The sequence below is a fragment of the Hydra viridissima genome, unplaced genomic scaffold (genome assembly GCF_058129835.1).
Source record: "Hydra viridissima isolate aposymbiotic clone 2 unplaced genomic scaffold, HvirCarnegie_v1 scaffold_14, whole genome shotgun sequence".
Lineage (NCBI taxonomy): Eukaryota > Metazoa > Cnidaria > Hydrozoa > Anthoathecata > Hydridae > Hydra > Hydra viridissima.
Window position 1 is genome coordinate 2,673,510 of NW_028324313.1, and position 144,179 is coordinate 2,817,688.

At 29.2% G+C, this 144,179-nt stretch overlaps 10 protein-coding genes, 1 long non-coding RNA gene and 3 pseudogenes across 27 annotated transcripts in view; 7 read left to right on the forward strand and 7 right to left on the reverse strand.

The window, feature by feature from the left end:
• Positions 1–10,801: 10,801 nt before the first annotated feature.
• Positions 10,802–11,596, forward strand: LOC149878816 (uncharacterized). The gene is made up of 3 exons (XM_090071075.1): positions 10,802–10,955; positions 11,179–11,292; positions 11,399–11,596. The coding sequence occupies exons 1-3, from the start codon at positions 10,904–10,906 to the stop codon at positions 11,536–11,538; spliced, it is 306 nt and encodes a 101-aa protein (XP_089927201.1). The 5' UTR covers positions 10,802–10,903; the 3' UTR covers positions 11,539–11,596.
• A 1,895-nt stretch (positions 11,597–13,491) lies between these two features.
• LOC145190938 (uncharacterized) lies at positions 13,492–14,704 on the reverse strand. Its single transcript, XM_090071076.1, has 2 exons — positions 14,451–14,704; positions 13,492–14,279 (listed from the first exon to the last, which is right to left on the reverse strand). The coding sequence occupies exon 2, from the start codon at positions 14,132–14,134 to the stop codon at positions 13,736–13,738; it is 399 nt and encodes a 132-aa protein (XP_089927202.1). The 5' UTR covers positions 14,135–14,279; positions 14,451–14,704; the 3' UTR covers positions 13,492–13,735.
• Positions 14,705–21,692: 6,988 nt separating this feature from the next.
• On the reverse strand, positions 21,693–36,670 carry LOC149878817 (uncharacterized). The gene is made up of 9 exons (XM_090071645.1): positions 36,492–36,670; positions 35,671–35,901; positions 27,191–27,498; positions 26,783–26,937; positions 23,501–23,678; positions 23,158–23,353; positions 22,778–22,877; positions 22,512–22,561; positions 21,693–22,356 (listed from the first exon to the last, which is right to left on the reverse strand). Exons 1-9 carry the CDS (start codon positions 36,535–36,537, stop codon positions 22,202–22,204), a joined length of 1,419 nt encoding a protein of 472 aa, XP_089927771.1. The 5' UTR covers positions 36,538–36,670; the 3' UTR covers positions 21,693–22,201.
• On the forward strand, positions 31,375–33,201 carry LOC149878818 (uncharacterized; annotated as a pseudogene).
• Positions 36,671–38,816: 2,146 nt separating the features above from the next.
• Positions 38,817–43,661, reverse strand: LOC149878819 (SPRY domain-containing SOCS box protein 3-like). Of its 2 annotated transcripts, none has more exons than XR_016446882.1 (4): positions 42,761–43,214; positions 41,458–41,648; positions 40,337–41,294; positions 38,817–39,395 (listed from the first exon to the last, which is right to left on the reverse strand). XR_016446882.1 is itself a non-coding variant. In XM_090071606.1 (4 exons), the coding sequence occupies exons 1-4, from the start codon at positions 43,017–43,019 to the stop codon at positions 39,320–39,322; spliced, it is 1,047 nt and encodes a 348-aa protein (XP_089927732.1). In that variant the 5' UTR covers positions 43,020–43,661; the 3' UTR covers positions 38,817–39,319. The 2 variants fall into 2 exon arrangements, 1 of the variants encoding a protein (XP_089927732.1); XM_090071606.1 differs by having other exon boundaries at positions 40,337–40,857; positions 42,761–43,661.
• A 514-nt stretch (positions 43,662–44,175) lies between these two features.
• Positions 44,176–72,027, reverse strand: LOC149878820 (E3 ubiquitin-protein ligase RNF216-like). 9 transcript variants are annotated; one of them, XM_090071926.1, is made up of 19 exons: positions 71,174–72,027; positions 66,470–66,561; positions 64,858–64,942; positions 62,152–62,271; positions 60,795–60,906; positions 60,571–60,689; positions 60,314–60,352; positions 58,338–58,409; positions 57,146–57,260; positions 55,682–55,781; positions 54,743–54,821; positions 54,445–54,542; positions 52,895–52,976; positions 52,738–52,788; positions 52,498–52,546; positions 47,143–47,183; positions 46,977–47,046; positions 46,100–46,338; positions 44,176–44,375 (listed from the first exon to the last, which is right to left on the reverse strand). In XM_090071926.1, the coding sequence occupies exons 1-18, from the start codon at positions 71,999–72,001 to the stop codon at positions 46,103–46,105; spliced, it is 2,388 nt and encodes a 795-aa protein (XP_089928052.1). In that variant the 5' UTR covers positions 72,002–72,027; the 3' UTR covers positions 44,176–44,375; positions 46,100–46,102. The 9 variants fall into 9 exon arrangements, 8 of the variants coding, with proteins under 8 accessions (XP_089928052.1, XP_089928053.1, XP_089928054.1 ...); XM_090071927.1 differs by lacking the exon at positions 62,152–62,271; XM_090071928.1 differs by lacking the exon at positions 66,470–66,561 and having other exon boundaries at positions 71,174–71,350.
• Positions 49,769–51,881, reverse strand: LOC145184227 (uncharacterized; annotated as a pseudogene).
• Positions 72,028–77,638: 5,611 nt separating the features above from the next.
• Positions 77,639–80,005, forward strand: LOC149878821 (uncharacterized). Of its 2 annotated transcripts, XM_090071858.1 has the most exons (6): positions 77,641–78,088; positions 78,344–78,508; positions 78,702–78,950; positions 79,105–79,182; positions 79,412–79,713; positions 79,840–80,005. In XM_090071858.1, exons 2-6 carry the CDS (start codon positions 78,358–78,360, stop codon positions 79,858–79,860), a joined length of 801 nt encoding a protein of 266 aa, XP_089927984.1. In that variant the 5' UTR covers positions 77,641–78,088; positions 78,344–78,357; the 3' UTR covers positions 79,861–80,005. The 2 variants fall into 2 exon arrangements, with proteins under 2 accessions (XP_089927985.1, XP_089927984.1); XM_090071859.1 differs by lacking the exon at positions 79,105–79,182 and having other exon boundaries at positions 77,639–78,088.
• A 3,456-nt stretch (positions 80,006–83,461) lies between these two features.
• Positions 83,462–102,499, reverse strand: LOC149878822 (uncharacterized; annotated as a pseudogene). The gene is made up of 7 exons (XR_016446884.1): positions 102,345–102,499; positions 101,681–101,845; positions 97,682–97,752; positions 91,336–91,513; positions 90,938–91,215; positions 89,768–90,008; positions 83,462–84,261 (listed from the first exon to the last, which is right to left on the reverse strand). The product of XR_016446884.1 is annotated as an uncharacterized LOC149878822 (transcript).
• Positions 93,324–94,151, forward strand: LOC149878823 (uncharacterized). Its single transcript, XM_090072011.1, has 2 exons — positions 93,324–93,416; positions 93,548–94,151. The coding sequence occupies exons 1-2, from the start codon at positions 93,328–93,330 to the stop codon at positions 94,149–94,151; spliced, it is 693 nt and encodes a 230-aa protein (XP_089928137.1). The 5' UTR covers positions 93,324–93,327.
• A 7,134-nt stretch (positions 102,500–109,633) lies between the features above and the next one.
• Positions 109,634–112,874, reverse strand: LOC145193071 (MOB kinase activator 1B). Its single transcript, XM_090072106.1, has 2 exons — positions 111,578–112,874; positions 109,634–111,097 (listed from the first exon to the last, which is right to left on the reverse strand). The coding sequence occupies exons 1-2, from the start codon at positions 111,722–111,724 to the stop codon at positions 110,600–110,602; spliced, it is 645 nt and encodes a 214-aa protein (XP_089928232.1). The 5' UTR covers positions 111,725–112,874; the 3' UTR covers positions 109,634–110,599.
• A 656-nt stretch (positions 112,875–113,530) lies between these two features.
• Positions 113,531–116,837, forward strand: LOC145193506 (dynein regulatory complex subunit 10-like). Of its 2 annotated transcripts, XR_016447044.1 has the most exons (5): positions 113,531–114,258; positions 114,624–114,857; positions 115,061–115,132; positions 115,427–115,780; positions 116,272–116,837. XR_016447044.1 is itself a non-coding variant. In XM_090072248.1 (4 exons), exons 1-4 carry the CDS (start codon positions 113,551–113,553, stop codon positions 115,706–115,708), a joined length of 1,296 nt encoding a protein of 431 aa, XP_089928374.1. In that variant the 5' UTR covers positions 113,531–113,550; the 3' UTR covers positions 115,709–116,078. The 2 variants fall into 2 exon arrangements, 1 of the variants encoding a protein (XP_089928374.1); XM_090072248.1 differs by lacking the exon at positions 116,272–116,837 and having other exon boundaries at positions 115,427–116,078.
• Positions 116,838–134,925: 18,088 nt separating this feature from the next.
• LOC145192902 (uncharacterized) lies at positions 134,926–141,592 on the forward strand. 4 transcript variants are annotated; one of them, XM_090072067.1, is made up of 3 exons: positions 134,926–135,094; positions 138,994–139,741; positions 139,921–141,592. In XM_090072067.1, exons 2-3 carry the CDS (start codon positions 139,035–139,037, stop codon positions 140,921–140,923), a joined length of 1,710 nt encoding a protein of 569 aa, XP_089928193.1. In that variant the 5' UTR covers positions 134,926–135,094; positions 138,994–139,034; the 3' UTR covers positions 140,924–141,592. The 4 variants fall into 4 exon arrangements, with proteins under 4 accessions (XP_089928193.1, XP_089928194.1, XP_079926352.2 ...); XM_090072068.1 differs by lacking the exon at positions 134,926–135,094 and adding an exon at positions 136,787–136,811; XM_080070226.2 differs by lacking the exon at positions 134,926–135,094 and adding an exon at positions 137,372–137,492.
• Positions 141,593–143,706: 2,114 nt separating this feature from the next.
• Positions 143,707–144,179, forward strand: part of LOC149878824 (uncharacterized) — a 3,501-nt gene continuing 3,028 nt past the window's right edge. Inside the window, exon 1 of one of the 2 annotated variants that reach the window (XR_016447019.1) lies at positions 143,707–143,804. This is a non-coding gene — a long non-coding RNA (uncharacterized LOC149878824). Of the gene's footprint in view, positions 144,037–144,179 lie in introns of both variants that reach the window. The other variant, XR_016447018.1, reaches the window with a different exon arrangement.

The window sequence follows — 144,179 nt, forward strand, 5'->3', positions numbered from 1 at the left end:
CGTAATGGCTTTTCATCTACATTCTTTATTTTATTCGGCCCGATTTTGATGGTCAATCTTATTCGTCATTTTGTTAACTGCCATGATTAATTTTTGTTGACAATGTTTTTTAAATATTTCAATTTAATAATTGAAAAACATGAGTTTCTTTGACTTCCCTTATAATTAATTGAATGCCAATTTATTCATTTGAGGGCCCTGCAATCGATGATTAAATAAATGATTTACATCGAAGTTAAAGTTTTTTCTTTAAGCTGCTTTTCCGAAAATTAACGTAATTTTGTGATAAACAAGTCTATTAGATTCTAAATCTCTAAGCACTTTAGCCTCTATCTTATTTGAATAAACGCACGTGAATGCAAACTTCATTTGGTTGTGTAAAAAAATTCATCCAACATGGAAGCGTTGTGGGGATAACAAATACTTTCGGTGCAAAAAAATGTAGTAGCTTACGTAGAGCACCTGCGTTTTGTTTTTTCCTCATTTGCGTATTTTTTTAAACAAATAAAAAGTACTACATCAGTCGCTTGAAAAAACTTGAATTTAAAACAATTGAAGACTCCACGGGAAGAAACGACAGGGTCACATTTTGAAAGTTTCTACTTTTTACACTTTCTAGCTTTACTAACCATGATAGCATATTTTGTATTTGAATTCAAATCAAATAAACGATTTGATGCATATCTAAAGTTTTTCTAAATTTTCCTAAAACTTCGAAACTTATAAAGGTTTAAAAGTTTAATAATGATTTATCTAAAAATGAAAAAATGTGACCCTGCCGTTTCTTCCCCTGGAGTCTTCAATTTATATGTTCAGATAAAGTATTTGCGATAACTCGATATTATTGCGATAACCTGATATTATTTTGTTTCTAATTATCAAAGGTTTAACGCAGTGTTTCGATTCGTTTAACCCGTTAAACTTATGTTTTCATAAGTTTTTCAAAAGTAATAAGTTACTTATGAATATAACGTTGTCATAACAAAAATATCAATAAATTTTTGTAGTTTTGATTTGTTGTAAATGTCCAATATCGCGAGGTTAGAATTATTTTGTTCTATCTCCTATTTTAAAAGTTGGGAGAAAATGAGTTATTAATTTTAGTTAATAATGATAACTTTTAAAATACGCGTTATTTTATAAATTTTTTTCTAAATAATTTGCTTAAACATAAAAATTATTTAAAGTATAAGTTATTATTTCTTTAAAAATTAAAGCTAAAACTTTAAACAATTTTTACTTTTAGAAAAAACCAAAAACTTTCTCCCAACATTTAAACTTGGAGATTGAACAAAATATTCTAACCTCGCGATATGTTCAACTAAAAAACTGAACGCCGATGAGCATTGATTCAGAATGATCAAAAAACGGTAAAAACTCAACAAAATTTGATTAAGATTCATTTTGTAAAGTAAATCCTTGCATAATCTTACTTTATCCACTCCTAATTTACGTATATTCGGGATAAGATCTAATCTTTTTTATTGTTATTGTTTTTAAGAATGGTCCATGTAATACTTGTAATATATCAGAATTTCTGAAACATTTGTTAACACTTAAATAAGTTCGTAGTTTACAATGTTAAACAAATTATGGTGTATTTGCTTTGAAAATAATTACATTAGGTTTCCTGTAAAAATACTACATGAAAATTTAAGTAAATAATTTTACATATATATTAAAGGAATATTGAAGAAAAACCTTTAACCAACATAAAACTTATCACTTCCAAGATTCACCAAAAGATCGTTACCGCCATATGCATTTTGATGCTTTAACTTATTGCATTTTGCATTTTAACTTTTTACCACATAATTTTAAGATATTTAAAAAAAATAGGCTGTTTGATGGACATTAAATATAAATTTTAAATAAATTCTCTGAGTTCTGCAAGTTTCCTTGAAAATTAATTGAAAAATTTGTTTTAATTATGTTGAGTTTTTGATTTTCAATTTTTTTTCTTAACTACAAATTCCTTCTTAATAAGGGGAACTCCAGGCCTCCCAATATCAATATTGTGGCTACGGCTCTGTATAAATAATTATTCAGAAACGTTTATATAAAACTTTAAAAAACTTCAAAAGTAAGCCATCTTAATTGTAAAAATTGTTTGCTATATCAAAAATCGTTTGCTGTATTGTCCTGGAATTTGGTATTCAATCCCTGAATAAGACTTTTAGGGTTACAAGGAAAAATAACGCAGTCTTCTTAATTTCTTATCTTATAATTTTAAATGGATGAAGATTTTTATGCTTAAAATTTTTCTGTTGAGATTTGAGTTTTGAATTAGAAGAGTCAATGAAAATTGAAATAAACCCAGCAACTTTACTTCTTCAGTAAGCAAACCAGATGAACCACTCAGCAATAAAAACAAAACAAAGAAATAACGTTAAACAAATATTTTACTGGACAATGAAGCGAAATTAAAAAATCACACGGCAACGATAACAAGGAATTGTTTGATCTTAAAGCTGATCATAAACATCTTGCTGGCCGATTTGATATTACTGAGGTAAGTTGGGGTCCAATGAAAAAGAAGGTTTGCATACTAATACCAATGTTTTGACGATCGCCAGCAAATACAAAAATATTTTGCAGAAGTTTATTGCGGCTGAGTTCGGGAAGGAATTATCTCTAATAAAAGGCTGTAAGACAACAAAAACCATCCTAATTTTAACGATTCAACTTTGAAAATAAAGAAGCATGAGTTTGCGTTTCGCAAAGAGCGTACATTTTTTTTAATGACTGTTAAAGATACCAGTGTGAAGTCTGAACGCGCTTTTTCTGCAGCCAAACTTTTTGAAAATAAAGCAAGTAATTGTATGGAAGATTAAACTTTGAATGTGTTCTGTTTCTTTAAAACTTATTTTAAAGATAGTAAGAAAAAATTGCATATCTATGTTAGATCTATAAAGACAATTCAATGTTTAACTTTTTGTTTTTATAAGTTTTGTTTGAAATCCGGAAATCCGTTGCTATGTAAATGTAATCCACAAATCCCGGAGTTGAAAATATAGCTGGAGAATACAAAAGATTAAATTGTTTAAAGGGCACACAAAATTGTTTATATAAAATGATGATAAATGTGCATAAATGCGACAATAATATATGATAACAGAGTTGATACACAGCGGAAATCTCCTAGCCTTCATTTTCTTAAATTGAAGAAAGGAAAATGTTGCACATGCACAAAAAAGGCGCTAATAAATTGAGGAACTCTTACTTTTATTAATAAAAAAAATCTTACTTTTATTATTAAAAAAAATTTCAATTCTTGGAGATAACAGCACTTAATGAGCCACGCACTATTATGGAGACTATGGGAAGTCCCTGACTCGCTAGAAATGTAGGCCCAGGTTGAGTAGTCTAAGGATGACAAATCTAGTGAGCTGGGCAGCCAAATTTCTTTTGACTGATATTTTAGCAGGTTACCCTGGATCTTCATTTAAACCTTATTTAAAATGAAATCAGAAGCTCACTTTTGTTGAAACAATCTCTGGAGTGTTACGTGCAACTATTCGAGGTTTGACATTTTCTCCAGAATTTAACTTTACTTGTTGGAGTTAACTTTTAGATTTTCTAATGGAAACCAGACACAATTTTTAGGCCGTTCGGGCCGTTTGGTTTTGAATGTGCTCTGTAAAACTGTTTACTTTGTTTTCCAGCCAAAATTAATTTGTTTAATCTTTGTCATTTAAAAAGTGCATCGACTGTGTTTGATACGATCATAAGGACAGTGGTCTGAAATGGGCCGCCATTATTCACTTTTATAAGATTGTAAGTAACCATAAAATCATAATAAACTGATCAAAAATTTACGTAAACTTAAAATAAATTTTAATTTTAGAAAAGTAATAAGTTTCAAGTTTTTTTCCTGAAACCGTTTTCAAAAAATACAAAATTAGCACACTTAATAAAATCGATATCTGCAAATATTGATGTGTTTCATTCAAAAAACAAGTAATAAAATGACAAAGAAAGATAAATTGATCAACACAAAGTCTCAATAACATCACTTTCGAGTTTGAGAATGTCTCATCCACCTCGTTGTCTGCAGAAATAACAATCTGATCACAAGGTTGCTATGCTCTGGCTTTCAAAAAAAGTTAATCGTCATAGGAGGATTCAGCACGTTGGTACGCTAACCAGCTAGCTGTTTGATGTTAATATAGCTTGCAATAGTTTGAAACATGTTATTATCGCCTGCCCTAGCTCAGTCACTTTCGCACGCCAGCCAGAAAAGACTCACCCAAGTCTTAACCCTGTGAGAGCAGACATAGGTATAGAGGGTAGGGACTGTTTGCTATACTCAAACGGCTTCACAGAATGTATGAAGCAATTATACGGTGCCTTTCTGGAACGAATTGCAAATGCTGTAGAATCCTAAGACCTAGAAAGTTTGCTCAGTCACTGGCATCTAACCGCTAGGCCTCGAATGGACGATACTCAGAAAAAAATATAGGTGCGACCAACCCCCAGACAATACCTCAGAGGCACCCCTCTGAGCTACCTTTGAGGGTTGATAAAAAAAGTTGACAGGCTGGGGAGTTTCCCCTCAGAGGTACCTTAGAGGGTATCCCTAAGGGTGCCACGGATTCTCACCCCATTGAGCTCTCAGGTGGCTGACTAGATCCTTTTACTACTATTAATCGTACTGACTTGAAACAAGAGGAACAATGAGTTAATGCTTAATCAGCCAAATTGGTCATTCAAAGCTTCAAAAAAAAAATAGTCTTGAAGAGCAAACCACTATTGAGAAAGAACCAAGTGTGCTTTGTAGCACATGCCTCAGCCCTTTAGGAAAAAGTTTGCCCCACCAATTCTCCCAAATAAAGTACAGTAAAAACCTTTAATTTTTAGCAGCAAAAGATGTCTAAGCAGCCGAACAAATCTCGAGTTATTTCTAACAAAAAATTTTCACCAGAATGAACTATTCGACTTGCTAAAGTAAGTTCCTGGCGACAACTTATTTCTTTTACCAGGCAGTAATTTGTTTAGTAATTTGTCAACACGTGAAGTAGTTACTTTATCCTGAACAGTCTTATTAAGCAAATGCTATAAAAGTTTAAACTAATACTAAAAGTTTAAATTATATTAATAAGTTGCACGTCCATTTCTTATACGTCCATGCTTTAATTTCTTCCTTAATTACCTCTTTAATTACGTCTTTAACTCCAATTGTGAAAGATGGATACTTGCCATTTTCTTTTCTTTTCAGAAATTTTTATGTTTTAATAAAGTTATAATTATCGTTAAGAAGTAGTGGGTTAAAATATGTCTGCATCAAGAAAAGATTATTTAAGGAATTGGAGAAAACTAAATAAACCAGTTTTAGAAGAAGCTCGAGACGAATGTGCCAACAAAACTGTGCACAACCTCAAGAAGAAACAGTTAGAGATTCTTTTCATATTAGCAGTCAGAGTTGGAGTCGTTTACCAATGGAAGAAAATTTTCAATCAATTTGTTAAGTATTTCTCAACTTATTGCTAATTATATCTGACCGGAAAATTTTGAGCCCAATTGATATAAATTGTAAGAGACCAAAGGTTTAATAAGTTAATTTTAAAACATTTTTTTATACTTTTACTGGTAAACATATTTTGCTCATCACAATTCGCATGGGACTTGAAGGGTGATATAATATTAATCAGAAAACAAGATCTCCTTAATAATTTTAGTAATGATCAGTTTTCTGAATTATACATTTACCTGATTTTTTATCCTGATTTTTTAGTATGTTGGATTGTTCACTTAGAATAAAGTAAAGATAATAATAAATATTACCTTAATCAAAATGCAAATTAAGATAAAAATACTTACGACTGGTTTTTCTTCTCTTACTTTTCACACTTTTTTTCCTTATCCAGATACTTTGAGACAGTGGTATCCAGATACTTTGAGACAGTGTTATCCAGATACTTTGAGACAGTGTTATCAAGATACTTTGAGACAGTGTTATCCAGATACTTTGAAACAGTGTTATCCAGATACTTTGAGACAGTGTTATCCAGATACTTTAAGACAGTGTCATCTAGATACTTAGAGACAGTGGTATAGTAGTGTTAATGGACAACCAGACTTTACTCATGAAGCATTCCAAATTTTAAAGTTAAAAAAAATGAATCCAACAAAAAAGTTATATGCAGTTTGATGATGGATGAAATGTCAATTCGACAGCAAATTGACTGGGATAGACATCAATTGGTGTTATTGATTATGAAATAGGATTTAATGAAAGCACTGGTGTTGTGACGTAACAAGTAACTGGTGTTGCTACGGAAGATTTCGTTTTACTGTAAGTTGCTGTTAATGGACATTCTAGTAGAATATTTTTTAATAGACGGACTAAATTCAAAGTAGAAAGCAAATATTACATCTGAATGTCTCATTAAAGTTCACGAAGACAGAGCTCAAGCTATTTCTTTAACTTTTGATGGCACAGCGGCATACTTATCTATAATGAAGATTCTTGGTGCTGACTTTAATGGTGTAAGAAATCTGAAACCATACCTTTAATATAATTTGTAAATACACAGTTCCAACATCCAGTAAGTGCGGGACCAGTATTTTTAATTCTCGATGCCTGCGATATGTTAAAATTGGTTAGAAATTGCATAGGTGAAAAAAAATTTTTAAAAGACGGTAACAATGGTATTATTAATTATGCGTTCATTGAATGGTTGTAAGAGCTTCAGTCAAAAGAAGTAATTTATGCTGCTAACAAACTAAAAAAAATACCATAGAGAATGGAACCAAGATAAAATGAAGATGAAGTTGGGAGCGCAACCCTTAAGTCAAAGTGTTACAGATGCTCTTGATTTTTTTGAAAATAAATTCAAATTAAAAGAATTTCAAAGTTGTTTACCAACCATCAATTTTATTCAATTTATAAACAAAAGTTTTGATTTACTAATCTGTCTGAATTTTAATTTTTTTACTTCACTAATATTTACGAATTCGCAAAAAAACTTTTTGCCTCGCTCTACGTCACTTTTTCAACGGGAGCTCAACTTCATTTTCTTTTAATAGTTATAAGACCAGACTTTGTGATGCCGTATCCAGTATTTTACATATCTATGCGCAAAAATGAATGTTGATCATTTCTTTAAAAAATGCTTTAAAATGAAAACTACCTTTACGAAGTGAGAACTTACTAAAAAGTATTGATGGTTACAATTTGAAGCATTGTTTGAGCAATTATTTGCCGTTCTGAAGAGGAAAGTTTATTTGAAAATAGAGAGAACACTGCAACTATTCATTTAAATATTCAGCTATTTGTGATAGCAATTTTTATGCCAAATTTATTTAATATGGAAAAAAATGCACCTTGATATGGAATCTTCCTTTTCTTCCAACTATTCAAACAGTCAAATAAGTCGAAAATCAACTACAAGGGTGCCAATGTTGCCCCGTAAAGAACCAAGATATTAAGTATTTAGGAAAAGATGAGTTCGATAATTTTCAAAATGTTAATAAAATAATAATTCTTGATTCTTAATTCTTGATTCTTTGACAAAACAACATTCACCACCAGTGTTTAGATTTAAGTAATTTCAATTTAAACTGAGTTAAGTGAAATTAGAAGGCAGACCTCTTTCTTTAACACCAGACTGGTGCAATGATGACTGTGTTTCATCATTGCACCAGTCTGGTTCTAAAGAAAGAGCAGTTATTATAGATTATTATTCAACTAATTTTAATGTCTTTTTAGAGTTCCATAAAGCATATACTGGAGATGGAAAACTATTTATTTATCATCCAGTTTACAATGGAGTATTAAAAGTATATTCTTTGATATAATCCATTTAGTAAAAACTGTAAGAAATAACTTGGTGATTACAAAAAAAGGTTTTTCCTTCCTTTTCATTTGATTTGTTCAGAGACAATTTTGAAGCTCCAGCTGGTTACATTTCATGGGATTTGTTTTATGAAATTTCTATGAAAAAGATCAGTTATTAAATGGGAACATGAAAAAAGCAAGAAATAATAATTATTAGGTCAATCATCCCGAACACAACAAACAATGTCAACCTTGCATTGACAATATTTAATGAAACAGCTACAGCTGCAATATTAAGTTATTTTCCTGAAAGAAATGGCGCAGTATTTCAGTATTGCAGTTGTTTCATAAGTTATTTATCGCACTTAATTCAAAGTAGATATTCAATGCATGCAATACACCTCTGTCTGATTTTATTAGGCAACTTTTTAGTATTCTAAATATTATTTCTCCTATTCTCGTTCAACATTGCAGTTATTCTTTTTCAATTCGCATAAAAAGTTTTTAAGTTTTTTTAAACCAGTGCAGATTTTACTTTTGACGATCACCAAGAATGGATATGGATCTCGTATCGTTATAAAATTTTTTATAAATAATTTTCAAAAAGAAACTGCAGATTCAGAAAGAAAAGATCAAATAAAAGAGTTGAAAAAAGACAAAGAACCAATAAAATAGTGCTTACAAAATCATTTCATTATTCTTTTATACTTAAAAAATTGAAAAATTTTTTTACTTAAGAGTTTTAGATTTTTAGTCTTTGCAATATGTAAAGTTACTATTAGTAGAATGTTGTTATAAAAAGCATTCTGAAAACCTATTTCAATATTCCGTGTGTTATTGGAATAAACTGATGCAGACAATCAGTTAGCAAAGGATCTTGTGCAGCAAAATGTAAAAAATATAAATGATAAATATATAGAGAGAAAATTTAAGTATTATCTAACGATATTAATAAGATAAATAATAAATAATAGTAAGATATAAACAAAACATTCATGTCGCATAACCAAACGTAACCAAGAACCCAAGCATTCTCCGTAATTGTTCTTCATACATTTTTCTTCATACATTCTCTTCGTAATTATTCATTTCATTCATACATTTTCTTCGTAACTCTTCTTCATACTTTCTCCGTAAAAGAACTGGCCTCATAATTTCTTACGGAAAATGAAACAAATCAGGCTGTGTAAATTCATTCCACAATCATTTTTGTCATATGCTTACGTAGACTTAATTTTTTTAAAATAACTAAATTACTTTGTTCTAAAATTGTTTTCTTTCACTATTTTAGGCTTTAGCAAGTTCCAAAAGACTTTTAGTTTTGCTCTTACTTTGTAAATGATTGTTATTAACACTATCAGCACTTCCGCAAGGTTTGAAATAGGCTTATTTACAACATTGTGCTTATTTTGAGTCTTCGAAATAGAGGTATAAAGTACTAATTAGTTAACTGCAAATCTGCGAAAGTGCGAAAGTAAAGTTAACTTTGGCTTTTTAACAAAAACAACGAGAAAAAAAAATGTAAAACGTTACAAATGGCCGTAAAAATTTTTTTTTTATCTTTAGCAAAAATGTTTAATAAGTATGCTTCGCCACTCGACTACCGTCAACAGCGTATAATAACAAAAAGCGTACAAGTTTCTATTTCAGACTGTTTCGTAAGCTATTTGTTATTTTTGAAAAACAAGTTTAAAGTATTAATCGAATATCAATTCTGCTCTAAGCCTTGAAGGGTTGAGACAAAGTTATCTAAGTTAGGCATCCGTGTAGCGAATAGCAATTGAAACAAAGATATGCATCCGTGTAGGCTGAAATTTCATTACAAAACTAAATGACGTATGCAATTACGTGGATTAAATGCAAACATGATAAGAAGATTATGAACATCAAAATTTACTAATCACGTGGGTTTGTTTGTCGCAAAGCTACGTCTTTTTTCTAAAGATTTTATCAGATTATTCCCTGGCGGAAAAGCATTTGCTAAAAGCAAAAGCGTATACCGAATTGTATTTCATTAATCAAATCACTTATTGCAGAGCCTACCATGGATTAATGGCTTACAATTAGCAATTAGCGAAGTTGAAGAAACACGTGTTATATAACTCTTTATTTAAAAAGCATTGTCAACAAAAATTTATCACGGCGATTAACAAACAGACGAACCAGATTAACCATAAAATCGGACCGACTAAAATAAAAAAAATAAACAAAAACCTATAACGCCAGCAACACTGTTGAAATTGACACTTTGAATGTAACTCTTTCGATTAAATATTTAAGCTCGATCGACCGTTTGAAAGATTCCAATTTTAAGATTTAAAATCTTAAGCTGAGTCAAATGTTGATCGACCGAACTTAATTTCTTAATTTTTAGCAAATTTTACTCTTAAAAAAAAGGATTACTTAACCAAAATTTTCCCATTTACAACAATCAGTTATGAAAGTAATTAAAAAGTAAAAAACTTTTATGCTTAAAAAAAACGTTAAATATTCTCAAGCATCATTTAAAACCTTTGTGTGGTTTTAAGAACTGGTATAATCAACTTAAAACTTAGAGAAGTAAAGATGGTTTTTCCTGAAAAAACGTTTGAACAAAATTAGAGTTCGCTAATTGTTCGAGTTGCCTATGTAGATAAGTTGAGCTTTTTTTTTTTGAAAATTGGAGATTTTTTAAGCAATTTTTTGCTGCCACAAATAGAAAGCTCAACTTGTATTACTAATGACGCACATTTGGAGTTAAAGCGACTGGTATCTGAAGCTAATTGTTATATAACAAAAGTGCGTAATATCTCGCTGTACTCATGATCTGAAAAGGGCAAATTTCCATAACACTCCTTTGTTTACAAATTCAGGACAAAAATAAAGACCCAATAAACATATTTTTATAAAGTTAGTAAGAATTTTCTATAAACATTAAGCTGTAACTAAGACTAGAGTTTTGTAAATTTAAAATTTGTAATGCTTATGCAACTTTTATTTGTAAATTTTTCAAAGAGAGAAAGAATTTTAAAAAAGTCTGCGTTTTAATGAAAACTGATTCTAAAGACCGCGCGGATTAAGGTGATTTCTATAAATTGTAAAGTAGTAAACTGAATTGAAATAAGTTCAAGAAGAAGACTCAAGATGAAGGTTTTACTGATTGTGTGTGCTGTTGTTGCTTTTGTGAGCGCAAATAGTAAGTCAGAACAACTTTTTACCTACCGCGTTTGGTTGTAAGAGCTTGTTGCTTGAGTAAAAGTGTTTAAAATACAAAAAACATCTTTTTTATAACCGTTGTACTTTTCACATTGTCATAAGACTTGATCTCCCAAACACACGTATTTATTTGCTAGCTTTTAAATTTTATTTTCACACACAAGCAATTTGTTTGGTAAATTTGATGCAAATTTTTCATTTAGACATTTTGAATAAACAACGAATAAAGGATGAAATTGTGAAAGAGATTGAAGTTGAAATTTTAAAAAAAATTCTTGCAGACGATGATGACGAGGCAGAGCAAGATGATCTCTCTAGTAATTTTTCTTTTTATAAACTTTTTACTTTTATCTCTTACTCATCTGAATATTTATATGTTAAAAGAAAAGCGAACAAATAGTTGAGTTCTTGAACTCTGTTTAGATTTAGGTGAACAACGTGTCAGAGACTTAATCGATATTCCGGGGGTTTCAATCCCGGGTTGGTCCATTCCAAGTGTCCCTTCAATCAGACTCCCTTCAATCAGGATCCCTTCAATTAGACGATGGTTTGGAAAAAAATGAGAACAACTGTATACTTCAAAGCGATTTTTTTTTCTGATAATAAATAACATTTTTAAAATATTGCGTGGTATATCCCAAAATCCCAAAATCCCAAAATTCTACAACCAAAAGTTAATCCACATTCAAGATAGTAACCTATAAAATAAGTAGGGGAAATTTAATCACCCAACGATTTTTTATCACTAGTTCTTTTTAGCTATGCCAGTACTCCTCAATACTCCTCCAAGATGGGGAAACATCAAGAAAATATTTCGAAGCATAATGGGGAAGTGTTTACAATCTATTTCGCCCTCATTATACTTTTTAACATATATTCTATACATTTATTTTTCTCTTCACCAATTCCAGATAAATCTTGCGAATAATTTTTCATAGTAGGCAATCGCGTAGTCCCAGGCATCAGCTAACGCGGGCTGGTTATGCAGAATACTGGGAAAATATTCCGCGAAATATCTCAATGGCATCTTTTAAAGTTCAAAATCGTTTTCCTAACAAAAATAAATTACATCATGAACTAAAATCCTTTTCAAAATTCTTTTGCGCTATGCAAGATTCTGATGGATTATGGGGGAAAAGTTTTAATGCGTATGGATATGTTAGATGAAGAAGGATCAAACATGCATCCCTACTACTGCTTTTATTGACTCTAAATTAAATTTTTGCATTATTTTGATCCATGTCTTAAAATCTTCCTTCAGTATCGGAACATGTCAAATCACCAACGTAGGAACAAGTCTTAAGATCTTCCTTCGATGCCAGAATATGTCTTTGCAACAACAGGCATATTCCGACATTGAAGGAAAGTTTTAAGGAAAAAGTCTCTTCATCAAATCCAAACAGGATTCATTGTTCATCAAATCCAAACACAAAATTATTCTTCGAGCAACTTATTGACTCTCTAATTTAATTTAAAGTTTAAAATTAGAAGATAACATTAAAAATGCAATTTTTAATACCACTATATATGACATAGGTATTTATATCTATTAATTTATATAGTTTTGTAAGATTATTTTTTGATTATTTTTGCTGGTAATTTACTTAACTTTTTCTTGCCTGTACAACAGGAGTAAAATTTGTAATACTTAACTTCCATTTTTTATTTTAAGGCCTACGAAATTGTTATTCAGGTACAGCAAATGATTGTTGATAATCATGATAGTGTATAGAAAAGTTGCTGAAAATTATAACACAAGTAAGGCAGCGGTACAATCAACAATACAAAAATATAAAAAAATTGAAAGTGTGCAAAATAAAGCGCGTTTAGCTCGTCCACCAAAATAACTTATAGAGAAAATAGAAGCCATCACAGACGCAGGATGTTTGGTCTAAAACTTGTACCTAACATTCCCTGGTACCTTTTTGGTATTCAGGGGGTTCGTAAAGCAATTAGTTTTACTATTGGACACCGAATGGACAGAGAAGAGATTTTCGTGGGAGTAGAGTACCGTGTGAAGTCCTTTCTTGAGGTAACTACATCTTTAGTTCCAAGCCCATCTTCCTCATGCTTCCTCTTCCTCATCCTTTAGTTCCAAGCCCATCTTCCTCATGCTTCCTCTTCCTCATCCTTTAGTTCCAAGCCCTCTTCCTATATATATATATGTATATATATATATATATACATACATATATATATATATATATATATATATATATATATATATATATATATATATATATATATATATATATATATATATATATTAGGGCTGTCCAAAAAAAATTTTTTTTTCAGATTTGATTGCATAGTTGTTTATTTTGTGCCATTTGACATAGTAATTAACTGTGCAAGAAATCTTTCCAATCAGATAATGTTTAGGGAGTGCTCAATGACCATAAAGTTTTACAAAAAATGTGAAAAACATGGAAAAAGTAACAAAGTTCCACAAATTTCTAAAACCCGGTTAATTAGGTTTTTCAGATTTGATCAGTTTTAATTATCCTTAAATATTAAATTCTGAATACAAATTACAATCCACATCCACTTTAGACTGGTTTATTAGCAGAGAAATTAATGAAATAAAATACTGCAATACGACTAAAGTTCTGCGGTTTTTGTTATATCAGAATTTTTCCAAAATAAAACACTAGGATTTTTGACTCTTTGTCATTGATTAAAATACGAATTATAAACAAAAAAACATATGAGCAATTAACATTTAATTATCGTAATGTTATAGTTCGTGCAATGTTAATGCTAGCGAGGACTATAACTCTTCAGAGTACACTTTCTGGCATCTGGCACTCGCTTTCTGTGATCCTCAACCACCTGAATTAACCTCTGCATTTCAGATTCATTCCTTGTAATCGATTCATTAAACATCGACATTAAAGCCACAGATCGTTCGGCAGCATCATTTACTACTTTCAATGAATATACTAAATTTTTTCCTTCTTGGTATTCTGGGGAATCATTCCAGGTAGCTGGATCGTTGTTGAACAGAAAATCAATATCAACCTTCATTGACCGCAACGCACTTGCTGAAACTGATGTCACCAGCATGTCCAGAGATTTCTTCTCTAGACTTTCAATGTTCTTTAATTTGATCAACCTTTCAGACCAGTTCTCACCGTGAAATTTCATGTTGGAAATCATTTTTCGCTCTCTCTTCCGTTTGAAGTTTGTTTGAAAACAAAGCTAGTGGGACCAATTCTGGTGAAAGGTACCACAAATGGTTTTGAAAGTTCTTGACTGCTGCTTCGGAAATCGTTTTATTCACAACTGCAAACTGCTTAAGTTGCTGAAACAGAAACAAGTCATTAACTGGAGCATCGCTGGCATTTGTGCATGATATCCAAGATTTTAAATAAACCAGACTAGCAAATAAGCAAAATTCACAGAGATTTTTTTCCTCTTTTGTGGTCAACTTGAACTCTTCACGAAATAAATAAATCTTAAAACAATAAATAACCTTGGCCATCCAGCGAGCCATGTGATAAGCACCAGGGATCTTGAAATGATAATTTTTCTCTTCTTGATCAGGCAGTTTTCCAAGTATTAACAGACAGAGATCCATGATTTCTTTGTAGTCATCCCTTGGCATTTTAACATGCAGGTTTTCTTTGAGGAATGCAATCACTTCATTTTGTAGTTCTTGCACCAGGGGTATTTTCATTCGAATGTCATCCAAAGGTTTAAAATTTCCTTGATTAACTTTGGACCAATATTGCTGAAATCTCTGGAAAAGAGGTATGTTGGGACCAGATGGTGGTCCAAATAGTGATCCAAACACTCCTGCTACTATGATCTCATGAACATGGTGTCTGCAAGCGAAATATAACAAATTTCTACCTATATGTTTCTCTAGAACTACACATGCACCATTTTTGGAGCCAGTGTTAGAGGCTGTAGTATCAAAACTCATTCCAATAACATCACCAATTATGTCCCAGAAATTAAGCAGATGAATAACTGCTTTTGCTTGGGCTTCTCCAGTTCCAGCTGATAGTTTTGCTATTCCAAGTATTTTGTCAACATTGTGACCTGTCACACCTACAGATAGCCGGTCAACATTTGCTTTAGGGGCTGCAGAATTTGTACGATCTATCATCAGTTTGCCATCCCAGTGGACGATTAATGGTGGTTTGTCCAAATCGCAGAATTCAGTTCGAACAGTGGCTTCAATATTTGATCGATGATAGGTTCGTTTTCTACGGACTGTAGAACGTGACAATGATCCATCATCGAGGTTCTGTCCACCAGCCCTTGCAATTGCTGCTGCTAGTATAGTAAATTTTGTGTCAGATAGATTAATTCTGTCTAATGTTGATGAAACATCAGGCGAGTCAAGAATTGTATCTAAGATACATTGTCGTTTTGGAGTACTTGCTAAACTTGATTCAGCTGACCCTGAAGAACTTGCTTTACTGACTTGTTGTCTGTAATAAACAGGGATTTCTATCTCAAAATCTCTATCAACCATTTTGTCATTATCAACAGCATCGTTATCGTTGTCATCACTATAACTTTCGTCATGTAAAGGTTCAATAACAGGAACTATTGCACTCGCACCAGATTGTCTTTGCTCTTCTTTTAGCTTTCGTTCTCTCTCTGCTTGTTTCCTTGCTTCATTTCTTTTTTCTAATTTTGAAAGTTCTTTGTCCTCTCCAAACATCACCATTTTTCTCTGACATCTCTGATCCAATAAAAATTCTTTATCTTCTTCAATTCTGATCATGGTTTCAGCATCCTTGTGGGCAATGTCAAAAAGTAGGCCAATGGTGTCTGTAAATGATTTCTCTCTCGGTTTCTGAGAATCTGACAATCTGGATTTATTTATTTTTATTAATTTAAATTCCTGGACTAAAGTTTTCAACTTTAAGACTACATTCGGATGAAATGCTGTCGGAATACGGGCTTTATTCCAAATAATAATCAGTTCATCAACAGTTGTTTTAAGACTTTCAGGCACTGACTTTTTGGTTGAATTAAGATGATAAAAAAATGTTTTTAAAGCATCAGATGTTAAGGGAAGAACTTTATCTGGAAGATTTGGCTCTGGTTGTCCAATTAAAAAGATTTTGGTTTGAAGTCGTGTAGAGATAGCAACACGAGATGATGCTGCCATTTCAATGATAACTGAAATATTATGAGAAAATCAAAACTCAATACCATATTATACAAACTTATCATTCAGTTGTTGGTTTATGCAGCTGCAGCAATATATTATAATAATTATTACTAAAGAAATTAAATAAATATTTTCAAATTAGAAATTATTATTATCTGCACTTAATAACAAACAATACACTTCCAGACTACCATGCTAGTTTTCTGTAATAGGTTACTAAGGTTAGGTACTATCAAAATATTAATACATTTGTTGTCAAACTGAAATTCCAAATAAAAATAATATTTATACTTGTAAACCTTTTTATTCCGTTTGAACAAATTCTAAATTGAGTTAAATAGTAGTATTAAAATTATGAATACAAATTTTAACAAAATGATATAAACACAGTTGTTTTAAACACTAGCAGACATTTTTTAGTCTGGTGCCCTGATGACAGTTAATCTGCTGCACTTTAATTAATCTATATAGCACGCAATCAGACAATATTTCAGTGGAAAAAATCTAACTAACCAGGTTCTAGAAATTTTTGGAACTTTGGAACTTTTTACACGTTTTTGACGTTTTTCGTAAAACTTTATGGTCATTGAGCACCCCCTAAACATTATCTGATTGGAAAGATTTTTTCCACAGTCAATTACTATGTCAAATGGCACAAAATAAACAACTATGCATTCAAATCCGAGAAAAAATTTTTTTTCCTGTGTTCACATGAACAGCCCTAATATATATATATATATATATATATATATATATATATATATATATATATATATATATATATATATATATGATATGCGACTAAATTATTCACACCCTATTATAAATTATGCAGTGGTAACCAAAGAATAACCAAATTGATTAAATAATTTTTATAGATGTTAAAAAAAATTATTACAACAACTATTAATAATATAAACTAAAGTAATAATTAGCTAAAGTAATAATATAAACTAAAGTAATAATATAAACTAAAGTAATAATATAAACTAAAGTAATAATATAAACTAAAGTAATAATTAGCACAGCTAAACTTTTAAATTTTTGTTTTAAATTCATTTATTACTAAACAATTTTTAAATGTTTACCTGTAATTATAGTATCATTAATAGAATACTATAGTAACTAACAACATTAACTGATGTGCAATAAATTTTAACTGATTTAAATCTTGTATTGCAGGGTCTACAACATTGAACGTGATGATAACCGAATGTTTTCATCTACAATCTGCACAACTAAAAGACTTTATGAATCATACCAGCAAAATAACAATTTCTATTAATGGTTGGACAAAGAATGGTCTCACAGCATTGTTAATTGGGATATCTGCTTGTTTCAATGACATCACCATTGATAAACCACGACATACTTTCCTAAATTTGATGGAACTCCAATATCCCACACGGGTGAAATGCTTGCCGAATGTTTAAAGAAATGTCTTGACCAGTTAGAGAAAATCAAGTTATTTTGATTGTTTCAGACAATGGGTCTAATATGGTTAAAGCTATAAGGCTATTATAGTAAGTGCATACAACTTAGAAATCTGAAGAATCTGAATTTTATTAGTTTGAATCTGACGAGTCTCAGTCAGAACAAACTGATTAATCCCGGCCAGATCATATTCCATATTGTCCAAAGCCCTGTATGGCTTACACATTCCAGCTTCTCATAAAATCAGTCTATGAACATTATAGTACAACCATCTTAGAAACAAGACAAGTTATATCAAAAATTAGGAAATCAAGTGTGGCAATTGAGAAACTTATTGACAAGTGTGGGAAATCTCTGATAACTTGCTGCACCTCAAGATGGAACAGCACATATCAGATGATTGACTGGCTGTTGAAAATAAAGGTATCGGTGAATGAAGTTCTTACAGAAAGTGGTACATATTATGATTACTTATGATAGTAGTGTATATAAATTATTTTCGGAAATTTATTAAATTTACAAAATTGCGTCTCACCTTATTTAAACTAAAAAAAGTTAAAATGGTAATAAATTCTAAGAAGTTCATTAGCCGTCATCATTAAAAAACAAGACAGGGTATGTAGTGTTTAAATTAGGTTCACTAATACACGGAAAGACTATATCCTCTTCCGTTTGCGGTATGTTTGTTAGATCCAACCGCTGCTGTCTTTATCCTCACATCGGAAATGAGCACCTTTCTCCATGCAACAAAGATGTATATAACAAGTGTTTGTGGAGTAGAGCCAGAATTACAAGTTGCTGCGGAGTCAATTGGATCTGAATGAGAATCTGCTGCCATAAAGCGCTTTAAGTTCTTGTCAAATAGAATCTTTTTAAAAGAAGAAAAATTTTTTAACCAAGATAATATTGCTGTTGCAAGTCAGCTGTCAAGGTATTCGGCGAACGTAAGCGGTGATGAAGCGCTGCCAAGTAACGGCCTGCTCTTATGGAAACAAAAAAAAGCAGGTATAGCAATATTGCAATGTTGGCTAAAGATTTATCGTCCGCCCCAGCATCACAGGCGTTTGTAGAAAGGGTTTTTCATTTTTTTTCATTTTGTGGAATGTTAACTGTTGGTCGCCGCAATTGAATGAAAAAATCATTAGAGAGAAGAATTTTTATGAAACTGAACAAAAACTTGTAATTACAATTCAACCATTCTTCTTACTTTGTGAAGAAAAATGTGGGTCCTATGAAAAAAAAAAAATTCCAGCCACCATTGATTTTCTATTAACAGTCAGGTTTTTTTTTCAGGATCAGTAGGTTATTTATTGAAAAAAAAAGGTTTTGGGGTTAGTTGGGAAAATTTTCACGGGGGCAAGTTGGAAAACAAAAATATTTTTATAAAACTGATTTTTTTTTTTTATTTTTATTTGTAACAACATTAAAAAAATTATTTTTCCGAAATAAAAGTTTTGGGGAATTTTTTTACTAGGAACAAAGGAGGAATCTTGTTTTGACTTCATGTACAAACTACTAGTTGCTATCAACTCATAGAAATATTAAATATTTGGACTAAAATCGTTGTTAAAATAAATAGTAAAAAAAATATTATAAATTTTTACTCACTTATACGTTAATAATTATTTTTGTAGTTTGCGCAAAGTTACACCGGGTTGGTTTAAGTTGGCTAACTTGTTTGTTTGTTTGTTTTTTTTTGAGGCTCAGGAAGGGCTCTAATATTTTTTTTATTCAAATGAATGCAATTGAATAAGTTACCCAAATTCATACACTTCAAGACTACACTTTAATTTTTACAAAAAATGTGCCGTTAGGACTACTAATTGCAGTAAAATTCGATTGAAGTAAAATATGAACTGAATTAATAACTGAAAAAAGAAATAAAATTATTGAAATACAAGAACTGATTCGAAACTGAAGTAGGAATTATTTTATAAGAAAAATCAAAATTAGAAATTAAATAAATTCTACAAGAACTGAATAAAAACAGAAACAGAAGTTATGTTTTGAACTTAAACATCACTGATTGATGGAGGGCATAATGTTGTTTCGTAAAATATTTACATATCCAGCTCCTGTTTCTTTTTCTTCAAATTGAACTAAATTACCAATTTGGGAACCATAAAACTATGGGACACACAAAACTATGGGACACATAAAAAAGGTTTTTATGTGTCCCACAGTTATGTCTCTCGCATATACATCTCTTATCTGTCTAAATTTCATCAATTCACTAGGAACTAATAGAGAACTCTTCTTGTGAAACAAAGTTATTGCTAAGCGCTTTTGAAACAGTAGCACTATTAGTGCTCAATTTTTCCTCTGCTAATGTTTTATTCATACTTTTCAGCCTGTTTTAAAACCTTTTTATTAACAAATTCACAATCCTTGACCAAACACTGTTGCCTCAATAGCTATTAATAATGTTGCTGCAACAATTATAGATAATAATCTAGCAATCCCATAAATATAGCAATAAACGTTGTGTCAGTAGTGCTAATTTTATTTGAGATTCTATGAAACTTATCAGGACGATTAACAAATTGACGAACCAGATTGATCCGATAGTAGGACCGAATAAAAAATACAAACAAAAATTCATAAACTGTGCTACAGATTTTGTTTATTTTAAGCCAGTAGCAACTTAAATGTAGCTCTTTGAATTAAATGTTTAAACTTGATTAATCGTTCTGGTATTAAGAGTTGAAATCTTATGCTTGAACGATAAATTCCGAAATTGAATTTCTTAACTTACATACTTCTAATCTTAAATTAAAAGTATTCATCCTGAAAAAGATAAACAACAACAAAAGTTGTTGACGTTTTCCTAACAAACAGTTACAAAAGATTTGAAATACTAAACCTACTTTTTGCTTTTAAATAAAAAAAAGTCTTTAAGTATTCTCAATAATCATATGAGACATTTGAGCAGTTTTAAGAACTGGTGTAATCAAGTCCAAACTTAGAGAAGTCAAAATGGGCTTTAATGGAAAAATGTTTCAACAAAATGAGGATCAAATACTGTTCGAAGTGCTACGTGAAACAGGTGAATTACTAGTTACAACTAGAAAATGCAAGTTTTTAAAAGCTTTTTTGTCTACCACAAAAAGAAAGCTCAGCGTGTATGACTAATAAAGCACATTGAGAGTTTGAGGTATCTGAGACATTTTGTTATATAACAAAAGTGCGTAATATTTCGCAGTACTCAAAAAAGTCCAATATGCAGTGTAAAGCTTATAAATAACTCTCTTTTATTTGTTACAACAAAAAAAGAGAGTTAGTTAAGAGCATTACACTGCATATTTGACCTGCAAATATATAGGGCTAGATTTTGGTGAACCTAGAGTCTATAACGCTAATAACATAGTCACATAATAACGATAATACAGATTCTGCATGTAAGTTTTTCAAATAACAAAAGAGTTTCCTGATTGTGTGTGCAGTCGTTGCTTTTTTTAGCACGAACATTAGGTCAGAACGGCTTATTTCGTATAAAAAATGTTTATAAGAGCTGGTAGGTAGAGAGAAACTCTTTGAAATTTGAAAATTTCCATTTCAATACCGTTATTCTTTTCACATTATCATAAAGCTTGATTTCCCAAACGCGCGTAGTTGTTCGTTCGCTTTTTGTCTTCATTTTCATGCCAGTAAATGGTTTGGGTAAACCTGATGCAGACCATGCTTTAGAATTTCTGAATTAGTAACTACTAGAGGATAAAACTGTGAAGTAGATTAAAGTTGAGACTTCAATCTTCTCCATAAATTCCATCGTGACGAGGCAGAGCAGGATTATTTGCCCAGTAAGATTTTACATATATAGAAGAGTAAAAAATAAAGATAGAAGAGTTTGAGAGAGTTTGAAAGGAGCATTTTCTAGCTATATATATATATATATATATATATATATATATATATATATATATATATATATATATATATATATATATATATATATATATATATATATATATATAGCTAGAAAATGCTTCTTTTTGTTCAGTTCTTGAACTCTGTTTAGACTTAGGAAAATGTTGTATCAAAGACTTTATCGCTGTTCCACATATAACAATTCCGGTTTGATTTATTCAAATTATTCTTTTCGTTGGATTGCCATCATTTAGATGGCAGTTTAGAAAATAGTAAAAACAATTTTATATTAAAAAAGTGATTATTTTACTGATCAGATATACACATTTTTTAATATTTCGATAAAATTAAAACGTTTTAGCATTTATTTTTTTTTTGAGCGCTTGATTCCAATCTTCATGAACCTTTAAATGGTACAAAGTTTTACTAATGACCCTACAATCAAAGCTTTAATATACCATTTGTAAACTGATTTTTTTAAAATCAAAATAGAAACTGCAGTGTGTATTTACCAAATGTTGATCAGTAAAGATCTGTCAATGTTGATCAGTAAAGATCTGTCAATTTTGATCAGTAAAGATCTGTCAATGTTTCATTCTCTCGCTCAAACTGTTAGAAGATTTGGTACACAAGTTGATATCGTTCTCACTCAAGTGATTCCACCACAAAGAAAGAAGTCATCATGGGGGCTGGTGATTTCATAAAGAACACTAAATGATTTGTTAATAAACCTCCCTTTAAAGGCTTTGATTAAGCAGGAAAGTGAAACACGCGGGTCACCAAAGATAAAGCTATTTTATCGCCAGCCATTTTTTATTGCTTATAATAGCAGGTGGTGCGTTTTTATTTAAGTCTAAACTGATGATGTTGTTGAGAAATGTGAAACCGTAAAGAGTGTTCGTTTGAGGGACATAACGAAGCACATCCTGTATTTCTGATGGTAAAACTAAAAAAGATGCATAAAAACTTTAAAAACACAAAACTAATTAAACTACAAAAAGACAAATTTATGGGGAAGAAAAGAATAAAACTACGGGCTAAGAAAAGAAAATGCCAAATGGTTACTGAAGAAAAAGTAAATTCTCAATTAAGTGCACTTACAAACTACTCGACCTGAAGATTTTTCCGTTTGATAACAGGGGGCCTGTTGCCTAGAACCAAAATAAATTTAAAAAATGTCAAAGTAAATATTATAGGTAACATCATACAGAATCTTTTCAAACTTATGCAGAGTTTGTTTAATCTTAACATGCAATTAAACCTCTAATAATAAATGTTCTTATAATATTAAATTATATTATAATATAATATTTTTACATTATGATATAATAATGTTAAATTTATTATAATAGCTCTTTAAATGCTACCTTTGTGTAACTGGCAAGCATTTGTACACAAAACTTGTTGTTTCAATTTTGGTGTTATTTTGATTATTGTAGCTCCATTTTGGATGGACCAACGTGTTGTCTATAGAAATAAAAGTAAGCTTGAAATGGATTTTAATAAATTGTTAATTGAAAAAAATATTTATAACTTAATTATTTTTATGATGCTCGAACTTTTGGTTTGATCGAAGATTTGGTAAAAGATAAATCCTAAAAATACTCAGAGCCATTTATCTTTACTCTTTTTTTTTTTGTCGTTGTTCTTGCTGTTTATCTTATGTAATTTAAATACTAGAAAATAGCTCTTTCTTCTTATTGTTAGGGTAAAATATGATAAGGTGCTACAAAATGAAAAGAAATACCTCGTTTGTTCAACTTTTTCTTTATTTCTTGAATTATAATTTTCTGAAAGGATTGCGTAAATCGGTCGTTATTTATTCCCATCCACCAGATTTTCATCACAATTATAAAAGCATTCTTTCCTTCGAAAATTAAATCTTCGTTTAATACATAGCTTATCGAAAACTTTAGAAGTGAGTCGATGTATATTTTACGAACCTAAAGTATTTATTTAACGATAGTTTATCGGTTTCATCTTGATATATAGGTAACGCAATTTACTTCAAAACAACAATGCAGAGGGCGGTTTCTTTAACGAAAGTTCTAAACGTTTTTTAAAGTAACAAAAGACAAGTTAAAACTCACAAATATTCGCTTTAATTTTCCTCCTTCGATCACTGGACTAAAATTCATGCTGGGATCTTGCTTTACAATGCTTTCAAAGTTTAGTTCCCTATCAGAGTTGAAAGAAATAGTCAGATTTTCAAGATCAGCAGTGCAGTCGGAAGTCGTGGTTATGTTGACATCGACAGAAATATTCTCACTGTAAAGTAAAGTAAAATAGTGAAAATAATAAATTGATCGTCAACCATTTTTAAACTCTTTATCCCTTCAGTTACCCTACGAGTTTTGTCAGTCATCGCCATCTTTGTGGCATATTAGGTGCTTATAGTAAAACAAACAAAAAATATAACTTTGTCACTTATACTTCAATATCATATTGTAAGCTTATCATGTATGCAATCTTTGTAAAATTTGAATTATTGATTTTTAATTGTTTTAAATACTTTGAAGTCGTTGAGATATGATCACCTGCACCTTCGAGATTCTAACAATATTGTGAAAAAGCTCAAAAACTCAAAGTGCAATTTCATTTGTACTTTAACAGGTCAACAAAATAGAATAAAAAATTCACACAGCTACATACTTATTGATCAATATTACGCATATGATTGTTTTATAAAATATACATGCAAATAGTGGGTATCAACAAAATAATTATTTGCAATTGGGGGCCCGTATTTCAAGTTCTACAAACGATTAACATTAAGGTCTTGAGATTTCAAATTTCCAGCAGTAAGCAATTAAATTCCAGCAGTAAACCAATAAAGTAGGCAATAAACCATTCGTTTTAATGTTACCTATTGGCTTCCTAGATGGGTTGAATCTCTTTTTGGTATGTACTCTTTCAGCTTTCATATTAGTCAAACAATTCCGTCTTTCAAATAATTCGGTCCGGATTTGGTTCGGTTTGGATGTATTGCACTAACATTATTAGTATTAAAAAAGATCTTTGTCGTCGTTTGTTGTCGTTTGTCGTTGGTTTCATTTTCACTAAAATTATCACTATGATAAGAGTTTACAGCTATATGATCAGAACACACGTCGGTTTCTCCATCAAAGTATTAAATTCTTTATTAGAACACTCCACTTCAGCTAGTTCACTAATTTCTTTTTCGCTAAAAATTCAATTTTTCATTTTTTTTTTTGAAAACAATACGTGTGCAAACTTCATGAACGCCAAGCTCTTACTGATCGTATGAGAGCGCAGCTGAGGCGTCCTGGGTAGAGTGACAGACTTATAAATTTTTATTTATTTAACTTGGTAAAAAAAATTTCGACGTTTGATATTGAAGCATGATATTTAAGGAGTATAAAAAAAAAAGAAAAATTATTTAAATTAAAATACTGAATTAAAGAATAAAGTACCGAAAAGGCCCGAGAGGCCCCAAGGTTACATTAACGGTTAGACAGCTGACAGCACAAAAAATGTTGTAATAAGTGGATATGTTAAAAACCCAGTTTATAATGTTACTTAGCCCTGTTTTATTCAAATGCTTTTTTTAAAATACCTTTTCAGATGTTTCTTTTTTTTTTGCTCAGAGACAACTGACTCTTGCTGTCAAAGTTAATTTTATTCTGCTTCTTCATTCAATGCATCTTTATTAGTGATACACTGGGTTTTCAATATAAAATCCGGTTAAATAATGATGAAACAGTAATTAGAATATCTGAAACAAATTCATCTGCTTAGTGATTTAAATACAGAGCTGCTGTCACTAGAATAACAGCAGTTTTTCGCTTATTGACTGAAAAAAACTTATTTCGCTTATTGACTAAAATTAACTGTAGTGAACTACACTTTAATCGTTTGCACACAGAACAGAATAACCAAGACAACACAAGTTTGTACTTTGTCCAGCATATGATGCAATTCCTCTGATAAAAGCATCGTGTTGTAAAGCTGAGTTGACAATTTATACAAATAGCAATATTCACCAGATTGCCAGTAAGTATTAACATTTCAAATCAGACATTAATTCATTTAAACTTTGTTCGCGCTTTTTTACTTCAAACTGATATTGTTGCTAGGAATCAACTTTAATGGTGTGCCGTTTTTGTTCGCAACTCACAAATTGAACTCTCTTTAGAAACAGGATTTATAGCTTGTCTGCCTTTTTTCCACACACATTTTACAACCTTCAAAAAGGTGGCTCACTTTACAAAAGTAACGTTTCTTTTTTCATAAACTTTTTTGTTTTACGAATTTGTATTTTGTTTATTATATAAGCATATATCTTTAAAAAAGAGAAGAAGTTTTATCTTCTCCTAAGTATGGTTATGGTGATGTCTCCCCTCCCTTCTTAAGTTTACAAAATGCAACAGCAAAATCCGCTCGCAACAAGAAAAAAGTTGCAGCCATTTAACTCAGGCAAAAAGCTTTTCTTAATAAAGGGTTTCTCACACAAATTTCAAATATATTGCTCAATGTAAGACAAAAGTATTGACAATCAGGCCTTCGGTATCGTACTGATTGGTATTGACCAAGATTAGCTGAGGTGACCAGCACCAGTTGAAGTCAGATTCAGATTACCATTACCATTTCTGCTACAATAGCAGACATTTAACGAACGAGAATCATCATGAGATCTTAGTTTCTTCAATACCTTAATATGATTTATTTTACACTACATAATAACACCACAACCAAATAAAAAATTTTTTTGGATTTTCTATAACTTTTATGCATAACAATATAAGGTTCTTCAGGATATTTAATTTATTGAAACAAAATACACGTCTTAGTATGTATTCAAAACAGTTCGTTCTCTGAGTGAATCAATTCAACCGTGTGTAAAATAATTTTCTTTTATACATACAATTTTTTAGTTTTATTTATCTTATCAATTTTACTAATTTCTTTTCAAACAAACAAAAGTAGTTAAAATATTTTACAACTCAGTGTAATGTGTTTTCATAAAAATTAGAAGAAACCGTATTCGGTGTAATCTTTTGATCAGTAAAAATCAACTGTTTAAAAGATGCAGTTGCACAAACTTTTCTGCCGGACGTTGGCGGTAGTATTTAATGTTAGAAAAGAGAAATAAAGATCTTATATTTGATTTTCTTTTATTATCAACTTAAAACGATGTGAGAAACTCTCTCGTTCATTGATTTTTGTGAATTTAAATATCCTTATGGTCCGGAAAATTTACAACCCGGAAAATTTCTTATGATATTTACAAAGAATGATATCTTCATAGTTATCATGGCTATACGTTAGTTTCTGTGTGTCTAGTATCCTGACAGTAAAGAATTAACAAAGAAAACTTTTAAAAATATTATTAAAAAAAAAAAGAAAGTCACTTTGTTAATTTGCTTGATGAAAAAATTTTCAGGCTGCAAGTCTTCACTGACCGCGTAATTGTGACTGGAAGTAATGTTACAATTGTTGTTGTTTCGTTCGAGAATTGTATTACAGCCCATTCTGTGCTCTTATTTTCGGCACCCATGTCTCCAATCTGAAAAGCAATCACTTGAGAGATCATTTAATCACTTATCAAGTTTTATAGCTATAATGAGCAGTATAAGTTGTGCGCCGGAAAAGTTGTATGTTATATAATTTGTATGTCATATATATTTTATACCTACCAGTTGTCTAATGAACAAAGTATTAGACAATTAAGACAAATATATTTTTAGCCAAACGTTTTTTGTATTTGCTGTGCATAAAATGTTTAAAAATAAAGAAATTTTTTAGTTTGAATGAATTACCTTTGCAATTATGTCATAATAATTTTCAACTTTTCCGTACGGAGGATCCTCGTTATAAGTTTCTTGAATTGAGTTAACAAGCTGACTGTCATTATGCCTCAATAAGGTTCTAGTAGCAAAAGAACTTCTTCCCAAATCAACAAGTTGTGAAATAATAAATCTACCAGACCTCTTCACAGGATCATCCAGGCTATCGATCATGAAAATTTCGCTTTTATCATTTATCTTGGCGAAATAACTAATTCTAACACTAATTTTCATTAATGATCCAATGGAATAACTCACCGGATTGAATAGCAACATAAGCACTAGGAAAAATTAAAAAGTTTGTTTTTAGAACTTTATATTTATATATATATATATATATATATATATATATATATATATATATATATATATATATATATATATATATATATATATATATATATATATATATATATATATGTATGTATCTATGTATATATATATGTTATATATATATAGGTTGAAACAAGAACAGAAACTATCCCATCCCCAACCCGTTTCCATTGGGTTTTTTCTCATCTTCACCATCTCTCCATCAGGTTTCTCCCCATCCCACCCTATTACCTTCCCCATCCCCACTCTATTACCGTCCCCATCCCTATTGTTTCTGCTTTTCCCCCGTCCAGTTACTGCATCAGAAATAAAAATTTACATAAAAAAAATGTTATATTTTAAAATTTTTTTATTAATATAAAATTAGAACTGTCCGGGGTTGAAAAATATTAACACTTGAATATTATCAACACACAGACCTCATTTCTTTGTTCAAACCATGCAGAAATAAGAGTGCACTGACTCAATTTGGATGAAGTTGTGTACTTCTATCCTCCAGTGTTCTTCCAGCAATTAAAGACGATCGTTCTGATAATGTATTTGTTGTTAGAATAGACAACACGGGTTGTACTACCTATGAAAATTTTGGATAGATTCCAATTTTACTTTTCCGGTATTAAGAAATGTTATAATCAAAATCTGTGCTGTTCCAGTCGCTGTCAACCTTATTGATGGAAGCATTTTCACTTTCAAGTAAATTCACAAAAAAAATCATTTGAATTGTCTTTACGTATTTTCCTCTTTTTTTTTTTCAAGTGGCTCAAGAGATGTATTTTGAGTCCAAGGAGGTTGATCTGACTAGAGAAAAATCATCGAAAATACTTTTTTAAACTTTTCAGTATTTCTTTAATTCCTTCTTCTGTCATTATTTTGGTTACAATTCTTTTAAATTTTTGATCCACAGCAGTTGCAACTCTTTACATTTCATTTATTGGAAAATAGCGCTTAAGCTTTTTGTTTAAACATGTCTTAAACTTTTTTATGATATTATTATCTGTAGCCAATATCTGCAAATATTTTGTTACTATAGTTGCAGCAACCATATGTACAGAACACTCTTCGTCGGTTGAATGATATTTAGTAGTAGTACCAAATGGTGTAGACTCCGTGATGACATTTTTCAATAAAGCTCAATAAAATCTTACGCTGTCATCGTTTTTTAAATAAAATTGTTGAACGTTAATTTATCCATGTCTAATTATTCTTTTAATTAAAAAATTATTATAAGTTCAAACTAAATATGCGTGTTAAATGACACATTTAGGTTAGATTCATAAAAACCATTTGTTAAATGATAAATTGTTAATTGTTTTTATAAATCTATGATAAATACTCATTACTATTTTTAAAATAAGTTTTAAGGAAGGAAACACATCCAAAACTTCATCTTACATTCAACTTCTTGCTTCAGCTGCAAAAAGTCTGGCTGCAAAAAACGCGGGTTTTGACTCCATACAGGTTTGTTTAACAGATTAAAAAAACATTCGCTCTTTGCAAAAAAGTTACCTCGTGCTCCTCCATTTTTAAAGTGGAATCGTTAACAATAGGTCATTTTTGTTGTCTTACAGACTTTAATAAGAGATAATTGCTTCCTGAATTCAACTGCAACATTACTTCTGCGAGATATTTTTTTGTAGTTGGCGATCGTCTGAAAATTTCTATCGATTTTCATACCTTCTTAATCAGCGGACTACAAATTACATTATTAACACCAAATTGGCTGTCAAGATGTTTATGATTAGTTTCAAAATGAAACAATTTTTTGAGGTCAAAAAAAATCTCATCTTTGGTAGAGTTGCTCTCTGAAAAATCGTGTTTTTCTGATTGTTCATCTTTGTCGAATTTCTGATCTATTTGCTTTCCAATATCCTGCTTTTGATGTGGTATGAAAATGAAGTAATATGAAGTAATGAAAAACTTGTACTTTAAAGAAAAATCTTTCTGCAACTGAGTTTAAGCGTTTTTTGTCGGCGAATTTAGTGATTAAAGATTTTCTTACTTTTTGGCTTTAATTTACAACTTGCGGACAGCGTTGACTTTTGTGGGTAAACATTCGAATCTTGTTGCTATATCAACCAGCAAATATCAGTTAAACGAAACGGAATTGAACGGAATTAAGGTTGAACGAAAGACCATCAAGAGCATTCATTCGGAAAAGCATAAAAGAAAGTGATTTTTCATCTCGCTCCAGTATCGGAAAATATTTGTTTAACGCTTTGCTGTTTTTTTGTGAGTGGTTTATCTGGTTTGCTAGCCGAGGTTGTAGTGTTGTCATAGAGTGTGTCGATTTTTAAGGTAAAATGAACTTTTTCAAATTTCGAAAAAAAAGAGTAGTGAAAAAATATAACTTCGCCATTTTTTAAGAAAAGTGATATTCTCAAAAATAAAATCATTTTAGTGCTAGCTTGGTAAATTTTGATTCTTATTTCACTTATTTTGGTTAATACCAATAATTCGAAAATTCTAATTTTTTTAAAAAAAAAGTAATTAATACATCATAATCGGACCAAAAGGAAAGCTCCGGAAAGAATTTGACATAAAAATGTCAAAAAGAACAAGGAATGTATTATCTATTAAAATGATTAATCTTGTAGGAAGTGGAAAAGAGCTTTATACATCTGAGCTTCCAACAGCTAGAGATATGCTAAGACATCGGCGCTACTCGACTACCCCCCCCCCCTCCCCCTATTTTTATGATTGATTCTGATAGAGAATTTCATACTGATTAAGAATCGTATAAAAACATGGGTCTCAAAATCAATGAAAAAAGCTCTAATCTGAAGTTGAAAGTATAAAAATATAAGGCAAATCTCTAATATTCGCCATCTTCAATGAGGATTTTTACTAAGTAGGATGAGGAAGTTACTTAGTACTAATAGTTTCTTAAGATTTTGGGGGCTTATAGTACAAGTTTCTTATAAAACAAGTTTCTTATTAAAAAAAAAAAAAAGAAAAAGTGTATACTCGAGGGAACTTAGCCGTTTATATTAAACTAAAAAAAAAAAATTTTTATTGTAAAAACCGGGCTGGCACTTTTTGCTTTCGAAAATAAAACCAACCGTAAAGCAATGATATATTAAGAATAACTAGATGTCTAACTGCCGTAAATCGGCATAAGAAAAAGTGAAGCAAAAATCGGCCATTATGGGGGGCAAAATCTTTACGCTATTTATCAAAACAAAACAATTACGAAGCTTAAGATTTTTTAAATTTGCCTCCCATAATGGCCGATTTTTGCTTCAAAAAATACGCGGAAGTTAGACATCAAGTTATTTTTAATATATCATTGCCGTAAAGTTAGTTAATTCAAGATGGTGAATATTAGAGATTTGTCGTATATTTTTGTACTTTCAACCTCAGATTAGAGCACTTTTCAATAATTTTGGGACCCACATTTTATATCATTCTTAATCAGCATAAAATTCTCTATCAGAATCAATCATAAAAATAGGGGGAGGAAGGGGGGGGGGAGAAAGTCGAGTAGCGCCAACTAATCCTTTGTTCAGAGTACAAATGTGATTCAGAATGTATGGAAAAAATTCATGTAAAGTGTCAATGTAAGAGAGATGAAAAAATACCGATTTTAGAGCTTCAGTTCATCCACTCTCAGAGGACTAAAATTGGCAGTTTTGAAACTTTCCATATTGGTGATGCAGATAGGAAAGAATCCAAAAAAATTGAAATAAAACAACAAAAACAAAGAACGATGAAACAGTTAAAGAAGAAAAGGCAACTATTTAAGTAGAATGCTTGAACAACTACACCACATACTCAAACATGTATATATTATATGTATATATATATATATAAAACAAATCAATTGAATGCAGAAGAATGAATCCTTATCTCTTTTATTGCCACATATTGAGCAAGTAAGTTTAAATCTCTTAGTTGTATACACTTTAGTTTAAATACAGATTAAAAATATAAACAGTTTATTTTATTTTTCAGGATTATGAGTATAGTGAAAATGTTCTAACAATTTGCTCTTCAACATTTAAAAATGGCAGTGGTCAGAAAACAATCCAAGTTGATAATAAAACTCAATGTAAATTTTCTCTGAATCAAGCATGTTCAATTTATAATATTATGAGTATTGAAAGTATTGCTCTGGCTATTATGAGACACCAAACAAGAGAAACAGCTGAAACAGCTGTTTTTTTGAGTTTAAGAGAAACAGCTGAAACAGCTTCAGAAGCTTTGATAAATGCAAAGATTATAACCAAGAGTGATTGCCAACTTATTATAGATCATAACAAGGTAAAAAGGGCTCAGGAAAAATTAGCAAAAGAATAAAACAATCAGTTTGAGGTAGACCTAGAAAAAAACCCTGTGTCATGTCTTTTTTTTGACGGGAGAGTAGATGCTACAAAAATGTTTATAGAGGTAAATGAAAGAAGTTTCCCTAGTCTGATTAAAGAAGAACATTACTCTGTTGTAAAAGACCCTGATGGTGACTATCTTTTTCATTTTGTTCCAGATATGACCAATAATAAAAAAAAGAAGCTATTGCAGATCACATAGTTGACTGGTTAAACAGTAAAAATCAAAATCAAAATCTTATGGCTATAGGAGGAGATAGCACAAATGTCAATACTGGTTGGGAGGGCGGAGTTATACAATGGGTAGAAAAAAAATTAAATATAAGATTAGTTTGGATTTTTTGTGATCTACATACTGGTGAATTAGGGTTAAGACATTTAATTGAACATTTAGATGGTCCAATGCTTGACACAGCAACTGAGATTGAAATCAATGCCAACTTTGTTAAAATAAATTTAGGTCCTCCTTTGATTTATCTCAGTCAGAAGATTGTTAATGATTTAAGCACTGACCAAAGTTATGCTTATCAAATTTGTCAAGCAATAAAGACTGGAGCTCTGCCTATTAGGTTAGCAATGCTGCAAATCGGACCAGTCTGTCACAGTAGATGGCTAACAACAGCACTTCGATTTTGCAGAACTTGGGTGTCTAATCATGGCCTTACTGGTAAAAATCTAGATAATTTAAAAATAATTGTGAATTTTATTGTTAGTATTTATAAACCTAACTGGTTTAATATTAAAGTTCATTCAAGTTGGGTTGAGGGGACCGAGACATGTCTTATATCAACTAAAGTTATTTAGAACTCAGATTAAAAATGTTTTAGATATTGTTATGCCAACAATTAGACGATCAGCGTGGTATGCACATTCTGAAGCAATTTTACAATCCATGCTTTGCAGCAAAAATGCAGAAGAAAGAAAAGAAGCTGTAAACAGAATTCTTAACATACAAGGAATAGGAGATGAGGTAACTCAAGTTGGAGATTGTAGTCTCAGAGTAAGATAAACACCAGAAATAAATCCTGATACTAAACAGCTATCAGACCTTATAACATGGAATTTAAGTGGTACTGACTCTCCACTGACCTGCACTCTTACCTCTGCCACAATCAAGGAGTTTTCAAACTATTGATTGATGTTTGAAAGATGTGTCAAATTGGTAACTGAAGCTGCAAGCCATGTTTACACATATGAGCAAAGAGAATCATATATACGTTTTTTTTGTGAAAAAGTTTAGAGCCACAAAGAATTTTTGGTGCTAAATGCGGCGGAAACGTCTTTTTTAATTTCTTTTTCACCTTTTTTGTTTAAATATTCTATTAATGACCTGAGTCATTACCAAAAAACTAATAAAAGTATTTGGAAAAAATTAATTTTTTTAAAATACTTTTAAAAAAAGTATTTAATTTTAAACAAAAAAAAAACTCTTCAAAAAAAAAGAGCAGAAAAGCTATTTCCTATGAAGATCGAGTAATGTGGTGCATTTTCAGCAGGAAGGTAAATCCGCTCGTGAAATTGGAAAAATAATAAAGCGATCACATAGTTCGGTGTTAACAATCATCAAAAGATTCAAAGAGACGAAATCTTACGTTGATCACCATTGTTCAAAAAGACCGCGTTTGACGATACCCAATGATGATCGCCTTTTAAACAGGTTGGCAAAGAAAAATCGAACCATGCCGTCGCATGAATTAAGAAGGGAATGGAAGCTTTAAAATGTACGTAAAGCATCGGCATCACTTCTGCGTAGGAAACTATTAGCTAACAGTATGTTATGGAAAAAAGCTGTTCTAAAACCGCGACTTACCAAACAACATTTAAAAAAGCGAAAAGAATTTTGCCAAAGCGTCAAAGAATGATCTAAACAAAAATGGAGGACAGTAATGTTCATTGATGAGATAAATATCGAGGTTGATAACCAAAAAAACCGAATTATGATTCGCAGGCAGCCTTCAGAAAAATATAATCTCGATTGTATAGTTCAAAAAACAAAACAAGGTAGCGGGTTGGTTGGAATGTGGTGCTGCATGACATATTATGATCTCGGTAGGTTTAAATTATTTGATGGTCGACTCAACTCTATTTATTACATCGATATTTTAAATAATAACTTGTTACCGTCAACTGATGCACCTGAGCAAAGCGTTCCGTTCATTTTTCAACAAAACAATGTACCATGTCACAGGGCTAAAATTGTCTCTGAATGGTTTAAAAGCAAAAATATTGAGCGTCTAACTTGGCCTCCAAATAGCCCAGATTTAAATTGCATTGAAAATCTTTGGAGTTGGCTTGATAAAGAGATGCCAAGAAAGCACCAAGGAGCCTTGAGGAGTTGTGCAATACTTTACCAGCAATACTCGGAAATGTTCCCAAACATATTTTAGAGAATTTAAAAGACTCAATGCCAAATCGTATAAATGAGTGCTTAAAAATTCATGGTAGAATTACGCGATATTAGGTAAAAATTACCGTTTTTTGTTCTGTGGTTCATAACTTTTTTACAATTTTTTTTTAAATAAAAATTGCCTATAAAACTTTAAATACATTTTTTTTATTTGTTTAAAAGTTTTTATCATTATTATTATTTTTTATCTTGTTTGTCTATTTTCTAGAATTTGTTATTATTATTTTTTTACCAGAAAACTATATTCGGTTAAATAAAAATTTAAAAATAAAAATAAATTATGTTTTGTTTTTTTAGTGGTTCTTAAATTTTTCACAATACTGTATATTTGCGTTTCAAAAAAATTTCAATATTTTTTAATTTTTACTTTTATTATGACTATTTTCATAAGCTTTTGGAAGAGATTGAAAAACTCAATCAAAATACTCAAAACTCAACTGAAGAAATTCAAGTTTAAAAAGGTTTAGCTAAATAAGAATACGTGATAAGAAATTAATACTGTGAGCCATTTTTCTTTGTAACCCTAAAAATGTCTAATACCAGAATAAAACTGTCTGATTCTGGGAGCTAATGATTCCTAATCCTAGATGCAGCAATAAATTTTTTTAAGTAGGATCGCTTATTTTTCACGTTTTCAAAATTTTGTGTGAATGATTCTTAATTATTTATACATACATACATACATACATACATACATACATACATACATACATACATACATACATACATACATACATACATACATACATACATACATACATACATACATACATACATACATACATACATACATACATACATACATACATACATACATACATACATACATACATACATACATACATACATACATACATACATACATACATACATACATACATACATACATACATACATACATACATACATACATACATACATACATACATACATACATACATACATACATACATACATACATACATACATACATACATACATACATACATACATACATACATACATACATACATACATACATACATACATACATACATACATACATACATACATACATACATACATACATACATACATACATACATACATACATACATACATACATACATACATACATACATACCTACATACATACATACATACATACATACATACATACATACATACATACATACATACATACATACATACATACATACATACATACATACATACATACATACATACATACATACATACATACATACATACATACATACATACATACATACATACATACATACATACATACATACATACATACATACATACATACATACATACATACATATATATATATATATATATATATATATATATATATATATATATATAAAGAAATTAGTTTGTACCTTCAAAATCAATATGTCTTTGAATACCAATATATAGTGTAACTCCAGTTGTTGATACTTCACAAAAACAGTCAACTAGATCTCTTGCTGCTCCAACAATCAGTTCACCATTTAAAAGTTTTTGACCGCAAATTTGACCACACTCTTCCTCTGTTGTAAAGCTTACTTGTCGAACATCACCTTTAGAATAACAACCCTGACTCCATATTGGCAAACATTTCAAAAAGGAAACTGAAAAAGTTTTAAAAAAAATCTTTAAAGAAATCGGCTATTACAAATTATATATATAAGCTATTACAAATATGCAGGAATATAAAAAAATACAAACAAAAAAATATAGCATTTTCACGGTTTCTATGAAAAAAAACTTTATAGGATTCAGCTGCAGCCAGAGAATTTGAATAAGCTACTCCCGAAATAATATTGATTGGAAAAAGTTTTTTCTTTTTAAAATGTTCGGTTAAAAATATTCGATCAAAATATTTTTCGATCGATGAAAAACATTTTTTGGTTGAGATCAATTTTACCCTACGAGCGAGAAAGCGTTAAAATGATGAAAAAGGTTTTATAGCGTATTTAGCCAAAATTAAATTAACCGAAAAAAAATAACGATTAAAAATTATAATACTGAATTATTGGTTTAATTTATCAATCGACCAAAAAAATGTCAAAATAACGAGCAAAAAAAAAAACAAACTGAAAACATGTTTTGGACGAGTTATTTTTGTTAATGGTTGACGCGTTCTTTCGCAAACTTTTTTTTATTTCCGTTTTAGGAAATCAAATTTCCAAACAGACTACTAAATAAATAGCATCTTTACCTTGAACAATGATAATAAAGATTGAAATGTACATTTCTTTTGTCATATTTAAGAAAAGTTGTTTTGTATTCTCATTAAAGTCAAATAATATTGCGTTAAAAAAGCACACAAAATCTGCTTGGATTCCTATCTTTGAGTTTTCATGTCCTTTAACTGTTGATCTAAGAGATCTCACTGTTAATTTCTAAGATTTTTTTAGGACTCCAAGGAAACAGCCACATGAGATTCATCCATAATTTATACCTTTTTTGATAAAAATATGGTACCACAACGTTCAAAACCAGTTTATTATCACAAATTTGTAATTAGAAAAAAATTTTGACAAATTAAAGAGAGATGGTGAGATAATTGTCATGATAAAAAATTAGTACAATGGAAGAAAAGAGACGGAAGCTGTTGTCTAATTATTGCTGATTGTTTCGGAATAATATATTTCGGGAAAGTTTATTTCGGAATAAATTATTTCAGAGTTTAGTTTATTTGCAACTACGTGATAATGATACTTTTAATTAAAATAAAGTCTTTGCTTCTATGTAACGGATTATATGTGTCGCCTGAAATCTTGTTTCACGAACTGTCAAAAATAAACATTTCATACGTGCGGTACGTGCGGTCTGAATAAAAACGTGTCGTTTAAGGATCCTAAGAATGATGATTCATATATCACAGCATTTGTGAACAAAGATGCATTATTTATATATGGTTTTCATAACTTTTAAAATAGCTTTCAAAAAGTAATAAACTCGGAATTTAATTTTTCAGAGGAGACTGGTGAGGAGGGGATTATTAGTATGATGAAAGGAATATCAAATTGAAATGTATGGGTTTGATTAAAATTTTGACATTTTTTATTTTAAAACCACATAACCCTAAGATATAGCTGGAAGAGCTGTGTAAACTTGGCTGTCTGAAACTCGGTTGTGTATTCAAAATTTCGGGGCCTGGGATTGAATCTGTAATCGCATCTCACGGTTGCTGCATTTTGTACAGTTACGGAAAAAAGCCTCATACTGTTACATATACTTTTGTAGCTCTCGACAAGCTCTATTTAAGTGTACTATCAAACATTAATGTAGTAAATTTACTACACTAGGTAGATGTCTCTTTTGGTAAGAAAAACTAGAATGACTGTGGAAAAAATGTATCCGGACAGTTACTCTCTGCTAATTTTTGGTCAAGATTTTCAAAAATGATCATGATGTAAAATCTTGTAAGTATCCTAGTAGCTTAGGATACTATAAGATCTTATAAGTATCCTAGTAGCTTAGGATGATATAAGTAAAAATGATAAAAATCATAATATCTATTTCTGTAACATTTATAATCCATTGATAACCTTTACCATGGTGAAAAGTAAAGAATTGACAGAAGTTGCTAGGAAAGATTTTAAAGTCATGTTCTACCATCTGCTCGAGAGTTATTCGATGGAGAATTCTTATTCCAACAAGATGGTAATTCAAAACATACGGCAAAAAATACCAAAGCCTGGCTCCAAAGCAAAATTATCGAGCGGTTAGATCAGCACAAAGTCCAGACTTGAATCCTATAGAAAACCGTAAGCTCATATTGACGAAAAAAGACGATATCGAGGAAGCACTCAGAAAATACTGGAATTCTATAGATACAACGAGGGGTAAGGGTCTGGTTGAGTCGATGCCTAAAAGAATTGACAAAGTATTAACTAATAAAGGAGGATGGACTAAATATTAAAGAAATAAATTACGAAAAAGAAAAAAAAATTTTTGTCCGGATATTTTTTCTACAGTCATTTTAGTTTTTCTTACCAAAAGAAACATCTACCTAGTGTAGTAAATGTTTGATGGTACAATTAGATAGAGTTTGTTGAGAGCTACAAAAGTATATATAAAAGTATGAGGTTTCCTTCATTTAATACAGAATTATGCCTAAAAATAGTTTGTCCGGATATTTTCAAAAATAGTTTGTCCGGATACTTTTTTCCGTAACTGTAAAACTTTTTCTTCATCTTTAATTTCATTCTTAAAAAAATATTATTTAGTGGACAATTTTGAAAAGAAAAAAAGTTCAAAAAGAAAATTAAAAATTTTCATTTTTTGTTTACACAATCAGTAAATTTACAAGTAGGTTAGGGACAGGCTGTTTACAAGTAGGTTAGGGACAGGCTGTTTACAAGTAGGTTATGGACAGGCTGTTTACAAGTAGGTTAGGGACAGGCTGTTTACAAGTAGGTTAGGGACAGGCTGTTTAGATTAGTCGAGTATCTTGAAGGTTACACGGAAACCTCAACGTATCATACATTCAAAATGATCACAACGTATCATAATGGTTCAAAATGATCACAACGTATCACAAAGATTCAAAATGATTTCACTTTATTACATCGGTCTCGTTTCATATTTGGTTTTATAAAAAAGTTTAAAAAATGTATACAAATATATTTAATCAAGTTTTATAAAGCTTCGAATTAAAAAACAAAACATGAAATTGATATTAATAATATGAATAGTAGTGATGTTAATAATATTAAAAAAAGACCAATCTTTAACAATTGGCTCAGCTGTTTGATTAATCCACGTGTGTCCATGGATTACTATTCCGTGTATCTAACTTAAGAAACGAAATAAGTTTTTACTGAGTTTTGTTTCTTTTATACCACGAATTAGAATTAAACGCGTTGCCTAAAGCGGAGGTGACGCCATAATGCTTTGACTTGAACATAAAAAGTAATAAAAAATATCGATAATTTTTAACGTAATCTTCGTTATGAAGACATTCGACTCGCACTTCAACGGAGAAAAGTAATGAGTTTTTGCCACTGACGTAAACGTTATGTCGTTAAGCTCGATAAATTAACGATTATCAAGTTGCACTTTTTGCATAAGCTCATTCATTAAAGATCTTCGTTCGTCGTTCCTTTCACCTTTTCTAAATATTATTAGTGAGAGTTTTAACAAAAACTAACTTTATCATCGTAATTACTATCAAAAATTAAATTGTCACCAAGAATTATTCAGCAATAGTTTTTGTTAAGGAACAAAAAAAAAAATAAAATTCATTTTACTTGCCTCATACCATCACAAATGACATCAAAAAATGACATCACAAATGACATCACAAACAAAGAGTTTTGATTATTGAAAGCAGTCATGTTTTTCCGTTTGTGTCGTTTGCAAAAATTGGTCACATTACTAGTTACCAGTTTACTTTGTAGAGTACTATTTCTTGAATTGCTGTCATTTCAAGTCAGACTTAATTTAAGCGCACGCATATGCTAACACATGAACACACGCAAACACTGGCAATAAATTTATAAACTCTGTTTTTTTAACAAGGTTTACGTAAAAGTCATAAGATGAAACCCCTGTTTTATTACGAATAAACATTTGCTTATAAAATATATATATTCAAAAATATTGACGCTTACAAAAAAGCTTATGGTTGTTTAAAGATCCAGAGGGAAAATCCATAAACCAATTTTTTAATGTAAAAAAATTTGCTTTTTTTTTTTTACTTGTGCAGATTTATTTTACATTATGGTTTGTACGCATGCGTGAATTGTCTTGTTCGTTTCAAAGGATAGTCTGTTAAGGTATGTTCAACAAAAAACAAAAAAAGCAAAAAAAAAACTTCTGCGTGTAAACCTCGTTCTAACATTATATTTTTCTGCGTGTAATGTGAACCTCGTTCTAACATTATATTTTTCTGCGTGTAATGTGAACCTCGTTCTCTGCGTTGATTTGTTAGTCAAGGTTTGTTGATCAGGTTTCACATGTATAAACGTGATGATGACAACAGTTTTCTCTCAGATTCGTCAGTTAAGGTCCCAACATCATATATACTAACAATTCTTTTAGGATGATATTTACCTTCGTACTCTTTTCCTACTTGGTCCCATTCCTAAAGTGGTTGAGGGAGGTTTGTTTAGTCTAAACACCCAGTCCATTTTCATACCTAAATATCGCTTTAATCCATTTGGGAGTGGTAAATCAACTAATGCTTCAGGCGAAGAAGATATATTTTTACTGACTTCCTTACAACACAAATACTGCAACGAAAAGTTAGTCTTGTAACTGCATATAAGTTTCATTCGAGTACGAGCAGCAGTAGAGGATATCATTGGATATAAGTTTTTACCTAAAAGCCCATCAAAAGCAATGCCTAATGGTTCCCCATTTTTATAAAAAGATAAAGTTCCTTTCCACAAGTCAAGATGGCATCCGATAACTGATCCCCTTTCAAATTTTTTTGTAAATTCACGGGTTTTTCCGTTGTGATGCAGCGTTCCAAAATAACTTATACCCCAACTGTTTGATTCTTTTCCAATAATGCTGCAAAATTGCGATTTGTATTTGTTTAAATCCATTCCTTCAGAACCTATGCCAATCATCTAAAATTAAATTGAAATCTATTTTAATTATTGAAGCTCTTAAAAAATTTAAATTTTTCTTGAAAACATTCAAATTGATGTTTAACGAAGGGAAAATTCATAGAGATAAAAAATTGCCAAAAAAAAAATTTTAATCTTTATTAAATAAATATTTTTTATGGCAAAACGATGTTTGAATTGAATTAGAATTAATTCTAGATACGAGTGATCAAATTCCGCACTTCGCTTCTCAACGTAAACAAATGTGGCATCTTCTTTTAAATTTTTTTTCAATTATTTGAAACCTCTTCTTTGAGCTTGTGTCAAAAACCTGGTGCGGCTGTTGTATCTCTGCATCTTTCTCCTAAGTTTGAAACTGTAACCTGCAAACATCTTTATAACATCATATCATCTTTATTTCTTTTTGTGTAGCTACATAACAACAGACTTATTCAAAGCTAAAATAAGGGATCAAGTTTTTTCAAACAACTTGCACCAATTTAACAAACAAAATCAAAAATCTAACAAAATCAGATTGATTTATGTTTTGCAATCTTTCTTCTCAATCCTCCCTTAATTTTTAATACTAACTTTTTTTATATCAACAGTTGTTATACGTACCATATCGGTTCCGTAAACTGCGCTTGATAATTTAACTTCCCAGTAGTGTTCTTCTCCTTCACGAAGTTGTCTTTTACCACGAACGGCAGCCGTCCCGCAGCTGTAGTCAGGATGAAAATAAACTTCCGAGTTGTTGTTTTGAAGAACTACGTCGCTTGACTTGTTTTCTTCTTCCCAGACCCAGCTGAAGTCTAATTTGTGAAAAATTTAAACATACCTAAATGCCACAGAAACCCATTGAAACAGATAGAGACATTAATTGTTAATACAGACAGTGCAGAGCCAGCTTTAAGATATTGCCCCTTCCAAGAATGTTATGCCTTATGATAAAACTGGTCCAACCCCCTTACTCTTTCCTCCCTTCCTTTCTGAATGGTATACTTTTGGCTTGACACTTTAAAACGCCAAAGTAATTCGACTATAAATAACGAATTTGTAAAAAAAAGCTTTTTTACTTAAAATAATTTTTTAAAAAGCACTTCTTCCTTGTAAATACCCACTCCCCCTCCTCCCAACCTCCGGGAATTAAGGGGCTCTAAGCACGGGACTATAAACAAACTATATATTATATAATAGCGTCTTAAATAAATGAATGCAATAAAATTTTGTATATTTAAATTTAACAATTTTAGAAAACTTAAGTTTAATATGCCAAAATATTTATTAAAAGGTTTTAAAATAAAAATAACTTAAGATAAAAAAAATTAATTTAAGATAAAAAAAAAAAAATCTTTCAGTTATTTTTATCTTAAAACGGATAAGAATTCGATAGAATAATAATTACGCATCTTCAAACGGAAAATTTATAATTTATGCTTTATGTTTATAAAAAAAAAAACGTCATCAAGTTATTCTATCGTAATTTGTCATTCTCAGATATATAACGTATAGAAATTGGGAATTTTTCGACATTTACTTTAAGTCATCTTTTTCTAACGGAAATGTGTGAAAACCTTTGATATACTTTTAAGGCTCCATAATCCTTTCATAAGAAACTAAAATGATAACCTTCCCATCAAAAGGAAAAAAAGAAAAGTGTTTTTCATAACTTCAAATAATAATAAAGAAATCATTGAATTTTTCTTGTCAAAATACGATCATAATTCTGATAAATACAATATTCATATCATAATTCAAAGGTCAGACTAAAATATCAATTTTTGAGAGCACAGATACTCATTACTCAGCTCAGAATCAAAAATTTTGTCAAAGCGATTTCCATAAACTCCTCTTCATCTTAAACTTTTTTTAAAGCTTTAAATTTTTTAACAAATGATTTTTACAAAAAAAGATGAAAACTAACCTTCTTCATTAAACTCATCCTCATCCTCATCATCATCGTCATTTCCGAAAGTTCCTGTAGGTTTATTTACTTCTTCTATTTCTTGACTTCTTCTTCTGCTCTGAAAATGTCTTCTACCTTGAGCAAAAATATCTGCTAACAATTGTCTATGGTTACGGTTACTACGGTCATGATCGACATTTCGTGCATCTTGTTCTTCCCGTATAAAACCACGCCTGTTTGAAATCTTTCGGTTGGGTATATCCCCATTGCCAGACATTTCAAGAGTAGAAATTTGTGCAAAATATTCACGCAATATGCGTTTGATCCCCGTATCAGTTTTTATTATTTAACTTTTAAATTTCATTTCTCAAGGAAATTTCACCTTTTGCACTCCGCATATATTTTGCGAATATCATACATAAGATGTTCGTTTTCAACCGAACTTTCACTGTTTACAAGCCGTTTTCTTAGTATTGTTTTATAGCATTTGTACCTGTTTCTTAATGCAAGGTTAGCCAGTATACCAAAATATTTTTTTAAATGCGGCAAAACAGCGTTTTTTCAAATACGTATTTTCAAAATTAATGATCAACATAGAACTAAGATGAAATATTAAAAGTGAGTTTTGATGACTCACAATCGTTTGCCCTCAATCAAAATTAACGTATAAAAAAAAATTACGAATTGTGGATTAAACTAAAAGTGCTACTTAGAGTTGGAGCATAAATACGATCCCAGCTAAATAAAAACCACATCATGAAATAAAAACCACATCATGAAAAGAATGAAAAGTTTTAGTATATATGTACCGAATTTCAGCTTAAAGTTGATTAAAAAAAAAAAAAAAGATTTTTTGCTTATAAAAAAAGTAGTCGCGGTTTTATACTATGCAATTTTTTTAATTCTCCTAAAATGAAAACTTTTTGTGGAGTTGTTCTGTGTTATTGGCCAACTGCATGTTATTGACTTGCTTATTTAAAAATTCTAAAACTTTCAAGTAAGTTTTAAATAGCGACAATGTCTGAACAAGTAAGTTCTATTTGCAACTATAAAAAATTTACAAGTCGCTATACGAGATGAATGAAATAATAGCAGATGCTATCAAGCAGCTATATATTTCATTCTGGAGAAATTCTTCATTAGCCCATTCAGTTTTTCATTGAGTATTTTGTGGTTTGGTTGTTACACTTCAAACCTTTTTTTAAAGAAAAAACTCAAAAAAAGGTTTAGTCATTGAGATAAACAAAATTTTAAAATTCTAATAAATAAGAATTTCTTGAATAATAAACATAATCACACATCGCAACCAGAAAGAGTTACAGGTAGTGGAAGCTAAAATTATTAAAAATATGGTAACAAAGCTTTACTAAAACATATACTGCATATAAATCTCAGAATATAAAATGATCAGGGAAAAAGAGAAAATATGTACATTTTTATAATGGGCTATATTTACACACGCATACACTCGCGCCGATTATAGCATTTTTAAAAGAATCAAAGAGTCTAAGATTTACGCATTTAAATATGAGTTCATAAGATCATAATAAAAGTTTTTGTTAGTTGTGATCTCTCTTGTCTTGCTGACCTTCGTAAGTCAGTCTTTCAACATGCAGCATCTTATCGCTTTCATCTAAATCAGCAAAAATTAACTCGATTTTATTGTGAAATTGGTATATTTTTAGGTCTAATATAGAGAAATAATAAAAATAATAAGGATAAAGAAATAAACAGTAAAAAACAAGAAAGGTTCTTGAAAGGCTTTAGCAGCCTTTCTGATGGAAATAGTGGAGTTTTTTTGTTTTTTTTTTAAATTTTTTATGCTTTTTTAGCTTCTCGGTTAACTTTATATCCACTTTTTTTTCCACAAGTGAAGTTTGACGGACGTCTCTGTACCAACACCTTTTTTTTTTTACTTTGTAAACGATAATTTTTGACGTTTCAGAATGTGACGTGCGCAAGTTTTCAAAATTCGTTAATTAGATAGTTTCAAGTGTGAGAAAAAATGAGAAAGCTTTTTTCACATTAAACCGCAATTTTATGTCTAGATATTTGTAAAGTCAATGATTTTTTTGGTAAATGATCATTGAGTCATTGAGTATTCTGATATTTTTTAAATTATAAGAAATAAAAGACGTTCATGATCCGTCTGTGTTAGTAATAATCAATTACTGAATGAAAGTCTGATCACGTTTCAATTTTTTTAATCATGTTTGAAAATTTTCTCAATGTTTTAGAGTTTTGCAAACAAATCGGAGTACGCATAATTAACTACTCCGCGCGAAATTATTCAAACAAATCGGAGCACGCATAATTATTTACTCCGCGCGAAATTATTCAAACAAATCGGAGTACGCATAATTAACTACTCCGCGCGAAATTATTCAAACAAATCGGAGTACGCATAATTAACTACTCCGCGCGAAATTATTCAGAACTTAACAAGATCAAAAACAGTACAATGTAAATAAAACGCAGTTTCAAACGATCAGCCTTCTGATACTATCTTCTGAACTGTCGCAAAAATACTTTCAAATGTTATCTATCTTTTATCGACTGGCAGCCAAAAAAATAAAAGATAAAAGATAAAATTTTTTATTGACAATTTTTTAAAAAATTCAAGGAATTATCAGGGTGACCTCCACAGATATGCAACAAATTTTGAATACAGACGCAGATACAGACATTTTTGGTCAACAAATAAACTTAACTATTGTTGATGCATACTTCAATTTTCTGCAAGGATATTACATTTTGAGCACGACAGTTTTCAGGATATAATAAATTTAGAACGCTAGTGTTTCCAATGCTAAAGCGTGCTGATCTTAAAGTGTCTTCAGAATTTTTGATAAAAAAAAAAAAAAAGCGTGAGTTTTATATTTGAAGAACTCAAATGAATTCTAGCAGATTAATCTTCATTAATTCTAACGGATTTATGGCCATGCTAAACTATAAATATTGCCAAGTTTCCAGAGCTTGCATACCTGTAGGTCTATTTATTGTGAAAATCTTTAAACTCGCTAAAAACTCTTGTTTTATAGAATTTGTGACCTTATTAAAGAAACCTTAGCAAAGTTTTCCCTCGTTGAAGTTCTTTCTAAAGCCTGAAGTAATTTTGAAAAGGTTTACTGCATTAGCTTTTATGAACAACGTTGTTATATATATTTTTTCTTTCTTTTTTTTATTTGGTTATACAAAAAAAAAAAAAAAAAAAAAAAAAAAACACCTCAGATTTCATGACCAGATTTTCATGAAACTATTTCCATGCGCCGTACTCATGGTTACATATTATTTTTTAATCATATGTAAGATTCTATAAGTGGAAAAAAATTTCCACATTTTAAAAAATCTACTTACTATTTAAGGTAAAACTTGATTGTTCAGAGGGTTTGCATGACGCCGTCTACGGTAGCGGTGATGGTGATTGAGGTAATATTGATTGTGGCGGTGTTGTAGAAGGTTATTTATTAGATACTGGTCATTGTTTATGTTGACAGGAATATTATGCTGTACTTGAGGGATTTGATTAATTGCAGTTGGAACATTTTTTACTTCAAAGGAGGGCCCGACTGTAATTTTTGAAGCATGCACGTTACCTTTCATAAAAGTAACACAATAACATATAAATAATATATAAGTAACATGTAAATAAAATGTAACATACCAGATTTACATTTTATTCAAAACAAGTTTTACCCCTCATCTCATTTCACTTATCTCCCCCTCCCCTCCCCCCACCTCTCATCTTTAAATTAAGAGGAAAATATTTATTAAAAACAAGTTTTACACCCTATCTCATCTCATCTCATCTCTACTCCCCCTCCCCCTCCCCTACCCCCTACCCCTACCCCCTACCCCCTACCCCTACCCCCTACCCCTCCCCTCCATCCCAACCCTCATCTTTAAAATAAGAGGAAAAAAATTTTAGAAGTCATCAATTTTTTAAAAAAAGAAAGAGTAAAATCCGTCAAAAAGCTCTAGATTTGTATTAAATAGCACTAAATTTGTAATCACTTATTTTTTTATTTGAGTGTTTTTAACAAGTCAGTTCTACAGAAGTTTTTTTGTACAAAAATATCGCATAAATTTCTCTAAGTGGCTGCAGTGTTCGATGGAAGAAACCAAAAATTGCTCTGTATCTATTGGTGCATTTGAAAGTAATAGTGAAAATAAAATCCTTTTTTAATAAGAAATGAACAAAAACAATTTTAAAATTGATTAATTTAGTAGTTACCTCCAGTTAGTTTCATGCGTTCTTTTTCAGCTTCTTGTTTTATTGCAGCAATTTCGCGATCATCATCTTCCTTAAGAAATTTACAAAATTAAGTTTATTGCAAAATTTTAGAATTAAAACTGATCAAAAATAATTTATCAGTAAACTGATTCCATCAGCGACTCACTGCTGGATCTGTCCATAAGCTACATTTCTTGCAGTGTGCACCTAAAAATAAATTACTTAAAAGTAAAAAAAAAAATTGAAATCTCAGAAAAGAAACAACTCAATAAAATTTAACATCTTGATGAGATCTATGAATTCTCATAAATGGAACTTTCCAATAAAATCATTTTAATAACCAAACATTTCAGCGGAATCTCACTATAAACTCTAACATCTCAGTAAAAATATTAAAATCTAAGACAAAACAAAACTTTTGGAAATTTATTTTTTGAAATTCAATTACAAATGAATTTCAAAAAATAAATTCCCAAAAAAGTCTTAAAACGTAAAACAGTCATACTCTTTAAGTTTATTATGCATTTCAGTGAAAACTAACAATTTTTTCTTTTGAGTGTTTTGTATTCTTGTTTTGTTTCGTAAAAAGGCTTCTGTGAGCAAGTTTTACTCTAATCAAGTTATTTAACCTTATAAATAAACTTGAGCACAAATAAAAATTAATTGATGTCAAAAAATTTACACAAGTTTAAAAAATATGTCATACTTGTTTACTTTTCATTTTTTATAATAAAAAAATTACCTTTACAACCTCCTCATACCTCCAAACAACAAACTAAGAACACTTTTTAAATTTTCTTTAGTAAAACCATAAGTCATTAACCATCTTTAAAAGTTTTTGAAAGAAAGCTGTTTACTAGTGGCATTTATGTTTGGTTGTCCATAGAAAGCTATATACAAGTTGTGTTTAAGACTATTTTGAATTTTATAGCTTTATATTTGATAAATTTACCAATTTCTGGCTAAATATTCTTTTTTTTTTGAAAAGTAAATCTCCCTGTAAATATTTATATTTTGTCACCTTTCTGAGATGAAAAAAAATCTAGTAAATTTTTAAAAATATAAGACAAGATCTGTGTTAAATGGGTCTTGATGTATTTTAGGTCACACTTCAAAAACGTAGACTAAAGATTTAACCAAAAGTTTAAGAAAAAAAAAAAAAAAAATAGAGCCAGAATTTTCTTTTTAGTAAGAAGAAGTAAAAAATACTTTTATTTTTTGTTTTTTCTTGAATAATAAAATTTGAAGAGAGAAAACAATTAATGCTATTATGCAGAACAGAATTTCAAATCTAGTAATGTCTTGTTTTTCTCAGAAGTAACAGTATAAATGAAATATTTTAAAAAGACAGATGTATTATTGTTGGGGTTAACTAAACCATTTATTATAATTAAAACATTAACTTTAGATTTGTCAAGATAACATTGATTTAATATGCCTTTCAGCTCACTCTCCGTATATTGTGTCTAGCATTTAATGAAGGTGATTATAATGATGAGCAACCAAAGCATTTAAAAGTGATTAAATGCAAGAAATGCAGAAAAGGTTTTCATGAAGATATATTAGTATGTGATGTATTGTGTGGTCACTGACCCTGCAAAAAAATATGTCTTCTAAAAAACTGTGATGAATTTTTTTGTGTGCTAAAATGTAAATTATAATTTAAAAGAAAATTTTTTTCACTATTAATTTATTGTGAAAACAACATCCAATTTTAACCTTCTGTTGAAATAAATTCATTTTTTAAAACTTGATTTTTTTTTTTTTTTTTTTTAACTTAAAAGTTTATGCAACTTTTATCATTGTGTTATTGAGACAAGAATCTGGGATTCCAGACATTATAAATGACTGGAAGACACTTAGTCAAGGTTCATTTAGAACATCTATAGAGCTTACATATTATTACCAGTGCATGAATTATTTTAGTATTAAGCAAAACTTTTTTGTATTAATAAGAGTTTGGGAAATCTAGGCAAAATTATAAGCAATATTTTTGAAAAACTAGAAGCTAAAATATAGCATAAAATTTATTCTAAGTCCTAGTGAAACTCTACATGTTTTTGACATTGCATATCTATTAATGGTTATCAAAGCAAAAAAACAAAAAAACAAAAAACAAAAAAAACAGTAATGTCAATTTTGGTGCTGTAGTGTGCCACAGTATTTTGAGCACTGAAACTTAAATTTTTATTTAAAAGTTTCAGATTTAAACTTTAAGACTTTCAATAAAAAAAGAATTACATTGTTGCACATCAATTTTCTTCATTAATAAAAAAAAATATTGAAATTTTAAACAACAAAAAAAGTGATTGAATTTAATCTGAAGTGTGACCAGCACAGTTTTATTCTATTTATTATTAAAAAGACTATTAGAGTCAGTTTGAAAGATGTTTTTAATTCTGCTTTTACACAATGGTTATTATAGTGGAATACAATAAATTATATGTGAAGTCATTTGGTTAAATTAACTATAATATTGTTCTAAACGTCTCATTTTTTAGCATGTAATACGTTTTTACATAAGTGCACTTTACTCATATAAAATGTCTTGTTTGGTGATTTGCTGATAGCAAGTTACATTCTTTCACATAGGAGCACACTCTGATCATAATACAAGTCTTGTACTTATGCAATAAGCAAAACATTTATTTGATCTCACAAAAGTTCTACACACATGCAGATCAGTTTTATAAACAATTTTAAAATCACTAAAAAATATATATTACTAATAAAAGTTTTGACTTTTTAAAAATAAAATGAAAAAAAAAAAGTTAAAGGTGGTACACCCCCATTCTAAAAAATTTCCTTAAAATAATCAATACAAAATTAAAACTACAATACACAAGTTAAAACAAGTATGTTGATTTTTTTTTTAAATAAGAAATCTCGATTGCCCAACTTTTGCCTCACTTATTCCATACGAATTGCCAAAATATGGGTGTAATTTAAAACAAGATATCTCCAGTTCTATATATCTTTTAACTCTGAAATTTTCACACTATGTTCCTAAAAGGTACGAAGAGGTTATGAACCAAAATCATGCATTAAAGATGCATAGAACATTTTAAAAATAATTTTCTATATATTTAAGAAAATTTTTAACAAAAAAAGCAAGAAAAAAAAGATTTTAAACATACTTATACATCATATTTATTTGTAGTTTTGGTTCATTACCTAAGTCAATTTATAACAAAAACACCCTGAAAATTTCAAGTCAGCATATGGTCCCAAACTGAAAATATTGCGTTTTAAAATTTAGGTATTTGGTAAAAATGACATTTTGAGAAAAACACAAAAAACAAAATAAAAGTTCGTTATATTAGGAAAAGAAGCACGAGCCCAATTAAAAACCTCCACTATTATATTGTGGGTCCTTTTCCAGTTCTTTTTCAATATCCATGTAACTTTTTTTGATGGCTCTAAGCTGTTTTCTCCTTATTTTACCTTTAGCACTTGATTTGTGATTCATTTTTTTAATTTGGTTGCAGTCCAATTTACGAAGTCCTTCCTGCATAAATATATTTGGTTCGATACCTCCAGCACTAATTACTTTTTCAACTGTTGTGCTTCCATCATTAAATGCTATAATAGCTGAGTTCATACTAATCTCAAGAACCTTTTTCCCAATAAAAAAATCTTTAGGACATCTCTTCCATGTTAAGGCATTCAGACTTTCATTGTTATTTTGAGTTTGTTCGTGCAAACATTTTGATAATAATGTTTCATTTGTCAAATCTGTAAATATAGGCATAAGTACTGCTTTAATTGCTAATGGTAAGCTTAATTTAGTTTTGTATGTTGTTTCACCTGTTACTTTATTACTCTGCCACAAACACCAACTAGTTCTAGTTCGTGGGCAAAATTTGTGTTTCTGACTCTTCACTTATGTCACTGTTGTGAAATAAAACAGCCCAAGCACCTTTTTTCATTGCATATAGGTTATTCACATTTTGACGGATAGCCATACCAAAATAATTTTGAAGCATATTTATGGCTTCATCTGTCAGTCGACCTTTTCCATCTATTTTTTTTTCATCTGAAATAAACTGACCTTTAAGTGTCACTCTAAGGTTACGCGCACGATTTCCAAGTCTCTTTTGGTAATGTCCAACACAATGAAGTCTGTTTATTTCAAAACCTGGATATGGATTACTTGCAACAACATCATTATATGCTGAGCTGTCACCATCTCCAATATATCCTTCATATCTCAAACCATGCTTTTCAATTGACTGTTGAAAAATTGAAACAGCACCAGAAACTGATGATTTGTTGTGGTTAGCTTCACAAACATGATTTATTTTGCAATTTTGATAACCTGGTGTTGACTTTTTTTTGTTTCAATAACTACAAGCTTTGCAGAACTTAGTTAACAAAATTGAATCAAGACATTTTCCATTCTCTCTTGATATTGCAGTGACAATACCATTTAAAGACTGATGGCCTCTCTTTTGCCAGGTACCATCAACAGAAACCTGGCAAGCAGAAACATCATTAACATTGCTTGATTTAGAAATAATATCTTTGGATTCATTGGCTGCGCTTGAAATACTTGCAGAAGCAACTTCATTATAAATATTTAACAAACTGTTATTTATTGCACTATAGTTTTTAAAATTCATAGGAGATGGCATGTTCATTACTGCAGCAAATTTGCATATAGATTGATAACCTTTACCAGTTTCACGAAAAGCAGTAACGACTTGAAAATTAACTGATGCAGTAGGAACACCTGGAGTACTTTTAGATTTTTTAGTAGAAAACTGAGACGTGTGCAATCCTTTGCTAAATTGGCAACAAAGGCACTGTAAAGTTAAATAAAAACAAAAACCTTTCTTGCTTTTTTAAATCATTTTCTAAACAAACTTCATTTCCACATTTGGGGCATTTAAACTCACTAACCATTAGTTTTAAAATATTAAAGTTTATAATGATGTTGTAATTTTTTTGACTTCCAGATATTTCAGTGTTCACTATTTTTTTGGAGCTTGCTGATAAACTTGGATCAGAAATTGATGTATCAAGCTGAATAAACTTTGAAGATTTTAGGTGTTGATTACAAGAAAACTTTCTTTTTTTAGTTCGAGCAATAGAAAGTCCATATCTTATTTAGCTATTTATTTATAAGAACATTAACAAATTAAAACAGCATGCAAGCACGATACATTTGATACATGTTCGCATTAGTAGTTTAAGTTATAGCTTTTAAAATAAACATGAAGTACAAAATAAACAAGCTGCAGTAGAAAAGAGTTATTGATGTTTATAAGCTTGAGCAAGTTTACATTTTTTGTTTTAAAATGCGTTGCTATGGCGTTGCTACGGACTTCTCAATTTACTATGGCCACAAAACACATAATTGTACACACTTCCTTATTTATTTATTAAAAAAAAAATTAATAATATTGTTCTATGAAAAATTTTAAATTTAAAAAACCAATTTTCAAAAAATTGATTTTTTCTAAAAAATTTCAAAATTAATGGGGATGTACCACCTTAAACAATATAGAGATAAACTCACAATTTTGACCTGGATTCCTTGGATGCTGGCAAAAGTGCTCATAATTAATCTACAAAGAAACTTTTCTAGTTAAATTTTTTAAGTTTAAAATACATCTGTAAAACTCTAAGTTTTTTTCCAATCTCTTAATTTTAAAAATTATGCTTTTAATATGCAAAAGTAAATTATATGTAAAAAAAGAAAAACAAAAAAAAAAGAAAAAAAAAAAAAGAAAAAAAAAAAAAGAAAAAAAAAAAAAACCTTTGACTCCCTGCATATGTAGCACATGGTTGACCCACATCTGCATGTCATCTTAAACAAATTACATACAACTTAAAATTCATTCTTTTTTAATTTTCATCTTTTACAATAAAAATAACTCTTTTAATGATTCCTCAACAGTTCAGCAATGAAGTACCTTATTGCATCCATCGGTCTTCAAAAATATCGTTTCACATTTCCAGCATTTGCGAACTTTAGCTTGAGTCATTTTCTCTTCGCTATAAAAACCACAAGTTTTATTTTGAATTAAATTGATATTTTCCTTTTCCTAGGAAAATGTTTTTATCTGACAAAGTTCCTGTCAATTCCTGACAAATTTAAGTAGCAGAATAATGATTTTGGATGCTTTAAAAGGGACATCCAGTTAAGATTCAATTTAATATTATAATACTTTATCATTATATACCAAAACTATTCACAAATTTTATTTATCACAGTTAAAGAAAGAGAACAAGCAAACAACATATTTACTTAAAAAAAAAACAATAAAAATTTTAAACCTAAACATGAATCTTATTAAAGACCTGATCTTTATAAATGAACAATTTATTATCATATGCAGCAGAGATGCAGCGGAAATTTGCAAACTTTTTAGAAAACTTTTCTAAATGAATTTTTAAATCGCAAAACAATTACGTTCATGGAATATTAACATAAGAAAAGTTGAAGATAAATTGTTTTCTTGTTTATTCTCAACAACACTTCACACACTGTAATCAAGGGGTTTTAGGTCAGGTCTGGAGGGGCCAGATGTCTTTGGCCAGAAATTAGCCATATTGTTCTGAAGATATTGATGAGTTTTCCTGGATCCATGATAAGGTGTATTGTCCTGTTGAAAGATATAATTTCCTTCTGGGAAAGCCTTATTCAGCCAAGCACCACATAATGGTGTAGTAGACTGATATACACATCAGGGGTAACTTTTTATTTCTCTTTGATGTAGATTGTTGGACATTTCTCTCAATTAGAAGTGATGATTCCTAGCATCATGATGGACTGAGGGTGCTTGGTGTAACACGCAGGTCACCCTTCTGCACAATGAATCTATCATTTTGCCTATTAATCATACAGCCAACATTAAAAAGTATTCCATTTTAAAAAAATTTTTGACTGTTGACAAAGCATAGAATTTTTGCTTATTCAGTTTTGCTTCTTTTTTCACTTTAATATGAAATTTTTTACCTTTCTGTCAAAAGTTGTCACACAAGGTCGGGCCACACTGACTTTTTCAAGTGCTTTTAGAGTTCTTCTGACTGTCCAATCATTAAGATTGAACAGCTTTGCTGCCTTTTTGATGGACATTGTGGGGATTCTTTTCAACATGATTTTTGAGCTTTTTAGTTAATTTTTTATTAACTTATTTAGTTGACTGCAAAGGGCATTTGGGCTCTTTCAGCACTGTCATATTTTTTCACTTTGTAAAATGTAGTTTTAGATACTAGAGAAATTTAAGTCACTTTACTTGCAGGCCATTTGCATTACCCATTTGAATCAAATTTAAAACTTCAGTTCTTTTGGCTTCCTTTGTAAAACTTTTAACTAAATGTTTTTTTTATTCACACTTTTATTCAAATCGAACAAATTAGCCAACAAAATAAAAAATTCAGAAATTCTTTATTAACATCAAAAAACCTAGTCAAAAATTAGTCTGTGAATTGCTGCTGCACCCTGTATTAAAAATCTTACTAAGATTTACGCAATGAGGTCTCAGATTTGTTTTCAACTTCTGCACATGGCAGTCCAAAATGATCTTCCCATTCAACTTTACAGTGGCGGCATGTTTCCTATTAGAACAACAACTGATTACAATTAGCACTAACAAATCATTGTATTAAAAGAACTATTATTATAATTTTTATATGAAAATAAATGGCAAAAAAAAAAAAAAATCTTTAAGATGTCCTATAAACTAATAATTCTACATTTTAAGAACTTCAATTGAAAATAAAAGATAAAAGAATTAGCACTAAAATAAGTTTCTCACTTTCATGCAAGCCTCATTCTGACATCTAAACACTTTGTCTCCTTCAGGCATTTCAGCTGCAAAATCACATCCAGGGCATCTGTAAAATTAAACATCCGAAATAAAAGTGAAAACTTTATAACATTAAACAATAAGTTGGTTTTTCTATTCATTATAATCATATATTATTTATTAAACAATTGCTATATTTTATTTATTATTCATCCTTATGTATTATTTTTTTGCATTATTTTTACAAATTTTTTTAATATTATTATTATTATGCATTATTTATTATACTTTTACTATCCATTTTATACTTTATCAAAATTACATATTATATATTTAGACTTAAATAAAAATTTAATCTTTTAATCAAATTAAATTTAATTGATAAATTGGATTCAAGGTGTATTATCGACTTGCTGATCCATGAACAACATTTATGAAAAAATTTAAATTTTTTAGCTATTATTGCTATTATAGCTAATATATATATATATATATATATATATATATATATATATATATATATATATATATATATATATATATATATATATATATATATATATATATATATATATATATTATTTATTTATTTTTTTTTTTTGCTTGCAGTGTAAAAATAATGTATTAGAAAAAACCAAACTTATACTACATAAATAATCACAAATAATTAATCAATAAAACAAGACAATTTACATTATAAGAATTTCTTTGATTTAGCACATAATATTTTAACAGAAAAAATTGGCAATTTAATAGAAAAGTTGTTCAGGAGATCAGATTGGATAAAACTTTCATCAGATTGCAGCAAATGCTCTTTTATTTATTCCCGCCTAGATTATTTATTCCAGTCTAGATTAAATTCAAGCAAACTAAGAACTAAGTTCATAATTCTAGCAACCACATAGTTCAATTGTATTTTACATGAAGTTGTTTTTAAAAAGGACTTACCTCACCAAATTATCCAAGTTAGCAAGCTTTATATCTTCTTCTTGAACTCGCTCATGGTATTTCTCCAGCTCTTTTTCACTGAGAACTTTTTGAAGCTGGCCTGACAAACCAAAAAACAGGCTTTCATGCATTCATCCTGAATCAGCTGGATAACTGAGTTTCAAATCTTACAATTGAAACATTTTTTTGTGCTTATACTTTTTAAGTTTTTTTTTTTGTTTCTTTTGTTTTTCTGTTTTGTCCTTTTTTTTTTTTTGTTAAAAATAAAAAAAACTGAAGGAATTTTAATACCATATCCACTTTTTCAAGAAAAAAAAATAATTTAAAAACACAAAATTAATTATAGCCAAACTATCATTGGGATTGAAATTTGTAAATAGTTGCCAACTATGTAACGCATTTTTATACAGTTGCCAACTGTGTAACACATTTTTATTCAGATGCCAACTATTTACAAATTTCAATCCCAAAATCCTCACATCAAAATTTTTACTTTTGATTTTTTTTTTTAAGATTTAGCTTTTTGATGTGAGAAAAAAAAAAACCCTCAATGCAATCTTAAAAATGGAAAGGGAAACATTCTGAAAAAATTGTAGCAGATAAAAAAAGCCTAAATGTCTTAGGGATTAAAAAGCGGATGTAAAGCTGCTTGCTGCTGCTCATTTTCTAATTACTAGCACCTTGAGGTCAGAAAAGAAATCTCTTAAAGAAATGGGAAAAAATTGTTGCTTAAATAATTGCAACAGAAATCTCAAGCCACTTGTTTAAAGTATTTGTTAAAATGATTTAAAGAAATATGGATTTTCAAAAACTTCTCATCTGCATCTTATTTTACTTGCATATCACATCTAAGTCCTCTTTCACAAAAAGAGAACTCTTTTTTAAGTTCCATCTTGACAACAAAGCAATGTTGTCATAGTGATCGCTTCTGTTGCATAATTTGCATAAATTTTTTCTACCAGCTTTACATCCATTTTCAGATGAGCTAATAATAATTTTTAGCTTTTTTCCCCTTCACAGGGAAACATTTCTTAGTGGGCTTTGTTACTTTGAAATAATTTTTAGTACAATTTTTACAATTGGCCTTTTTTGAATACAAGGTATATTCTGATATTCAAAAATTAAAAAACCTTATGACACAGGATGCTTGTGCCACAAGCTTAATTGAAAGATTTGCAACTTTGAATCAGAGTTATATTTGAGATAAAATTAGAATAAATCTATGCTTGGATTGCCAATCAAAGACATGTAAATCAATTTAAGTAAAGCTTTGTAATTTGAAAATACACGTATAAATTTAATTCATAAGACAAAAAATAAAAGATTTTTAAAACAAAAAATATCTTTACTGTTTTGTAGGCTTTAAAGTGTAAAATGTTTTTATTTAAGTATAGCCCATGCTTTCATATAGCCATTTTTTGTACTTGATTTTTGAAATTAAAAATGATATATTTCAAAACTTACTCAAGGGGAATAAACTGGTGCATGCATCTGCCATACAAAACAGCTGGAGCTTTCCTGATCCATACATAGCTTCATTGGAATATTGTCTCAAGCAATTTTGACAAAATAAATGACCCTACAAAAAAACACAGAGGTTTTTCATAAACCCTTTCACTACATATAATAAGTAAGACTCATTTGTAACTTTGGTTACTCATCAATATGAATAACCAAAGTTACAAATGACAAGACTGACTCATTATTGGAATTTAACATATTCATGGTGTTTTTCTTGCTGTAATGTGCATGCAGTGCACCATTTCCCTAACATAATTTATGCCTGCATAATAATTGACAAGCAAAAATAAATTTGTGTCAACATGTTTACATTTTCATTTTTATTTTGAAATAAAAATGAAAATGTAAACGAGATGCAGTTTATGATAGCGATGAGGAGAATGATCTTAAACAGTCAGATGTATAATTTACTAGCGATTACAGTGAATTGAGAAACGAATATGATAGTGATAGTGGCAGTGACATATTACCAGTACACCATAAATGTACAAGATTGGTATCAAGCAGTGATGATGAGTCTTCCAATAAAGAAATCCAAGAAGATTGGATCTGGGAGAAAAAAAAAAATATACCTAATATAAAATAATTTTCTGAACTAAGTGGAATCAATCCTACATGCCTATGGAAATTAAACAACAATTCTATGCCTTTAAAAAGTTCTAAAAGTATGCCTTTGAAAAGTTGCAACAAGTTTTTATTAAAAACTTATGGAGTGTTATAGTAGAGAGACAAAGAGTAAGAAAGTAAGAGCCAGAAAGTAATTACAAAAAAGATGTTGCAAACAAAAGAAATTTGAGGTGGTTTCCTGGAAATTCAGACAAAATAAAAGCATATATTTCATTATGCACAAGAACTACACAAGTTCTTGTGCATAATGAAATATATGCTTTTATTTTGTCTGAAGATCAAAACTACATTTGTATTGGTCAAAAAATAAGTATTATAAACACCCTAGCGTTTTGATATTTCAAGATTTTTACACTTTGTGGACAATTAAAACTTGAATAAAGATAACAATTAAAAAAATTTTTCTTAACTTTATGGTAAAACTATTTTAAAGTTTTTAAGCATTTTAGATTTCCTTAAAAGATAGAAATAATTTTACCTCTACACATAATATTAGAGAATATATTACCTCTAAACATTGAATCATATCTTCAAACTTAACATCATTATAACAGCAGCTACATTCCACAGCTAGATTTTCCTTAAAAGCAAAGAACAGCAATAGAGATAATAACTGTAAATTTTTTAAATAATTTACGGAATGGTAAATTTTCAGTGCTGAAAAAAAAAAAACTTTTTAAGTTAAGCATTTAATTTTTTTCTATTTTTTGTTGGGAAAAATTCTTTTGAAAAAAAAAGAATTTTAAAAATTGCTTTTAGTTAATTATTAACTTAATTAAGTTAATTAACAAAATTAAGTTTTTATAATTGTATTTGTATTTAGGAATAACTGTAGTGCAATCTTAAATAGATGAAACTTACATTGAGGAAGTACATCTAGAGGTTAAAAGATTTGAAAACATATAACTCTATCTGTTTTAAATAACTTTGAATGGATTTGAATAAAGTCTTTTCTTTTATGAAACAATTAGCAAATGCAAATTAAAAAAAAAATTAATAACTACTATAATTATCATTAACAATAATAGTTATAAACTATTATCATAAAGTGAAAAACATTTATTTTACTTCAACTTAATCATTTTTAAATTCAAATTAAGCTGTTTTTAAACAGTTAAAAATTGAAAATGTAAATGAGTCATGATCTTGCAACACATGACATTCATTTTAAATGATGCAAACAGAATGCTCTAAAAGGGCAGCCCTAAATAATTTTAACTTTAAATAATAAATAGTAATTATACTAAAGAATAATTATACTAAGAATAAACTGCTGAATAATTATTATTATTATGATAATTATTCAGCAGTTTCCTGCAGAATCAGATTCAACTGGAGAATGATTTTAAGTAGCCTTTGATTTATTATTTAAAAAACGCTAAAGCCATTCAAATACAGTTTAATAAATTCTATTAACATTAAGAAGTCAGGCCATGCGTTGAAAACTAAATTTCTTTTGACACAATTTCTTTGTTTTGGGCATCAATACTTAAACACACAAACACATTTTTTTGATTTATTAAAATGTTAGAAAATCTCTAGAATTTATCTTTTTTTCTTTAAAGGACCATTAGCAAAGTATTTCTAGATGTTTTGAGAATCAGAATAAAAACCCTAGCTATCAAAATGCTAAGAAAATGATCAGATCTTTGAAAGTGTTTAATGGTAGTGCACTTTATAATTTTTTGCAGCAAAAAAAATAAAAAAATAAAATAATAAATAAATAAATGTGCACCAAATTCTACAAAAGATTCTTTTAAAGCCAAACTTTTGCTTACTAACTTTGATACTTATTTGCTGGATATCATATTTGCCTTACTTTATACTCACAATTGCCTTCTTTAATTTGTTTGTCGCTTCAGATGATTACATTTAAACCAGTTTGTAATTCCATTTCTTTTTAACTCTGTTCCTACTGCTGCTATTACCTAAACATTTTGGTGCATGATGAGTGAAAATCAATAAAAGTTTTCCCAGACCTAAAATCATCTGCGATCTGTGTATTCATTTTCAAAGTTCCCTCTTAACCCTCTTAACCAAGTAAATCACTTGTAAGCACTTGACCTTCATCAAACGTCTGAAAAAACATAAAAATCTGTCTAAACATAGCCCTCTTGATAGCCTATTGAGATGGGTCATGCTTTCAGCAACATGAACTTCATTTTACATTAAGGTCATTACAACTAACATAAGAAGATCCAAATCAGAGTAAAAAAAAAATTTCTTATTCTTGTTGAGTTTTAATCCAGTAGATTTCACAAGTGTAACTTTTCATTAAATGTATTTAAAGTGCAACTACTTTAAAAATGCATTCAATAGAGCTAAAGTGAAAAAAAAAAAAAAATAACAATACATAAAATAAAATAAATAAAATCTCAATACCTGAATTTTTTTTTTTTTTTTTCAATCAAATTATAAAAAAATAATAAAAAGCACATAAATTTTTTTTTCATTAAATACACTTATAATAAAAAAAATATTTACTTCACTATTTTGACTGTTTGTATAAACATCAATGCTTCCCTATAATATTAAAAAGTAAATTAAAAATCTCAGAGTATGGCAAAAACTATTTTTAGAATCAATTTTTGATCTCATTTGGAAAAGTAATATGCTTAGTGATTCATTCAAAAACCATTTACAGACATTTCATAATTTTATAAAAAACCCTTTAAGAGTACCCCAAAAACAAGCCATCAGAAAAACATGAATCTTGTTGCTATAACAAAGCAAAATTTTACCTCTGGTGTACATTTATTTAAATCTTGGAATTCTTTTTCTAGCTTAGGGTGTAGAGAAGTTAAAGATATACTTTTGCGTTTTTTCTTTAAAAATGAATGAATAAATGATTCAGATACATCTAAAAAATATCAGAATAAAAATTGTCAAGTAATAATCAACAGAAAATTTATATAAATTTTAATTTTTTTCAGATGTAAGAAAAAAAAAAGTATATAAAAAATACTTTTCTTTCCATCTTTGATCTCCTTCAAGTTGCAATATATCAAGTTATATGAAGAAGGAAAACTGCTTGCTCCTTCACCATAAAACACCTTTCTTATAACTGCTGTTGATACCTGGAAAAAAATACCTATAAGATACAATTAAAAAACTATATTAAACTATAGTAAATGAATACAACTCTTTAAGAATTGCAGTTAATTTTTTGAGATAAGAAAATCCCTTTAGCAGACTTTAATAAGGTGCTCATTGTAACTTTGATTTTAGACTGCTGTATGTATGGATGTATACATGCATGGGTGGACGGATGGATCAACAGACAGATGGACAGACAGACAGACAAACCTACAAAGATATGTAGGCATGGATGGATGGATGGATGAATGAAGGTGCATAAATATGTACATACATATGTACAGACGTACAAACGTATGTATTTATGTATTAGGGAGTCCCATTTTTAGGGTAATAGTGTTCTATCACTAATTTGAAGCACTTTTAGCAATCCTTCAGTTAAGCAGCATAAAATAAAATTATTATTTTGCTTTTAAAATGTTTCAGACATTTTTGAGACAATGTAAGAAAGCAAAATAATAATTTTATTTTACGCCGCTTAACTGAAGGATTACCATTGGAACTAACCCCCAGGCCCCACCCCTTGCCAAGGAAATGTGTTGTTCCAAATAACCCCCTCCCCAAACCCCCAGGTCAGAATTTGCTCACCACATTTAGATTACAGTACTCCCCCACCCCTCCCCCTCCCCCCTCCCCCTCCCCCTTTTGAAAAATATACATAACTTCAACATTTTTTAACCGATTTTGGATTTTTGTTGGTCTAATTAGGTGTGAAAAGGGTTCAGAAATCGATTTAGACCCATTTCATAATGATTAAATCAGTATTTTGTTTGATTTTGTCAACCGCGTCAAACCGCATAAAAATGGGTAAATTGTCAACTGCTTATCTTTGAACTCACTTCAAACCTAACTAATGGTTTTATTCAAACTATTCCCAACTTTTTTCTAACTAATGAGGGTTAATAGTACATGGTTCAACATAAGATTAGCCTGTATCTTTCAAACTGTAACTACACAAGCACTGTAAAAATAGGCTTTTTTCACCCAAAAATCATGATTTTTTAAACTTAAGGTAGCTTGTGTAGTCACAAAAATAAAATTAGAGCTCTAAAACTTTACAGATCTCATTTTCTCACATATACACAGTAGAAAAATGCTAGGAGCAGTCAAAATAAAATGTGACCCTGAAAACGGGACGCCCTAGTATGTATGTAATCAGTAAGCTCTAATAGGTTTCATGGTCACTTTTCAATACAGCTAGTTCATATTATAATAATCAAACTTACATTTCCAAACTGGTTTTGCAATACTTGTACTGATTGTCTGTTGTATTCTGAAACTGATGTTGAACTACAAATTGATGCTGAATTATTAACAACTGACAAACTTTTGATAGAACTGGTACTCTATTTGAAAAATTTGATTAGATTTGTTAACTGTATTTAATGAGACACACTGGCTTCATTAAAGGAAAATTTGTATTAACTTTATTTAATGAGACTAACTAGCTGCATTAAAAGAAAAATCAACTTATCAAACAAAAAAATGAAAAACAAACCAATACTTAAAAAGTTGGCAAAAATTTTGACACATAAATACTTATGTGAGCCAAAGAGCTGAACTAAGTATTTTATTGATACAACTTGTATTCAAACTCTTTTTAAAGAAACTTTGCATTACAAAAAACTTTGAAATTTACAAGTGCTGCCAACTGGTAACAAAATAAGTGTATAATACTTCATGACATGAAATTTAGATTTTTATAAAAATAAAAAACTTTTTTTCTAAAAAATTTTTTGTTTACAAAATTTATGTTTAAAAAATTAAAAATACAAAATAAATTCAAAATAATTTTTTATTTTAAATGTTGATGTTCAAAATTTTTTGTCTAAAAAAAAAACTTCATAAAAAAAAAACACTTTTAAAAGTTCAAACAATTCTATAACTGCAAGCTGTAAATGCAAGCTTACAACTATGAATCATCCTGAATAACAACAGGATATAAAAACCCAAGTTCAAAATCAAAAGTTTTTATTTCTTGAAAAAAATGTTTGCTTTTCCATTTTACAATTCTATTTTAATGTAGTTGAATTGCTAATACTACAAAATACCAAAGAAAAAACAAATAAAAAAAACAACTGCAAAATAAAACAACTTTTTCCAATCAATATCCATTAAATTCAAATTAAAATAAAAAGAAAATTGAATTGGTTAATACTATTTTTACAATCAACAATTAAATTTTTCATCTTTCTGCAAAGGTCTAGATATTATAAAAGAAGGTTTTTTTTTCTGTATAAAAATCTATGTGCAAAGCATTTTTACACCATTAGAGAATTCTTTATGCATGATAATCTGGACAGTTGTAAACTAAAGAGGTCCTAAGTTTTGAACTGTAAGTTCTGTTTACTGGTAAGCTTCTTAAAATCTGGTTTCATAATTGTAGTTTCATAATTGTAGTAAGTTTTAAGTAACTGACAATTGCAGACTGCTTAGATTTGTAGAATACTTTGGTTTGATAAACCTTATAGTGGAAGTTAAGATTTGCATGTGTACATTGAATCAAAAATCCAAATAAATTTTATAATAATCTTTTTCAGTTGAGGATACTTAATTTCAGGCACTATCTTTCAAAAACCTAATAAAGTTAGTGTTTTATGCAACATCAGAAGATTCCATTTCAAATTGAGATATTTCTTTAAGCCTGTTTAATGGAATTTGGCAGCTATCACTGATATCTGTTAAAAAAGGATTTACTATAAATAGCAAATCTTTAAATCAGTTTTAAAAGTCTTTTAGCAAATTTTGTAATTTTTCCTTGTATGATTCAATCTTATCATATTGATTTGAAGGATTCATATCATATTGAATTCATATCATTTTGAAGGATTCTTATCATATTGAAGGAAGGATCATCGTATTGATTTGAAGGATTAGAAACAATCATCTTTACTTGAGAAAAAATGATTTAAGGTTTTTTAAGTAAGATCTCTCTGAAAAGGTGTCATTTTTTTTTAAAAACTTAAAGTGGTCTGATTTAGATCAGATATATATATTTTTTTCTTCCTGAAGAGACAAAGTCAGATTTTATAAATATTGCATTACATCAGTCAAAAACAAAAGATTTTGAAAAAAAAAACATATCATCAATGATTTGAAATGTTTTTTTCTTTTCAATCAAAAAAAGATCACTTGGTTCGTCACCAATTTCCAATTAACAAAATCTTTAATCTCTGCTTTTTTGTATTTGATTGAATATAATTTACAATTTCCAACTTTAATTTTAGAACAATTAGAAACTAAAATGATGCTTAATTTTCTTGATAAACCACATAATGAACTAGAATAAACTTTGAATACTTAGGATCATATTTTAATAAGTCAAAATCGTTGCCATTGATTACTGGTGCACTGCGACAAACTTGTTGGTGCATCGGCTTTAATAAGAATAGCTTCAAGAGCTTCCTCCTTTATTAACATAAATACTCCAAACTTATTTGATTTTTAGGTATTGTTTTGAGCAATTTTATTTCATTTTTTCTGCAGTTTGAATATAATGGATATTCCTTAGGAGAATTTACGTTTTGTTTCATATTTTCTACCTTGCTATGAGTGAGTATTGTATTAAAAATTAAATTCATTGGTTTTATTCGTTCACTAAATCCAAATTTTTTAACCCATGAAATATTCTTTTCTTGTTATCAATTTTTTTTCTTCTTTTTTTTGCTACAGTTTCAAGAGCTGCAATTTAGCCATACATGCTATAAAGTAAGATTGTACAAAAATATTTGAAGGGAGTATTTCAACAGGGCTAAATTATTAACAAAATAGCTAAACTAAGCAGAAACTTCTAAAATACAATCAAATAGCAACACTCTTACAACAGAGAACAGAGAGAACATTTCATAAAAAATTCCACTAATTAGAATTTTAAATGAAATTTATAATTTATGAACTGATTTTGCTATTATATTATTTCATGCTAAACAGACCTGTTGTAATTTTGACACTTCAGCTACTGGTTTTTTTTTGCTGCACTTAGGATAGTTCTTTATATCTAATAGATGATGAAGAACACTAAAAAAAAAGAAAGAAAATAAAGTAAATAATTACTAATATGTAAAAATATGAAAGTCTTAAAATGTTCTAGTTTTTTAAATTTCAAGCCTCTAACAATATTTTAATTGTTTTCAAAAATTCAGTTCTTTTTTGCTTTATTTTTTTTTTTTTTACATAAAGATTTTTTAGACATTAATACCTTACAAAGTATTCTCTTTTATTACAAAAAAATATTTATTTCAATAATATATTCTACCAATTTATTTTAATATATTCTACCAATTTATTTTAATATATTCTACCAATTCATTTTAATATATTCTACCAATTTATTTTAATATATTCTACCAATTTATTTTAATATTTTCTACCAATTTATTTTAATATATTCTACCAATTTATTTTAATATATTCTACCAATTTATTTTAATATATTCTACCAATTTATTTTAATATTTTCTACCAATTTATTTTAATATATTCTACCAATTTGCCTCATAAACTCCCTATGATATAAACTATTCATAAACTCCCATGAAATGATTCCCATGAACTTTAAGTTAGAATGCTGTGTGGTCCAAAAAATCAGATACCGTATTTGGATTCAAAAAGGTCTAGGGTAGCTTATATTAGGTTGGAAAGGGTAGCTTATAGATTTAACCAGAAGGGCCTTAGTGTTGTTGTCAATGTCACAAACATGCTCAGAAATGTGCTTTTTTGAAGAATTAAGTGATGAAGCAATTTTAGTTTTTGATTTGGATTCAGCATCCTCAAATTAACAAAAATTACCTATCAAATTTCAGATTTAGTGCAATAGCAATTTTGGTACTGGTTCAAAATCAACTATCAATTTTGGTGCTGTGTAATATGATTTATTTTCACTTTTTTATTTCAACAAAAATGATGACTATTCTTCAGTTCACTACTTTTTTTATATTTACCTTCAAAAGTTCTTTAAGTCTCATAAACTCTTTGTAACTAAACTTACAAGGACATTTAACAGAACATCATTTTACAGAACTTTTTATGTAAAAGTGTTAATATTAATTAATGAAACTATTGATGACAGTTTGTTTGAAAAGAGAAGGGGAATGAGAATCAAATTAAAAACTTATGTCTATCTTTAAATTTGCTTTGCTTCATAATATCAACCTCTTGAAGAACAATGACCTAAGACAGCAAACTAAATTATTGCTCAAACTATTGCAACATTCAATTCTGATAATGCACAACAAAATAACAACATTTGAAATGATTATTCATCTATGAAAAGACAATAACTATATCGCTATAAGTGAAAAAACAAAAACTTTCATTGAAAAAAATCTATGAAAAGACAATAACTATATCGCTATAAGTGAAAAAACAAAAAATTTCATTGAAAAAAATAGCAAGTTAAAAAAATATCAATTTGATTGCAGTTTGGTTAAAAATGTAGTTGAAAGGAGCAGATAATTCTCATATGCTGTACTTTTCTTAAGCCTTAACTTCAGAGTCAAAAATTTTTAACAACTTTAAAAATGAAAGGACAATTTTATCATTTACTTGTTGACAGCATTTTCTAGTGTTAATTCATGGGGCAGTGAATTGATTTCCTGCTCCAAGAAGGTTTCATCAACATCTTCTATTACTGAAATCTAAAAACCAAGAACACATTTAATTACATCTTTAGCCCAACATTTAACTACATCTTTAGCCTCATTTAGGTTACCTAAATGTAGCCCAACAATGTAAAAATTTGTGCAAATGTTCATAACAAAAACCTTTTATCATGTATTGAATAAATACGCTGTGTAGAAATGCACTGTAAAACCACAGCATAATATCATACACAATAGACACTTGTTTATTTGAATCAGATGAGTTATGGGTAATACTATGTTTAGATTTTAATTACATGCCATTTTGCCTTTAAGTGTTTTATGATTTAGAATTTTCAAGTATTGTATTTATATACTTTGTTATTTGTAACTATTTATCAATTTTCACATTAACTATTGAAAAACAAGACAACATGAGATCACTCTATGGCCATTTTTAATGCAAACAAGACAACATGAGATCACTTTATGGCCATTTTTTTAATGAACTCTCTAACATCTTGAAGTGTATATCAGAATAATTAAATACCAAACAAGACAACATTAGATCACTTTATTGCCCATTTGTTGCTGAACTGCGTCTAGCAATCCCTACATATCAGTGACAAAAGTGATTAAAACTTTCTCCGTTAGATTGTCATTTTGTAGTGCCAAATGGATAACTATGGATTTGTTTTTCAAAGCAATAGATTTTATTAGGATGAGTTTTACTTTCAATCTCATTCTGTCTAATTAAACAGAAATTTTTGCAGAAGATTAAAAATGTAAAAAATAAAATATTACAAAAAAAAAGAAAAAAAATTCCAATTTTTATTTACTTCTAAAAATATTTATGAACAATTATAAATTTACCTAGGCAAAAGTTTGAAAGTGATTTGTAAAATAATTATTTGTTAAGTTGTTATAAGAATATGTAATTTCTTTAAATATTTTATTGTGTAAATGCTTTATTTTGTCAATTTCTCATCCTGAGCACATTGGGGCAGGACGGAGGATCTTTATATATTTATGTAGGCAAGAAAGGACTAATTTTAGCTAAAATTGTTTCAAAACTAAGATAATATTTTAAACTACACAAAGAAAAAAGTCCTAACTTACAATAAGCAGATAAAAATTGCATCAACTTTTTAGAGGCAGGTATAGTTTTGAACTTAAAAGGCTTCTAAAGTTACTAATACTGGCAAAAAAAACTCCTAACTCACATGCCAACCAAACACTTTCAAAGAAAAGTTACAAACAAATACAACTTCAGTAATTTGATTATGTGGATTGCACATCTTTACTTTACAAAAATCATAACTTTTTCATATTTATTAGCTTACACTTTAAAGTTTTACTTTTAAGTGTTCTGAATGTCATTTAATTTTTTATTGACATTATTTAATTATAAAACAACTTGAAAAAGAGCATATTTTTCATCACAACACAAACACAAGTAGTGAAAAAAAACACAAAGTAAATTAGTGACATTTGAAAGAGGGTAGGTGTTGATCTTATCATATCTGGCATCTATATTTAATTAAATGAATATAAGGAAGACATTCTTTCTGTAGCTGTACAGGCTTATGGTGTTGAAGATGCATCAAAATTTCTACTGTGGTCAAATTACTTGAAAGTCAAGATTACTTCCACAAAATAATATAATGACTGTAACCTACCATATCTAAAGTTATATCAGCTTAGGGGCCTAAAATATTTAGTCATTATCTGTGATATATGTGATATATGATATACACTGCAGGCCAAAAGTTTACGGACAATTGATATTTTTATATAAAAAGCTAAAATCTATCCTGTATCATTAAATTAATCAATAATATTAATTTATAATACTTAAACTTACTAATTTTAAGTGTTTATGTAAGTTTGAGGTCAGAAATTGGATATTATTGACCTCAAACTTACATAAGTAAGTTTGTTTTTTTAATTGTTTATTTTAACTTGATATATAGCGTTACATTACTCTAAAGAGTTTAGTCTTGTTAAAGTTATTTATTTGTTGTAACATGAAGTAAATATTTATAATATAATGATAGCCAACTAAAATGATTAAGAATATTTAGTTTTGTTTAGTTTTCATTTGGTGTTAATGACAGCTGCATTAAAAAATCTTCAAAATAATTTTAAAATTTTATAATAGACTATTTAACTAAAAATATGGGTAAAAAACCTTCTTTAACAGTTGCAAAATAATTACATTACATAAAGAAAGTTATTCAGTTCATAAAATTTGAAAAAAAATTAAAAGTTGCCAGAAGTACTGTACAAGATACCATCAAACGATGGAAAGAAACAGCCATTTTTGAAGACAAAAAAAGATCTGGTAGACAATAGAAGACAGCAAAAGCAGAAGATATAAGCAGAAGTATAATATTGATGAGTAAAAGAAATCAAAGACTTACGGCCGCAGAAATAACTTCAGGCTTTAATAGGAGTCATTCAAAATCTATTTCATTAACCACTACCAAACAATGTCTTAGACAAGCAGGACTTTCTGGCCGTATAGCAGTCAGGAAACCGTTGCTACAGATTGGAAATAAAAAGAAAAGGTTACATAGGGCTATAGACCACCAAAATTGGACAGAAGAAGACTAGGGAAAAGTATTATGGACCGATGAGTCTAAACTTGAACTGTTTGGGCAAAGACGTAGATTTTAAATCAGAAGATCAACAAAAGAAAAAATGATCCCAGAGTGTTTAGTGCCGACAATCAAGCATGGTGGTGGGTCAGTTATGGTATGAGGATGTTTTTCTTCAGCTGGTGTAGGTGACCTAGTTAAAATTGAGGATATTATGAAAAAAGAACAATATAAAACATTTCTAGAAAACAATGCTATACCTTCTGGCTTAAGAACTGTTGGTTGTAGTTTTGTTTTTATGCAGGACAATGACCTTAAACACACCTCAAAATTATGTAAGAACTATATAAAGGAACAAGAGGATAATCGTGTCCTCAAAAACATGACCTGGCCGGCCCAATCACCAGATTTGAACCCAATAGAGTTACTGTGGGAAGAATTGGACAGAAAGGTCAAACAAAACTGCCCAACATCCAAAGAGCACCTGTGGCAGATATTAAAAGAATCCTGATTATCAATTACACCCGAAATGATAAATAAATTAATAAATAGAATGCCACGGATCGCAAAAAAAGTGATAAAAACTTGTGGGTTATTTTTTGATGAAAAGATAGTTTAATAACAATAGTGTTGTTAGTATTTTTCTTATTTCATTTTTTGTCTTTTTTTTTCTTAAATAGTAACTATATGTATCGTTTATAAAATAAATATGATATTTGAATTTTTTTTAAATAATTATGGGAGTTTTAATTAAAAAATTAAACAAAATCCAAGTGTCCAGAAACTTTTCGCCTGCAGTGTATGTGATATGTGGGCAAGGAATTTGCTCTACTCAGCCTCTTATTGTATTGTCGTTGCTATTGAAAACCATGGGAAAGGCAGATTTAAATCATTGATCTATTAGACCACACAGCAAAACAGAATCTGTGTATCAAGACTCATTTCTTTGAGTACTTTCTTTCAGTTAGATGGTGTTATTTCAGGATAATTTTTTACATCTTCAACGTGAAAAATTGGCTTAAGACACCAAGTTAATAAAATGAAAAACTATGATGACACTTAAGATGGTTAATGATTGCCTAAAATGATTTTAAAAAAACTGAAAATTTGGCTTCCTAACATGTATGAATCTAATCACACAAGATCTTTACACTTACTAATGATCTTTTTTTACACATTTATGACACATTGTTTTATTTTATTGATTTATGACATATTGTTTCATAAATGTTTTATTGTTTCACCTTCTGCTGTCTTTTGGATCATTATAATTCCCACAAGAAAAAACATTAATAAATGAAATAAAGATCTTGATCTGTGGTCATTTTATAAACAAGACTAAAAACTGATTTACAAGAGTTGATGAAACTATGTTTGTTATGTAAACCCAGATGATGCATTGATATTCAATTTTCCCATCCCATTTATATGGATGAGTGAATAGTTAAAATGATTTAAACTTTTAAGGAACAAGGAGGTTTATCCAAGTTGCCAAATCAGTTCACAGGTTAACGAATCTGCTGAGCAGTGCTAAGAAAAAATAGCAATATAAAAATTCCTATTTTAAGAGGACAGGAAAATAACTAGCAAGTTGGAAAAAATTAAAAATTGATACATATATTGTTTCACCTTCATTATTCTTTCTGAATTATAATTTATGTTGTGTAAGTTTAAACATAAATTGAGTGCAATCAATTTAAAAATCAGTTTTTCGGCTTTAAGGAGTAAAACTAATGAGAATTGTTTCTCACATAAATAATAATAATAACTAATAAAAAAAAAAATCTTGCTGTTTTCTTGCTCAGCAAAGCTACTCAGCTAGCGGAACAAATTGACCAATCTACAAGAGAATCCATTTTCAAAAAGAAATTGGATTGTACACACCCTAATGTTCATTCAATTAGCTAGTATTAAGGTACATCAATCATCTGGACTTAAAAGATAATATTGAATAGACGTCTAACAATATTAATAAAGAACTTTTTAAAGTATTTTGCACCATTAGAAATCATAATTAAATTCAATAGCTTAACTAATTAAGTAAAGTCATTAACTTAAAACTCTCTTACAATAGCTTTCTTTGTGTGGTACATAAATCCATTCATTCCTTTGACAAGTGCTGAAGCATCTACTTCTGGAGTTAATGTTTTTGATGTGGGCAAAGTAACCACAGATGATTGGTGATTAACAACATTATCAAGACAACTTTTTTTCAATGTAAACTTTTGGACAGAAAAATTTTCCATTTTGTCATATTTCCTTTTTTTTTGTTCAATAATCAATGAATGTTCATCACCAGAAGCCCTGTCATAAACTAATGGTAGATTATATTTATTATAAATTGAGAAATTCATATTTTCTCTTTTAGTAGAACGGTGTTCTAGAATTTCCACTTCATTAAGTGATGAGGATATTGAATTGTCTTGACATGGAAAAGTTGAACTATTTGAAAGAGCATGTCTTTCTTGGTAACGCTGGTTGCTGCAGTGTAAATTATTATAAACATTTTTAGAACAAAGCGATTTATTACTTTTGTCAATTGATTTGTCTCTATAGAGGCTCAAATTTGCTAAACTGTCTTCATCAGAATTTTTTTCACTAAAATAATTGTGAGCATTAGTAGAATCTGGCATGTATAGCTGTGTATTTAGGATTGAAGGTTTTAATATGTTTTGCTTTGTTTTATTTTTTAATTCTATTGAATTGAAAATATAGTTGAGGGGCACAATATTGTCAGGCAGGTCAAGCATTCTTTCAATACATGATGCTAATACAAGAGAGTAGTTTTCACCTCCTATATTTGTTAACACATCATCATAAAAAAATCCAATTAAATCTTCACTATACTGAGGAAAGATTTCTTTCAGTTCAAATATGATATCTTCTTTTTGTGACATATCTATTCAGAGAAGAAAATATATATGCATATAAATACATATATACATACATACATACATACATACATACATACATACATACATACATACATACATACATACATACATACATACATACATACATACATACATACATACATACATACATTCTTTAAGAGATTTTATTTTATATATTCCTCGAGAGATGGTATGTATGTATGTATGTATGTATGTATGTATGTATGTATGTATGTATGTATGTATGTATGTATGTATGTATGTATGTATGTATGTATGTATGTACACAAGAGTATATACAACAGAAAGAAATTATTTGTGCTATTTAGTGCAGCTCAAAGCAGGTTCACATGCAAATACAGTGAAAACAACTGAATTAAACTAAAAGACTATAAATATTCAAAAAAATCCAATTTTACCCTATTTATCAATCATTAATTAAACAGTTTTTCAAAATTTTCATGAAAAAGGAATTAAATTTAAAGTAAAATATATTTCTATAGGTTTAGAATCATTCAAACAGAAGTTGGTGTTCACTGATGTTGATGCAGTTACAAAAGCTATCAGCAGTTTTGTAAAGATCAACACATTAAGTACCTTGGTGTGACCTAACAAAGTCCTATGTTATAAGAAAGTCCTAATGTAACACATGCTGAATTTTGTATAGTGTAAAATAAATATTTGGGAATAAAAATTTTGTTTTTTTAGCTACTTAGATATCTAGTACTTTAACTAACTTTAACTAAATCTTTAACTAACTAGATATCTAGGATAATCGATTTTTTTTATTCTAATTAACTGCATACCTTTTTTTATAACTAACTAGACATCTAATTAGTTAAAATAACAAAATTATTTTCCCGAAATATTTATTTTATATACAAAATGTATCATTTGTTACATTAGGACTTTCTTAAAGTATAGGACTTCGTTAAGTCACGCCACGTTAACACGAGTTACTTTAATTTTGTTTTCTTAAAGTGGATCAGGATGGATCGAAGTGGTTATAAACGCTTTTACAGAATTTTCACTTTTACAGAATTTAGCTTTACATTAGGGTGATCACGTTCTGTAGGTAAAAATTCAAAGTTAACCAATATCAAATGCTTTCAAGTTTGTTTGTTATTATTATTTATTTTTTTTTGTTTTTTTTTTTTTTTTTTTTTTTTTTTTGTTTGTTTGCTTGTTTGTTTCTTTAGGTCTATAAAACATTGGTTTCAATTTTGATTGAAATAGGAGAATATTTATCATTGTCTCAAGGACGTTAGACTTTCGATTGTTCTTCCGAGAATACACTTTTTAAAACTACCTATTATTTTAAATTATAGGTAACTTCAAAAAACTTTATTTGATATTTATTAACAAATTAAATTTGTGCATGAAGTATCTTTGAAGAATTTGTTAATTATTAGCTTTTTATATTAACTTTGAATAAAAGGCAGTTTATTTATATTAAGGTTACTAAATAATGGAGAAATCTAAAAAGAACATTTTGAATTTCCTCATCACAAGCGGTAATACGAAAATGGTCGTCAAATTAGTGCCTAGTCATTAGTGACTGAGACAAGAGCTAGGCAAGTCATTAATATGACTGAACCACAACATGTCAGAGGCAAAGTTCTGTTTAGGGGTGAAATCAACGTGACTGTTTTTAGATATACAGACTGCTGTACCAGTGGCGTACCAACATGTTTTGGGGCCTAGGGCGGCACTTGGTAATGGGGCCTATATATATATATATATATATATATATATATATATATATATATATATATATATATATATATATATATATATATATATATATATATATATATATATATATATATAGACTACATTAATGAATGTATGTATAACACATTATCTTTCTCCACTTTCTTGAAAACGTTTGTAATAAACAAAAATTAGCAAACACCATCTTTATCATTATCTATCAATTTATGTTTATATATATATATATATCCATTAACGCCATTTCTATCACTTATAGAAATTTATTTATGTACACAAATGACTAAAACATTAGTTTTGATTATTTATTTTAAATGATAATACAATGATGTACAATGTACAGTAAAAAAAACAGATTTACAGCAAAGAGTTACCTCCAGAAACACATTAAAATGCTTTCTTGCGAGCCTTGACTTCTGCAAATCGTTTGATTAACTCATCAAAATTCACATGTTTTGCAATTTCGTTTTCTACTGATATTATGGCCAAGCTCGTCAAACGAGACTGGCTCATTGTAGAGCGGAGATAGTTTTTAATTAATTTCAATTTTGAAAAACTCCTCTCACAAGAAGCCACGGACACACATATAGTTAGAAACAGTTTAAGAGCTTCAGTCACGTTTGGCAACGATTCACGAAAGTCCATTTCAATGATAAACTGAAGCATTTTCAAGGATGTCCATGCAGCTGCAATGTCTAATTTGATGCCAGAAACTTTCAGATGCCTTCTTAGTCTCTTTACTTCAGACAGCATTTCTTCCTCCTCTACATCATTGAAAGTTTCTGAAAACTGATGGGCATAGGTTACAATTTCTTCTACTAAAATCTTCTCACGCAGCCTTGTTAGGCCTATATGCAGGAATAAAATTATAACTTACCATGTAACTTGGTGATGACGAACTGAAGACGTGATTTTCTCTCGAATTATTGAGGTACTGAATGATAGAGTATGTTAATCACATTAACGAAACAACATAAACATCCGTCAGTCTGCCTGAACCATCATGAACCATAGACTCGTAGGTAGGGCGGGCGAATCTCTTTATTAGTACTCGCGGGTGTGAGGGAGGAAGCTTCGCGGAGGGCCTCCAAAACAGTCACGGTGGTTGTTATTGGCCTAGATGTCATTTCAATTTCTTACATCTTGGTTTGTTTGCTGTGGATGTTTATTATCTTGGCAAGCAGATACGATCATGTTTCAGGTTCATTTTTGTTGTAAACAATTATGATTACAGAAAAAAAATGTTGACTATTACAAAATCCGGCTGAAGTAAAAAAAATATAAATTATATTAACATTTGGGGGCCTACTCCCAGACGGGGCCTGGGGCGGACCGCCCCCCGCCCAACCTTCGGTACGCTACTGTGCTGTACTTGTCATACACTAGGGAGTTTTGTCACGTGACATTTTATCGTGGAAAAAAATATCGTACGTTTTTGAAAAACTTCGTCCAAAAAACACAACAAATGATTTTATGTAGGTGTCGAAGAATAAAAACCCACCCATGAAAATAAATAGTATACACATATATATAGATGTTTTTTTTTTTAGAAAAGGTTGCACTACAATATTTTTTTTGGACGTCGTTTTGCTTTAGAATTGATAAAGTTATTTAATTTTAAATGTTTTAGTTTTGTTTATATACAAGTAAATTAAGCTAATTCTTTCGTCCCCACATAAAAATAGATTCTGCAACTATTTATTTATTATGTCAATCAGTTTTTTTTTTTGTTTTTTTTTTGGTAGTCTAATAGGGTGGGTCTTTGTTTTCTTAAGTGGAGATTTTTTAAATTTCCCCCGTCTTTAGATATTTTTGAGTGCGATACGGTAATTTTGCCGTTTCTCTCTAACTAGTTTTCGTCCTGTTTTATTTCCACGTTTTTCACTTGATAATTTAATAATAAAGGTTAATTTAAATTAACAATTCTCCTCAAAGATTTGTTACGGTTATTATTTTGTTACGCTTAACGTATTATAAATAAAAACATTTAAAAATTTAGTTTACGTTGAACAATTTTAAAGCATATTCTATAGTTAGTTGACCATTTAATAGTAATATTGCAAAAAAAAAATTATATTTGCGAATTGTTCAAATAATTTGGATTTACGATTTAATTTCTAATAAAATTTTATTGCTAAAACGCAACTTTTTACGCAAGAAAAAAAAAAGATAAAAGTTTTTTTTTGGTGCAAAAGGTTTAACGAGATACTTTAAGGAAATATTTCATAAAATGAACATGAATTGAAAACATTAAAATACGAATATGTTTGGAACTAAATAAGCTACAGAAGTGGTTGAAACCATTTTGAAAATAAAATACATTAAGGAATCCAATGTATTTTAAATAAAAAGATTTACGTTGGCTATAAAAATTGCCTGAACTCCCTACATACACTTAAAATTTTCATGATATATTTATGAAATGTAAAAGTTAATAAAAAGATAATGATAAGATAAATAACATAACTTTCTCGCAATTAACGTTGCAATTCCACAGCTACGTTATTAAGTTAAGTATAAGGGAAGTCTTTTTTTTTGTAAGTTTTTTCTTTCAACTCAACTTGTGATTAAATAATACAAATAAAGTACTCATTTTTTCAGTGAAAAATATAACAACGATTTTGTGTTAAAATGAACAAAGATAGTTTGTGGTTCCATTAGTTTGATAGGTTGTGGTTTCATGAAGTTTTCGCACTCAGTTTATACTCGTTCATAATCGATAGAAATATCTTAAAAGACAAAAATCCGCTCAAACTATTTTTACAAAGATTTTTAGTTAAAACCCATTAACACAAGGAAACAGCGTTAAGTCAATTTTTTTTCACTTTACACGATTGCTTCCACGCACTTCAACCCAACTTACATGCCTCCTATCCCTATCCCTCCCCAATATCTGAATTTATTTTCCTGTTTTGACTGTGAAATCAATTATAAGGAATATTTAATAATGCTTTCCTTCTGTTTTTCAGGAATATTTAGAAAAGGAGTATTCGCAATTAATTAGTTGAGTCCAGACTTCAGAATGAAGGAAAACGAATTTTGATTTCTTAACTAAAGGAAAAAGATAAAAACAAATATGCAAGTTTAACTAGCGAAGAAATAAAAGCTGAAACTTGTATGTTGATTTCTTCTCCTGAGTACAATTAGATTCAGTTAACTGAAGTATTTACATCAGATAACATATTCATCTAAATCAACAGTAGTTATAAACACATCTTTACCGTGCAGATTATCTATATTATCATCTTTATCATGTAGATTAGATTAAAATTTTTTAGAATTGCTGAGACAGTAAAAGGGCTTTTAGTATCTTGTGAATCAGAAGATAATGTCCTAGCTGCAACCGAACAAGCTTTCGTAAATATTGAAATGGAAATAATGAAGGATCTTGCAGTCGTCGACGAGCAATTTCAAAATGACAACAATTTTTAATGAAGTAGTTAAAATGAAATTATGTACTACGTACTTAATACTTATTTTCATAAATTATGTATTATGAATTGATAAAAAAGTTATAATTTAAAATGAAACGTCTTTTTTTAGAGTGTAGATTATCTTTACATCTATTTTGAACTCTGGGATTAAAATGATTTCAAGTGTCAATAAAACCTTTCTGAGTCATGCACTCATGTAAAAATGTCAGCAATTTTGGTTGTCAAGGTCGTGCAGTTTATTAGAAGTAATTACGAACTAGTAGAATATTTTGAGACTTGGGGCCAATGCTATAAACATAAAAAACGAAGTTTTTTCCGTAAAACACGAAGTTTTTACCGTAAAAAGCGAAGAAAAAAAAAGTCCATTGCTATAAACATTCAAAAAATTCCGTTTTTAAGATAAAAACTTCGTTTTTAAATCCAATGCTATAAACGAACAAGGGAATCGCCTTTTCAGATAAAAAATGCGTTTTTTCGAAAAAAAACTTCAGATAGATTTTTGATCTCAATTTTAGATATTTTCTTCGTGATTTTTGGCGGCCATTGCTGGAACAACGTTAGCGCTTCAAAATCATTGAACATTCTTTGTTTGTGTTTTTATGTAGATATTTTATAGATAAAACTGAAAAGGATTTTGGTAACTCCATAATAAACTAATTACTTAAAATCTGCATTTAATCGATTATTCAGTTCCTTGTTGTTTTTCCTTGTTAGGTTTTCGATAGTAATTTTGGTTAAACAAATTTTTCATAATGTTTGACTAAAGAAAAGTATAAATAGTCAACAAATATGCCATATAATACACAAATACACAACAAAATAATACACAAATACACAAAAAAATAAAATGCTGTCTAAAGAACTTAAAATGATACTAGCAATAAAGATTAGAGAAAACAATTAGAGGTTCTTCTTGGGAAGCTTGGTATGTTTTAATTAGCAAACTATTTAAATAAAAATATGTATAATTGCATTATATTATATATATATATATATATATATATATATATATATATATATATATATATATATATATATATATATATATATATATATATAGGTAAGCTTTTTTAGGTATGATTCCTATTACAAAATAATATATTATTATAGAATATTTAGTATTTTACTATATAAGACTATATTATACTATATATTGATTATTTATTTCATCTACTTTTAGGTCCATCTATTACTATGAGGCATAGAAATAGAATTTGGGAAGACATAATGTCACATTTAAATAGTTTAGGGGCAAAAATTGAAGATATCAATCAGCTACGTAGTAGAGAGTGGGATTATTTGCGAAGAGCTACAATGCAAAATTTTGCTAAGAGTCTAAAAACAGGTATAGTTTTGTTATATATATATATATTTATATATGTCTGTGTGTGTGTATATGTATATATATATATATATATATATATATATATATATATATATATATATATATATATATATATATATATATATATAATTAAATATTTTTGTATATATATATTATATATACAAATATATATATATAATTTTTTTTTTTTAAGGTGCTGCAGGGAGACAACTAACAGAATTAGATAATGTTGTTTTAGACATTATTGACAGGAAGTCAATAAATGTATCTGGAATCGATGTTCCTGATTTTAATATCTCTTTTTGTACAACAGATGATGCATTGTCATCCACTCCCAACCAACTTTCCACTCCCACTGCCACCCTTTCTTCATCAAGTAAAGAAGTAAACTTTACTTTGAAACAATCTTCTGATACAGCTTCTTTTATTTCGTCTATGTCTGGTATATTTTTCTTTGTTGGTTAAGACTAGTTGTGTTATAAAATACATATATATATATATATATATATATATATATATATATATATATATATATATATATATATATATATATTCTATTTCTATAGTTTATAGAGTTAATTGATTGTTTATATTAGATGCAAGATTTGATTGTATGTCCTCCCCTAATTTAGACAATACCACTCTTGTTAGTGACAGTTGTCAGATACTTCAAGGTAATGCAATTTATAAATTAATTTTTTTTAAATCTCAGTTGTTTAATTTAGTTAATTGTAGGTTTTAGACTTATAATTATATAACAGACAACATCAATTTGTGCTTAATTTTTACACAACTAGTATTTCCAAAACCATTAAAAACTTCTTATTTTTAAAGGAATCTAAACCACCTTTCTTATTATTTTAGTTAACTGATCTTGTTTTGACACCTAGAATTAAATTTTAGATTCAATTCAAAATAAACCATCAAGGGGGGCATTAAAAAAATTAAAAAGAAAACAAGCTAGAGAAAGTCTCCTGGTAGATGGAAGTTTTAAAAAATTGAAAGTAAGTGTTTTACGGTTAGAAAAAGAAAGATTAAAAAAAGAACAAGAATTAAGAGTAAAACTTCTGAAATTGGACGTTGCTCTCAGACAACAGCAAATTCGAAAAGAAAAGGCTTTAACAATATATTACACAACAGCAACAAAGCTAATGAATGAGAAATTGCAACCTTCAAACCAGCAACATTTTGTAAATACAGAAACGGTATTTTAAAATTAATTTGTAATAATATTTAGTATGACTTTATCATTAACAAATTTTTTGTATTTAGTATAACTTGTAGCTTGTATTTAGTATAACTTTATCATTAACAAATTTTTTTTGTTTTAGGAGGAAATTCTTGAGCATTAAGAGAAGAGCTACATCATAATTTTATGTTAAATTTCGAAAAATGTTGTATAACTATATTTAAACATTCACCTTGAAGGTATTTAACTGTAAAGCCATGACCAATTACATTTTTTAGTAACAATAAAAATATAACTTCAACCTGAAATTGTTCTTGTTATTTCATTTTTTTTATCACCATTACCTTACAGTAATAAGTTCTGTAAAACTTCACACAAACATTAAGACCAATGCTGTTGCGATGTGAAATAGATACAAGCATCACAACTATATATAACTATATATAAGGTATTGCATTGGCTAGTGGTTGATTTTAAAATTTAAACAAAACAATATCTTTCATATTTTAAATTTATTTTGTAATCTAGTTTAATATTAATACGATCATATCTTAATTTTATGCTATTAAGCATTTTTTACCTTTTTAAAATACTCTTAATAAGAATTGCTCCTAACAACAAAAGCTAACAAATCTCCTAATTTTTTTTTAAGCGTGTTCTATAAAAAAACAAAATACACATACTATATAAAAACAGATATAAACATATATTTTTATGGTCTAATATTTTATAAAAATTTCTTGCATTTATTAAAAAGTCATTGTGTGAATTTTTTTCCAATTTTAATTCAACTAATTTAGGCACAAATCTATGATCCATGTCCAAACTATTTTGATAGATCCTATGCTCTAGAGCAAATTGTATATGAATTTTTAAACAATACTTTTAAGTAAAGTAGTTAAGTAGCTGTAATCGTCTATTCAAAGCTCCATCATTCTGATTTTCTTGAGCTAGATTTTCATCAGCTTGTTCTTCTTCGCGTTCTTCAAAGTCATTACCGTTGTCTCCATGTTGAATACACAAGTTATGGATAACAAATCCACACATGATAAGCTTAGAGGCATCTTCGACCTTATGCAAACGAATTCCAGTTTTCAAAGCATAAAACCTGTTTTTGACAATGCCAAAACATCGCTCAATTATGTTTCTAGTTTTTCTCTGTGCTTTGTTGAAACGTTTTTGAGCTCCGTCTGGATCACCAGGAAAAGGTGGAATTAACCATTCTCGACATGGGTACGCAGAGTCAGCCAAAATTACAGCTCCATTAAATGGAAGCTCTCCAATTTCAAACTTGTTCCATTGGTTACAATTTCTTAGAACCTAATAGTAGTAAAATCACAATATTTAAATTTACTGTAAGTTACATTATAATACATTATATTGGTTAGTCTAAGTTACATTTTAATTAGCAATCATAATAGTTCAAATAGTATGTTCAATATGAACATACCGAAGAATGTCACGTACTAGTTGAATACCCAGCATTAGTGAACTAACAGTTGTAAAATATAACTTAGTGACAGGCTTACATGTGCATCATGCCACCTTCCTGGACTGTTGGTCGATGCATAAAATATGGACGTGTCGGGTCCACATACTGCCATTGCATTTATGCTATGGACATGATGGCGATTGATTAGAGAATCTTCATCTGCTTGAGGAGGGTTAGAAAGGAGTATATGAGACCCATCCAGAACACCACATACGCACGGAAAACCTCCGATTTCCATAAACTTTTGTGGAAGAGTGGAGCAATCATTCGGCCATTTTATGATCTCTTGTCGAATCTAATCTTATAAGATAACAATTTTTCTCTTTACTAAACTTAGTTTTTAATTTTCACACTAAAATAAAAATAATAAGCAATTTTATATGACATTGTAAAACTTTCAATAGTTTTATTAACTTAATACACTAACATTGAAAATAGCTTTTCCTACACTGTGTATAATACGATAAATTGTGTTGGTAGAGATTCCATGACAGTCTCTGAGAACATGAAAAAAAACATTTGTGCCAATAAAATGAAGAAATACCATTATCTGGAAACGTACTGAAATGCTTTTATTTCGCTTAGTATAATGTTGCAAATCATCTTTAAGCCTAGTTTCTAAAAAATCTAATACAGCTCTTGGTACTCGATACTGTTCTCGAAAAACGTTGTCAGAAACATCTTCGTTAAAAAAGCGACCATTAAACTAAAATGAAATTGAAAAACAAAACAAAAATATAATTTCTGCGCATATTTAGTATGATTTCTGATTTTGTTCGATAAAAAATCATTAAAAAAAAACATCAAAATTTATTAATTTTAAGTAATGTTTTAAACACCAACCTCTCGAGGCAATCGGTGGCGAAGCTCATTTTCATCAACTTCGAAATGTAAGTCTTCATCCGAAAAAATTAAATCCATGTTTCTACTTTAATTTTAAACAATTTTTTTAAACACCAAATACTAGAATGTAAAAATATTCATATAAATAGAATAGACAGCACAGCATACTTAATCACTAATAAAATTTATTAAGTAGGCCTACTAAATAAAATTTACAATAAAAATTACTATTATATTACCACAATATATTACGGATAAAAAAAGTTCGTGAATTTTAGTGACGTATGCGTTTTATGCTTTATAGCAATGGCCAAAAAAAATACAAACAGCGATAAATTCTTCGAGATTACGAACTTTTTTTCGTACGTGAAAAATTTCGTTTTTACGAAAGATTTTTTTTCTCGAAAAAAACTTCGAATTGTTTATAGCATTGGCCCTTGGTCTACACAAATTGCTGTCATTTCTACGAAATTTTTCCGCAACATGCAAGCGACACTTGGGGGTTTTTAACGCAATTTTTAACGACCAAAAACTTAATAACGAATGCGGTCAATTTTAACAAAAAGAAGAAAAAAAAAATTTTAAAATGCGGCACTCTCGCGGGGGACTTGGAAAATGTTTTCCAATTTTTTTTTTTTGAAAACTTGCTAATACCTTTCCAGCAAGGGATCGATCGTCAAAATTGGTCAAGCCGTTCTCGAGTTATTCGAATCTAGGGTTTTTATAGGTCGATTTCTAAGCAATTTCAAAATTCGGTGCAAAAGTTCCGAGGAACTAAAGCAGTTAAAAGGTTCTTTTTTTGCTGAGAAAATGTCAACATATATAACTTTCGAAAAATATCAAAAATTCGCTGATTTAAATACTTTTTGATTTTTGTCCGCATAGTCGTATGGGACAATCTCACTGTGGCTGGGCTGCAGAAGGTTTTTGATTTATCAATTTCATTAACATAAAAAAGAAAAAATCGGTTATAGTATTTGGTTAAAAAAAACATCAGTTATTTATTGTTGGGTTTCTTTTGGTCCTCCATAAAATATATTTTTTTAAAAAAAGTATAAAACATATTTGAATTGCTAAATAAAAGTTTTAAAATTAACATAACTGGTAAACGATCATACAAAAACACAACTTCATATCAATTCAATGCAATTCGTATGAATTGTACAGTAAAAATCTTTAAGGAAAAATCATATTTTAAACGCTTTTTTTTTTTAATGAACTCATGGACAATAGTTTCTCCGTGAGTTCATTAAAAATAGCGTTTTTTTTTCAAATAAAGATAACAATTATGAAATATTTATATACAACCATTTTAACTAACAAGAAAAACCATTAAAATTATTGATGGTTATCTTAATACTTATTTGCATAAGAAGTTATTTAAATTATTTCTAAATCTATTATTCAATTTTATCCTTTACTTGTTAAAATTACGTGAAAGGAAATGGTTACTAACAGAAATGCACTGAATTTTCGTTAATTGGAATATTATTAACATTTCATAAAATCTATTGACGAGTTTTCAAATTATTAAACAAGTCGCTTCAAATGGGATTTTAAACGATTTTTATAAGCACATTTATAATCACAGTAAGTACATTTAAATGGTTTTCTCGCCAGTGTGAGTTCGCATGTGTTTTGTTAAGCTAGATTTTACTGCACATTCATAATCACAGAAAGTACATTTGAATGGTTTCTCGCCAGTGTGAGTTCGCATGTGTTTTGTTAAGCTAGATTTTTGTGTACATTCATAATCACAGAAAGTACATTTGAATGGTTTCTCGCCAGTGTGAGTTCGCATGTGATTTGTTAAGTTAGTTTTTTGTGTAAATTCATAATCACAGAAAGTACATTTGAATGGTTTCTCGCCAGTGTGAGTTCGCATGTGATTTGTTAAGCTAGATTTTTGTGTACATTCATAATCACAGAAAATACATTTGAATGGTTTCTCGCCAGTGTGAGTTCGCATGTGATTTGTTAAGTTAGTTTTTTGTATACATTCGTAATCACAGAAAGTACATTCGTAAAGCTTCTTGGAATTAACACATTTATAGCTTTTCTTTTCTTCATCGAATCTCGATAATTTTTTGTTAACGATTAGCTTATTGTCAACTGCATTAGAGGGACTTTTTCGATCATCTTTATTTCCTTTTTTGCAACGCCTACAATGTGCAGTCAAAAAAATATCTGCGGTAAAGCAAACCCCACAATTCCTGCACTGATGATCCACTAAAAAAAAACATTTTTGTAGAAAAAATCAAAAATTTCCACTGACTAAAACACCAGAGAGTATTTCTCTGGTTTTCAAATTTTGACTAGAACATTTTCAACGGAAATAAATTGTCAACAGTAAACTTTCTAAAAACCATTCAAGACTATTCAGTAAATTTTCATTAAACTATTGCTTTATAAGAATTTTTAAGAGAAGTTTTTCCAACAAAAAAAGAAAAAAGAAAAAAAGAAATTTGTAACAATTCGAATAGACATGTCATTCTATCTGTAAGCAAAAAGAACTTGTAAAGGAATTCGAATCAAATAGAACGTTAAAGCTGCAAATTAGTCAGTTTTAGCTAAATAAAAATAAGTAACCAGGGATCGTCCACAAATTACATATTCAAATTTCCCTTTCGTAGTCAATGGATAGCATTTAATCAATGCTAGCCATTGACTACGAAAGGGAAATTTGGAAAGGCTTTTGGGGACCTAAGGCTATTATTTTGAAGCAAGGGGCTTTGTTAAGGAGAGTGTTTAGGGTTTTTATTGCGCTCTCCCACAAAAACAACGAAGACATTGGTAAATAACAAATACTGAAAACAAAGTAAGACAGCCTCCACTGCTCGTAACAAATCTAAAACAATGCACAGTGACTCAGGATGATCGAAAAACGGCAAAAAGTCAATAAAACTTGATAAAAATTGTGAATAAACATATTATACGTGCAAATAATAGTTTTTTGGGTCAAAGAATTTAAATTTGTTAATAAAATTATTTTTTACGCGCACCTTTGACACGTACATTGCGTACATACGCGTTCATACGTTCGTTAAGTTAGGCTGCACGCGTAAAAAATAATTTTAGTTAAAATTTTAGAATTTTCAAGCCAATACACAACATCTTGGTTCATTACTCTTCTTGATATTTGCATGCTTCTAGCAGAATTACCATCACTTATTTCAACTGCTACTATTGGTCATAAACACAGCTTTAGCAATATTAATGGTAGCAGCTGAAAAAAATATATTTTTAGGATAGTATTTAACTTTTTCCACTAAAATATCGTGCAAAAAGTGGATAAACATGTCTAAGGGCTAAATTTTTTATCATTTAATATTGTTTATCACTGAGGTCAGTATTCACTTTTAAATTAAGAGCTTGCTTTATACTACATATTTAAAAGAAAGGTCTTATCCAAAGTGTCTTTAAATTTTTTAAATTTTCTGTAAAAAATTTGATTTTTTTTTAAAATGTACTTTTTGCAGAGACTAAAAATAGAGCAATTATGTTCAGCACCTTGTTCTTTTATTTTTTTCTAGTGTTGTTATCGACTTCGACTAAATCGACTAAAAGTCGACTTGTCGAAATTCGAATAGTCGATTTAATCGACTATGGGTCTCTCACTAATCGACTAAAAGTCGATTTAGTCGGGTAATTATCCTAAATTTTATCAATCTCTAATTTTGTTATTATACTGATCAATTAGTAAAGAGATATTTTATAAATTGTTTATCTTGTAAAGATAAGATATTTATAAAGATTGAGTCATGCGTAAGAATATCATTCATAGCTGTTTTTTTTTTTAATTCAACCAAAATATCTGACCATTAAACCTAATTTGCTATATCACATTAACTTAACTCTTAGCTTACGGTATGTACCAGCACTTCATTAATGTTTCCTTTTTCTCATTAAAGTAACCAGTTGACATTAAAGTAACCAGTTAACTTTTTAAAACAAAAGGTTAAGTAATGTGTTATGGTACTCAGTTAAGGATGCGAAAAAGTTTTATAAATCTGCTACTCCCCCCAAAAAGTTTAGCCACCTCATCTGCCCCCACCTATCTACGCGACCGCTTTTTATTAAATTTTTTGTTAATTTTTTGCTTTAATTGTTGTAAAAAATGATACAAAATGCCCACTCGTGTCTTTTTCCCTCACCCCGCAACAGCAACCCCCGTTCCATTTTGCCCGTTCATTCGATTTTAATTCATCTAATAAATTAGGTGAATTAAAATTAAACAAAGGAAATCCTCTCAATAAAACAACAGCACGTGTTATTATAACAATATTGCATACCACATACCTAGCTTTTTTGTTTACTCTCTTAAAGTTCTATTTGTTTTGTAGCATCTAAAAAATAAATTGTCAAGCAACATTAAAGTATATGATTATAATATTCAAATATTACAATCATATACTTTAATGTTGCTTGACAGTTTTTAGTCGAAATATTTGAATGAAAAATTTTATTCAAATATTTCGACTAAATCGACTTTTAGTCGACTTAGTCGATTTTAAAAATGTATTCGTCGATTTTAGTCGACTTTGAAAAATACATTAATCGATTTAGTCGACTGTCGAATAATTTCAAAGTCGCAACAACACTATTTTTCTCTCTTTTGCTTCACTCTTCAAAGACCACCCATTTTTTATGGGGTTTTCCAAAACCATAGTGGCTTCTTTTATCTGGTCATAAGATTTTGTTGAAGCCATTGATATTTTTTTCAATAAATGTGTTTTAATTTCAACCACATTGTTTTAGTTTTTTCTTCATTTTTGAAATTAATGTAGCTAAAATAGCCTTTACTATATTTATGCTCTTTGGTAATATCTTCAGTTTTATATGATTTTTGTTAAGTAAATCCTTCCATAATCTTAATTTATCCACTCCTAATTCACGTATATTCGAGATAAGATCTAATCTTTTTATTGTTATTTTTTTTTAAGAATCACAAAGTTAATAAAATCATTAACATATATCAGAAACATTTTCAGTACTTTATATATTTTTCACTTTAAACTGTTTAACATTTTATGTTATTTTTTCTTTGGCAATTATCAAGTTTCCTATAATGTTTAAGTAAATAATGTCACTTGTATATTACAGGAAATACTGAAGTTGTTAAGTAAAGCTATTTCAAATATGTAGTACTTATCATATAGTAAGTCATTATTCAAAATTAACTATAAACATTTTAACAAACTTTTAAGTAGCAAATGATGACAAAACTATGTTACTTGAAACAATATTTTACATACTAAAACAAGTTATACAAACAAAAAACTCAAATTCAAGAAATACAAATGTGAATGAGTTTTTATGGTTCACTGACATTTGTATTTCTTCAATAACTCCCTACATCGCAGAAATCCCTTTCTATTCTACAAGTAAAAGTGTTAGTTAATTGAAAAAAATATATATTTCCTTGGAACTCTGTGGAACATTTTTTTAGCTGATATTTAAAACAAAAAAGTATGCATATATTCAGTTGTGAGGGGTTTATTGCCATTTTTTTGTTACTTTGAGTCACTGAGCAACGTCATTATTATTTTATAAAGTTCATGTCTTTAAAATAAAATATTTGATTTTGAAACAGGCTATAGCCCCTATTTAGTCCCCTCCTCTCCCCCTTTGTAAACATTAACCTTTTTATATATATAAAAAAAAACAAACTAATTACATATAAAAAAAGGTTAATTATTATAAAATGGTTCTTGAGTTTTTTTTGTTGTTGTTTTTTTAAATTTAATAAAAAAATTTAATTACAAACTTACAAGAGAAAGACTAAAAATCGTCTTATCCCAACAACAGTGGGAACAGAAACATGCTATTGATGGAAAAGTAACACCAGTTTGTGCAAGAGCAAGAAAATTTGAAATCCATTTAGGTAAAAAAAAGCTGTTATTGCTATTTACTGCCATTAAAGTAAAAAAAAGCTGTCGAATGCCACTACCTATTTTTGGTTACAATAAATTGGGTCAAGCTTTTTAACAAGAAACTACTTATAACAATTGCTCCTGATATTTGGAATATCACCATATAAAACACGAAAGTTTACATTTGAATTAAGTTTCCTACTAAAGTATTAAGTTTCCCCCTTATGGTTTAAACTTTCAATGGTTGGTCCTGACTGGATGAGAAGATTATTAAACAGCCATTCAAGGTTGTCTAACAGAACACCATGAGCAAAAATTCTAGCCTAAGTAACTAGCTTTAACAATGCTTGTGTAGGTGTATTTCTTCAAAAATTGTCAGACATAATTAATAGACATAATTGACACTAGAGATAATGGTATTAGTTGTGAATGATTGTGGTAATAGCATGCCTCCAATGTTTCTTTTTCAAAGAAAGGAATTCTTTGATCACTTTATTCCTGATGGACCAACTGATTGTATTTGTGCTTCTAATGACTCAGACTGGATGAATAAGGAGTGCTTTGTTACTTACATAAACAACTTTATTCAAAATGCAAAGCCTAAAAAAGAAAGCCCTGTATCATTGCTTTTAGACAATCATTAATCTCTTTAATCTATTCAATTATTAGCATTATGTAAAGATAATAGTATAGCTTTTCATTCCTTCTCTCCTCATCACTAACAAAAATTGCAACCTTTAGATAGATCTGTATTTAGACTATTCAAAAAATATTAAACTAATGCACAAGACTTATGGATGAAGAGCAGCTCAAGGAAAATAATGAGTATATACGATTTGCCAGGAATCGCAAGAATAGCCTTACTACATTTTCTCACATAGCAGAACATAACTTCTGGAATTGCAGTGGCAGAATTATAATAGGGATGTATTTTCAGATGCAGATTTTGCTCCATCATGTTATTGATCATCCAGCACTTCAATTTAATGCAGCTATTGATACTAGTATATCAACTTCAATGTTAGATCCACATCTATCAACATCAGGTTCATTTGTAATGCCCTCATTTTCTACGCTTTAATAGGAGGCATAAAAGTTTCGTTAAAAATTGTGTTTATAAAATAATGTAGTCACTAATTCACATGCCAGGCATGTGAATTAGTGACTACATTATTTTATAAATCTGACATAACAAAAGTATTGCAGCTCAATCAAAATACTGCCTAGTCCTGTGAATACTTTCTCTGTTACTTATCCTTTATCATAACCAGATATAGCAAGCAAAAACTTCCAGTATATTTTGCTTGTAGTTTTTTTTAAGTGTAAAATTTATGTGAAAAAATTTAAATTACAGGTTAATTAATAACTTTTTGAGAATTCTGCAAGGTTTATATATTTAATGTGTTGTATTGCAACTTGCTCCATTCACTGCTGCAACTTGACCCAGAGAAGGGTCAAGTTGCAGCAGTTACAACATTTATTTTCATTTTATATTTTAAAATACTTTTATATTTTTTTTTATATAAAAATTTGGCATTTGTCAAATTCATACTTATTCAAAATATTTAAATATATTTCTAAATTGTTTTCAAACATACCCTGGCCTTTAGAGATATCTTAAAATTATCATTCATTGTAGCATGTAAGAATTCATTCCTATGTATTGAATGTATTTTTTAAGTAATTTTTTATTACTTTTGTCTTTAAAAACTTTCAAAGTCGAGAGTAACCTGTTTAATGTTCAAGATTATGGTTCTTTAAACAAAAAAAGAAAATCAAAAATAAAACTAAAAATAAAATCATAACACTTAAAACAAACATTTTGCTTTTTTAGTAATAAGTTCAAGTATTCCTTAAAATACCTTGCTTTGAGTTTGTTATATCAATCCCTAGATCTTTTGCATATTCATCTCCATACCAAACAAGAAACTCTTTTCCTTTGTCAACCTGCTTATAAACACGATAGTAAATTTCGCCATGATACTGAAATGCAACTAAGTTTTGTTCTGCCTCAATGCGTGAGCAATTTATATATCGCATCCAATTACCAAACTGCTCATTTTTCCCATCAATATAGTATAAAACATTTCCATCTTTCACAATCTAAATACATACTTTAATTATTAGTAACAGACCTTATTTATGGACAAAAACATTGTATTTAAAAAAATATTGTTTAGAAAAAAAATAGAAGACTACTTTTAAATGTCTCCAAAAAGGAGGTAAGTTGCAAAAAGTTAAGTTTCCAGAAGTTTAAACAGAAATTATAATGCACTGCTTAACAATTACTATTGGTCAAAATACTATTAATAAATTCTGAAAAAACTGAGTTTAACATAACCTAATTGTAAAAAGCTGACAGACTAGATAGAAGAATGTAAAATAACATAATAAAGGTGGATAATTCTATTACTTTGGTTGCATCTTATATTCAAAATTTTTTTTCCACTGAACTGAATAAGTTTTTTACAATAAATTAGCACAAAACTGCTATTGTGAGGCATTTCTTTTCAGCGTGTTTTTGCGTATTTGTACTTTGAGAGTGGGGGTGTTTAGTGATTTGTAGGTTAGGAGGTTTAAGTTTAAAGGTGTATGGGGATGCCTCTTGGTTCTGTGTAGTGGTAGCACTCTGACTGATTTTTGTTAATAAGTGTACTTTTCTTTATCACAATATTTCTTGTTTAAATACTAATAATAACAGTTCTTTTCCTTTAATTTTCATTATTGTTAATAAAAGTTTTTCCATTTTAAATTATATAAAAACTATTCCTTGTACTCTCTTTTTTGTAAAACTAAAACTCTGGTCTACTCCTTTTTTTCATAGAACCTAAAAACTCTGTTATCACCTTTTTTTTTTGTAATTCAAAACTCAACTCCTAACTGTACTCTGTTATCCATCCACCTCTATCTACCCATCTGCCTCCTCCGTATTCTCCCCTGTTTTGTTTTTTGTTGTTTCTTGCCTTTTATAAGCATTTCTTAAACTACTTAAAAACTATTTTCATTTAAACTTTTTCAAAATTTTTTCTTACTTCCCACATGTAGCTTGTGTCAAGATTTTCTTTTGGGATGTCAGGACGAACTTTTTTTCCTTGGTATGGTCCAAATCTAGTCCCAACGTAAAATGTTTCAGTAGCAAACACACCAAGACCAGCATGTGGAATGAGGCTTTCTTTAATTTCCATGCCATCAGGTAGTGTTGCCAATGATCTTTGAGTTTCTTCAATGCTTACAGCCTTATCTGACAGCGGAAGTAATGATCCATGCTCAGGGCAATCCCCATAATAAAAATCGCAGCAGGATTCACAGACTAAAATTTATAAATAAAATTAACAAAAAAAAAACAAACAAAAAAAAAATAAACGAAAAAAAACAAACAAAATTAGTAACTACTTATAGAAACTAATCTACATAAATACAACATTCTTACATAGATAATGATCTTCATCAGGCACATCATCTTCCTTGTAGTTTTTTCGTGTACCCCTTTTAGGATATCTTTCATTTTTGATTTCATAATTCTTTTCTATTCTTTGTCTTTTACGTATTAAACTTTCAGGGTGATTTAATGCTTCACATTTTCTTTTAATGCATGTCACATCAGTTCTCTATAACAATTAAATTAGTAGTAGAACTAAAAAACTAGTAATATTAAAAGCCTAAGCACACATTTTATATTAGTATTTTTTTTCAAAGAAGTTTCCAGAAGAATATTTATAAAACCAAATTTTAAATTCCTAGAAAAACCCCCTCATACTGCAATATATTACTTTTAAATGAAATAACTTTTAACAAGCCTTTTTTCAATAACTACACTAAAAAATTAAGTTTCTAAATAACCAATATTATCAAGGTAGTTCAAGGAAATAATCCTTTTATATATTTTTTTTATATTTCTTTTATGTTCTTGATCTGGTTTTGTGGTTTTTTTTACTTTAATTTACTGATTTTTAAAGATGCTTGATAATGAAATCACATTTTTTCGAGCTTTGCATATTGCTTCATATTATTGGCAAAAGAATTTGAATGATGAACTTAAAAAAACATATCAGAATTTTTCAATTCAAAGCTGAAGGATTGGTAGTTTGACCAATTCTGAAAGCATGCAGATCATTGGCAGAAGGTCATTAATATCTATAGTCTTTTTTTTGAAGAACAACTTTTCCATAAAAAATCATTATTTTAACATGATGGACAAACCTTTTCTCAATCTATGTTATATTTAGTAATTTTTATTTAGTTTTTGAGACTTAAATATAAATTATAATTTTTTGCATATCTATATGAAAAGTATATGTGATTATATTTAGCTACATAGTCCTTCAAAGTTTGAAAGCAAGTTAAATAATACAATCTATAATATAATTCCTAAAGAAACGTTTAATGTTTAACATTGTTTCGCCATTAGTTACTAGGCTTTGAAAGAGCGCGTTTTCTAAATGCACGTGGTCATTGGAGAAAGATCTCTTAAGCAAGTCAAAACTTTTTTCTTTTGGAATTTATTTATTAGTTTAGATATATTACATAAAGAATCATATTAAGATAAATAATAATCATTAAGATCATATTATAATTGAAGTAAGTAAAAATAGTTATATATACATTTTTATTAGATAAAGTAAAAAGGATTTAAATTTTTATTAGACATAGTAGAAAGGATTTAAATTTTTATTACATAAAGTAGAAAGGACTTAAAGTAGAAGGGATTTTAATTTTTTTAATCGATTATATTTTGTTTGTTTTAGTTTTTCTATTGGCAGTTTTATTTTTATTATTTTATTTTTTAGAAGGAAAGTAGGGGTATGGATGTTATTTAAAGTAATAATAATGCTATTTCCATAAAATGGTTATTACTACTTTGAAATTTCTATGATGCTATTAACTATTTTTGTTCTTTTTTAGAAAATTTAGAAAAATAAATTAAAACTTTGTGCCAACTCTGACATGGCATGTCATATGTTATTGTATGTAAAGGTTAAATTTTGTTATGAGGATTACAGTTCTTATGAAAAAAAAAAAAAAAAAAAAAAAGATGGTAAAGAGTATTGTTTGTAAATATATACTTTGTACCTTTTTAAATTTTCTCACGTCATTTTTAAAATTTTTGTATGCACACGTTTATTGTTTGCATATATGCTTTTTTGATATGTATGTGTATGTGGTAATAAGTGCTTTACAGTTGTTTTATCAATGTGTTTTTTTATTGTTTGTGTATGTGTTAATGTGTTATGTAATTGTTTTAAAAATGTGTTTAAATATGTATATGAGGTATAAACTTTATATATATATTTAAACACATATATTGTGTTTATAGTTGGTACATATGTTTATATTATGTTATTTCTGTGTTTTCAAAGTGCTGTGACTTGGTAAACATCTACCTGAAAATCAATTTGTGTATTTTAAAGAAGGAGCAGAACAAATGGCTTTAGATCGTGCAGCTCAACATGATACGCACCTAATGGCATGGTTTAAGTTAAATACTGAAAATGAAAGAGCACATTGCTATTCGTATGTAGACATTCCTTATCACTTTATATTTGATGACAAACATTGTAAATGGAAGGTTAGACAAAGGGGGGTGATAAGGTGATAGTAAGAATGTATAAAGTTACTCCAACTGGAGAATTGTTTTTTCTAAGACTGTTAATTTTGCAAGCAAAAGGAGCAACATCTTGGGAGGATGTGCGTACTGTTAATGGTATTGTCCTTGAAACATTTCGTAAAGCATGTGTTTTGAAAGGTTTGTTGCAAGATGACACTGAATGGCAGAATACTCTTTCTGAGGCAGTTTTAACATGTATGCCAAAGCAAATTAGAAAGTTGTTTTCAATTATTTTGACCTTTTGTGAACCTGACAATCCTTTACATCTCTGGAATACATACAAAGCTTTTATGATGGAAGATTTCATTCACTGCTCAGTCCCACTTCTAATTGCTGAACAAGCTACTCTTCATCAAATTGAAAAGATTATTAATCAAAGTGGTAAAACGCTGGCTGATTACAATTTGCCTGTTATTGATGAGTTTATATGCTTAAATCTAGAAACTTTTGATGAAAATGTTCAACAATCTATTGACAAAGCCAATCGAATGAGACTGTTGCTTAATGTCAATCAATTAAATGTATGTAATGCTATCCTTGCTGCACTGAATGAGCAACCATGTGTAGAAAATCAACTTTCTAGATTGTTTTTCATGTATGGGCCAACTGGTAGTGGAAAAACCTTACTTATAATTATTTGATTGCTGAAACCATAAGTAGGGGCTTTAAATCTGCTCCAGCTGCATGGGCTGGCATAGCAGCAACTCCTCTTACAAATGGATCTATATTGCATGGCTTATTCAAACTTCCTGTTCCAATTTTGGATAATAGCACATGTAATGTAACTCCTAACTCTATACACGGGCATTTTTTAAGACAGGTTAGTTTGTTTTTGCTTGATGAAACATCCATGATACCTAAACATCCCTTAAATACAATTGATAGGTTGTTAAAAGATATTTGCAACAACAACTTTCCATTCGGAGGAAAAATCATTCTTTTTGGTAGTGACTTTAGGCAAATTCTGCCTGATGTGAAAAGAGGACAACCAGCTGAAATAGTAGAACTGTGTATAAAATGTTCTTTGCATTGGCAATGGGTGCAGAAGTTTACATTAACTGAAAATATGAGAATACAAGATGGGGAAGGTGAATTTTCCCAATGGCTACTAAAACTTGGGAATGGAACAATACCTATCAAAGAGGAGGATCCTTTTAAAGAATGCATTGAAATATCAAACCAATGCATTGTTAGAGAAAATGAATTAATTATTGAAAAGATTTTTGGAGATACTGATCAAAATGATTATTCTAAATGCGTAATTTTAACACCAACTAATGTTGATTCATTATTAATCAATGAAGAAATGCTTGAATGTCTGCCGGGTGAGGTCAAAATTTATTTAAGTGCTGACCAAATTGAAACTGATGACCTTAATAAAAGAAATAACTTTCCTATTGAGATTTTGAACAGCTTAACTCCTTCAGGTATGCCACCTACTTGTTTAAAATTGAAATTTGGTTGTGTAATTATGCTATATAGAAATTTAGATCTCAAAGCTGGGTTATGCAATGGTTCTCAAATGAAAGTTTGTGCTCCTCAAAATATTTATATATTTATGCAGAGGTTTTGAAAGGTGCTTCTGGTGGTAAACAGGTTTTTCTTCCTTGAATTCAGTTGGCTCCATCAGATTCTAATTTACCTTTTGTTCTGAAACGTCGTCAGTTTCCTGTCAGATTGGCTTATTCAATGACAATTAATAAAAGTCAAGGTCAAACTTTTGATAGAATTGGGGTATATCTCAAAAAACCGTGTTTCTCTCATGGTCAACTATATGTTGCATTTTCAAGAACTAGAGCATTTAATAGTTTGTTTTTCAAAATAGATAAACACCTCATTCAAGGTATGGTAGGTGAAAAGTGTTACACAAATAATGCTATATTTTCTAATGTTCTTAATTTATAGTCTTTAGATTTTCATTTTGAAAATTTACTGTTTGTAGGTTGTGAGGACATTTTGTATGTGTAACTTTATTTATTATCTTTTTTTTTTTTTTTTTTCATAGTTTTTAGTAAATATATCTGTCATTTAATATTGTTATAAAATGTATTTATGTGTTATATAAAAACATATTTGTTTATAGTTGTATATATGTTTAAAATTATGTTGTTTCCATGTTTTTAAAGTGGTGTGACTTGGCAATATATTGAGCAAGATTGATAACCTTGCCAGCAAAGTGGTGTACTTATAGCAGAGGTGTGACTTGGCAGCATTTAGTGCCAGGCGGTGTTACTGCTTCAGAGCTAGGTTGTGTTGTCTAGCCTTTTTTAATTATTCTAACACATCTGTTAATGCTTAGCGGAATGTGGATGAGAGAGTATGCAACCTTGATCTTTAAATCTAGGGTGTTTTAATGTCCTAAATTTGAAGTAGTTGAATAACTAATATTGAACATAAAAACAAATATACTTTTATGTATTTATATGTTTAGTAAAAAGATAAATATAGTTAACTTTAAATTGGTTTTCTAATTTTGCCTTTCATACTTTAATTTGGCTTGTTATTTTCACTGGATTTTAGGATCAAGGGTGTAAATATTTATTTGTTATGTGTTATTGTTGTAATGTTTTGTGTTGATAGACTGCTTGGCTTACCTTCACGTTGGTGTCTATTGTTAAAAATGAATAATAGGTAGCTTCATTATTGAAACTTACTGCTTTTATTTATTTTCTAAAAGCCAAGACAACATTATGCTAAAAATGCAATTTATATCTTAATTTGATTTTCAGTTTTTATGTGTTTTTGTTGTTGTTGTTGTTGTTGTTGTCATTACGGTATCATAATTCCTTTTTTTTTTTTTAAGATTTATGATTGTCACATTTATACGACTTATAAAAAAAAAACATGATTACCTTTTATTGTAAATTCTTGTCAGTTAAAATAATATAAATATATGCAATTAGTTCAATTTTTTTTAAATTTTCTCTATTTTATGCCTAATAATTTGTTGTACATAACTTAGGGGATCTTTTTAAATGGGGGGGTGGGGGTGGGGGGTGAATATTTTAGTTTTGCGCATTTGTCAAATATTGAGTTACTTAAATTTTATAAGGTGTTTAACTAATTAATTAGCTTAGTTTGTATTTGCAACACTTTTGAGGAAAGAAAAAATTCTTATATATGTTAAATTCTTATATATATTAAAAAGAAAAAATCCTTATACATGTAAACCATTGTTTTACATTTTATTATTCTGGTAAAAGGTCTTCATCAAAAACTTGATTACTCTTAATAAAAAGAAGTCTATTCTCCTGACTACCATTAAGACAAAAACGGGGAAGGGAGGTCGGGGAATGGTCAGTTATTTTTAATAAATTTATTTCGTTGTGTGCATTTAAAAAAAATTAATAAAATTAATAACTCATGTATAATTTATGTTTGCTTTATATTAATCTTGTTAATTAAAGTTCATGTTATAAAAAATATAACAAGAATTTAGCTTTACTTTTTCGTCAATTTAAAGCATAATGAAGTGTTATTATTTTGTGTAACTAAAAACGTATTGTTTTGAACTTAGTAAAGTCAAGGAAAATGTTTCTGCCTTTCACTGATATGACTTATATCAGTTGTAAATTACTTAAATAATGTAGAATAATTGGTTAATTATTTTACCTCCGCATACTTTTTATTTTAATTTTTACAGATAGTTTAATTTTTTCAATTTGAAGGCGTTTTTCTAAAAGGGTATTAGTTAAGGTTTTGCAACTTTAAATTGTGGAAAACAGCCACTATAAATTAAGTAACAGACCGACCATAACCCATATTACAGGTTGCTTTTTGCTAGTTTTAATAACTTACATATTTTAGAACTAACTTAAATTCTTTTTATGCTTTTAATAACAAAAAATCATATAAGGCATTTATATTTGGAAGTTTTAAATACTATTGTAGTTAACTCCTGCAAATTATGTTTTAAGTTCCCTTACGCAGGTATAATACATCTATTTCTATTAGATGGTCCTGGAGTTGACAAGATTTTTTTTTTTTAATATATTGTTAAAGAAATCAATATAAAATATAAATTTTTTGCATAATTGTTTAAAAAAACATGCTTTTTGTGAAGCTTTTTCAGAAAAAACATTGCACTTGAACAGCAATAAAACAAATTCCTTATACTAAGGCCATAAATAGACAACCACCTTTATTTGATGACAAAATCTTTTTTTTTTACCTTAACTCTCTTATCTAATCTCTTCTTGCATTCCAAAAATTTCTTTGGGCTATTAACTTTCCTAGTAAAGTCTAAATTAAAAAATAAGATTGATCTTTAATATTTTGATTAAAAAAACTTGTGATCAGCTAAATTTACATATAATTATTTAAATCAAAGATTTTTTATATGGAATTTATTAATTTCCAAATTTTCCAACATTAAAAGAATGAATATCTTTTTACATCAAATAAATCCAGGATTTCAATTAATTTTTGAAAATGGTTTTATGATATAGTTAAGATTGATAATATTCTTTAGCTGCTTGTTACTGTAGCTCCTATTTTGCTTTATTAAAGCAAAATAGGAGCTACAGTAACAAGCAGCTTGAGTCAGACACAGTATTTCCTTGAGCCTTTCCAGTTTTTGAGGTTTAGCTCCATATGAATGATCTCACCATTGTGAAAATACTTAAAAGAGCAAGATAAATTTTTTTTTTAAGGAACGTGTCAACAAATTGCATGTTAGTCAACTCTTAGGTTGTCACTTTTTTCTAGATATGAGTAGAATCTTAGCTCTAAGGTAATTCCTTAGAATCACCTTAGAGCTAAGATTCCACTCATATCTTAGGTGCAAATTATATTTTCTAGAAAAGTCAGAGTACCCTGTTCTACTTACCATAAAAAAAAAATTATTGAAAATGTTTATAATACAAATATAGAGGCTCCAGATTTTAAAGCATCATTTTATAAAGAATGAAAGTGGACTAACAACATTTAGCTGAAATTCTTAAGAATATGATACCAAATTCACTATTCTTATTGGTATATAAGAATAGTGTATGAGAAGGATATTGTTTAAAATTTTTGCTTAACACGTTTGCTGCCAAGCTATTTTAAACAATGCGTTTTTTCTTTGCTGAGCCATAATGTCTGCAATGATTAATTTTTGCCAAGACTGTTTTATGTGGTTTCATTCTCATTGCCAAGGCTAGATATCAACATTTCAATAAATAAAATATTTTTAATCTGAAATAATTCTACAGTATTTTTTATTCTGAATATAACTGACAAAAAATAAGCACTCGTACTTGTAACACTGTAATGAGTATAACCGAAGTACTTGTAACACTGTAATGAGTATAACTCATTGCGATGACTACATCTTTTCAAGATGTATTTGAGAACTTGAAAGTTGTAATTAAGAAACATAAGATGTAATTGAGAAATACATCATGTAATTTAGAAGTCGCAATATGTAATTTAGAAACACAACATGTAATTAATAAACTTTAAAATGTAATTCAGAAACCCAACATGTAAATAAGAAATTGCAATATGTAATTTGAAATATATATTATAAACTTTTCTCAATTACAACTTTCATCTTCTAAATTACATCTTACATTTCTTAATTACATCTTCCATGTTCTAAATTACATATTGCAACTTCTAAATTACATGTTGTTTTTCTCAATTACATCTTACGTTTCTTAATTACAACTTTCAAGTTCTCACTTACATCTTGAAAAGGTGTAGTAATGTAGCTTATTTGATGCATTATTATAGTGTTTCAACTTTTTTGCACATGCACATTGGCAGTTATCATGAGTAATAAAGGTAATTTATATTTTGTTTTCTTAATTCTAAATTGTTGTTTTTTTTTAGACAAGAAGCTAAAATATATTTGATAACTACATTATACTGTATGTTATTAAAAATATGAAAAAATTTGAAGTACACAATAAGATGTTTTTTAATACATTAAAAAATATTTTAGTGTGCACTTTGAATTTTTTATACAGTATACTAATCAATGTGTTTTATAGATGAGTAATTTCTTTTTTTATAAATAGACAATTTATAAATTTATCTATCTCCTATTAGCTCAACACAGATATTCCACAATTGGATCAGCACATATGATTATGGAAGATAGTGAGGATAGTAAAGATGATGATATTAGCTTGACTGCATCAGAATCAGGTTCTGAAGATAATAACAATGAAGAAAGTGATGACAATCAGTACACAGACGTTCATCTAGCAGCCACTGCAGAAGATTTTTTAATGCCGCTGAAAAGAGCTAGAACAACGGCTGGTCCATCTAGAAATTCAAACCAATGGAAAGATGAGCCGAATATTGTAAAACAAATTCAATTTACTGCCAATTCTGGTTTGAAGATAAACATAGAGAGCAAGAAACCATTAGATTTCTTTAGACTATTTGTTACAGAAGAGCTTATAAATACTATGGTAGTTGAAACTAATCGCTATGCAATGCTTGTAGAACTTGATACCATACTTAAGATATAAGTATGGTATCAAGTTCTATGAGCTTTGTGAATCAGATGGTATTGTACTAAAAGTAAAAATCTACTCTGGCAAGACAACTCTCAATAAACATGTTGGGTCAAATGGGAGCTATTGTTTTAGATTTAATGGAAAATTTCTGGGAAAAGGTTATCACCTGTACACCGATAGTTTTTACAATTCCTTTGAATTAACAAAGCACATGATAAATCAAAAAACATACATTTGAGGTACTTTAAGAACTGACCAAAAGTCAAATCCAAAAGAATGTACAAAAGCAAAACTGAAACAGGGAGACGTTACAAGCAGAAGCAGAGAGGGTGTAGTGGTTGCTAAATGGAAAAACAAAAGAGACGTGCTAATGATTAGCAACTTGTATTCATTGCAAATGATTGAAGTGACAAATAGGAGAGGAGAGAAGAAAATGAAACCCAACATTATTAAAGATTACAATCAATATATGTCAGGAGTAGATAGGGCGGAACAAATGGTATCATATTATGATTGCCTAAGAAAGACAATCAGATGGTATAAAAAAGTAGCACTTCATCTCTTTGATACTTTTTTGTTTAATGCTTACTGTCTAAACAGCAAATATAGGGTAGATAAAACAATTCCCTTGCTTAAGTTTAGAAAACTAGTTGTTACGGATTTATTGGGTGAACGTTTGAATAAAATTGTGCCTCGAATCACCAATAATAGCTTCCACTACTTGTCTTCAATACCACCGAATGAAAAGAAAAAATTCCCAACCAAACCATGTTGAGTCTGCTCTAAAATAAAACGTAAAGAAACACAATATGAATGTGCTGTTTGTGAAAATAGACCTCCGTCATGTATTGGCGAATGTTTCAGAATGTATCATTGAACAGAATAGGTTTACACTTAAATTTGCATGAAATAAAGTTAAATCAATATCAATGTTTTATTTTTATCTGTTTTAAGCTATTTCTGTCTTTACCCGCATTTAAATTAGGTTCCCTGGATTTTTAAAATAAAAACTTGAATGTAATATTTTCTGAAACCAAATGTGAAGCTAAGAAAAAAAAAAGAACAGATAAAGCCAGTCATCCACAAATATTATTTGAAATAAGTTAGTATAACTAAGAGATTACTCACAGTTGGCAAGCTCATGACGCCGGCTTACTACAAGTATTCTCGTAGTTGGCAAATATCAAAGTCCCGCTAACTACAAAAATACTCGTAGTTGGCAGCGAAAGTGTTAATAGGCAACCAGTATTGGGTTTTAGAGAACTCATTTATAGAACCTGCAAATATGGAAGCTGAAAAATTAATAATATTAATTAATAAGAAAATTTACAACAGAACATTATCCTACATCAATCAATTTTTTAAAGCTCTTATCTTCAAGAGAAGATAAGAGCTTTAAAAAATTGATTGATGTAGGATAATGTTCTGTTGTAAATTTTCTTATTAATTAATATAGCTTTAGAGTTAAAAATAGTCCTGTGAAAATTTTGTACAATAGTTACAATTCTATGCATAAAATAACTTATACTAAGAGAGAAGTAGTTACTGCTAAATCTAAACTTAGATCAATAAATCTATATTTTTATATATTTTTATATATTGAACTGAGATATTAAAATTCTTCAATATCTATTTACAAATCAAATGAACTTTTTGAATTTAAGTTATTGAATCAAAACAAAAGATAAACACATCACACAAAAATGTGTGATAATTACCTGGCACAATTCTGCAATTAGACTTTTTGACCTTCAACTTTGAGCACTTCCAATCATCATCTTCTTTATTGCTATCAGAAATAGAATTATCACTGATATAATCATAAAGGTCTTCTACTTTTATTTTGCGATGTTTAACATAGACCAATGGCTTAACTGGTAAGCCTAAAAAAAATTTAAACAACACTAACTATGCATTATTGAATTGCAAAAAAATTAAAAAAGTATGAGAAACTGAATATTACATCCAAAAAAAATCATAACCCATTATTTAAACCAATTGTTAGGGTTGCAGCTAGCATTTATAGTACAGTACATTTGGCATCAGCTTAATGTATTGTTTTATTGCCAAACCAAAAATATAACTAAATTTTGTGATTAAACAATAGTTAAATTTTTTTTACCTATTATTTAATTAAGTAATGAACATTTATCCAAGTTGTTAGGATAAGTGTTTTTTACCTATTATTTAATTAAGTAATGAACATTTAAGTTGTTAGGATAAGTGTTTTTTACCTATTATTTAATTAAGTAATGAACATTTAAGTTGTTAGGATAAGTGTTTTAACATACTTGTTAATACTCACACTGTTTTATTTTTTAATTTTAAGAGATAACAATGTCATAAATCAAAATGAAAGAAATTAAATCCTTATGGACATACCACAAGCTTTCATGAACTCATAATTACTAATGATGTTATTTTGCCTTTCAACTTCATAAGGGGTTAACTCACTTTCATCATATATCTCCATCTTAAACTTTAACTTCAGATATTTAACAATATATAATCTGATACCTGATTAAGCTAACTAAACTTTAAAAAGTAATAAACTCAGCAATTCTATAACATATTTACTATAATAGTCTATAACTGTAACAACTGAAGTTGGGTTTTTGCAAAACAATTATCCTAATACTAAAAGCAAATATTATAACCTGTTAACTATTAATGGATTTAATTTCAATAGCTTTGACAAGATTTCTACATAATAAACACTATGTATGACAAAAATGTATATAAAAGGAAAAAAAAGGCTCACATTTTTAAATCACATTTAAAAAATTTTTAAGATATCGCTCCAGTTAAATAGATAATCAAATAAAGTTTGTTATGAGTTAAGAATAATTGAAAATAACGGTCTAGTCCAAAAAATGCTTTAAAAGAAACAGCTTTCAACAATGAAAAAAAAGATGTAAATCAACTTTAGAAATTCTCTTGAAACTACTGTGAGTGCCCTTTTTTTTTCTTGTGGTTTTATACATATTTATGGCTTGTATAAAAACGCTTTAAACAAAAAAAGTGAATTAAAAAATTTAAAAAAAACCGCGTCAAGAAACGTAATGGTGTAAATTGCAGAATTTATGAAAACAAGTTAGGGAACTTTCTTCACGCCGAAGAAAATGAAACTGTAGACGAAGCCTATTTCCAAAAGATTGTGAATGCTAACATTTTAAGGCAAGGGTGAAATGTATTTGCTACTCCATCTTCTCCTCATGCCGTCTCCTTAACTTAAGTTAAAAAAGGGGGCAAGGAGATGCGCTTTAAAAATTAGTTTCCAACATGTTTCGCTGATCATTTTAAGGTAATTCTAAAAAGTTGAAAATTATATTAACGTATTAATACAGTTTTTAACATTGAAAAATAAAAGAAAAATTACATTTAAAACCTACAGCAAATAACCATTTAAGTTTGTGGTAGTGGTCGGCGGACTAATGTTTAGAAAGGTTGCGTGACTTAAAGGTCGGAGTTTTTTTGTTTTTTGATGATGCCTAACAAGGAAGCTTTGACTACTAAGATCCCATTCGGTAGCAAATAATGTTGTTTAAAAAAGGTGGTCAAGGATCTCACAGAACAACTAAAGAAACATAAGAAGAAGAATCTTACCATGTCCATTTGATTGATAAAGTGTTTTTAAGTTGATGAAAAGACCTAAAGAAACTTGGAAAGATCAATGTTGTCAAGCCCAGTAGTCGAAAATCAGAAAAGTTTGAAGAACTATAACCCATTAATGTTCGAAATCATCCAAGGAGATTTTAACCATTAATGCAATGATGGCACAGCCAACAGCTATTCACTGTTGATTGTGCCATCAGTAGAAGAAACTATCAATTTATTGTCTAGAAAGGTAAAAAATGTCTACCTATCTATAATAAAGAGAACGAAGAACCCTATTAAAAACATGCAATACCATGGCTTAAAAAAACCTTCCCATATAGAAATTATGGGTTCCAACAGAATGGAGCTCTCACCCATGGGCCAAAAAAATAATCCAACATTTAAAAAATAACCCAACATTTAAAAAATAACAAAATGACCTGGTTTTGGCCTGAAAGTTTTTGTGTTTTGTCAAGCCTAAATTTAAACCCATTGATTACTCAATATGGAGCGCTGTGGAGAACAAGGACTCAAGCCTTTGGTCTCTCATGATAAATTACGGTAGGTTAGTTGTTATATCTTGGTGATACAAGTAGCACATCCAGGATTTAAGCTTAACTGAACGGTGGATTGCGATAAGAAAGTAAAAAAATCTTGATAAAAACAAGATGCTATCATATTAATGGATATCAATATGTAGTAAGTAAAAAAAGATTTCGGCTACTTGTAATATTTTCGGGAATTCTCGGATTTGTGGGAATTGCCACACAAATCCAAAAATGGGAATTACCTATAAATCCGAGAATTTTTAATATATATATGTTCTCATCTTAAAAACTGCTAATATAAATTTGATTTTGATTATTTACTTTTTTTTAGTAATAATTTATAAAATAGTAACTACAAAATAAAAAGATGAATAAGTGGTTCGCAACAACAAAGAAAATCAAACTAACAGCGAATTCGCTGACTGTTTTGTTCACTGAATTCGCTGAAAATCAAACTAACAGCGAATTCAACTTTCGCGAAAGTTGAGAAGATGATGACACAGAAATTAATTAAGAAAAAATGCAAATTTTTGAGTAATGAACTGAATGACAAAAGAGTTTTTCTAAAATAAAAAGTCGCACAGTGTGTCATTTTAACAACCTAGAAGGAAAAAAATTCATTTTTTCAACTTGTTTCAAAGTTTTTACTTGTTTTATATTTCGTTAGCAGATAGCCCATAGTATTTAAGAACCAAACCAGATTTTTTTATAATGCGATATAGCAACTAATTAATTCTTCTGAGTATGCGCGAATTTTTAAAGTTGCAGAATAGCTGTGGCAACAATAATTTAATACTTTTAGTTATTGTAAACGTTTCGCTTTCTGAAACTTCATTTTAAATTATTTTATTTCGAAATAAGGATTGTTATAATCATCTCTTATCGTTAACGTTTTCAGCTTTTAATGAAAAGCTTTCACTGACTTGTAAAATTCTTTTGAAAAGCGAGTAATTTTTTTCAAATCATAAAGTTATTTTACAATTTCTGTGTAATTTTTATCATGTAATATTACCAAATATTATTTCATAATTATATACAAATTAAACCTCATACCTTTGAATTAATAAACCAAAAAAAAATTCTGCGAATATTTGCGAACTAATTATATTTATTCTATTTTATAAAATGGCTCCTTCGATTTCTCGGATGGCTCTTTTTGATATATAGGTAACAAACTCCGAAAATTTCGAAGTTTGATGCATTGATGAGACTTAATGTTCTTGAAGAAATTGAAGATGTTGTAAAGTCTGAAGCTGCTTTAAGGTGTATAAAAAATTAAATTAGAAGTTTTTATCAAACAATTGAGATGAAATGGATAAAAATAGGACCTGGCCGGCCAACAAAATTTTTTAACGCTTGTGGTACTAAAGCTCAAAAGTACAAACTGCAATATCTCCTGGAGGCAAGTGGCAGAGAGCTAAGTATGGCGACGGAAATGAAGCTTAGGAAAGAAGGAAAATGAGGTTGAGCTTCCAGTATAAAGGAACTTTCGGTTGCAACTCCGAATCAAGGTACACTTTTAAAAAAGACACGGATTCATTGCTAAAGCAACCAGCATTGTTATCAGTGGAACAAGTGCTCGCATTAATAGTAAATGTTAATCTTTCCACTCAACAGTACTAACGAATTCTTAAGCAAGCTGAAAACTTAAATTGCAAGCCATATCCATCTTACCACAAAGTTAAGGAAGCCAAGCGGTTATGTTATCCTCAAGGAGTTATGATAACAGAAACATCTGTAAAAATACCTCTAAAAGCTCTAATAGATCGCACACTCTTTCGCTTTTATCAAACTCAAGGTGTGAGAGAAAAATCACTTCTACATAAAGATAATACATACGGCTTCGTCATTAAATGGGGATTCGACGGATCGGAGCAGATGCGATATAAGCAGAGGTTTACGGAGGAGACTTCAACGTATGAAAGTCTATTTAGTATTCCTATGGTGCCAATACAAATTTTCTGTGGTATAAGAGATATTACAACTATCATTTGGAAAAACCCTGCCACATCGTCTACTAGGTATTGTCGCCCCACCAAACTGGTTTTCGCGAAGGAATCTACAGATTTAATAATTAAAGAAATTAATTATTTGAGGCAACAAATTAAAACACTTACGCCCATCAAAGCATCTCTCGGAGATCTTCAAATTGCGATAATATCAACTATGATACTTTGTATGATAGACGGAAAAGTTTGCAATGTGGTGTCATCATTTTCTTCCACACAATGGTGTTACATAAGTTACATAACAGGAGTTTGCTCAGAATTAATAAAACACTTAGGAATAATTCTAGAATGCATAAACTCGGAACGTAAAATCAATTTGGATAAATTCGAAAACTACGCCAGAGAGACCCAGGACCTATACATTTAAAAATACGGATGGTATCCTGTGTCTGCTAACCTAATAAAGTTTTATTTCATGGCAGAGCCATTATGGAAACGTGCATTCTTCCAATCGGACAATATTCTGAAGAAGCCCAAGAGTTTGGAAACAAACACAATAGGCAGTTAAGGGAGCATTTTACGAGGAATCATGAATAGACACAAATATGGATTTATTAAACAGATTACTAATTACTTCAGCTCCGATTATAGCAAGTTTGAGAGCCCGAAAATTAAGCATATTAGAATGAATCCTGAATTTTTAAATTTATTAGGAAGTGACTTCTTTTGACTTTTAGAAAGTCACATTTCTGTTGACTCATCTAAAGATTCACTTGAAATGAATATGTTATCACCAGTTACTTAGTTACCAAATGTTATTACTCAGAACTGAGTAATCTATTTTTACCTCTTTTAAGATGCGTTTTGTTATGTAATTGTAAAATATGATTTTAAATTTCTATTTCATAAAAATTCTTTTAACATTGAAATTAAAATCTAAAAATCTTTAAATTCTTTAAATTTGTTCTATTTTATAAAATTCAAAGAACTTTATGTATGCTTACTCATTTTGTTTTTATTATTTTGTACTTTAAATGAGCCCAGGTTGTTCTGTTTGTAAGTCCGTAAACTATGTAGGTTTAGAAAAGCCCGTTTGAATTAGGGAAGTGAGTGAAAAATTAAAAGAGCACATTAAAAAATAAAAGAAAGGAACCAGCGATCCGTAAGAAAGAAGCTTTTGGCTCATATTTTATCAGCTTCTCAAAGAAAAAAGCTTAAAAAAATAAATCTAAAAAAAACCACAGAGATGTTTATTTCGCAAATGCAGATGAGTTAGTTTGAAACAACTTGCCGTATATTTCTGACTGCATGTCACAAAGCAAAAACAAATGGTCAATTTTCTGATTAGAAAGAATTAAGATCTTTGCAAGTAGAAAATGGCTTCAACATGGTCCGTATTTTATAATCAGATTGTGCACCAGTATAGAAGCCTCTTCTTTCGCAAATTTGTTAGGTGTTCATGTAGATCTTAGTCAAGGTCGTAGTGATATTTTTTTTATTACGCACTTGGTTTGCTTTGTTTGTGATGGTGATTCCAATAAGTTCGGCAAAATGCTGGTGGTATCTCGTTGTTTCCTTATTTTGTTATTTGACATTGCATAGCCATATTTTAGAACTATGAATGGTGTTATGCGTTATATTCTACCAGTTTTTCTCATGAAAACTTTTTTTGATAAGTTTTACAATATGCAGATCTTAAAAAGAAATTGTGTTAAATCAGTATCATAATTAAGATGTAATTTATGGTGGATGAATTTATGGAACCTGAACATCTTTCTAAGAAAAAAAAAGGCAGACAAATATCTCAGAGGCGCATTGGCATATTGTATTAAAATATCATGTACTTGAATCAATAAAAGATACTCCTAGTGAATACCAAGCTTAAACACAGTGTGCAGTAGATAAACTTTAATTTAAAGGTGTTAAATTGAAATTCGGTAAAATTCCTAAAATAATCCAAAACTCGACTTTTATACTTTGTTTTATATTCTGTATTTTCACTCACTTTAACAGACTTTTTCTTTTAAAGCGAAAATACAGGATCTTGAATGCTTACAACTAGAGTTACTCATAAATCTTTATGAAAACAAAAAAAAAAATAATCAAAACAGGAAAAAATAGAGTAGTCTCGTAAATAATATAGAAGTTTTGGAAATTTGATAAATTAAAATGGATTTTAGAAAACGGTTTATGCTTTGGAGACATCCAGATAAGTAAACACCTTAAACAAATTTGTGCACGCATATCAATGCCAGGGTTTCGACAATATGTTGACACTAAGGACTGGAATAAAATTCCAAAAGATTTCAGAATTTGAAAGATGCTATAAATACTGTAAGGAGGAAAGCGAAGGAAACTATAAGTAAAAGCTTTAATTTTTACTCGAAATAGCTGAAATGCCAAGGGCAACACAACAATTCAACTTGAAACACCCAAAAATAACCAAACAAAACAAAAACATTCCCCTAAGACTAAAAAGTCTCCGCCCTTGAAATACCTTACTTGTTTTGACTGGATGTAAGGGACCATTTTCTGCAAAAAATACTATCATCTATTCCGTACGAACTTTGCTAATGACGAAAGCGACATCTAGCTTAATTCTTTGGTAAGCATACTCGTTAATAAACTTGGTGCAAGAGATTACCTCAACAGTGTTTTAGAAATGGATATTACGATACGAATTTCATAAGTTGCGAGGCTGGTTCTACTTAAAAGCCCTTTGATAAAAACAAAACATATATAAATATATATGTATATATATATATATTCTATTTTTTAATTATTATATACTCAGATATTTAACCATTTGGAGTCCTTTTCTTCACTTAATGGATTTTTATTTAATGAAAAACAAAAAACATTCTTCTGGAAAACATTGATGTTTCTACTGGAAGTTTGAATACTAAAATAAAATATTATCCACCGGAAAAAATAAGTATATTTCTTACACCAAAAGGATTACAGGGGGAAAAAATGTTTGTAGTAGGTTTATTGCTTGAAATTTCTTCAAACATTCAAACATCTTGAAAATAACTCAAGTTTTCCAATATCAAAAATATTTTGGGAAAGAAAATCAGGAAAAAAAGTCCAGCATGTCTAAAAGCTGCAGGTGCAGCATACCTTGCCTATGCGTTAACTGTAAATATTCTGCAACCTCAGATTTGTTTCTTCCCAAAGTCTCCTATGAGTAAGCAGACCTATTTTTAAATCAATTTTTTTAAAGTTTACTATAAATCTAAATAAAAATGTCTAAAGTCTGCACTTTCGACTACTATTCAGACATTTCATTAAAAAAAACACAGCACTCTTTTTTTAAAGTCTCAAAGAAACAATGATGAGAGTGGGAGATATAAACAATAAGCCCAAATAACTTATAAAAAAGCAAGGACTAGTATTTTGATGATGAACACCATCTCGAGTTTTGAATTTGTGTCTTTAAGAATTTTGAGTATTGATAAAAAACTAATTTATCAAAAACATTTAGTTTGGGTAATTAAAAGCACTATTGGAATAAATGAGCTGCACAACGCAAATACAGCAGTTAATATTGCAACTAAGAAAATTAATAATCAACAAATAGAAATGTTTATAAATTTCACTGCATTATATACATACAACATAAACCATTTTAGTAAATTCAAACAAATAGAAATAATAAATAAACATTGCATCATCAATCATATGAACAACAAACGAAAAGTTTATAAAAACAGTGATTTAAAAAAGAAATGCTTTGAAATTTCAAAAATTTCTTTTTCTGTTTTGTTAGAAATACACAGCTGTACACTGAAAAGGTATAACATATGAACTACTTATCTAGCAGAATAAAGAATTTGCATGAACTTTCTCGGCAAAAGCCACAACAATAGAAAAAAAAGTAAAAGATTTATTTTTGAACGCAGACCATTTATCTCAATCCAATGAAAAGTTTCATAAATTCACAAACAAAATTTCCGTAAGTAATTCAAATATTCATTATAATAGTAAGGTCTTAAGGTCTTAAGTTTAATGTATTACAAAGTTCTTATTTTTTAACGATATTCTGTTCATCACTTAATCTAAACTAAAATAAATGATCTATCACACACATAAAACTACAAAATCACATGTTATACAACTGTGCAGCTTTTGGTACTATATATAAAATTATATTAGAATGTGCAAGTACCATATAAAACTACATAAAAAAGTCATCCAATCATCATGTACCAATTATGTTTTTTGGAAACAAAACAAAATACCAACTTCTTACTACAAGAGAAGTTTTTATTAAAAAGATAACAGGTTATAAAGAAAAAGAAAAAGAGGGTGTGTGCGACCAATACTTTAACTAATGAAATAAATGGTTATAACAATGATGGTTAGCAAGATGAAGAACATTTGACTATCATCTGAAAGCAACAAAACTGCTGGATGAAATTTCAACAAATTTCTTTCTGTGATAGGGAAGCTTCAGATACTAAAGAAATATTTTCTTTGGTGATCTCTTGCTAGTGCTACATCTATAAACTGCACATTCTGAAAATTCACAGAAACATTTTAACTATTTGTTGATTAACTTATCCATAAGCTCTTGCAAAGGAGCAAGCTCTCTCTTGTCAATAAGTCCGAATTCTTGGACAAAATAAATAAAATGTTTAAAAGAAGTGTTAAGATGTGCTTCTTCACCTAAGCTAACAACTTGAGGGAAATGCTGATGATAGATGTGTGCATAAACCCTAAATAACCTCTTCAAAATTGTCTTCGCTATGGATACAAAATTTTTTGGGAATGGTACACCAATCTTTGATGGAAATAATGCCTCATTGTCCAATTGATCTTGCACCCATGTCATTAGGTAGTCAATATACTTAGGAGCTGAACATTTAATAGGCTTCTTCACTGATGTTCCATCAGCCCATAAATACTCAAATTTTGGTCCTGCTGACATAACAGGACATGAGTCAGAAGTACAATGGTCCGTAATTGTACCAAACAACATGTTTATCTGATTAAAAAAATCTACTGTATTCACAGCGATCCACTCATTGAGATCTTCACCCTAAAAACAAACTTAACTAAGTTACTATCATAATTATCTGAATTATTACTTCATGAACATCACATTAGTTTTTGAATTACAAATCTGGACCTCAGAGGTAAACTGCACTATGTTGTTTTTAACTTTTCTTCTTTTTACTTTATGATTTATTCATATAGCAGATTGATGAAATATCATGTGTACGCCTTCCCCAGTCACTTTTCTTTTTTTTGCTTTATCATTTACTTATATGTAGGGTTGTTGAGCCATCTTGTCTACCTTCTTCTCTGTTTATTGTTATTATTTATAACTTAATTCTCCTTCTTCACATAGAGTTTACCTCCGAGGTCTAGAAATATATGGTTAAATAATAATGGTTTAATAAGGCTCTAAGGAATTTAAAAATAGAAATAATTCAAAATTAATAAATGCAACTTTTCCATGAATAGTAAAGTGGTAAACAAACAAAAAAAAAAAAGAAGACTTATTGCCCAAAATTACCTCAGGTAGCATCACAGCATTTCGCAGATTTCCTGAACCAAGAGTGGCCTCAGCATGCTTAAGCAAATCATACTGATGAGTACCTTCTGGTATACTTTTTTTTGGCTTAAATGTTTTTGTATTTTTTGAACCAAACAGGAAACTCATTGCATTAGAAGAGCCTTCAGACTTAAATCAAAGAGAAATTTTAAAAAATTTTTGCAAATTCAAGTATAAATATTGATAAAAAAAACAAAAGTTTTTTTTAACAATATTTATACTTGAATTTGTATGCAATATCACAAAATACTGATTGTAAACATGAAAAAAGCAACTAGATAGCACTAAAAGTACACATATATAAGTACAAAGTTAGCAGATGCAGAAGTTAAAAAAAAAAAAATTGCTTTAATGATTTAGCTTCTATGATTGAGATGCAACTTTCAATATGAAAGCTCAAACTAACTAATATTTAGGCAGTTATGTAAGTATATATAGTTATTTAAGTTATATAAGAGCCATAATTTGACACCTCATCTTATTTTAGAGAGTATTAAAAAATGAGAAAACTTTAAAGAGCAACCTATTCAAGAAATGCTTAAAAAACATTCAACAAATTTAAGAGCTTATTTAAAACTTAAATTGAAAACTGTCTACTAAAAAAACCTAACTTAAATATTTTAAATAGAATGATTTACATACAGAAGCAGGTGCTATTACACTTTTTAGACCACCCCCCTCTTCCCCCTTCCTTTTCCTATTTTTGCGTGTGCAGATGATTGTTGTTTAGAATTGATCAAATAAAGTATTAGTATTAATTACAAATCAATGTTTCTGTTTATTTTATTTTATTTAATTAAGATAAGATCTGTAGCTACAAATAAATTTTATGAAATAAAACCTTTTTTGTAGGAAAAGTTTTGGTTACATGTTAAATACTTTTACTTAAGTTAATAAAAACGTAAATACATATAACTAATGCATTTCTTTGCAAGAAAGTGTCATAAACCCTTTTTTGTGTGTGTATGTGTTTTCTAGGATTGTAAGGCATCACGAAATTCGTGTAATCTATAGTTGCAAAAGCATCACGAACAAACCATAAGCAAACTTCTGGTAATGCTACACAAACCCTAGCTCCTAAAGTTTATGGTGGTGTAACTTACAATAGTATTTTAAATATTTATTTTTGCAAAAAATATATTGCGAAAAGCAGTTATTAAAAAATTTCACTTTTCCAAAATGCAATTACAAAAAAACACTACTACGCTCTGCCCTTCCTCAGTCGTGCCATGTTTAGCTTTATTACACAGCGGTTTATGACTTTAAAAATTGCAGATTGGTAATTGCTATATGCAATTATGTTGCGGTGGTGCTGATATTTCAGTCGCACTAGTTGTAATTGTATAAGGCAGTCTATAAATATATGTTATATAAAGCGTAATCTGATTTTGAAATTTTTACAATCATCTTTTTAAAATAATATTTAAGTTCAAATAAGTTTCATGAAGCTCGAACATAAAGTCAAATGCTCTTATTTATATTTTTAAATATTCACTAAAAGTCTTCTTTGCTTTGGTAGTAAAAAAATCGCTAGGCAACAACAGAATTTGCTTGTTACGCTTTTTATGTTTAAAAGTATCAAAAATCCTTAAAATCAACATATTTTGTCAAAATCTATAAATTACTTCGATTGGTATAATTTTATTTATTTCGCGTTTTTCAATTATTTAAAATTTAGGCGTTGTCTGTATTTAAATAAATTTACAGGTTCAAACGCTCGCTTTTAAACTATAAAGAAAAAAAAAAATGTGCACATCAATATATATATATATATATATATATATATATATATATATATATATATATATATATATATATATATATATATATATATATATATATATATATATATATATATTCATATCTTTGTTAGTGTATTTTTGTAAACTTGTTATATTAATTGTATGTTTTAGATCTAAGTTTAAAATTTTTAAATGGCAGCAGCTTCTTCCCTTCAAAAAGGTTGCAAAGAAAAGTTCAAAAGTAATTTTGTTCGAGGAAGACTATTATTAAAAGAAAGAAATAATAAGCTTAATCTTCCCAATAGGAGCCTAATGGAATTTTCAAAGAAGAAGTTGCCTTCTTTAGACACTCAGCATATTTTAACTGTAATTGAAAATTTTGTATTCCAGTTAGAAGTTGTGACTCTTCTTCCTTACATAATTGATAACTTGGATCGTTTTTCTGTAATATTTGGAGAAACATTAAATAATTCTTTAATGGAGTATTCAAGGCTAAAAATTTTGTATAATAAACTTTCATCCAAAACAGATAAATCAACTTTAGAAAACCAAACTTCAAATAAAAGTCCTGAGTTGAGTAGTTCATACGTAATTGATGATATAATTTTAAGATTTTCAGATGTTGTTAAAACAATTCTTAGTTTATTTCGATCTAACCCCTCTGCTGCAGCTATAATTAAAAACAATCAAAGTGAGTGTAGTATTGAAGCCAAAAACTTCATTACTAATATAGTTTCTCTGAGGGATCAACTCTATATTCGATTAGAAACAACAGTAAGTGAAGAAATAGAGCAAAAAAAAATTGCATTAAATTCAATTGTCCGTGGAAATCAATGCCAATCTATGATACATAAACTTGAAGTAGAGTTTGATGCTGCAAAATTATTGAAAGAAGATCTTGTAGGTGCATTTTAAAATTTGATTTTTATTTAGTTTTTATATTCCACTGATCAGTAAAAGCAGTAATAATTTGCATGAAGTATAAATCACAAAAAAATATAAATTCTTTTAAATTCAGTTTGGAGTTTCAAACTTTGTATTTTTAATGTAATAAGTAGAATTTTAAATTTTATTTAACACTTTAAACATAAAAATTTGTTTCAAAAGTTATAACTGATTAAAAATGATACCTTCGGCATATAGAAAAATTATCAACTTGTAAATTCATAAAACTATAATTGTTGTTTGCATTCCTACCATAATTTAATGTGAAAACACAAAAAGTCATTTGTAATTTTTTATTTTTATTTTGTTAATTTCTTTAGTTAAAACAAAAAAATGATAAAATTGATGAACTCAAACTTCAAATTCAAGCTGTGGAAGATGAATCTGATGTTTTAAAAAGCACTATTTCATCTGAAGCTCAGAAGATTCATTCTTTACATGTTAAAGAATCAAACAGTAAGCAATCAAAACTTCGAGAGGATATCTCTCAAGTTAAACAGCAGCTTCAGTCAAATCTTAAAGCTCACAGAGAAAATGAGCTGTTCTTAAGAAAGGTGTTAATTTAAAATTTATATATCCTCTAAAACTTAAATCTTTTTACTTCACTTTTCAAAAATTAGTTTTGTTACAATTCATGTGTGGGAAATGCACAATAATTAGATTTATTAAAAGCTTCCTAGTTTATTGTGGTAATTTATAATCAAAGTGTCCTTTTGTTAAAGTAGAGTTTTAAATATGTACTCTTTTACTCTATAAGCGGAAATACAAGATGGAGACAGAAGTAGAGAACTGGATTCAAAAGTTTGATAGTGACATGACAGACAGACAGGTTTTATTCAGTTTTTTTTAAGAAGGTTACTTTGTATAAAACATCTTTCCTCTGATTCAGGGTTTATGCAAATTTATTTTATTACAAACGTAGTAACAATAACAAAAGTATCTTTGATATTGATAAAAGCAACTTTATAGTTACAAAAATGATAAGAACAATATTAGTAATGTTTAACAATTTTATTTAAATGTTTGAAAATCTCTGTAACTCTTTACTGAAAAAATTCTTAAAACTGGTAACTTAGAATAATGATATTAGTAATTAAATAAGTCAAAAAACTTTTTTTTATAGGAAGAATATGACAAACTAAGTTTAGAGTATGCTGAAGAGAAGAAACAACTCCAAGATCTAGAAGAGCGTTTTCAGATACTCAAAATGCAATATGACAGTATCATGACCCAACGACGTCTTGTTGAGGAACATCGCATAGCAGTTGAAAATCAACTAAATACTATGGTGAAAGCTGCTATTTTAATTCAAGCACTGTGGAAAGGTTATCGTTGCAGAAAGCTGTTGAAAGCCAAAAAAAAGAAGATGAAAAAGAAAAAGAAAAAGGGAAGCAAAAACAAATAAAGAAATAGCCTTGGATTGCTTTTGTTGTTTTTAGACATCAGTGGAGAAATATTTCAGAATCTACTTTTTTTGGTAATCTAAAAAGAAACTCCTTTTCAAGTTTTTTGGTTTTTTAGGATTTACTTTGGTAATTTTTTTGATGTATTTTATATATATACGTATCGCTCCTGGATTGATTAGAGGATCTGGATTTGAGTAACAACTCGAAAACTCTTCATATTTTATCGCTGTGCATTTTCCTTTTTTTTTTTTTTTTTTTTTAACATTTTCCTTCTTTTTTTTTTTGTAAAGATAAATTTTATTGAAAATAATGCCAATATTGAAAAATGTAAATCAAAAGAGATGGCAAATCGGCATCAAGTTTAATAAACCCACGAGTTTTATTATTTTTCTGTATTTTCCTTTTTAAAATGTTAAGATTATGTTTTCCTCTCGGTTTATTTACGCGGTAATATTTCGTTCAGCCTGCAGTGAAGATTAACTTTTAAATGGATTGGGTTTCTCTGGTGAGTTTTGGTGTATTGTTTTTTTAAACCTTACAACAATTTTATTTTGTTTTTTAGAATGTGTGGTGTAAACTGCTGATTAGACGCGTGTCACAATTTGAATTTTATTCAAAATGAAATTATGAGTTTGTTTCTTTCTGAAAAAAAAAATCCTTTTGCTATTATCAAATCAGCATTAAACTCAATTCGTTTTGTTCAACATGGTTTAACTTAAAAAGATAAAGGTAGTCAGTTTGCATCTTCTGCCTCTTCTTCTCTCTCCTTAACGACTTTATGGTTCACATTCGATAAATCAATCGATCGGCTTTGCAATCACTACCAGCAACCGAGGATTTCAGGGAACCGACGATTTTTTTTTCGGTGCCGGTGATTTTCGGATTGGTGAATAAACATTGGATCTTAAAATTGGCATTGATGAGGGAGGAGGGGCATTGTTGTAACACTTTTTTGGGCTGATATTTTGCATGTGGCGCTTTTTTTGTATGAGGAAAAAATGTTGAGTTTTTGAATTTTCAGCACACATGCTTAATCACGATAACCATGAAAACAAATAAAAAAAAATTAAAATTGCTCATTTTACGCTATTTCTTAATGATTAAGGATAAAATCAAGTTTTTTTTGCACTTTTAGTTGTCAGTTCTGTATTTTCCTAAAATTTTTATGTTCCATTATACTTGCGAATTATGATTATTAGTAGCGGTTAAAGCTACATCAGAAAGATTTCTGATGACTGTGGAAAGATTTCTGTTGATGAGGTAGAAAAACTAATATAATAAGATTATTGTATTAGTTTTTCCATCTGTAGCAAATTAGAGATACAACGTTCCATTCAAGTAACCAGTATTATCATATAACGATGGACATAACATAGACCATGTTTTGACCGTTTATAAATCATTTTAAGGTTACCTAAAACGAGCCCTGTTTCTCCATCTCTTCATTGTTGAGTAATTTGTGATCTTGTTGTCACCCGATATTATTCGTGTTCTTGTTATCATCTGATGTGATAACAAGCGATAATTTTGTTTTTAAGTAATGCAGGGAATGAAATTTTTCAGTCATCTTAGTCAAATTTTTGGAACAACTCGTTTGTCACTAACTTTTTATTACTTAAATCAAAGTTCTTTTTCACATGTTTGTGCATTCTTGTATCCATATGTGGTGTAACTTTCTATTCATATTTTTACAAACACAAAAAACACAGTTTTGCAGCAATTTTTATGATTTTTACTTGTGCTCAGCATTTTTGAACGTTGGAATGTGATGTAAAAAATGAAAGTTAATTATCTATAACAAATTTGTAAAAATATTTGAAAACAAACTGGATAATTCAATTTTAAAATTTCAAGCAAATTTTTAACAGTTAAAAATAATTGTTAAACTGCAAGCGGTTGTTTTTTAGGTGGTTTTTGCTTCATTTACATTATTTACTTAAAAAGTTGGACTCTAACTCATTTCAATAAATTTTTACTTAGACTCTAAGTAAAAATTTATTGAAATGAGTTCTTTATGCTAATGATGTTGTGGAAATATTATGGAAGAAGTCCCAAGCATTTATATCAAACAAGGCTCTAGAAGAGTAAATTTAAAAAAATGGCTCCTCCCTCCCGTCCCCTTTTGATCTAAATTAACCCATGTACCAACTTTTTAAGTAAAAACTTTCTCTAAGTTAGAGAAAGGCCGGGAAATAATTCAATCCGTATAAAAAGCAAATTTACACTTAATAAGATTAACATTATATGTATGTACATATTTCATATATATATATATATATATATATATATATATATATATATATATATATATATATATATATATATATGAAAGGAGGAAAGGAAACCATAAATGTACTTGTAAAATATTCATTCAAAATTTTGAATAAAGCTCAGCTCAATATATTCAAAACACCGCATAGAGTAAATCAAACCGGTAACTTGGATTTAAACGCACATATGTAAAAATATAAAAAAGTATGAACTATAGATAAAAGTTTACAATAAATTAACTTTAATAAATTGAAAAACATTGAAGAAAAAGAAAAAGAAACCAAAATGATAGTAAAAATCCAGATTCAAATAAGATTTTTAAGAGATGAAAACAAACGCGGAAAAAACCACACAAAATTGTTGTTTGAGAAAAACAATGAAATATTTTTCAAAGTTTTATAAATAGCAATAAAGTAAACATTTGAAGATACTGACATATGGATGAGTATCATCTAAACGTCTGCTGCACTAAACAAAAGAACTCGCTGTTTTTCGTGCGATTTCTAGTTCGCGATCTAACTGGTACACGCTGTCAGTTTAAAACCGTTTCACAGCTTGTTTACCAACGTTTTTGAAAGGTTTTTACCACACGTTCCGAAATCACGTTCCGAAACAAACAAAAAAAAAAAAGGAAGGTAACTTTAGACGATAAATTAATGAGTCTCTTGTTCAAATCGTAAATGCGTTTTTGATCATGGTTCGATTTCCTACATAAAAATTTTACCACTTATAAAAAATTCCTACCACTTTGCCGTAAATTTTCTATTAGCAAGATTTACGGAAGATTGGGGGGGGGGGGGGCGGCTTTGAAAAATTGCATTTTTGAAGCGTTTTTGTATTTAATTTTAATAAAACTTTATATTTCTTAAAGATAATATTTTCCCTCACAGCTATCACCTGTCTTTCCTGGCATTTAGCATAAACTGGACAAAATATACGATTGTTTTGTTTTAGAGGAAAATTCGTAAACATTTCGATATAAAGTTGTAAGATTTTCCTGACCACGTTGCTAACTCGCGAAGATGTTTAATGTCATTTATGAGACAGGATAATTCATAATTTTGTTTGGAAAAATCATCGTTTATTATTTAAAATGAATTTTGATTATTTAATGATAAAAATGTTTCAAAATTATTAAAAAAAGAGAGTGACAGGAGTCATCGAAGATGTTAATAATGCTGCTTCAGTTGCCGAAGTTACAAACTCTTTAGAGTGATTATAAGATTAGATATAATAAAAAAAATAACTGATTTTTACTATTAGAAACATAAAATTAATGAAATTTAAAAATAAATTAACGCTCTGTTTGAAAAACAAAATAATCTAATCTCTAGTTATTTCCATTTGCCAGCGAAAATTCAAAGCTGCCCCAGGTGTGTTCAAAGTTGCACCAGGTGTGTTCAAAGCTGCCTCAAGTTGGGGCAGTTTTAAACATTTTCATACATGTTAATGAAATAAGAAATCGGACTTAATTTTTAGAATTTTTATTAAAACACTGCATTTTTATTCCTTTTTCATTGTTTTGACGATTCAGAAGAAGAAAAGTGGATAGAATAATTAAAATATTGATTTATAAAAAAGTTTAAAAAATGTTCAAAGCTCTACTCTACGCTTCTCTACTCTACGCATAAAACGTTCCGAGAAAATAAATTAGTAAAAAGTTATGAAGACAGTTTATCAGAAAAAATGTTTCTTTTTGTCATTATTTTTCATCCTAATTTTCATCGTTTCTCATCAATTTTCATCTTGATATCAACTAAGACTCAATCGAAAATCTGTTTCAAAAGTATTTGTTACGAAAACTTAGAACTCCTAGTGGAAGTGATATATCAAATAAAACCCTCAATTGGTTTAAAAAACTTCTTTAAATACTTTTATTCCATTTTTGTTGATTGGAGGAAAAAGAATAATCTTTTTATCTGTATTCTTATGTCTAAGATATTTTATCTTAATTCTTTGGGCAGCCAATGGTCTAACATTCAAGACTTTTTTAAAATGTTGTTTTTCTACATGGCGTCTTTTTGCTTTCATTCCCAGTCTCCTCAGAGATATTTTTTAGAGGTAACCAAGACAATAAAACTTCGTGACTAAGCCTGAATAAGAGTTAAAAGATTACATTTTTTTAGTTTAAAATTCAACAAGGTTTCTTACATTTGTTCGAGTTTTGCTTTCTTTTTGCATTTTGAGTGGGAATTGTGGCAATTTACCGGGAAAAAGTATTAGCAACGTTGGTCTGTCAGTTTGTGTTTATTTTCAAACAAAATTTCTTAAAAGAAGCCAACAAAGAACTTCATTCAAACATCTCATTACTTGGTTTTTAGCTCTGTACCAAAATAAATAACTACCCAAAAGATTTTGGCAGATCCCTCAAACACTGGGAAATCATTTACTACAAAATGATTTCTCTGCAAGCATCGTCAGCATCTGAGAAAGGTACCATCAACTGGTTATACATGGGACAAGATTCGGCCGAAGAGTTAGTTGATGAGACTCACATTTCTTCTTCAACTGCAAAATAAAGCTTTTTGTTTTCAAAACTAAACCACATGATGATTAGTCAAAACGAAAGTTCTCTTTAAAAAAAGATAAAAACTTTTATTTTGCTATTGAGAAAGAATTGGAAAAGTTCTTTTACCTTTAAAATTTGATGGCAATCTTGTCGTAGTTTTAAAATCGAATATTTGCGTAATTACGATTTTTTGGTCTTTTTTTTTATAAGATGTTTTTTTTAAGTAACAAAGTTTTGCAGATCATTTTTATATTTTCACGAAAATTAACAAAGAGTAACAAAGAGTTTACATAAAAATATACATAAAAAGTTTTGCAGATCATTTTTATATTTTCACGAAAATTGCGGTATTACAAAGGCAACAAAAGATATTACCAAATATTTTACCATTTTAAATTTAAGTAAATAAAATTCAGTATTATTAAACACGTTTAAAATTATATTTTATAAAACAAAATTTTCTTTTTTTTATTTAAATTGTTTTTTTAAATAATTGAAATTTATTTTCGATTTCCCTAAAGATCCCCCCCCCCCCCCGACTTTAACTAGCACTACAATAACATTTGACTCCTCATCCAATCATCTCTTTTCTCATCTCTTTTACTTTGTTTTCTTGTTGTGTTTTTGCTTTGAATTCCTAATACAAACATTTAGCAGCAGCCTCTCTGCCAAACTTCATAATTTTTGAAAAATTTACATATAGTACGATTTCATTTTACGTAATGTTTTTCTTCAAACTTTGAAGATTTTATTCTGTTTACTTAGTGACAGGGTTGTGCCCGTAGCAAAGCATTATACTTTCACTTACAATCAGGAAAACTTTGGGAAAGCTTTTTTGACTTTTGTAACAGATTTTCCCAAGATTTGTTTTGATATTGACGGAAACTGTATTTTCAATTGTGTAAAAGTTTGAGTTAGTAGTTTGTACTTTATTCGTTATTACTTGTTATCATTCGTTATTATTCGTTATTATTCTTCATTAACGAAAAACCAAACGCCAAAGCTTGTTAGGTATTCTAATATATAAAATCTCTAACGTTGAAAGACTGTTTTTTTTTCAAGAGTAATTTACGTTTGAATTAACTTCTGATACCCTGTATGGTATTTTGTTTTTTAAGTGTGAATGTTCTTAAACTTTTTGCAGCAGACTGAAAAGTTTGAATAGTGTGGCCAAAAATTAGTTAATGAGATATTTCTTACGACATTAAAACTTTTTTTTGCATAATTGATCAATTTCTTGATTAACTTTGTTTTCGTTTTTCTGGTTGGCTCATATTCAATTATGTTCTTCTGGTGCAGAACCGCTAAGTTTAAAACATCTTTAGTTTTTCAAAAGGATTGTTTAAAAGTTTAATTGAATTAGTTTTTAGAAATTTCGTTAAGTTTATGTGAAATTCTGGTTCCTATCTCAAGTTATCCTTTCTTTTAATTAACTGTTACGCTGCTGCGTCATTTTTTGTTGTTTTTTTCATCATTCGTTAAAAGTTTAATCCTTAATCCCATCCTTTTCTTTTAACAAAATTATGTAGATAACACATTTACGCATGTAGTTTATGTGTACACTTCTCACTGGATGCTATGTTTATTCACTTCTTCTTTTTTTTTAAGACAGGAATGCATGCATCACAAGCAAAGGGAACGTTTAAATCATTTCAAATTTGATACTAAAAGGTCTTCTGTAATAAATCTTGCGTCTTTCTTCATTAAAAAGCATTTACTTTAAACAAAAAAAAAGGGGATGCACATATATTCAAATTTTATGCAAAGTATCTCTTAAAGTTTATGTCCATCACAAGTTAAGGTGAAGTTGGGGAGCTAATTTGGTGGAGCAAGGCATGCGATTTCGCCCGGATATGCAGGGCTCTTATCATCGGTACTAAGAATAATGTAATGAAAACATGGTAAAGGGCTACTTGTAGGGGCGTATTAAGGGCGTATGTGTAAATATTGCTGTTTTTATTGACATAAGCACTTAGAAGCTAAAGAAAAAAAATCGAGTTGCATGCTTTTGTAACCATTATTGGGTCGCAAAGGGAGCAATTGCTATAATATTATGGTATTCAAAAAAATAACAACGTGTGAATGTTAATATCTTAACTTAATTAACTTTGATTGTTCCGTGATAATCTTAAAATTACTAAAATAATTTCATTACTTAGTAAAAAAGGAGTTGAGTTGTCTGCAAGAGGGAAGAATTTTCACAATTATCCATATTTTGGGTACTTATTTGAGATCAAATTGACTGTCATAAAACTTTTCTTTTTGCATTCCCTGAGTTTTTAAGTTGTGATTCTATATTCTTATATTTTTTATAATCAATGGCTTTTTGAATTCCTTGAATAAATTTCACAATTATTTAAATCACGATTATTTATATACGCATGTATGCATGTATGAATGCATGCATGTATGCATGTATGCATGTATGCATGTATGGATGTATGCATGTATGCATGTATGCATGTATGCATGTATGCATGTATGCATGTATGCATGTATGCATGTATGCATGTATGCATGTATGCATGTATGCATGTATGCATGTATGCATGTATGCATGTATGCATGTATGCATGTATGCATGTATGCATGTATGCATGTATGCATGTATGCATGCATGCATGTAGCATGTATGCATGTATGCATGTATGCATGTATGCATGTATGCATGTATGCATGTATGCATGTATGCATGTATGCATGTATGCATGTATGCATGCATACATGTATGCATGTATGCATGTATTAGAGAATTATGCTTGTATTAAAAAAAGTTTATGTCATAATTATCAGAAGAGCCCTAGCTTATCATCAGCACAGCCTTTTTACGAAAATTTTTTTTAGCAGTCTAAAGGTCCTAATAGAAGACAAGAAGTTTCATTTTTGTCCCAGGCTGTGCCTATGGAAACGTTGAGCCGTTTGTGGAACCCTTAAAAATCAATAAATTAAAAAGAATTTTCTCGTTTTAGGTTCTGGAAAGTGTTATTTATGGTCTTTTCTTATAATTTTTTGATAGAAAAAAAGAGTTTTAAAAGAATTGTAATAAACATAAAAAAGCACTCAAATTTTCAAAAATTGTTTAACTATATTTTGTATATAAAAAAACACTAAATTGAAAAAATGCGAAAACAAAAACTAAAACCACAGTTAGCTAAGTGCTCAAACAAACATCAAATAAAAATAAGTTTATTATGATTGAGGGCAACTTTGCCTTGGTTTAGTTTTTTTCTACTACTTTTGTTTCGTTTTTAGACACGGGTAAAAAAAAAATGTCTTTTCTCCTCTGAGCGTACTTTGTTTATTTGTTGTTAAATTTGACGGTTTTCTCCATGCTGTAAAATTTCTTGGCCATGCTACCGCATTCTTTATATTTCTTATCTGCTAATCCAATTTTGACTGAACAAGATACAATGCTGAAGTATGGATTTAGTATTTATCTTGAACACAGGGCTGATTCCTTTCTTCAAACATTTTAATCTTCTTCAAACATTTTCATTTTCTTCAAACATTTTCATCTCTTTATATCCAAGCAATAAACAAAAAAGGCTTTCATTAAGAAATGTGTAAAGGCGAACAATTTCTAAATTTTATCTTTACAAGTATTTACGTAAGTTTTAACAAAGAGTGATCACTCTTTGTATTTTTTTACACTGTACGGTTTTTTAGAGCTAAGCTTAGTTCTAGAGCACCATCACAGGTACACAATCTCGAGATTGTGTACCTGTGATGGTGCTCTAGAACTAAGCTTATAAAAAAAACATAAAAAAATACCTTGTTTTAATAAGTCTTTTTTTTTTCTTCACTAATTTTAGTAATGAAAGTGATAATTATCCCAGCATGCACACGACGTTATGATCCCGGCACACGACGTTATTTCAACGTCGATATTTTGGGAGATTTAAGGATTTCGACGTTGTTTCAACGTTATTTCAACGTCGTGTGCATGCTGGAATGAGAGTAAGGACATTAAAAATGATACTTTTACAAAAGCTTATGAAGAAGTACGAGGATATTAGCTTTTTAAACAGAATTACTGAAGATCTTCATTAATTAATGAAGCAAGAGATTCAAATTTATTTATTTAGAAGCCCTGGAGTGGATTTAGATCTTAAATGCTTTGCTGTAGTTTTGTACATTTCAAACTCATCAAGTATCGGAATCAATTTCTGAAAATTTTCTGTTAGTCCTTTCTTGCTGGGTACTCAAGATATGCATTACGTTCATGCCTTGAGTACCCAGCAAAAAGGAGTAGAGCTCGTTTGATTTCCTAGCCTAATGCAATGGTACACACATTGAATTCCAACGGGTTGGGGCAGATGATATCAATTTCTTAAACAGAATTTTCTTTATTTTTCATAAGTTTTTCTAAGGTACAGTTTAGACATTATAGACTTATAAGAATGGGTTGTCAGATAGCGTAATTTTTGCCACTCATCGGAGCTGTCTTCCACCGCTTGAGATGCTTGCTGCAAGGTCCTAGTTCGCCTTTTTTCTTCTCTACTTGTTCATTTCAAACAGTTACGATTATTACGATAAATGTAGTTCAGTTTGCTATGGATTATAGGTTTTTCTCTTTCTCGATTGCGAACTGTATCACTGATTCTAGCAACAAAATTCTGGCTCTTGTCAGGGATGCAAAACAAGTAGAGATACCTTAATGTAGAAGTGTTTTGTTCAAATTGCTCTATTTCATTTTGCAACCACACACCAATAATGTTGCCTTTGTTGCTTCTTTAAACGAGAGCATCAGATTTTTCAGTTCCGATGGCTCCTTGGCAACAGCGTAGTGTCCTGCCAGTGATAAGTATTTGTCATTGGTACACGAAGTCCAGCCATCGTGAGTTACAGTCCTACCGGTGACGTTCTGCTTAAACTTTTTGTTCTTCTGCCGTGACAACCTTTAAAACAGACTTCACCTTCTCAATGCACTTCGACAAACGTTGCGGAGCCTTTATTAACCAAAAAGCGAAAAAATTCTTTCATTTAACAGTCTAAAAGGCTCTAAATTTGGCAAAACAAAAACTGGCAAGCTGAAAATTATCATACATTATCGTACAGTATACTGAGGCTTTGGCAAGTAGAAGAACTTGAACTCTGCGTTTGAACATGAAATAAAGGATATTTTATATATTCAGCTCACAATATAAGTATGTTCATGTTTTTAAAAAGAGCCTTTACATGTTTCCTTTTATTCTTAAAGTTTATCTCTTTGTATAAATGTGTGTGGAGAGCTGAGCTCCCTTTGGAACCATAATAAAACTATAGATCGATTGGCGTCATCATTCGATAATATATTTAAATCTTCGGCTATTGTTAATTCAAAGTGGGTTTTACAAAAGCCATTTCTCAAACCCTTAACTACGATGTCTTAGGGGAATGACATTAAAAGTCATCATTTACACTTTATGAGGAATGACATTGAAAACTTATTAAAAACTATATCTTTAAAAAAGATTTATATTTTACAAATATCTGAATGGAATTTCTACTCTAAAAAAAAGATGTTACATTTTTTACAAAAAGGTCTCAAACCATTTCTGACTTGTTGAAGGAAGATCTTCTTGCTTCACAACAAGCATATTTCCTAGAGATTATTATTTATTCAGAGTCTTTGACAATGAATAATAATGAATTTCATAACAAAAATGAACTAAAACAGGAGGTTGATGGACTTCTAACCTCCTAGAACAGGGAAGATTTTGTGAGATAAGCATTAACTCGTGGAAGGATAGACGATAGAAGGTTATTGATTGAGAAGGAGATTTTTTTGATAAACAAAGTTTATTGTATTCATAAATGAAGAGCCCTTAATCTATGGGTCATTTTTATTCGAATACTTGTTGACAGACTTAATAGTTCTTACTCAATAAATTGCTAATGCTGATCGAACTTTTCGAGATGCTTGGGGTTGCAAGACGTTGTTCTTGTAATCTCTGTTATTGCTATCCTACCCCATTTCGGGCGACAACCGTTCTTACATTATAATTTGGTAAGGATTTATAAGAACTTAATATCAAATTGCAGTAAGTTATATAATTGAAGTAACTCTTTTTTAATTTTAGCCAGAAACACCAAAGAAAATTAAGAGATGATTTCGCATTTTATGTTTTGCGAAAGACATAATAACAAATGTGAAAAGGTGTATGATGGATATGATGGATACGCAATATTTCCAATCATAAAATGGTTAATCCTTAACTTTAAATCTTCCGAATGATTCTTCAAGTTCTTCTTCAGGTTTTAAATAAGTTTTCATTGCTTCTCTGTTTTCAATCTTATCATTGTTAGTTTATCTAAATAATTCAAATTCAACAAGATGCCTAAACAGGCTTGTCTAAAAGTATTGGTTGAAGTCAACTACCTGGTTTTGATAGTGCTTTTTTCGAATTAAAACAATTAATGGATGCGGTCTTTTGTGTGTGACTCTGGCTGTGTGTTTTTTGTTCTTCATTTTGAAAAGGAAAAAGATTTTCCAACATGCATCCCTATATTGTTCGGCACAAGTTTTGCGAATTATTATCTTGAAAAAGTCTGGTCCAATAAAATATGTGCAGAAATTGCCCACAAACAGTAATTTTTTTTTTCAACAAAGTAGTATTTAGTGGGTCAATTGCGGATTATGCGTATCCTAACCACCTATCATTGCCATTAGTTTTATTATTTTCAATTCCTAACTTTGACACCTACATTTTTAAACAACACTTTCTTCAAACATTTTAATTTTTTTTCTTTCACTGTGAAGACAACGGCTGTTTTCAAGTACGTCTTAAAACCCTGAGCGTTGAGTTCCTTTACTGTATGGAACTTGCATGAATGTATTCAGGCTTTCCCCGAGATGAAATGAGGGGCGTGGCCACACACCTATCCAAAAATGGTCCCAACCTCATTTTTGAGGACCAAAAAACAACCAATGGGACATTAATCTGCAAGGTCTCAGATATCACCAGATGTAAAAATTAAAATCTAATCTCTATAGCCAAAGGAGAAAAACACATTTAAAGTTTATAGCATTTTGCGCTGCTCATCGCACTTGGAGCCCCGTCGTAAATCTATTTTGGTTTTTTTTTCAATTTTGGGTTATGGAGTTTTTAAAAAATATCAAAAACTCTTCACATATATGTGTTGGCTATAACCTGACAAAAAATCAGCTCTTTAGCACTTTTGGTTTGTGTACAGAGACCTAAAGCATAAGGTATGGCACTAAAAGCCTCTTTAAAAAGAGACAACGGATGCTTTACGTTTTTATTCTAACCTTATTATCGACTATGGAAGTTTCAAAATTTAATAGAATGAAGCCTTGGCATTTATCTTTTAGGCAAAAAAAATAGAAGCTAGATATCTTTTATCTGTGCAAAGATATAGCTCTTAAAGTAGGAATCTCACCTTTGAAAAAATGGCCAAAATATAGCAGCTTTTTGTGGTTTTTATGGTTTTTAAAGATTCAAAGTTACATCAAATAACTAATTTAGTAACAACATCATGTCACTAGTGGATATGGGGTTCTATGGTTGTTAGACTTCACATTTGTGTGTACTTTGTCTGCAAAAAGAGTGCTTTTTTTGTCCAAGTTTGTATAAAATATGGGGAAGAAAACACATAGTTAGAGGCATTTTTTCCAATTATTCTGAATTTAAAACACATAAAAACCTCTTTATATTTTAGTTGTTAAATCCACAGGTTTGCTTTGTTGTTTTTGTTTAAAATGATTGAACAAATATTGGATATAATAAAAACTTTTTTTCATATTGTAAAAATTACTTTAGAATTGTAAATTCAAAATTAATTGGTAATTTATAAAATAATTTCAAAGTTAATGCTAGAATCAAGTTTTTTTAATTTAAATCAAATATGTATAACCTTGTTGTGCTTTTTTTCTTGTATTGAACTATCTCATAAAATCTTTCATTGCTTTGGCCAAGTTTTTTTCGACTATTTAAAAATGTGAAAACAAATGTTTCTTATTTCCGGGAAAAGCCACAACATCAAAGTAATTACATTTAAGCAGTCAACAGTCTAAACAACTAAAAAGATTTTTTATCAACACAAGCTGATCGTTTTTTGGGTCCTCAAAAATGAGGTTGGGACCATTTTTGGATAGGTGTGGCCAGTTTTTAATTTTTTATACCCCTTTTTTTGGTTTTCTTCTTTATCTAGCTAAAAAAAATCTTGAAATTCGCTTTTCAAATTAAAACAACTTCAGTTCTTAAATATAAAGATTTGGAGTCATAGACATATCGTGAGGGCCATGCCAAAGGGCTCAGCTGGCCCCTTTTCTCAATCTATTTTCTGAAACACATTTACAATTTTATTAATAGCTAAATCTTCTCGTGATACCTCTGCGAATAATGGATGTTCAATAAAAATTTGTGAAAAGATTTCAAACAAAAAAAATATTTTTAACTTCTCTGCAAATTTTGTTTTTTGTAAAAGTAACATGATTAATTACAGAATTACAGAATTATTACAAATTTTTTCAAAAATAAGTTTAAAAACATGAAAGAAAAAGAAAGTGAAACTACAAAATCAATTTGGCAAACTCTCCCTAGACCACTTAAAAAGCAGAAAATATTACCTCCGACATAGTTATCTCCGACATTAAATATTAATAAAATATTCTGAGACAGTCCATCGCTCTAAGAGCGCTGAAAACGATTCTTGCTACGAAAGTCAAGGGAAGTTGTTGAGTAGGCAAAAAAATAATAATAATAATAATAATATGCAAAGCGTCTAAAAACCATGTTTGACCACCTTGAAGGATTTTCACAAAAGCAGGTTACTCGAAATTTCAAGATCAATTCAGCAATGATCCATTATACGTTGAAGACAAACATATTTTAAACTACTTGGATCAGATTACTGTGAAGGGGTTTGACCAAAATAAGGTTTTTACAGTTTGCAGTTCTGGAGATAATGATATCGACATCACAGATTTTACAATACAATTAAAAACCATTATTAAAAATGTCACCATTTTGCATCTAGAAATGCTGTAATAGTGATTCCGATCAATTCCCTTTATCAACATGTTAACCTTTTTGCAAAAGCTTAGACTCAAACTATGACTAGTTAAGAAGAAATTATTGTTTAAAAATGAAGTTAAAATTGCATATTAGTTGCTGACTTTGCATGTTTATGGGCACATTAATAGTTTTTTATTTATTTACGCTGAAAGTTTTTTCATAGCACATGCATTTAATCAAATATTACATTGAAAATCAAAGTTTTAGTTTTTAAAGGCCAGTACCACATTAAAGCAGAACAATAATTCTATAAAAAAACAGAACTTAATATTATTATGTTGTCAATGTCACATTTTTCCTTTTCTTTAGAAAATCAAGTTGAGGGAAGTAAATTGACTAATAATTGAGTAATATTTTCCACATTTTCAGGATTATTTAATTAGCCATTTCCATAGCATCATTCACTAGCTGTATTTGTTCATCAAGATTAAAAATAGAACTTTGAAGGTCTAAAAGTTCTTTTTGATTTGATATAAACTCATGATATTTTTCTGAATAGATGCTGCTATTATTTTTTAATACTCCTTCTGACGCCATTAAAATATCCAATTTCATGGGCTTCTTCTACAAACATGTTGAAATATTTAAGATAAGTCCAAATAGCAATGTACAGAGTTGGTAAAAAAAACCTAGATATAAATGTATGTGTATGAGCTATAATTTAAAAAAATTAAATTAACTTTTAGTGACATTGAACAGCAAATCAATTATTACTAGTTAAAGTTGAGTTAAATGAGAGAAATGATTTTACCTGATCTAGAGGTACTTTCAAAATTGGTTCTGTTATGATGATATTGAATTTTTTTGCATCTTTCTTGAGATCCTCATTTTACATAAATTTTTGATAATTGGTTTGAAGACTTTCAAGTGTGCAACATTCTATTTCTGTTCTTTCTTCTTTTCTAAGTTTCATGTCAAAAAAATACTACAAGTTGTTCAAATTCATCTTTTAATGTCGAATTTCTTTTATAATAACTTACCTAAAGCTCCTGAAATACCATAAAGTGCACAAAGAAATTCATAATCACCAAAGATAAATACTGCAATATTGTTATCCCTAGATATATAAAAACTTCATGTATGTATTTTTTGAGATCAGTACTGCTACATATATATATATATATATATATATATATATATATATATATATATATATATATATATATATATATATATATATATACAGGAGCGGATCTAAGGGGTGGCCATTGTGGCAATGACCACATAGTTTAAATTTAACGGCAGCCATGTTAGTTTTGGGTTTTTTCGCTTAAGGAATATTCCTAAAAATTTTAATTTGTTTGCCGTAATTTACGGATTTTGGCTATAGAGATTCCTGCCATGGCCACAACGGTTCTTATTATACGTTACCGACGTTTTATTCAATCAATAAATGCCGTGAAAAAATATTAAAATATCGATCTTTTATCGAAATTTCAACCGTGAAAATAAAATTTGGCCACACAGTTACAAATACCTGGATCTGCGCCTGTATATATATATATATATATATATATATATATATATTGTTTCTGTTACTTATACTTCATTCTTTGCAGGCCTTCTATTTGTTCTTGAACTACTTTGATGGCTACTTTGATGTTGACTCTGTAGTCCTTTGCCTTAAAAAATGTTGAAAATAATTTAAAGTATATATAATTTTAGATTTAAAGTATTTTAAATCTGGTAGCTCATCTTAAATTTTTCTCCACCATAGTCTCCTACAATTTTAACTTGAACATCTTTTTCAGGAATGAACTTATGATGTAAAAGACCATTACAGCTGCATAAAAACAAAAATATAAATAATTTGATAACTTTCAAAGATACACATATTATATAAATCTTATTTTAATGCTGTAAGCTACACTAGCAGTGTTAAAAATTACTTTAATGTAAGAGTATAGCATGTCATTTGAAAATTGACATATGCTACATTTGCTAAACTAATTTTTTTTCCAAAGATTTTAATTTTTGCGTAGCTAACTTTAGACCTTTCTAGTGGATCAAGATGTCTGAGAATATGTGTTGGTAGATCTTTTACATACCCCCACCCCCCTCCCAAGCTGCCAGATTTATTTCAAACTTTCCATTCTTTTCTTTGTAAAAGGTTTATTTTCAACCACATTTTCATCTCCAGACCAGTTTTCAGTTTATTTAGGGAATTTATAAACAACGCTTGCTCCTTGAGTTGCAGCACTTGTTTTTAAATATTTAAAAAAATTTTTAGAACCAGCCAAAAGCAGTGCAATATTTTCATTACTTGTAAGCCATCAGCGTAAAGTAAAAATATATAATGCTCAGTAAAACTTGCTTTGTTATGTTGTATATAGACTAAATTTCAGTATTAAAAAAAAATCTGGAAAATCTACGATCAGATTTTATTTTATTTTGACTTTAAAATTCTCAGTTTTTACCTTTATCGACAGCTGCTTTTTCAGTTCTTAACATTCGCGATCAATTAAATTTCAAGGTTTCTTTAAGACATGTATACTTTGCTTATTATAGGAACTATCCCAATTTACATTTTTTTAAAGAAGATTTCTATTTGTAAAATTATTTGAGAAAACGTTAGGATTGCCACTGTTGATAAAATCATAAAAAATTTTAATGTTCACATCGCTTTCGATTTCCATTTCTGGAGCATGCGCATGATAACAGCGTAGTTTCGTTATAAGTAAACGAACGTGTGCAGCGATGCAGATAGCATGCATTGATGACACCGTGGATTGCATTTTAAAAACCTGATTAACTTACGAGTGAAAATTGTTGTTTTTTTGCTGACGCAACGATTGCTGCAAGATCAATCTGCTTTTCATCAACATAAAGACATTTTACGTCAGGTTTGACGTTAATATAGAAAATTAAAGTATATATATATATATATATATATATATATATATATATATATATATATATATATATATATATATATATATATATATATATATATATATATAGTCATAAATGTTATTCGTCTTTAACTTTACTTGAATACTGATAAATGTTCTAAAAAAATGCATTTTTTGGGTCAAGTCTCACAAAAGGGATCAAAAGGAGCAGTAAAAAGGATCTGAAGTGATGCTGAAAAAAAATGTTTCGTTTCTTCCACTTTTTAAACAAACATTTAAAGATTATCTGCAGGTTACTCTTTTTTATACGACGCTAGCCGCCAAGATAATCGGGAGCGATCTAAAATGCGCACGGTCGACGATTATCTTATTGTTGGCGGGTAAAAATTACGTTCTATAACTCGTTTATGTCTGGTTTAATGTGTCTGGTTTAAATAAAAGATTAAACACATCTGTTAGCATCGACGTGATCGTCAAAGTGGAGACCAGATTTTTAATTGCTTTGCTTCAATTACTTAAGTTTATTTTTTACAACATGTTTTTGAAAAGTTAGATAAGTTTTAATTTATTTGCCGATGAGAAAAAATTTTAGTGATGTTTTTTTAAATTAACATTTTAAAACTTTATTAGGAAACCAAGGAAATAAACTTCTCTATACAATCGTACTTAGCTTTCAATATTTTTGCAGTAAAAATGTCCATTACCAATCAGACTGACCATGAATTTGTCACTTTCCTTGAGAGCTATCAAGAACTACACAGTTTTCTTTAAAATAAGGAGTTGATCTTCTGCGAAAAGTTTAAAAAAAACTACGTTTGTTTAAGGGGACCGAGACTGCGAATGTGTATATATACTTTTTACAGAAGATCAACTCAAGAATATATCTATCTATGTGTGTGTGTGTGTGTGTGTGTGTGTGTGTGTGTGTGTTTATATATATATATATATATATATATATATATATATACACACACATATATATATATATATATATATATATATATATATATATACACACACATATATATATATATATATATATATATACACACACATATATATATATATATATATATATATATATATATATATATATATATATATATATATATATAGTCTTTTACTGCAAAAATATCAACTTTGCTTCACAAGATCAAAAAATATTTTTCTTAATGTTGGGAATTGCAGTGTAAACAGCAACGAAACTATAGCAATTTAGCTTAAGTACGTTTGTCGTGAGAAGTTTATTTCCTTAGTTCAGATTTAGTCGTGGAATATTTTATTTGAATTTCCTGTTAAAAAGTTTAATATGATAATTAAAAAAAAAAAAAAAAAATACTGAAGTCTATGCACACATGTACGAATATATGAGCCGTTTCAAATAACTGAATCAACTTTTATTTTCTTTACATTTTTCCTTTGAAACTTTTCTGAAATATTGACTCAAATTATCTTTTTTATTTTATTAAAACGATTAAAACTAGACATCTGGTTTATTGGCTAATCGATATTTGTCCATTAATTACTTACTCTTCAATGCTACAATTACAACTTGCTTTTATCTCCGACAATTATTTCTTGATTGTTCACAATCTTCAGGTTTTTTCAGGTATTCGCTTTTTATTTGGTATAAGTTGTATAAAAAGTCGATTTAAACTAAAACGTACCATCAGATTATTATCCTAATAAACATGACGTAATCTATGATGTTATTTAAGAGGGAGGTTTTATGTATCGCTGAATATTAGCGAGATATTATCGAGAAAAATATTCATTTATAAAAATTTTAGTAAATAAAAGACCGTCCCACCATTTTTTAAATAAGGTTGCTGAATATTTTTCTAAAAAATTTATAAGACATCGCACTCGTTCTGAGTTCAAAAAAAAAACACAACAACAAAGAACTTTGTTAGCAAAAATTTCTGAAATTCCAGTCTGAAAAATTCCAGTCTGATTCAAGATTCTAAACAATAATGAAGTTGTTAAAATGAGAAATCTTAGATAATGGAGCTCGATTTGGATTGCTGCGTAGTGTTGTTTTAGCGTCCGCTGACCGTGGTTATTACTGAGAACTTGATAAATTACACCTTAACATCGCTTTAGGAAATCGAATGTATCTAGTGAGATCGAAAGTGTGTGCAAATTTCTTGTCAAAAGCAGTTTATTAAATTAATGTTGAATAAAATCAATTAAAAAAAAGAAAAATTTTAGTTTTAAATTTGTTTCACTTATTATGAATTATGTGCAGCTGACTATTTTATAATTCTTAAATCTCAATAAAAAAAAGTATTTTTGAACAGGAATTGAATTCTAAAAGTGCGCTAACTGCCATTAATAAATTACTCGTTTAATTTTTCTCTGAGTGAAGGTTCGCATTTTAAATTTATGTGTTCTTTTCTTTTGTGATGTTATTTTTATTTTTTTATTTTTGAATAATTAATTAGATTATGTAATATTTTTTTTTGTCCATGGAGAAGGTTTTTTGAGCGGGTACATGAAACTGAAATATTTTTCACTAAATTATAAAACCACATATTTTCTATATAGATTTTCATTTCCAGTAAATAGAGAAGAAAAAAATCATATTTTCTATTCAATTGAACCAATTATCAATGCTTCTTAGGTGGTCTGCGCACTTTCTATTGGTCTTATGAGATTTCGGTGTTAAACGGATCCTTAATCGCCGTTTTCAAAAAAAAAACTTAGAGATTTTCCAATCATCTAGGGTAACAGGTAGGCACAAAAAATGTTTGACTTGTAGTAAAAGTAAAAAAACCAGATCTATGTCAGAATATTGAAATGAGATATTGATTGTCTTGCAACATCGGTTCTCAGTTCAAAAGGTTTTCTTATTTTTACCGAAGGTTTTTCTTTCATTTTATTATCATTATCTTACTGACTATTTCAATGTATGAAGCAAAATCCTGAGTCTTGTAAATGAACGAAATTTAATGTAGTTGTGTTTTGATGTATTAAATAGCATAGCTTTTTATAATTCCTTTTTATTTGTAAACACTTTTTGTAACTGTATAAGGATATCTATTACAGCCAGATGGAAAGAACACTTTTTTATAACATAGAGATTTGAAAACTAAGCATTTTGAATCTTTTCAAACTTTTTTTCAGAGTTTATATATGTCCTTAATTATTCTAACCCTTGGTAATTGTTGATGCTACTGTAATAAGGGATTTACTTCATAAATTAGTAACAACGTCGAAGTCATTAATTGTAACGATAAAGTCATTAATTGTAACGATAAAGCGTGGGTTTTTCTTTTTTAAAAAAAGCTTTTTTTAAAAAAAACTTTCCGTTTAATATATATTTCACTCCTGAAGACTGATGTTTGCTTTTATCCACCCGACAATCGTAGGTTCAATTATTAAACCTTTTTTTTTTTTTTTTTTTTTTTTTTTTATCAACACAAACCAAACAAATTCTAAGTAACTCTTTCGGTTTCAAACAACACCTACACTTTTTTTAAATAACCAACCAAAATCATATCCAACATTTGGCAACCAGTGGCAAAGATGCCGGCAATTTAGTGAACGTCTTTTGTTCCTCCTTATTACGTAACTATCAATAAAAACTTAATGGAATAAGCGCACGTTTTAAATATGCCGTAATAAAGGAGTTATGTAACATCAACTATTGTCATGTTATGATATACGTCTTGTGTAACTCTAACTATGCAATCAAATATACAAGAAAAAAACTTTTTTTTAAATTAATTACTAAAAATAATAGAAGTGAGTAGAAAAGTTTTTAACATTTTTTCAAAAGCTGTTTGATTCCGTTTAACAACTTAAATTAATCTGAAGTTTTTTCTTATTTAACTTTCTTACAAAAAGAGATTTAATCTAAATAAGAATATTTAAGATATTGTTAATTAATCTCTTTAAAAAAAAAAAAATTATATATATATATATATATATATATATATATATATATATATATATATATATATATATATATATATATATATATATATATATATATATATGCATGTATACATATACACACATACACATGCATATATTATTATCACTATTATTATTTATCATTACTATTATTTTAATTGCTAAAATTTTTTTTACGAATATTTTATTAAACAATAAACAAGGAATTTTTTAAAATTCCTAAAACGAAGTTTGATGAACCAATGTTCTCACAAAATAGAATAATGAAAAAAAAATTAAATTCAAAATACCCTACCGAGAATCGCGTTTTTAGCCATTTAAGGTTGAATGTGAATACTGCTGTTAAAGAATTTGCCAATAGTCGAATAAATGTGCGAAAATTAACTCCGATAGTGATTTAACTGGCTGCTTAAATAGAATTTGTAATAAGGATCGAAAATAAAGGAGGAAAAAATGAAAGCAAAAAATTGAAAAAAATAATGATTTAAATAGATTATATATAGACCCGACATTCCTCTTTGCTATCATGAGGGTAAGCTTTTATTGTTGTTGTTGATGGTCCGGATTAAAAATTCATCTCAACTTTAGTTTTCAATTTTCTAAATGTGTTTTAAGTTATAGATGCTTTGGAAATTTTTTTATAAAAACCGCGCCATCAGTTCTACTAAAAACTTTAAAAAAGGTGCTTTAACATCTTCATAAGGAATGTAACTTTTCCAGTTTCTCCTGGACTATTTAAGTTATTTTATTTTCTCCATTTGCTATTTCTTAATCAATACCATTCGTTTTTAAACAAACTGGTCTCGATTGTATGTATATAAAAGTGTGTTAGTTTAAAAGAACAATTCGGCCGACGGACGATGATATGATTTCAATACATCATACAAAGCTAAATACAATTGCGCTTACCAATCTGCATACATTTCACATGCATATTTAAAAAAATGTCGTCAAAAAAACCCGTCAAGCTTTCTATTGTAGTCAGCGCGCTTATACAAAAAAGCTGCTTACATCGAAGTTTCTCTACATAAATCTTCCGCTAAATTATTCATGCCTGCTTCTCTTATAGCCCAAGAAAAAAATTCTCTATTAATAATATATAGTATTAGTGGAGATATTGAAAATACATTTGCTTTTATGATAATATAAACCAAGTAGCCTCCGAAATCTGCAGTCAGTTTTTCTGGGTGGAGCGGATTGAAAGGTATTTGAGGTCAGTAAGCAGCAATTTATAAACTTTAGATTTGCGTAATTTGTTTTTTATAAGCAATCTTCTTTCTTTAGAGGATGTTTTTGTTGTTTCATTGTTTAGTTTGTTTGAAATTTGAAATGCACTAAACTCTGTCATTGTAAGTTTTACAGATAATATCAGAAGCGATAAATAATTTTAATCACACGGCTAATAATTCATTCGCGTAATAGAGCAATATATCATTTTTCTTTTTTATACTTTCCTTGCAGCATAATCTTTTGTCTAAAAGAAACAATACTATATCTTTTGTATACATCTTTACAAAAAAAAATAAAAAAAACACTTCTAAGGCACTTTGTTCTGTGAATCAGAGTTAACTTTTGTCTTCTATAAGTTTGTTTTTTCGTGAGAATTGATCTACTTCTTTTGTGTCATTATGGAAAATACACTCAATATGTACGCAGTAAGTATTTTACAGAATGTATTTCTGAAGAATTTTCTATTTGTAATCTACGAGCTGATAAAATTTTTATCAGAATTAATTTCAAAGTTTTCAAGAGATAAAGAATTTCAAGTTTTAGTTAAGATGCTTAACAATACCTGAGTAATGTACGCGTCAGACCAATAATACCTACTACACGCATCACGTCAAAATATATTTTAACTTATTTTAAATAATGTTTGACACTTTGCTTCGAACCTTCTTTATATAGCTGCAGAGTAGGTCGTGGAGAAAATTTTTCAGAAAGTCCTCGTTTGTTAATGCGTTTTGTTTTCTTGTTTCCAGTATGAACAAATTTACAGCGAGATGAGACGATTAAAGACAACAACATACGATAATTAACTTACCACGCACAGAAACAGAGATTTACAACGCTTGAAAAAAGAAATTTTCTAACTAAATAAACAGCCGACTGCTGAGCCACAACCTTCAGATATGTGTCGGACTTTTAAAAAAGAATTCTACCTATATGATACCAAGTTGTCATAAATTTACCAAATTTGTGACGCAGCTAAAATTTATTAGCTGATAGCGTGCGTTGGTTTGCTTGTTTTATTGGGAAATGTTTTTAGATTGAATGATTCATAATGAGCATATGACTTTTTGAATCAATTTTCTGTTTTTTTTTCGGTTCAATCAATTATTAAGTCACGCAATTGACTAAAACGTCTTTATTTGTTTACGAAATTAAAACGTATAATGTTTTATTCATTCGTCTCCATTACACTTTTGAAAGTTAGTAGTCAAACATAAAACCATAAAAATTCTTTTATATATTTATGATGTATATTAGCCATCGATTCTTTTTATGAGGCAATCTATTTAACATTTTTTCTGCATTATTTGTTCTATTCTCGGAGAAACTTTTAAGCTCTTCAGAATGAAGCATTTTCTTTCTGAAGAGTTTAATATGTCTTCAAAAGAATTTCTTTCTCTTTCGCGCAAAATGCAAAGTACTAAAAAATAAATCAGAATTTTGAATAAAAAAATTTATTTTGATCTATATCTTTATCTTTTTAGAAAAACAAGAAACTTTAGTAATGCACAGCAAAAACTAAAATATGGAGGATATTCTAAAGGTTCGTGCACCTATCGATGTATTTATTTGGCGCGAAAAAAGACAACGACTTTTTATTTATTGGTGCTTAACTCACTATATTCATGGAATGGTTCATTCTATACGCTATTCGTCGCAGTATCTTTATTTCAAAGACATAATGCGCGTTTCAAATCCGGATCTTTTGTATGGGATGTCCGTATCGTTTATCGGAATAACTGGCGTTATTTTCCCACTTTTAATCAGCCCTTATATAGACCAAACTCGAAACATCAAACAAGTCATTTTTTTAGTCAATATTTTGGGTTTTGTTGGAAATCTTTTATATGCGTTACCGTTTTCTCCGGCTTTGCCTCTGATTGGCCAACTTTTGGCGGGAACAACTCCAGCTTTTGGTGTGATTGCCATGGGAGAAATATCAAGATGTTACTCATCATCAAAGTTAACTAAAAAAGTATCAGCATTATCGCTCATATACAGCGTTGGTACATTTACGAGCATTGGTCTTGTTTTTTGTTTTCTTTATGTGGACTTTTATTTGGGGCAGTGGCACATTACTTACGCAAATATGCCCGGCATCACAATGTGCATTCTATTTTTTATTTCTGGAATACTAGCTCCACTCCTTGTCACTGACATATCAAAAGAATTTGATTGTAAGCTGGAGCAAAGGATGAGGAGATCATCCTATGTATCTAATCCGATCATTAGGTTAGTAAGATTATTTGCCTTCTATTCGTTTTTTTTTTTGTTTTTTTTTTATTGTTTAATTTAGGCAATATTCTTTCACATTTTAAAAATTTCTAAAAGTTGAATCATAGAAGCTGTTTTATAAATGCAAAATTTATTTATTTTTGTGCTGCAAATAAAAATGATTTTTTACTCTTAAGTCCTACAACACTATCTCCTGAACGTCTCACCGGAAAAAATCTCCCCGAAAGTAGCGTTATCTCTATAGAAGAACAAAAACAACATAAAAAAAACACGAACAAAGAACCAAAGTATCCGAGTACAGACTTTACTCCTAGCATTTCAACTGAACAATCTCAAGTAGTAACAGAAAACGAAGAGACATTTTATATTAGCCATCAAAACGGTGAGAAGTTTGACCCTATAAACGGAAGGAAAACAACCCCACCTTTCACATTTCCTAAATTTGTTGATGCAAGCTACGAGAAGTTAGATCAGCCAACAAACGATAGTGTTCAAGAACGCTTGAATAGTTCGGTTAAAAAATCAGCAAAGTCAGTGTGGAAAATTTTACGGTACCGACCTACAGTTTTACTTATGTTGATGACATTTATTGAAGCATTCGTGTACTGCATCATTGTCACTTGTTTACCTGTACTTGCCGCAAACTACTTAAAATGGGGGAAAGTAGAGCTGGCATTTCTTAGTATGGTCAACAAATTTTTGTCAGTACTTATATCAGGATCTGTTTATTTCTTAACAGATCATTTAAATGACTTTTTACTTTTAGTATATGGAGCCTTTTTATCTATGTTAGCGCTCTTGATACTATCGGTGCTAGACATGGTAAGTAGTGACTCAAACGTAACGACTGGATTTCTTTTTTTAATAACGTGTCTTTCCATATCTGGAGTGCCGCTAATTATAACATCAACAAGATCAATGTTAGCAAAGCTGGTACCTACGGAGATTCAATCATTAACAGAAGCTGTACGACTTTCAGTGTTTGAAGCTGCATTTGTTCCAGCTGGTTTTTTAGTACCAATTGTTACCCTAAATATTTCTGTTACCTCGCTTATTTTACTTATTTCAACATTAGTAGTTGTTGTTTATATTACATTCGAACGCGAAGTGCTCATCGATATAAAAGAACAAGATGAATATTGGTTGAGTGGAAATGAAAAAACATATTCACCGGAATAACAATTCTTTTTATATGGAAGAAAACATAAAAATGAAGTTTTCCGTAGCATCGGACATTTAGACTAATTCAACAGTTGATTTAAACGGAAAGAACAAAAGTTAGCGAACTTAGCAATTAAAATTCAATATAAATACCTTCTCATCTCAATGTGCTCTTCCGGACCATACGAACACATTATTCATACAGTTAATGAAGGCGACAGCGAATATTTGCTTAGTTAAAAAACGAAAACAAAAAAATCTCTGATTTATTTGAATAGCGATATTTGTTTTAGGCTTAATTAAAAAGAAGACTTGATGTACGTCAATAATTTAGCATTTAATAAATGCAGCCACTAAATGTATAAGTATTAATATTTCGAGGACATAATAAAAACTACTCCCCCACGGCTGTGTACTCTTAGTGTTAATTTTTTTAAAAATTAATTTACATTCCTAAAACAAAATTTTAAAAAACAATTTAAAAAATATCAAATTATAGTTAGTTCATTTCGAACAACTCAATCAAGTCTACTCCTTAGAAGAGTCTAAAACCATTTTCTATAACGGTGAGAGGGTATGCTCTCAAGAAATCGCTTAATCAATCCAACTTGTAAAAACATTTTATTTATTAACCGAAAAAAATATTTAGTGTAAATATGTGAATTAAAAGAAGATGAAAACAATTCTGAATGCTCTATTTCTTTCATTTTCCCTCATTTTAACATAAAATGCTTTCTCTAATTAAAATACTGAAGACTAAATAAAGAACATTCGAAAAAGTCTGTCTTAGTTTTAGAAATAATTTTCTTATAACCCGTTTACATTAAAGATAAAATACTGTTTAATTATAGGAATCAATACCTCGTTCAAAACTTAACACAATGTATTTATATTTAATCATAGCGTTTTTATAGTATTTTTAGCTAAAGTAGTTTAATTAAATTGAGTGTTATCGTTAAGCTAAGCTACATTTAGGCTAATACTCTGTTTACACTAACGATAAAACATCGTTCAATCATAATATTTTACATAACTTCGATTTAGGGACATTTTAGGAAGTTTGGTTGGTTATCGACTTTTTTGACACATTTTTTGATACTTTCGTCTTATCGTCTTTCGGAATATCACTGTTTTTGCGTAGTGCAATGAGGTTAGGTCAGAGTAGAATAGGGACTGGCCTTTAGAATGATGGTCGATACCTGTTCTGCTCTGACCCTGTCTTCGATTAAAGGAACAAGTTTTTTCTATACACTCCTTTAAGTAGATTTATTGGTTGACCGCAAGATTACTCGGGACGAAATAGGGTTCGAAACGAGGCTCTTATGATCAAACTTAGCAGTGTATCAGTATTTTTACTTTGAGTAGAAATTATTTTTCCGTTAATTGTTCCCAAAAGTGAAAGCACTTGCGATTTTCAATTTCGTTGCTTCACTTAGTTCGCTTTGGCATTATTCTTTTGCAGCAGTTTTGCTTATATTTGTTTTTATAATGGATCAACTCTAAATTACGACAACTTCCCTTGACTCTGTTGTGCCCAGAATTGTTTTCAGCAAGTTTAATTATGTCGGAGATAGACTGCTTTTAAATATTTTCTGCTTTAAAGTGGTCCAGCGAGAACTTTTTGGCCACAAGATTGATTTGCCAAGTATATTTTGTAAATTCACATTTTCTTCATGCTTCATGTTTTCGAGCTTATTTTCGAAAAAATGTATAAAAATTTTGTAATTTATCATTTTACTATTACAGAAAACTAAATTTGCAACAAAGTAGAAATGTAATTCAAATAAAAAAAACCTGTGGTTAGACATTTTTTTAGTATTAAACCTTTTCACGAATTTTTATCGAACAACCGTTACTTATTCATTCACTGATTTGTTGTATCAACTTTTTTTTTATTTACCTCCTGATTGAATGTGACGTGAACACAAAACTCGGAGAGGTAAGTTGAGTATTATTCATAAAAATTGCATAATCAAATTTATATAAGTTGCACAACTTCAGATTCTGAAAAATATGCCTTTGTCAGCAAACAGAAAGCAAATTCAAAATTGGCTAACTTAATTTGAACGTAACCTACTCTTGTGTTACCATAACTATTATGAACGTTACCTACTCTAATATGAAATCTTGTCCCTAAAACTTAAAACAGCAAGCAAAAAAAAACGTATCCTAAACACTACACTAATAAAAGGTCTTTTGTAAGAATGCAAAATTCCTCTTATTCAATTCTTCATGAGTACAAAAAGTTCAGTATCCCCCTCACATTACCTTACCTGTTCAGCACGTTATCATCAATCACTTAAATCGTTGAATTAGTTTCAACTTGTTAAAACTGCGCTAACATTGCACTGCAAAACATAGCCGGAATTGTTAACAGCAGTAACTAGAGAAGAAGCTGTAATTTAAATTTTTTTGGTGGAGTTTTTTAAAAGTATAAAAAAAGTTAAAAAGAAATTGTCACGTGAATATTAATTGCGAAAGTCTTGTTTCACGGAAAATAATTAGATAAGTTAAATGAGACAAATAATTCAAATCCATATTTAAAAGTTGATCTCGTTAAAACAATTTTTTGCGAGACTTATTTTCATTAAATGAGACGAAAGAAGTCTCGCGGGAGAATCAGTATTTGTATGTATTTTCTGTTCTTTAGAATTAAAATTTTATGATTACATAAATTAAACATTCGTGCATATTATTATAATAATTCCTATATAATCTTATGCAAAATCAATTACAATCGTTATATTATAATAATAAAGTCAAGTAATCAAATATAAATATAATATTTCTTAAGAATGCGGAGAACGTGAAGAAGATTATCATCAAAGCCTATTCACTCCGGCATAATTTCAAATAACTCAATGTCATTTTGTCATAGAGCACTCTGGGAAACGTTTTAGTAAATAATTTTTTGCTCAGTTTTTTTATCTTAATTCTAAAATAGCGTCCTTTTGTGTTGCACTAAATTGTGGAAAAATGAGTAAAAAAAAATAGCTAAGATATTTCGTTATCTTGCAAACAATTGCGAAAGACGTCTACAATCAGAAATTCCTACTTTTTAAAATATTACAAATCCTCCTCTATTTGTTGGTTGTATGAGGAAACCACTGGTAGAATGTCATCCAGTTCCAGTAAAAAAACGTGATGTTTATTTACCTGTTAATTCAGAAAAAAAAACTTTTTTAAATTCAGAAAACATTTTAGTGAACGAACTGTCTTTTCATAAAATCAGGGTTTTAACTAAGGTTTTAAATACACAAGTTTATTTGGAAAA

Coding starts and splice junctions, on each gene's coding strand:
- LOC149878816 (XM_090071075.1), top strand. CDS start 10,904: ATGAAGGTTTTACTGATTGTGTGTGCTGTTGTTGCTTTTGTGAGCGCA. Junction 10,956..11,178: donor TGCTTTTGTGAGCGCAAATA/GTAAGTCAGAAC, acceptor TTTTTCATTTAG/ACATTTTGAATAAACAACGA. Junction 11,293..11,398: donor AGAGCAAGATGATCTCTCTA/GTAATTTTTCTT, acceptor AACTCTGTTTAG/ATTTAGGTGAACAACGTGTC.
- LOC145190938 (XM_090071076.1), bottom strand. CDS start 14,134: ATGATTTCCAACATGAAATTTCACGGTGAGAACTGGTCTGAAAGGTTG.
- LOC149878817 (XM_090071645.1), bottom strand. CDS start 36,537: ATGACAAAAGAAATGTACATTTCAATCTTTATTATCATTGTTCAAG. Junction 27,499..35,670: donor AAGACATATTGATTTTGAAG/GTACAAACTAAT, acceptor AATTTTTCCTAG/TGCTTATGTTGCTATTCAAT. Junction 22,878..23,157: donor GAAAAAGTTGAACAAACGAG/GTATTTCTTTTC, acceptor TTATTTCTATAG/ACAACACGTTGGTCCATCCA.
- LOC149878819 (XM_090071606.1), bottom strand. CDS start 43,019: ATGTCTGGCAATGGGGATATACCCAACCGAAAGATTTCAAACAGGCGT. Junction 41,649..42,760: donor GGATGAGTTTAATGAAGAAG/GTTAGTTTTCAT, acceptor TTCACAAATTAG/ACTTCAGCTGGGTCTGGGAA. Junction 40,858..41,457: donor CAGTTTACGGAACCGATATG/GTACGTATAACA, acceptor ATTTAATTTTAG/ATGATTGGCATAGGTTCTGA.
- LOC149878820 (XM_090071926.1), bottom strand. CDS start 72,001: ATGTCACAAAAAGAAGATATCATATTTGAACTGAAAGAAATCTTTCCT. Junction 62,272..64,857: donor AAGTGTCAAAATTACAACAG/GTCTGTTTAGCA, acceptor TTTTTCAAATAG/AGTACCAGTTCTATCAAAAG. Junction 54,822..55,681: donor AACTTGGATAATTTGGTGAG/GTAAGTCCTTTT, acceptor TTAATTTTACAG/ATGCCCTGGATGTGATTTTG.
- LOC149878821 (XM_090071858.1), top strand. CDS start 78,358: ATGAGGCATAGAAATAGAATTTGGGAAGACATAATGTCACATTTAAAT. Junction 78,509..78,701: donor TGCTAAGAGTCTAAAAACAG/GTATAGTTTTGT, acceptor TTTTTTTTTAAG/GTGCTGCAGGGAGACAACTA. Junction 79,183..79,411: donor CAGTTGTCAGATACTTCAAG/GTAATGCAATTT, acceptor ATTAAATTTTAG/ATTCAATTCAAAATAAACCA.
- LOC149878823 (XM_090072011.1), top strand. CDS start 93,328: ATGGCTTTAGATCGTGCAGCTCAACATGATACGCACCTAATGGCATGG. Junction 93,417..93,547: donor GAAAGAGCACATTGCTATTC/GTATGTAGACAT, acceptor GTTTTTTCTAAG/ACTGTTAATTTTGCAAGCAA.
- LOC145193071 (XM_090072106.1), bottom strand. CDS start 111,724: ATGAGTTTCCTGTTTGGTTCAAAAAATACAAAAACATTTAAGCCAAAA. Junction 111,098..111,577: donor ATGCTGTGATGCTACCTGAG/GTAATTTTGGGC, acceptor GTTTGTTTTTAG/GGTGAAGATCTCAATGAGTG.
- LOC145193506 (XM_090072248.1), top strand. CDS start 113,551: ATGGCAGCAGCTTCTTCCCTTCAAAAAGGTTGCAAAGAAAAGTTCAAA. Junction 114,259..114,623: donor AATTATTGAAAGAAGATCTT/GTAGGTGCATTT, acceptor TAATTTCTTTAG/TTAAAACAAAAAAATGATAA. Junction 114,858..115,060: donor ATGAGCTGTTCTTAAGAAAG/GTGTTAATTTAA, acceptor TTACTCTATAAG/CGGAAATACAAGATGGAGAC.
- LOC145192902 (XM_090072067.1), top strand. CDS start 139,035: ATGGAGGATATTCTAAAGGTTCGTGCACCTATCGATGTATTTATTTGG. Junction 139,742..139,920: donor GTATCTAATCCGATCATTAG/GTTAGTAAGATT, acceptor TTTACTCTTAAG/TCCTACAACACTATCTCCTG.